The sequence below is a fragment of the Orcinus orca genome, chromosome 1, assembly GCF_937001465.1.
Source record: "Orcinus orca chromosome 1, mOrcOrc1.1, whole genome shotgun sequence".
Classification (NCBI taxonomy): domain Eukaryota; kingdom Metazoa; phylum Chordata; class Mammalia; order Artiodactyla; family Delphinidae; genus Orcinus; species Orcinus orca.
Window position 1 is genome coordinate 166,812,048 of NC_064559.1, and position 111,212 is coordinate 166,923,259.

The 111,212-nt window shown below is 49.1% G+C and overlaps 3 protein-coding genes, 2 long non-coding RNA genes, 1 other non-coding gene and 2 pseudogenes across 8 annotated transcripts in view; 4 read left to right on the top strand and 4 right to left on the bottom strand.

Moving 5' to 3' along the window:
- Nucleotides 1-1,559: 1,559 nt before the first annotated feature.
- LOC117202862 (uncharacterized) lies at nucleotides 1,560-3,258 on the bottom strand. Its single transcript, XR_004485362.2, has 2 exons — nucleotides 2,797-3,258; nucleotides 1,560-1,735 (listed from the first exon to the last, which is right to left on the bottom strand). It is a non-coding gene; the product is annotated as an uncharacterized LOC117202862 (long non-coding RNA).
- On the top strand, nucleotides 1,751-13,037 carry LOC125964738 (uncharacterized). Its single transcript, XR_007477988.1, has 2 exons — nucleotides 1,751-2,355; nucleotides 11,338-13,037. It is a non-coding gene; the product is annotated as an uncharacterized LOC125964738 (long non-coding RNA).
- Nucleotides 13,038-15,383: 2,346 nt separating this feature from the next.
- Nucleotides 15,384-50,569, top strand: DHCR24 (24-dehydrocholesterol reductase). 2 transcript variants are annotated; one of them, XM_004273804.4, is made up of 9 exons: nucleotides 15,394-15,865; nucleotides 20,405-20,560; nucleotides 29,538-29,643; nucleotides 30,341-30,459; nucleotides 32,358-32,621; nucleotides 37,339-37,482; nucleotides 46,076-46,273; nucleotides 46,404-46,582; nucleotides 47,647-50,569. In XM_004273804.4, the coding sequence occupies exons 1-9, from the start codon at nucleotides 15,635-15,637 to the stop codon at nucleotides 47,798-47,800; spliced, it is 1,551 nt and encodes a 516-aa protein (XP_004273852.1). In that variant the 5' UTR covers nucleotides 15,394-15,634; the 3' UTR covers nucleotides 47,801-50,569. The 2 variants fall into 2 exon arrangements, with proteins under 2 accessions (XP_033291317.1, XP_004273852.1); XM_033435426.2 differs by lacking the exon at nucleotides 37,339-37,482 and having other exon boundaries at nucleotides 15,384-15,865.
- On the bottom strand, nucleotides 17,847-18,381 carry LOC105748191 (60S ribosomal protein L17-like; annotated as a pseudogene).
- On the bottom strand, nucleotides 28,906-29,032 carry LOC117202884 (small nucleolar RNA SNORA8). Its single transcript, XR_004485395.1, has one exon. It is a non-coding gene; the product is annotated as a small nucleolar RNA SNORA8 (small nucleolar RNA).
- Nucleotides 50,570-58,244: 7,675 nt separating the features above from the next.
- On the bottom strand, nucleotides 58,245-86,307 carry LEXM (lymphocyte expansion molecule). Its single transcript, XM_033435575.2, is given in 12 exon segments — nucleotides 58,245-61,432; nucleotides 71,487-71,620; nucleotides 75,854-75,979; nucleotides 77,044-77,124; nucleotides 77,126-77,206; nucleotides 78,855-78,998; nucleotides 79,134-79,271; nucleotides 84,205-84,327; nucleotides 84,532-84,768; nucleotides 84,971-85,030; nucleotides 85,156-85,240; nucleotides 86,102-86,307. Coding segments are annotated over 12 exon segments (1,488 nt in total). The 3' UTR covers nucleotides 58,245-61,359.
- On the top strand, nucleotides 72,493-73,362 carry LOC105748187 (charged multivesicular body protein 4b-like; annotated as a pseudogene).
- Nucleotides 86,308-90,964: 4,657 nt separating the features above from the next.
- The window catches only part of TTC22 (tetratricopeptide repeat domain 22), a 21,315-nt gene continuing 1,067 nt past the window's right edge, over nucleotides 90,965-111,212 (top strand). Inside the window, exons 1-7 of one of the 2 annotated variants that reach the window (XM_004273805.3) lie at nucleotides 90,965-91,682; nucleotides 105,061-105,116; nucleotides 105,320-105,435; nucleotides 106,063-106,181; nucleotides 107,422-107,583; nucleotides 110,442-110,594; nucleotides 111,138-111,212. The exon at nucleotides 111,138-111,212 is cut by the window's right edge and continues 1,067 nt beyond it. In XM_004273805.3, the coding sequence (XP_004273853.1) occupies nucleotides 91,116-91,682; nucleotides 105,061-105,116; nucleotides 105,320-105,435; nucleotides 106,063-106,181; nucleotides 107,422-107,583; nucleotides 110,442-110,594; nucleotides 111,138-111,212 (1,248 nt within the window). In that variant the 5' untranslated portion in view covers nucleotides 90,965-91,115. Of the gene's footprint in view, nucleotides 91,683-105,060; nucleotides 105,117-105,319; nucleotides 105,436-106,062; nucleotides 106,182-107,421; nucleotides 107,584-110,441; nucleotides 110,595-111,063 lie in introns of both variants that reach the window. The other variant, XM_033435427.2, reaches the window with a different exon arrangement.

A 111,212-nucleotide genomic window follows, 5' to 3' on the forward strand; every position in this document is an offset into this window, starting at 1 on the left:
CCAGTTATTTTAACAGACAGAGTTTAGTATAAAGAAATATAAGGTCAGTTAATGTTGTTGACTCGGTAGCTGAAGAGTCAAGAAGGAAACACTTAGGAGGGAGGAAGTGCGAGAAGTGCGAGAAGCTGCTGACTCCGAGGGCTGCGGGACAAAGGGAAGAGGTCAGAATTATTCAAAGTAAACACTTGGAGGAGGGCCCTGTGGGCCTGGGACCCAACCCCTGGGGAAGGGGGGCTGGTTGCTGCTGCTGGTGCCTGTGAGGATGTTCTGCAAGGACTGGGCAAACTGCAGATTGGATCCAGCTGCTGCTACAGGGAGGCACTGCTACTGCAATGGAAGCACTGCCGGGTTATGCTCACAGGGAGAGGATGGCAGACACCTCTGGAAGCAAGTAGGAGGGAGCAAGTCCCTTCTTCGCCCTTCCCCTCCCCCACTCCAACTGATGGCTGAGCAGCCTTTCTCCCTCTCTCCTGCCTCTGTCTCTCTCTTTCTCTCTCTGTCTCTCATGTCTTGAGCACATGCACAGATCCTAATGTAGGGCCAGTGGGCAAAGCAGAACAGTGTAGTTTGCAGAATCCCATCTCCAGTATCCAAAGCCAAGCGTAGAAAGACAGGGTTGGAGCTGAGAGGCGATAACTTAATAACTGACACACAGGATAGGAAAGGGTCTGGACTGGAAATCAACGTTCCTGAACCTTCTCCTGTCCCCTTCCACTAACTTGCCATGTGGCTTGAAGTATGTTGCTTTACTCCAAGCTTTGGTTTCTTCTGCTGCAGAATGAGAGGGGTGCTCTGAACTCCTGCTTCTCAAACTGTGGTCCTCAGACTAGAAGCTTTGGAATCCCTTGGGAGCTTGTTAGACATGCAGACGTTCTGATCCCACCCCGACCTCCTGAATCAGAATCTGCATCTTGGCAAGATTCCCAGTGCACAGTCAAGTTTGAGAAGCAGTACTCAGAGTGCCCCTCCTAGCCAGGCCCAAGGCTGACAAGCATAGCAAGGCCAGGGACAAGACCCAGGCTCGCGGTCAGACAGGTCTGACTCGAATTCTGCCGTGGGAGCTGGCAAGTTGCTTAGCTTCTCTCAACTTCAATTTCCTCATCTTGAAAAAAAAGAGAGGGATTTCATGAAACTCATGGGATCACAGTAAGGATGAGACAAGGTGAAATATGCAAAGTCTCCAGACACCAGCAGGAGGGCCTCAAGAAGACTTTTATAGACTCTGTTACAGAATCGGTGTACCAGTGTGGGTCAGGACATCAGGACAGTCAGTCTTCCTGGGAGCAACACTGAAACCGGACCTCAATGACTTCACAGGACATGAACAGATTAACCACACTCCAAGGAGACTGGCATCTGAAGAGACTCCTTAAAAAGCCAGAAATGTCAAACATTTGTTCTCGTCTCTAGAATAAACAGTGTGCACCTAGGAATGCCTCGTATTGGTTGTGTGCTCTTGAAGTCATGATGACTCTTCTCCTGGCCTCAGTTCCCACATCTGTAAAATGGGATCATTTTGTAATTTTCCCATGGTGGACATTACTTATATAATGAAAAGACATTTGCATAGTCGTTTATCTTTTAAAGAGTGACTCCAATGCTTCCAGCTTGGGGACTGTATTGGTTGTGCCACATTCCGGGATAGGGCCTTTGGGAGGTTAAACAGCAAGAACTTCAGGCATGCTGAGGTTGGCGTTCCCGCAGGACTCCAAGAGGAGATGTCCAGTAGCATTGCCTATACAGGATGAGAATGGGGTATGTTTGTATATGTGTGCCCGATATGTCTCACTCACTTCCTCACTGTACAAATGTGGTCACATCTTTGTTTTTCACATTAACTGCTCAAGCCCCCACCTGCCCTTCTTAACAGAAAGTCCAAAATCTCTCTGTTAAGAGACCTGTTTCCTTCCCAACTACCCAAAGACTCGGAGGATTGAAGTCCTTACGTCATTGTTGTAATGACTCACCACTGCCAGATGGTGTCACTGTTCAACACCACTCCAGCTGCAGCCCATAGAGGCCAACAACCCTCTCCTTCATTTCCCCAAACAGAAGAGCAGAGCTAAGCACTGCCCCGAACCAGCCCTCCCTGTCCCTCGGTGGATGCTCATCCACCGGATCCCTGTGGCAAGCTGTCCGTTGAGGCTTTTGCCCTTTCCACCAGCTCCAGGATCGGGGACAACCTCGTGCGGTCCACCTGCTGGGTGTCTCTACCTTCAGATCTCAAGGAGAAGGGGCTGAGGAGGGGGCCCTCTTCTCCCCAGCAGGGCTGGATTCTTATGTAAATTGGCCCACGTTCCCCTCCGATCCTCTGCTTATCCGAGCCTGAGTCCAGAGACCCTGCACAGAGCCAAGGTCAGTGCCAAGGCGTCTTGCTTGGGAACGGCATTTCTGTCTTCCCGGACACCTGGTGCCCAGAAAGGTTTGGGAGCCTCTGCGTATGGGTGAAGAGTGAGGTCACAGCAGGTCTGGGGTGTTGAGCACCAGGACAGCCATGGGCCAAGGAGGGGTCCCTGAGCCCCACCAAGGCTGGGAAGAGGGAGGGAGGGGGCAGTGCCAGGTGGGAGGCTGAGCAGACTGGTGGAAAGAGGGCATGGGTCACAGGCCCGGGGGGACAGGGTTTCAAGGAGAGAGGACCAAGAGGGCAGGGAGGAGGCCCGAAGGGACCCTCTGGGTCAGGCAATTCTAAAGTCATGGGTGGTCTCGATGCAAGCGTTAGGAGCGGGTCACAGGAGCCTAAGTGAGGTTGCAGTGGGATTAGGAATGAGGAAATGGGCAGAAGTATGTGTAACTTACCCAAGGAACATGTCTGTAAAGAGAAGCCAGAGTTGGGGTAGGGAGGGGGGCAGGTCCGGAGAAGGCTTTGCTATTACAGGGAGGTGCCTGTGAAGACAGCACACAGAAGGGGTAATTGACTTGACTGAGGGAGGAGAGAGAGGGATTAAGGGCAAATGTTGGGAGGAGACGGAGAGGAACAGGAAGGGTAGGTTGGCCCCATCTTGGGTCATCATGTGATACCAGCTTAAGGAACCTGCTTGTAGCCAGCAGGGAGCCATGGAGCTGGTAGAGCAGGGGCTGTGCTTGGAGAAGATCATGTGTCTGGATGTTTACTTCGCATTTAACCAAGCTGGAGATCTCTGGGGTTGACGTTACGTTTTAAACCAGCTTATCAAAGGAATACCAGTGATCTAATTAAGATATATATATTTCTACACTCTGACTTCTCAACCCTATCATCTCCACAACAATCTGAGCCACATTTCTGTGCTGGTGAAGAAAGGCAGGACTTGACTTGGGCTAAGGTACTCATTCACTTGACCTTTATTACAAAGATAAAGTTGTCAGTTTCTTCTGGGGAATCAAAATGTTCTAATTAGATTAGATATGATGATGGTTGCACAACTCTGTAAATATACTAAAAAAACATTGAACTGTACACTTTAAACAGGCAAATTTTATCATATGTAAATTCTATCTCAGTAAAACCGTTAAAATTTTTTTCATACCCAACTAATGGGCAGCCGCCTATGAAGCACCATGCCAAGGGGAACGATAGGTTTTCCAACCTACGATGAAAGAGTACTGTCTTCCTGGAGGCTCCAGCTCTCCCAAGCTGCCTACACACGTTGCTCTCTCCTACTGACATCTGCAGCCCAGCACTGCTAGGCTGGTGGAGCCCACGCTCCACCAGTCCACAGCCAGTGCTGGACTGAGTTTTCATTGCTGTGGACCAGAGTTCTAATTCTAGAACATCTGACCTTCCCCATGGCATCCCCACAGCCTAGCAGATTGTCTAACACATTGTTAAGTGCTCAGTAGATATTTATTGAATGAATGAAAGAATGGCATAGCTGGAAGGAGCATAAAGATTTCTTTTTAATATCACTAACTTTAGGGACAAGAGTACTGATGCTCAGAGAGGTTAAGTGAACGGACCCCTTAGCGAATAAGAGGCAGTGGGTTCAGTTCAACATGTCCTTAGTGAGTATCTGTCTATAAAGATTTATTCTGAGGACTGTGAGTGATACCAACACAATGAAGGTGAAGTCCTCGCTCTCCACAAATAGGGGATTTAAACTGCGTCATGCCCGTACAGGAGAAGGGAAGAGACGCTGAAAAAGTCCTTGAATCAGGCTTGAGCCGGAGCCGTATATTCGCCCGTCTCCTTCAGTCTCCGTAATTTTGTTTTCCCCAATTTACAGATGAGGACATTTAATCTCAGGGACATGAGACACTAGAGGAAGATTCAAAATTTGAACACGGGTCTATCTGGTGGCAAAATCTAAGCTCCTTTCCTAACACTATTTTAATTCAAGAAATAAAGACCAAATGAGTTCAAACGAAGAAGTTGCCTGTATCTCTTGGAGATGAGAGAGTGCTTGATTGAAAACTTTGACAGAAAGCCATGAGGTAGAGGGAGGGTAAGGAGATGGGTGGTCGTTTTGGATGGAGAAGATGCAGAAGGAACTTCGTGTATGAAGAAAGGCCCATAAATCAGTTTAGCTGGAACTAGAGTCCATGTCAGGCAATAGTGGGGACAAGGGGGGAGTGGGAACTTAGGGCCATATCGTATGCAGACCCTTGAAAGCCAGGAAGAGAAACTTGGACTTACTTTGAAGGTAGTGTTTCAACAGGGAGATGGCACACATAATCAGAGCTGGGCCTTGGGAAGAGTAACCTATCAGTGTATGCAGGTCAGCTTACGAAAGTGAGAAACTGGAGGGAGGGAATCAGGAAGTTGCTGAAATCATGCAGGGCCAGAAATAAATGGGTGTTCGGTGGAGTTGGAAAGGAGACAATGGTTTATATTGCTATAATGTACACGTGTGTATCCATCTGTGGATGGATGTGGATGTGATCCATCTGTGCTATAATTATGTAATTGCTGAGTACATCTACTCAGTAATAATAAGAGATATTTACTGAGTACTGGGCACTTTGCTAAGTGCTTTATAAGCACAAATTCATTTACTACTCATAGCAGACTTAAATGGATGCTGTTATTATCCCCATTGTACAGATGAAGAAATTGAGGCTTAGAGAGACTAGGAAACACAGGCCAGCTCATACAATTAGCAACTGCAGAAAATGGAACTCAACCCAGGTTTGTCTGACTCCAGAGTCCATACTGTTACCCACCTGTTACATACTCTGTCCTCATGGCTACCTCTTCCTGGTTCCGCCTCCCCTTAAATAAGAAGATTTTGATGGAAATTTAAGGGCAACCTCATACAGTGGAAAGAACATGAGACCGGGAGTGCCACAGGCCTGAGTGTGGTGGAAGCCTGGCTCAGCCACTCACCAGCTGAGGGATATTGGGCAGTTACTTGACCTCTCTGAACTTACTCTTTCTGTAAAATGGAGATAAGAGACCAACTTCCCAGGGTTGTTGAGAACATTAACAATGAGGAGATATGGAATATCCCTAGGCAGTGTGTGGCACATAGTATCAAGTGTTCAATAAATGGTGGTTGTTAATAATGAGAATAAAGAGGCCTTCACATGAGTGCAACCAGGCTGATGAGAGGACTAGAGATCGAGCCATGTGAAGACCACTGATGAGCAGTGGCTGTGCTCACCTTGAGAAGGGAGCTATAATCGTCACCTTCAAATGTAGACAGTGTGTTCTCAAGTGCCAGGAGACAGGGAAGAATCATTCTGGGTGGCTCAAGAGGGTAGAACTGGGACCATCGAGACCCATCCAGGAGTTTCTAACCACCTGAGCTGACTCACATTGAAACAGGCTTCTTTGCGAGGTGGTTGGGATCCTGTCATTGGAGGGTTTCCAGAGAGCATATGTGCCATCCATCTAGAAGGGATGCTTTGGGGGACATCCCTAGCTGTCCGGTGGTTAAGACTCCATGCTCCCAATGCAGGGGGTACAGGTTCAATCCCTGGTCTGGGAACTAAGATCCTGCATGCCACAAGGCACAGCCAAAGGAAAAAAAAAATAGAAGGGATGCTTTGCAACCGTGGTTCTTCTCAAACTTGGGTGTGTCAGCATCACATGGAGGGCTTGTGAAAGTACAGGTTGCTGGGCCTGCTTCCACAATTTTTGCTTCACTAGGCCTGGGGTGGGACCTGAGAATGTGCATCTGTAACCAGTTCCCAGGGGGGCTACTGCTGGTCTGGGCCCACGCTTGGAGAACCTCCACTCGAGAAAGCAGTAGTTTCTAAATCCCAGGCCCATTTGTTCAGTACATAGCAACACTTCCAGAAGGTGCAGCAAAGTCAGAAAAGTCATGAAATGCGGCAAGTGTTTTGCAATGCCAAATGTGTTCAATTTGAAGGACTGCCCTTTATTCTGAGCATGTGACTTTCCTACTTTCTCCGACGTTAAAATTTCCTTCCTTTCGTGGAAAGATGATAACAGATGGTGGTTCTCTCGTTAGTTTCTTGGTTTCTTTACATGGCAAAATAACAAGCTGGCAGCCCTGACATGGTCTTCAATTTTTTAAAACATCTTTTTGGTCCATGTACTTCTAAAATTGAGGACATGCTGCTCCTGGGCATGTAAGAGTTTAGACTGAGTTTCTCTAAGAGATGCCATCCAAAGTTAAGCTCAGGGGTCTTTTAAAAAGGCATTACACACCTCTTTGCCTGGCTGAACTGCTTACTTGGAATATATGTGATCTTTTATTGATGATTCAAGGTATTATTATGCACATCTATTACTGTAAAGAGCTGTCAAACCCACAAACATGCCCTCAGGGAGGCTACTTAGAAAAGGACAGTTTGTCTCTCATTAAACCACCCAGACTCCTTTCCAGTTGTGAGTAGCAATCCTTCTGCCTCTGCAATTCACTCTCACCCCATCCACTGTTGTCTATTCTTCCACCCATCGCCCATAGCATGTCAGGCCGCCGAGCTTATTAAATCAGTGGTTTCATTTTACACATTTTTAAGTCAGTAGTCTGTGACTTTGGGACTGTTTATCTCTGCCAAGAAATGAGGCCATAGGCCCAGTACATGATCAAAGAGATTTGCCCCTTTCTTCTGGGAAACAATGACAGATAATATTCACTGGAATTTGCCAGCTGCCAGGACTTCTCTAGAGTGGATAAGTAACTTGCCCAAGGTTAATATATGGAGGAGTCAGGATTCAAATCAGAACTACGGGAATGAAATTGGTACAGCTAACCTCTTCTCCACCTGCCTGCAGGGGTGTTTGCAATGCTGAGCAGCTGGAGGTCTGAACACTGAATAAATGAAGGTTCATAGATGTTATTGTTTGTATGTGATGCTTAGTCATTGATCATTTTTTAAGGGATGTACTGATTTTGTTGGGAGAAATTGAAATTATTCTGATTTCAAGAATCAAGATGGAGAACAGGTAACTTCAGGACACTGGCCCTGTGCGGGCACTGGGCACTGGGCAACTAGGAGACAGCTCTTTTGTCCCCAGGAGCTCACAGCGCGGCTGCAAGAGAGGAAAGCAGGACTGGGTACGGGAAGGGAGGAGCAGGAGACTGCCATTTTTGTGAAAAAACCTCTTACTGTGCTTTGGCCTGTTGAACTATATGCTTGTGGCCCTTGCTGAAGTCGAACAAAGCCCGGACCCATACCACTTGTGTGTGCCTGGTTCATAATAGCTTTCTTAGGAGGTCAATGCCCAGCATCTTATTCTCTTTGTCCAGCTCCCTAACCTCTCCAAACACTGACATATCAAGGACACATCAATGTCTACATTACAGTGTTGTTTTGAAGGTTATATTAAGATGATAGATGAGTCATGCCTGGTACAACAGGTGCTCAATTCTTCTTATGATGATGATGCCAGAAAAATTTCCCTTCCTTTTAAGTATTCTGCATAATTGGACCGCTCATGAGGTATTTAGCATATTCTACTTTGTACTGTTACACTGTATTTAATTGTATTATGATAGTGTATTTAAATGTAGAGCATTGAGAATTGTGCCTGACAAAGAATCATGTTCCATAAATATTAGCTGCTGTGATTATTATGATTGGCATTGCTTTTTCTGCATATATATCTTACCTACCACACTATGACCCATGGGACAGAGGTCCTGTTGGATGTATCCATCTTTGCCCTCCCAACCTGTTCCCGGCAGCGATAGGCACATAGTAGGCATTTGACCAATATTTTTGGAAGGGACTATGGCCTATCTTATATAGTGATGAATATGTATATGACATTCTCAGAATTTCACTAACAGTTGTGTTTGTCTCTCAGTTGTATAGTACTCACATTCTGCCTTACTTTATAGTTAGCTTTTGTCATGTCTCCCCATTAATCCATGATCTCAAGGACCGTGTCTCTATAACCTAAGACCCAGTTCAGTTTGCTGTATGGAGTTAAAGGTGGATACACAGAAAAGTGTCTATATGAAATAAATGAAACTTAAGCTTCAGGGACCCTCACTTACCGGAGCACCTCCTGAATCCCTGGTTAATGAGTGTCCTCAATTCAAAAAGTAGAGATTATTCACTGCATGAGAAAATTCGAAATGCTTTGAAGACTTACAGCTCATAATTGAAAGAAACTTAATAGAGATTTTTCCGAATTTGATAATGATCCGAAAAAATTTGCCATGACATTGACAATAGTTACTTATATACCAAAACGTTTCCAAACTATCAATAATAAAAAGCAAATGTTGATCAGCCATGTTGGAAGAAGGACTGAATTATCATTTTATTCTCTCTGCTTATAAAATGATATTATAAAATTGTTTTCACATGAAGAAATGATAAAAGAGAATTGAGGCCCAAAAATATAAGAAAAAAGTATTAGACAGGTGTATCCAGCAGTTTAATAAAAATTTTATTTTTCTAGATTTTGTGATATTTGTGGTACCTGTCATCTTAAAATGTGTAATTTGTGATTTTTTTCTCATTCTAAATAAGTAACCACAATGATGCTTCATAATTTTTTGGTCTTTTCCTTAAAAAGAGCATCCTGAATTGTATAAAACTTAGACTCTGGGAATTCCTTGGTGGTCCAGTGGTTAGGACTCCACGCATTCACTGCAGAGGGGGTGGGCTCGGCCCTGGTCGGGGAGTTAAGATCTTGAGAGCTCATGGCACAGCCAAAACAAACAAACAAGCTTAGACACCATAAAACCTGGAAATATCCCTGTTGATACAGGTTGCTTGTTAAAATAATAATCTGACTGTATTACTCTGAAATTTTTAATGTTTTTTCTGGCCCCCAAATGAAGTCCAGAATCATTACCGTGGCCTAGCTCCTGCCTGTCTCCTCCACTCTTCTCCTTGTTCCTTAAGCTCCAGCCACACAGGACTTCTTCCTGTGGGTCCTCCCAGGCCCAGAGTCTTCCTTCCAGGAGGCTATTTCCTCCATCTTGACCAAGTCTCACCCCCAGTCGTTGCCCGGATGATGCCTGTTCACTTTTCAGGTTTCCCAGGCAAACTGTCCCTTCTCCCCCAGATAAGATCTTGTTAAAATGAAGATTCTGATGCTGTAGGTAGGGGGTGGAGCTAAGATTCTGCATTTCTACCAAGTTCCCGGGTGAATCAGGCACTGCCAGTCCAAGGACCACATTTTGAGTAAGAGGCACTGGACCTCATGAAGTCCCTTGCTTTACTACCCTATGTTCCTCTACTGTGCAACTTGTGTACTGTGTTCAGAAACATGATAATGAAAATTCACTGGAACTTTGCCCATCATAACAAAACTTTGAAAATAAATGTCCTTCAATAGAGACTGATTGAATAAATTAAGCCACACACATATACCCCCGTACACACACATACAAACACACACTGGAATACAAGGAAACCATTAAAAATGCCTATAGCCGGGCTTCCCTGGTGGTGCAGTGGTTGAGAGTCTGCCTGCCGATGCAGGGGACACGGGTTCGTGCCCCGGTCCGGGAAGATCCCACATGCCGTGGAGCGGCTGGGCCCGTGAGCCATGGCCGCTGAGCCTGTGCGTCCGGAGCCTGTGCTCCGCAACGGGAGAGGCCACAACAGTGAGAGGCCCGCGTAATGCAAAAAAAAAAAAAAAAAAAAATGCCTATAGCCTATGGTTCAGTTTTTATAAAGCAAACTGTAAAGCTCATGTTGAGTTGATCTTGTTTGGGAAATTATGTACATATATGTACATGGGCCCAGAGGTATGTCTAGGAGGATGTTCACGAATATGGGAACTTTAGTTGTCTCTGGATGATGAACCATTTGACGTGATTTTTTACTTCCTTTTCTGGCTTTTTTTGTGTAGTTTGAATTGTTTAGAAGAATATACCCCACATTTCAAAAGGAATAAAGCTATTTTTACACAAAATATAATAAGTTATAGTATTATTAATCTGCTTTTTAAAAATATTGCTCCTTCTAAAACAGCCATGCCTTTAAAATAGCCACGACAGATTAGTAAGGGCTAATTTGCTAGACTGATTCATTAACGTCTTGGAAAGAAGACAACAGTGCCCTAAAGGCAAAGGATCAGAAAATGGACTCCGATGGCTTGTCCACTACTTACCCCAATGATGTCCAGTTATCATTTCTTTGCCCCAGACCCAACGACCATAGACTCACTCTCTCAGTCAGTATAACAGAATATTGTAGAGTGGGGAGCTTAAACAACAGACATTTATTTCTCACAGTTCTGGAGGCTGGAAGTCTGAGATCAGGGTGCCAACACGGTAGGGTGCTTGGTGAGGGCCTTCCTCTTGGTCCACAGGTGGCTGTCTTCTCACTGCACCCTCACATGGCAGAGAGAAAGAGCTCTGGTCCTATCACCTCCTTATAGGGGCACTAATTGCACCATGATTAGCTCTTCCCTCATGACCTCATCTAACCCCAATTACCTCCCAAAGCCCTCATCTCCTAATACCATCACATTGGGGACTAGGGTTTCAACTTATGAATCCGAGGGGACACAAACATGCAGTCCACAGCACTCATCTTTTCTCCTACTCTGCCCCCAACCTATCACTTTACAGTTGGCCCTCCATGTGTGCAGTTCTGCATCCACAGATTCAACCCCCTGGGAATCAGGTGATACTGTAGTATGTATCTAGTGAAAGAAATCCACACATAAGTGGACTCGTGCAGTTCAAACCCATGTTGTTCAAGGGTCAACTGTACAGACATATATATATATATAAAATGTATACAACTCTTCATGTGCTTCCATAGTACCCTATAATTCCTTATCATAGTACTTAACACATTGATTCATAATTGCCTATTCATTTGTCCAGATCCCCCACAATGATCTGTCAGGACAATGATTGTGTCTAGCTCACTACTGTATCCCCAGTACCTTGCACGATTCCTGCACATCAATAATCACTGAAGAATGCAGACATGGTTAATTTCCATCTAAAATTGATTCCCCTTCTCCTTCAGGATGTTGCTGTATCTGATGGAGCCCCTGGAACCGTGGCCACTCTGGCCATTATCAGGGAAGCTGACCCGGGAAAGACAGAATAAGCAGAAGACAGGAAGAACCGGGTCTTTCAAGAAGTCATTGAGGGGCTTCCCTGGTGGCGCAGTGGTCAAGATCTACCTGCCAGTGCAGGGGACACGGGTTCGAGCCCTGGTCCAGGAAGATCCCACATGCCGTGGAGCAACTAAGCCCGTGCGCCACAACTACTGAGCCCGTGAGCCACAACTACTGAAGCCCACATGCCTAGAGCCTGTGCTCTGCAACAAGAGAAGCCACCACAATGAGAAGCCTACACACTGCAACAAAGAGTAGCCCCCGCTGGCCGCAACTAGAGAAAAGCCCTCGTGCAGCAATGAAGACCCAACGCAGCCAAAAAAAAATTAAAAAAAAAAAAGTCATTGAGCTAATGACTTAACCAACTCTGGGTCAAACTACACTCAGACTTCTGGCTATATGAGAGAATAAACACCCTTACTGTTGCTGCTGTTTGAGTTATAAAGCATCACCAGTGAGAGGTTGAGGGAACAAATGAATGAATGACTCTGACCACGAGCATAAGAAAGCCAGCTCCCCTAGAATGGAGTTAAAGTCTTGTCCTGGAGACTTCAAAAACTGATTACTGTTTTTAAGATACACAAGGTGATAAGACAACAAAGTCTTGATTATCTGGAAGTCAGCTTATTATGGTTTTCCAGATAAACTGGGCTTTTAGGCAAAAGCTGCACTTTGCAAGGGAAAAGAATCTCTTATTAGGGCTTCATTTAAAAACAAAGAATATTCTTAGAGATGTTTCAGAGTCAATACACATTCAGTCCAATCTCCTAAATGTTAGCAAGTGTAGTCATAACTTGGAGACCTGTTGAAAAGCTGACTCCTGGGCCTCACCTGGGGAGATTCTGATTCAGTGGGATGTGGTGGGGTCCTGGAATCTGCATTTTAGCCAGCAATAGGATGTGGATGGTCTCAGACCACACTTCAAGAAACCCTATTCTTTTTTTTTAAAATAAATTTATTTATTTTATTTATTTTTTTGGCTGAGCTGGGTCTCTGTTGCTGCACGCGGGCTTTCTCTAGTTGTGGCGAGTGGGGGCTACTCTTCATCGCCGCGCGTGGGCTTCTCATTGCGGCGGCTTCTCTTGTTGTGGAGCACGGGCTCTGGGCACGCGGGCTTGAGTAGCTGTGGCACACGGGCTCAGTAGTTGTGGCACGTGGGCTCAGTAGTTGTGGCTCACGGGCCTAGGTGCTCCGCGGCATGTGGGATCTTCCCAGACCAGGGCTCGAACCCGTATCCCCTGCATTGGCAGGTGGATTCTAAACCACTGCACCACCAGGGAAGCCCAAGAAACCCTATTCTAAAGCTTGCACTCCGTATCTCTAGAACCTAACCACAAGATAATGGTGTTTCACACAATAATCAAGGGAGCAGATTCAAGTGATGGAAAGATCCAGAAAATGGGAGCCATATCTGGGCTTCTCTATTCACCAGAATAAGACGCTGATCAGGCAAGTCTCTCAAGCTCTCTCTGTCTGAATGACCCCATTTATTAAAAACAACGCAGATTAATAGTTCTCTGTATTGCCACCCCTCAGACTGGTTGTGAAGACCAGATGATCTCAGTAGCTGTACTGTACAAATATAATAAAATGCTCTTTGTTAGGACTCTGGTGTTTACTGAGCTCCTTAATAAGTAAAATTATTTGTGTTCCTCAGGCTCTACTCATTAAGCAAGAAATGGGGACTCACATTTTAGAAAGATTGTTTCATGGTCAAACTGTAAAAGGGATTTTGCTTAATTTCCAGTTAACCTGAGTACTTGTTAACCAGAACATCCTATTCCTAAGCACTCTAACTAGGTTTTTATGTAAATAAAATACATTTATTAACAGTAATTCATGAGTAGACTCCCTATCAAAGGGAGCTTCCTTGACTTGTGCAAAAATTAATGGGCCCAACAACCCACAGAATTGGAGAAAATATTTGCAAATCATGTATCTGATAAGGGATAACATCCAGAGTACACAGAGAACACCTAAAACTCAACAACAACAACAAAAAGCCCCAATTCAAAAATAGGCAAAGGATTTCAACAGACATTTCTCCAAAGAAGATAGAGCTATGGCCAAAAAGCACATGAAAGGACGTTCAACATCATTAATCAACAGGTAAATGCAAATCAAAACTACAGTGAGATACCACCTTACAACCATTAGGACGACTACTGTCAAAAAGTCAAAATAGAAAGCAACAAGTACTGGTGCAGCCACTGTGGATCAATATGGCAACTCAAAAATTAAACACAGAATTACCATACAATCCAGCAATTCCACTTCTGGATATATGCCAAAAGAATTAAAAGGGTCTCCGAAAGATATTGGTACACCCATGTTTATAGCAGAATTATTCACGATAGCTAAAACATAGAAGCCACTCAAGGGTCCATGGATGGATAAGCAAAATGTGGTACATAAAATGGAATATTATTCAGACTTAAAAAGGAAAAGTAATCAATATCAAAATTATTAATGAGGCATTCTCTTTTTTGCACTGTCTTTGAAATCCAGTGTGTGTTTTACACCTAAAGTATGTCTCAGTTTGGACTAGCCACATACCAGTAGCTAGAAGCTATTGTGTAAGAGAGTACAAGTCTAGACAATTCATTTTTGAAGCCTAATGCAAACAGCCTCTATTTTGACTTTTACGTTTACTTGAATATTTGAGCCTCTGTCTACATTCTTCCTTCATTCACTGGTCAGCAAACACTGGCGTGCCCACTATGCACCAAGCATTATGCTAGAAACTAGAAATACAAAAGTGGACATTTTATCCTACAGCTCAGTCTGTGAGGGTGAGAGACACCCAGAGATGGTTATGAAATAATGTAAAAGAATCATGACATAGACACCCTCTATTTTATGAGCACTTGAAAGGAGAAGGAAGTACCATCAATGTAGTTTTAGAGGTGTCCCTGAGTTGACTTCAAGGACCTGTAATGTTAGCTCTATGAAGAGGATGGGAAAGGGCATTCCAGGGGTGTCAGCTTGAGCAAAGGCCTGAAATGAGAGATAGTGGGGCCCCGGGAACGTCCAAAGAGTGCCTGTTAGGGCAGAGACAAAAGAGAGGAAAGTGTGGAGGCAAGCAAGGCCACTGAAGGGCCTGGTAAGTCATGTTTGGCTTCTAAAATAAAAAAATCTACACTTCCTAAAATTTCGTAAGAAGTAACTGTCTCTCTACAGGATTGCGGTGGAATGCAAATGACACTGGATTTAAGCTTTTGCTGCTAACAGTCACGCTCCTCTGGACTGGCTGCTCCTTGTGGGCTGGGCCGTCTGCTTTGCTCACCACCCTGTCCCAGGGCCTGCAACGCTGCCTGGCAGAGCGGGAACTATAAGTTTACAGAGCCGGTACCTTCCTTCAGTCCTTTCCCCCAGTCCTCCCCTCCCCCTCAGTATAGCGGGAGAGGGGGAAGAGTGCCAATCCTAGCCTACGCTTCTTAAGTCCTCGGGAGTTCAGAGGCAGGCCTTCAGCCTTCTAGGATGTTTCCTCATCTATAAAACGGGCTCACAACTACCCGCCGCTGGACTGTTGCGTAACTCAAATGAATTTACAGAAAGCGCCTCGAAAAATGAAAAGGTGCATCTCGTGGCCATGAGGGCATAGAGTGACACGACCTGTGGAGGTCGAGGCCAGGTTTCCACCCTCCCTGGCCGGTACGGACATCCTCGGCCAAGCTGCAGGGTGACGGACCCAAGGCGTGGGGCGCCCCGACCCGACCCCCCGGGAGGTAACCGAACGCATGACCGCTTAACGCGCCTCACGAGAAGGCGCCACCTAAGGAGAAGGGGAGGAGGTTGCAGCCGCGCCCCTCAGCGGCGGGGCGACTCGTCAGTCCCCAGGGCCGGGAAACCTGAATCCCGGAGCCGCAGAGCGCCGTAGACCCCACCAGCGCCAGGGTCCCCGGCCACCCCCTCCCAGCGTGTCTGAGAGGAGAAGAGGGTGGAGCGGCCTGACTCCCGCAGCCAATAAAAGCAGCAGGTTCCTGGTCCGATCCCCGGCGCGGCTCGCCATTGGTCACCACCCGGGTCTCGGCCCACCGAACCTTTGCGACCCGAGCCAATCGCGAGGCGGCGAGGTGTCCTCGGGCTCGCGGGGAGCGGGCCGCGGGCAGCAGCGAGCGCAGGCCGGCGAAGAGCGGGTGGCGGTGACCAGCGGCGCAAGCCGGCATCCCCTCCCCCGCGCGGTGAGCCGCCGGCTCCACCATGGAGCCCGCCGTGTCGCTGGCAGTGTGCGCTCTGCTCTTCCTGCTCTGGGTCCGCGTGAAGGGGCTGGAGTTCGTGCTCATCCACCAGCGCTGGGTGTTCGTGTGCCTCTTCCTCCTGCCGCTCTCGCTCATCTTCGACATCTACTACTATGTGCGCGCCTGGGTGGTGTTCAAGCTCAGCAGCGCGCCGCGGCTGCACGAGCAGCGCGTGCGGGACATCCAGAAGCAGGTGAGCGGAGCCGGGTGGGGCGGGAGCCAGGCGCGAAGTGGTGCGCGGCGCAGGGGAGCCAGGGCTTCACGGAGGAGGTGGCGTCTGAGCGGGATTTGAACTAAACAAAAATGTAACTGGGGGGAGGGGTGCTTCCGGAGAGGGAACGGAGTAAGCAAAAGAGTAGAACAGAGCATGGCTCCGACATTTATGGAGTGCCTACTATGTACGGGGATCTGCAGGGATGTAAAGAATCATAAGAGAGGGTAGGTGAGCCATGCTCAAGTAGCTCTCACCCGGCCCAATCGATTTCAGAGGAGAAGGGGGTCTTCAGGAAGGTTCACCTGGCGCTGGAGACTGGGAAGCAGGGGGAGTGATTGGGGGAAAGTGTGAGCATAGGAGAAGAGAGGCAGAAGGTTGGAAAGTCAGTTTGGAACTAGGTTGGGGAGAGCCCTTCAGTTTGGAGTTTACTCCTTAGCAAGAAGGAGCTTTCCGCCTTCTTATAATAGAGGACTAAAGTGAGAAGGTAGCCCCACACCAGGGTGGGGAGCCTCACAGACCCTGCGCCAGGCGCTCACTCTTGACAAGGCAGTGCCCACCTCCCAGTAACTCTATACGTCCTCCCCTGTGTCAGCACCCACAGAACCCCTGCCCCTGCTGCCGCTCACAGCCGCGCCTCCTCCCTCATGGCCACAGCTGGCATGGGCATCAGGCCTGGGCATCAGGCCTGGGCAGTTTCTTGGCTCCCTCTGCCCCTCCTTATGTTCCTCTCTTACTGGCGTCAGGTTGCAAAGAGCTTCTGTTTCCTGCTGCCACCCTCGCCACAGGTGTAGCAGCCTCCATGTTCTGTTTGCTGCTGGCTGGGTTCTGCCTCCAACAGCATGAAGATGGATGCGGAGAGCCATCCCTGTGACGGATAGACCTTGGGCCAGGTGGGAGCAGGCAACATCTGGAAGCGCTTTACTCAGGCTGCCATGGGTTGCGCTGGTCACAGTCACAGCTCCAGAGCCCAGCCTACCCTCTGTCCCAAATGCACCCTGTTGCCTAGTTCTTTCTATGTGTTCAGATTTTTGATTTACCTGCTTGTCTGCCCCATCAGAGTGTGAGCTCCTTGAAGGCAGAGACTGCTATCTGACTCCCCTCTATCCCATGGGCCCTGGCCCAAAGCAGCACAGTGAGTGCTTAGGAACCTAAGCTAAACCAAAGGGCTCACTAGGGACAGGAAGATGAGGGTCCTTGCCAGACTGGCCCGCTGCTGAGGACCTGCCCTGTGCCACACCCCATGCCATTGATGACCATTATTTCTCATCCTCACAGCAACAATTTTTTTTTTTTTTTAAACTTAGGTCTTTTCTTTTTTTAACTTCTATTTGCTTTTTTTTTTTTTTTTTTTGCGGTACGCGGGCCTCTCACTGTTGTGGCCTCTCCTGTTGCGGAGCACAGGCTCCGGACGCACAGGCTCAGCGGCCATGGCTCACGGGCCCAGCCGCTCCACGGCATGTGGGATCTTCCCGAACCGGGGCACGAACCCGCGTCCCCTGCATTGGCAGGCGGACTCTCAACCACTGCGCCACCAGGGAAGCCCTGCATTTTTTTGTGTGTGGCATTTATTCCCAAGCCATAAGTTTTTTTGTTGTTGTTTTGTTTTGTTTAATTAATTAATTCTTGGCTGCATTGGGTCTCCGTTGCTGCACGCAGGCTTTTCTCTAGTTGCGGCGTGCGGGGGCTCTCATTGTGGTGGCTTCTCTTGTTGTGGAGCACGGGCTCTAGGTGCGTGGGCTTCAGTTGTTGTGGCACATGGGCTCAGTAGTTGTGGTATGTGGGCTCAGTAGTTGTGGCTCATGGGCTCTAAAGCGCAGGCTCAGTAGTTGTGGTGCATGGGCTTAGTTGCTCCATAGCATGTGGGATCTTCCCAGACCAGGGCTCGAACCCATGTATCCTGCATTGGCAGGTGGATTCTTAACCACTGTGCCACCAGGGAAGTTCCGTAGGCCGTAAGTTTTTATTTCTTCAGTTTCTTCTGGAATATATTTTTCTTCCGTGCAACCTCCTCTTCTGGTTTAGTAACAATCTGCTCTTTTTCAGTAAAGATCATCTCAGTGTGGCAGGGAGAGCTCATGTATGGGTTGATCTGACCATGAGCTCTGTTAAGTCCTGTGCCGCATCTTGGGGGCTTTATTCACTTGGATGTGCTCAATGACCAGAGAATCTGCGTTTAAGCCCTTAAGTTCAGCATGACTCTCTGCATTTTTGAGCATATGCTGTCAAAATTCAGCACTCCTTTTGGGCCACTGACCCCGCGTCCAGCCCCACTGTTCAGCCTGGGCACACCTACTAACTCCACCATTGTAACAACGGAATGGCACACATTGCTTCTGTAAAGTGATATCCGTCAGATACTTGGTGGCTTTTCGGTTATGCATACCCTTAACGGCCTGGACAGTTTCACCAGTGTTCTTAAAGTGAACACGAAGATTCGAACCTCTTGATTTGCATGATTCTGTGGGGTTTTCTGGGTCAAGTGAATACCAAATCATTCTTAGAGGTCACCTCAGGCAGCTTACCGGAAAAGGACCACCCTGGTAGGTCTTGTACCTGTTCTACAGGTGGGAGATATTGAGGTTCAAACTGTAAGTCATGTTCCCAAGATGATATAGCTAGTAAATGGGTCTGGAACTCAGGTCAGCTTGATTTCAGAGCCTGAACTGTGACATTTCTTCTCTCCCAGCCCATTTCATTCCACCCTGGAGGTCTGGTTCCGTTGCCTCACACCTGGAATGTGATAATAGCTACCTGACCAGTTGCCTGTTCCCTGGGCCCTCCCCACCTCTCCTTGGCCTGCCCTTAGTCATAAGGGCAACACTCCACAGGATTGCCTCCCTGCCCGAAATCTTGGTTGGCTCGGGTCAGGATCCAACCCAACCAATGTTTCAGGCTTGATGGTCTCCACATTCACTTCATGCCCCACTGCCCCCCTTCCCATTCCAGGCTGCATGCAGCTCTCCCAATCCATCCTCCACACCTCTGATCTTGTATTAAGTGCTGGGACTGCAGAGTCAGGCAGGGGCAAGGTCTGCCTGGTCATCCCTTTACCCCCTACTCACAGGAATCCCTTCCTCAGTAACACCCCTCTGCGCGAACACCTCTGCTTCACGTGGCACCCTGGCCTCTCCAGTCACAGAACAGTTCTTCCCCACGTTGAACTGTTTGCCTGACCAGCTTCAATCCAGCTTCTTCCAAGGACTCTTGGTTGCAAGTGGTAGAAAACCAACTCCAACTGCCTTGAGCAAAAAGGGACTTCGTTGACCCAGGTCTTGAAAAGTCCAGGAGTAAAAGTGGCTCAGACATCACCGGATCCAGGATTCGTCTCCAGCTGCCATCCCTTGTCTCCGCTTTCCTCTGAGTTGACTTTGCTCTCAGGGAGGCCGTCTCCCTGCGGAGGCCCCCTCCCTGCGGAGGCCCCAGCAGTTTCTGGCTTACATCCAACTAGCCTAGCAAACCCAAGTGAAGTGAGAGGGCCTCTCCCAGGATCGGTCTTAACTGGCTTCACTTGGATCACAGACCCATCCCTGAAACAGCCACTGTGGCCAGGGGGATAGAATCAGACCTCAGTCATGTGCCCACCTCCTGGGGCAGGAGGGGAATCAGCTTCACCTGGACCAAAGGAAGATGGGAGTGTTACAAGCAGATGAAGAGGACATGGGTGGTCGCAGTTCACAGCAACAGATATCCACCTCCCTGCCCTTGTCCATCAGCAGGAAGGGCATGCTTCCTCCCATGTTCCTGATGGGCTTGTCATTTCCTGGGCCATTTCTTCTCTGTACTTTGTGCTCTGGTCACTTACAGAAGGGTTTTGCAAAAGTTCTTCCTTCCATTGGCTTGGTGGGCCTCCCCTGCCTGTTCTCTCCCCCTGCTAGTGATGCATGAGTTAACACGCGCAAATGCTTGGAACAGGGCTTGGCACCTAATAAGCCTCAGTAAATGTTAGCTGTTACTCTGTTGACTATTAATTTAAGCCCATTTATCCTTCCAGGCCTAAAGTTAGTTCTGATGGTGAATCTGGGCTCTGCCCTTCAGTGGTTGTGTGACCTTGGACAAGTTATTTTGCCTCTCATTTTCTTCGTCTGCAAAAGGAGGCAGGTCATCCCAACCACCTGGGGTTGTTGTGAGAATTAAGTAAGACAAGATACAGCAGTGCTTGGTACAATGATGGCAGCTAGTAAATAGTTATCATTTGTGCGGTTGTTATTACTACCATTACGAAACCTGTCCTGAACTTTGCAGTGAGAATAAATGTTTTCAAAGTGCTTTGATCCTGTTCTCTTGCTCTTTTTTCATTCTGCTTTGTGATGTGGCAGCACTTTGGCTTTTCTGTCGGCCTCACTAGCCGGGGAGAGTCCAGAGGATAGGGCCAGTGGGTGTTTCATCATTCCGCTCCTCCTGGTACCTGGAAGGATTCAGGGCCTCGGTAAATTCCCAGCTCCCTCTCCTGAAAGCAAGGCTGTGAGCTGCCCAGGGGATCTCTGGCAGGCCCAGCTCAGCCTCTTCTCATGTCTGCAGGTGCGGGAATGGAAGGAGCAGGGCAGCAAGACCTTCATGTGTACAGGGCGCCCTGGCTGGCTCACCGTCTCACTGCGGGTCGGGAAGTACAAGAAGACACACAAAAACATCATGATCAACCTGATGGACATTCTGGAGGTGGACACCAAGAAACAGGTGAGGGTGGCATGGTTCCCTGGCTCTGGGAGTGGGTGGGGCACTGCCCCTGGTGCAGATGACTCACGGGGAGATGATTTTAGCCAAAGGCGTCTCAGAGTGGACGGGACCAAGGCCCTTGGTCATCACAGAAGGCTCTGGCCACCATTGCCATCCTCTAGAGCCTCACAGCTTTGGAAGAGAATGGTCATAGCCCCATCTCACAGGTGGGCAAAGTGAGAGCTCAGGGGGATTCTTTGATTATCTGCAGTTCTACAGGAAGACAGGGATGGGGAAATCATGGGCAAAAATGAGAGACAAAAATGAACCTATTTACCTCTTCCCAGTAAGGAAGCATGCTGGTAAAAATTGGGCTGTGGAGGTGGCTCAGAGGGTGGGCCTCATTCCAAGCTTTCTGGGGACCCACTTGTTAATAGCCTTAGATGTGTGCATACTCTTTGGCCTATCTCGTATTTCTACTTCTTGAAACCGGGCTCAAGGAAAAGGGAAATAAACTTAAATCAAAAACAACTCAGAGAGAGAGATCGTATCACGGCTTTGTTTTTAATCAAAGACAACACAATATCGAATAGTAGTGCGTTGTTAAATATGGTATATCCACGTCATGGCATTTTGTTGTGACACCTTGGCCAAGTTGCTTAATTTCCCTGTGCCTTTTTTCCCTTAACAGCTTTCTTGACATATACGTGACGTACAATAAACTGCACGTAAAATGTACAATTGGTAATAAATTTTGACATGTGTATGCACCTGTGAAACCATTACCACCATCAAGACAATGAACCGTCACCCCAAAAGTTTCTTCGTGCCACTTTGTAATCCCTCCCTCAGGTTCCTCCCTGCCTCTTTTCCCCACATCCCTAAGCAGATAATGACCTGCTTTTCATCACTGTAGATGGGTTTGTATTTAGAGTTTTATATAAATAGAATCATGCATTATGTACTCTCTTTCATCTTGTCTGGCTTCTATCACTCAGCGTAATTATTCTGAGATCCATCCATGTTGAAGCATGTATCAGAAGTACATTCTGTTTTTATATATATTATGTATATATATTATATATATCAATCACAGTTTGTTTATTCTTTCACTTATTGATGGATGTTTGGGTTGTTTCCAGTTTGGGGCTGTTACAAGTAAAGTGGCAAGGAGCATTTGTATATAGTCATTGGGTGGACATATGCTCTTGTTTCTTTTGGGTAAATACTCGGCGGTGGAATAGCTGGGTCATATGGTAGGTGTATGGTTAACTTTTTAAAAACTGCCAAAGTATTTTCCGAGTAGCATTTACATTCCTGCAGGTATTCCAGTTGTTCCACGTCATCGTAAACTTGGTATGGTTAATTTTAGCCATTCAGTTGGTGTATAGTAGGTATCTCAGTGTGGTTTTAACTTGCATTTTCCTAATGACTAATGAATGATATTGGGTATCTTTTCATGTGCGTATTTGCCCTTTGTATATCTTTGGTGAAGTGCTTGTTCCAGTCTTTTGCTAAAAGTTTTTAATTGGGTTGTTTGTTTTCTTACTAGAAACAAGACCTTCATCATATATACAATTTGTAAATATTTTCTCCCAGGCTTTGGCTTGTCTTTTGAAAACCAGAAAATTTTAATTTTGATGAAGTCGGATTTAATAATTTCTTTTATAGCTTGTGCTTTTTACATTTTATTTAAGAAATCTTGCCCTACTCCATGTCACAAAGGTTTTCTCTTCTGTTTTCTTCCAGCAGTATTATATTTTTCAGGGTTTACATTTAGAACTATGATCCATTTTGAGTTAATTTTTGCATATGATGTGAGATATGGGTCCCCCCCAATTTTTTTTCCACGTGGATTTCCAATTGTCCCAGCCTGTTTTGTTGAAAACACAATCCTTTCTCGACTGAATTACCTTTGCACCTTTGTTGAAATCAGTTGTCCGTAAACACAGGTCTGTTTCTGGACTCTGCTGTTCTATTGATCTGTTCGCCCATCTGTATGCCAAGAACACACTGTCTTGATTACTGCAGCTTTATAATAATAAGTCCAAAAGAATGAGTTGGGAAGTATTCCTTCCTTTTCACTTTTCTGAAGGAGTTTGTATAGAATTTGTATTATTTCTGTAATAATTAGTGGAATTAACCAGTGAAGCCATCTGGGCCTGGAGTTCTGTTTGTGAGCAAGTTTTTAACTGCAAGTTAATTTTTTTTAATAGATACAGGGCTCCTCAATTTGTTTGTTTCTCCTCAGTGAACTTTGGCAGTTTGTGTTTCTAAAGGTATTTGTCCATTTCACTAAGTTGTATAATTGATTGACATAAAGTTATTCATAATATTCCCTTACTGTCCTGTGAACATCTGTAGAATCTGTAGTGATGTCATATCTTTCATTCCTGATTCTGGTCATTTTGTGTCTGCTTTCTTTTCTTCCTGAGCAGTCTGGCTAGAGGTTAATCAGTTTTACTGATCTCAGAGAACTAGCTTTTGGTTTCATTGATTGTTCTCTCTTTCTGTTTGTTTGTTTTCTGTTTCATTGACTTCTGTTTGATTTTTGTTAATTTCTTTCTTTTGCTGACTTTGGGTTTAATTTTACTCTTCTTTGTTTAGTTTTTTAAGGTGACAGCAGAGGCCATTGACTTAGACCTTTCTTTTTTTTTTTTTAATATAGATGTTTAGTGCTATAAATTTCCACCTAAGCACGGTTTTAGAGCCATCTGCAAATCTGATATCTTACCTTTTCATTTTCATTCAGTTCAGACTACTTTCTGGTTTCCTTTTTGATACCTGCTTTGACCCAGAGGTCTTTTAGAAGTATGTTATTTAGTTTCCAAATATTTGGGATTTTCCAGAGATCTTTCTGTTACTGATTTCTAATTTAATTTAGTTGTTGTCAGAAAACATACTTTATATGATTAGAATGCTTTTCAACTTATTGAGACATACCTTATGGCCCAGAATATGGTCTACTTCGTAAGTGTTCCTTGTGCCTTTTTAAAAAAAAATGTGTATTCTGCTGTTTTGGGGTGATGTGTACTGTAAGTGTCAGTTAGGTCAAATTGGTTGATAGTGTTGTTCAAGTCTTCTATATTCTTATGAATTTTCTCTTTACTTATTCCATCAATTCTTGAAAGGGGGATATTGAAATCTGCCTGTGATTGTAGATTTGTTTATATCTCTTGCACTTCTTTCAGTTTTTGCTTCATGTAATTTGAAGCTCTGTTATTAGGTATATAAATGTTTGGGATTTTTATGTCCTGTTGATTAGTTGATCTCTTTTTTTTTAAATAAATTTATTTATTTTTGGCTGCATTGGGTCTTCATTGCTGCGCGTGGGTTTTCTCTAGTTGCGGTGAGCAGGGGCTACTCTGTTGCGGTGCGTGGGCTTTTCATTGTGGTGGCTTCTCTTGTTGCGGAGCACAGGCTCTAGGCTTGCGGGCTTCAGTAGTTGCGGCGTGCAAGCTCTAGAGCGCATGCTCAGTAGCTGTGGCGCACAGGCTTAGTTGCTCCGCAGCATGTGGGATCTTCCTGGACCAGGGCTCGAACCCATGTCCCCTGCATTGGCAGGCGGATTCTTAACCACTGTGCCACCAGGGAAGCCCAATTGATCTCTTTATCATTGTGAAATGACCTTTTTTAAAAATTTATTTTATTGAAGTATAGTTGATTTACAATGTTGTGTTAATTTCTGCTATACAGCAAAGTGATTCAGTTATACATATATATATTCTTTTTCATATTCTTTTCCATTATGGTTTATCACAGGATATTGACTATAGTTCCCTGTGCTATACAGTAGGACTTGTTGTTTATCCATCCTATGTATAATAGTTTGCATCTGCTAATCCCAAACTCCCAATCTTTCCCTCCCCCACCCCACCTCCCCCTTGGCAACCACAAGTCTGTTCTTTATGTTTGTGAATCTGTTTGTTTCGTAGACATGTTCATTTGTGTCGTAGTTTAGATTCCACATATAAGTGATATCATATGGTATTTGTGTTTCTCTCTCTGACTTACTTCACTTAGTATGATAATCTCTAGGTCCATCCATGTTGCTGCAAATGGCATTATTTCATTCTTTTTTATGGCTGAGTAATATTCCAATGTATATATATACCACATCTTCTTTATCCATTCATCGTCAGTGGACATTTAGGTTGTTTCTATGTCTTGACTATTGTAAATAGTGCTGCTATGAACATAGGGGTGCATGTATCTGTGAAATGACCTTTTCTATTACTAGTTATATTCTTTGCCCAGAAATCTACTTTGTCTGATATTAATGAAGCCACTCCAGCATTTTTTGACTAAGTGGTGACATGGTGTATCTTTTTCCATCATTTTCCTTTTTTTTTGCGGTACGCGGGCCTCTCACTGTTGTGGCCTCTCCCGTTGCGGAGCACAGGCTCCGGATGCGCAGGCTCAGAGGCCATGGCTCACAGGCCCAGCTGCTCCACGGCATGTGGGATCTTCCCGGACCGGGGCACAAACCCGTATCCCCTGCATCGGCAGGCAGACTCTCAACCACTGTGCCACCAGGGAAGCCCCATCATTTTCCTTTTAATCTATTTGTATCTTTATAGTTAAAGTGTTTCTTGTAGGCAGCATATAATTAGGTCTTGCTTTTTTATCCAATCTGACAATTTCTGCCTTTTAATTCAGATTTAAGACCATTTACATTTAATGTTATTATTGACACGGTTTGGTTTAAATTTGTTGCCTTGCTCTTTGTTTTCTATTTGTCTCGTTTGTTCTTTGTTCCTTTTTTCTTTTTTTCTGTCTGCTTTTGGATTACTGAATAATTTTTATGATTCTGTCTTAGCTCTTTTGTTGACTTACTAGCTATAAGCCTTTGTTTTGTTATTTTAGCAGTTGTTTTAGGATTTATGGTATACACTTTCCTTGTCACACTCTACCTTCAAGTGATGGTATCCCATTTCATGTACAGTATAAGAATCTTAGAATAATACGCTTCCATTTCTCTTCTTTCCACCTTTGTGCTGTTGCTATCCTCCTTTTACTTTTATATATGTTATAAACCCCACACTGCTAGTTATCTTTTAAAGAAATTTAAATAATAAGAAAAATCTTATATACTTACCCATATAGTTACCATTTCTTCATTCCATTTTGTAAATTTGTATTTCCATCTGTTTCATTTTCCTTCTGCCTGAAGAACCTCCTTTGACATTTCTTATATGGTGATTTTGCTGGTGATGAATCTTTCAGCTGTTGTATGTCTGAAATAATTTATTTGTCTTCATTTCTTTTCCAACTTGTGTTGTGGTAAGATACACATAACAATTACCATCTTAACCACTTTTAAGTGTGCAGTTCAGTGGTATTAAATATATTCACCTTGTCATTCAGCCATCACCACCACCCATCCCCATGACTCTTTTCTTCTTGTAAAACTGAAACTCTATATCCATTAAACAATAACTCCCCATTCTCCCCTCCCCCCAGACCCTGGCAACCATATTCTACTATCTGTTTCTATGATTTTAACCACTCTAAGTAACTCATGTAAATGGAATCATACAGTATTTGTCCTTTTAAATGGAATCATACAGTATTTGTCCTTTTGTGACTGGCTTATTTGACTTAGCATAATGTCTTCAAGGTTCATCCATGTTGTAGCATATTGCAGAATTTTCTTCCTTTTTAAGGCTGAATAAGATTCCATTGTATGTACATACCACATTTTGCTTATCCACTCATTCATCCATGGACACTTGGGCTGCTTCTGTGTTTTAGCCATTGTGAATAATGCTGCTATGAACATGGGTGTACACATAGCATTTCAAGACGCTGCTTTCAATTATTTTGGGTATATACCCAGAAGTGGAATTGCTGGATCACATGGTAGTTTTAATTTTTTGAGGAACAGCCATACTGTTTTGCATAGTGGCTGCACCATTTTAACATCCCCACCAACAGTGCTCAAGGGTTTTAATTTTTCCAAATCCTCACCAACACTTGTTATTTTCTGGTTTTGTTTTGTTTTTAATAATAGCCATCCTAATGGGTATGAGGTTGCCTTCATTTTTGAAAGATATTTTCAGTGGGCATGGAACTCCAGGTTGACAGTTTTTTTCCTTCAGTACTTTAAAGATGCTCCAGTGTCTTTTTTTTTTTTTAAATAAATTTATTTATTTATTTTATTTTTGGCTGCGTTGAGTCTTTGTTGCTGCGTGCGGGCTTTCTCTAGTAGCGAGCAGGGGCTACTCTTCGTTGCAGTACGAGGGCTTCTCATTGTGGTGGCTTCTCTTGTTGCGGAGCACGGGCTCTAGGTGCGTGGGCTTCAGTAATTGTGGTACACAGGCTCAGTAGTTGTGGCTCCTGGGCTCTAGAGCGCAGGCTCAGTAGTTGTGGTGCACGGGCTTAGTTGCTCTGTGGCATGTGGGATCTTCCCGGACCAGGGCGTGAACCTGTGTCCCCTGTGTTGCCAGGCAGATTCTCAACCACTGCGCCACCAGGGAAGCCCTCCAGTGTCTTCTTGCTTGCGTTATTTCTAACAAGAAATTTCTCGTGCTTATCTTTGTTCCTCTGTATGTAACTTATCTTTTTCCTCTGGCTGCTTTTAAGATTTTATCTTTATAACTAGTTTTGAGCAATTATTACAATGTGCTGTGGTATAGTTTTCTTCATAATTCTTGTGCTCGGAGTCATATAATTTTTCATCAAATTTGAAATTTTGGGGGTCATTATTTCTTCAAATATTTTTCTTTCCCTTCCTCTCTCTCCTTTGAGGACTGCTGTTACACATATGTTGGGCCACTTGAAGTAGTTCCGCAGCTCAGCTCACTGATACGCTGTTCATTAAAGGTTTTTTTCCTCTGTGTGTTTCGTCTTGGATAGTTTCTATTGCTGTGTATTTAAATTCATCACTCTTCTTCTGCAGTGTCTAATTTGCTGTCAGTTCCAACCAGTGTATTTTTCATCTCTAACATTGTGGTTTTCATTTCTAGAAGTTTGCTTTGGATCCTTTTACTGCCTTTTAAATGTCTGTACTTAACGTTCTGAACATAGGGAATACAGTATCAATAATTATGTTAATGTCCTTGTTTGCTGATTTTAATATCTATGTCAATTCTGGGTCTGTTTGATCAAAACACATTGATTGGTTATCCTCCTCATTATGGGTTGACTCTTCCCGCCTCTTTGCATGCCTGGTGAACTTTGATTGCATCCTAGGCATCATGAAGTTTACCTTGTGTGGGGTGCTGGATATTTTTGTACCCCTGTAGACCTTCGTGAGCTTCCTTCTAAGATAGAGCCGAGTTAGTGAGAAACAGTTTGATCCTGTTTGGTGTTGATTTTTCAGGTGGGGCTGGAGCAGCATGTAATCTAGGGGCAGTTATTCCCCGCTGCTCAGGCAAGAATATTCTGAGTACTCTACCCAGTGCCCTGGGAGTCATGAAGTTTTCCAGTCTGGCTTGTGGGAACAGATACTATTTCCTGCCCTGTGTGAGCCCCTGGCACTGTTACCTGCCAGGCTCTTCCCCTGGCGTCAGCCTCTGGTAATTTCGTCCTGTGTACGCACCAATCAGTCCTCAGTTGAATACTCAACGGGCACTCTTCGCAGTACTTCAGAGTTTTCTCTCTGCAGTTCTCTCCTCTCCAGTACTCTGTCCTGCAGACTCTATTCACCTTGGTCTTCTAGGGCTCTCGACTCAGAGTGCACTGGGCTCTCCCTTCCTGTACCGCCTAACTCCAGGCATTTAGCTGGGGCATTCATAGAGCTCACCCTGTTTGTTTCCTGTCAGCAATCATTAACTTCCCTGCCTGATGTTTACTGTGTTGAAAACTCCTGTTTCGTATATTTTGTCCTTTTTTTCTCCAGGCAGCAGGTTAAACTGGTTCTTTTCGCTCCATCTTGACTGAAAGCAGAAGTCCTCCTGATGGCGTATTCGTGTGTCCATTAAAAATCATGGTTTTTTTTAAGCGCAAACGTTTTTTGTTTATTTTTTTATTATGTGTAACATAGGCAAAATTATTTAAGTCAATAAATTTTTAAGGATTTCCTTCTACTGCCAGTCACCTCAGTTCCTCCAATATTTGGGTCATAATCTTCAAGATAGCCCTTTCAAAAAGAATTTTTGCTCAATACACAGTTGTCTTGTCAGTCAGTCCGCAATTCTTTTAGTTGGGCTTCTTTGATCTACAGTGGAATATGGACACACTACAAAATTCCCCACCTGTAATCTTTGGGATCCAATTTCCCCAAGCAGTTTACTTTAGGACCGTGTTTAGGGTCAGAGGGGATGAACCTTCCTGGTTCTGAATTTTACACACCCTAGAAAAAGAGAAGCATTAGTTCCTGTTGAAGATTATGTCAAATTGAACAGTTTGAGAAACTATAGGAATACTGTATCGGTAGAAATACCAGGTCTAACATGCACAAAGCCAAGAAAACCAATGATGCCAGATACTGAATTAATATTGCCCTGTCCTTTGAACAAAAATCATGTTTTCCAGGAGCATTTAATGACGAGGGATCACGTCACAGTATAGCATTAAATTTTTTTTAAAAAGTCTGTGTTATGTGTGTTTGCATTGGGTGTGTGTGTGTGTGTGTGTGTTGTATTAAAACATAAAAGTAGTAATATAGATATGCATGGGAAAAGACTAAAAGGAGATATACTCCAGTATTAACATTGATAACTTCGAAGAACTAGGATTAATGATTTTTGTCTTCTTCGTATATGCTGTTTCTTCCAAATAAATGAGTATTTCTTCTTCTAGAAGAAAAATAAACTAAGTATTAAATCTAAGGTGTTTGAAAGAACAAGATTAAACACTATCTAACCCAGCACCAGAAACCCCATTCACTGTAACTAAAGGTGGTGGAATGCTCTGGAAAGAGGCTCTAAAGCCCATATAGGAATCCCCATGTTGATTGTTTGGGAAGGTCTGGGATAACACCTTCTGCAGACAGAAGCCCCCGTTAGGCCTGGCAGCCTCCTTGTGACCCAGGGTCTCTCTTCTGTGTCAGCAGATTGTCCGCGTGGAGCCCTTGGTGACCATGGGTCAGGTGACTGCCCTGCTGACCTCCATTGGCTGGACTCTGCCTGTGCTGCCCGAGTTGGATGACCTCACAGTGGGTGAGAACTCAGACAGTCCTAGCGTCAGAGCTGAGGAACCTCGGCCCACCTTCCATCAGGTCCAGGAGTCACCACTGTCCCATCTGTGACGGATGTCACCCTGTCTGCTCGTCCAGCACCAAAGACAGGGCACTCACTGCCTGTCAGTCCATGTCTGAACAGCTTACGTTATCAGAATGCACTTTTCAATCGCTGTTTGGAACCTGCTTCCCTGTGACTTGCATCCATTGCTCCATTTCTGCCCCGTGGAACACACAGAATAAGTCTAGTCTCTCCTTCTATAGGATTCAAGGTCCCAGAGCCTTTCTTCTCCAGGGGAAACACCTTCAGGTCCTTTAACTGTTCCCAAGGGACACGGCTTCCCCCACCCAAGCAACCCTCCTTTCATCAATGTCCCTGTTGAAATGAATGCACAGGTTTCTAGGTTGTGTCTGGCCAGAGGTGATGGCGTGAGTGCCCTTGACGGGGTCTCCCACCCATCTTCCACCTCTAAGCAAGCCCTCATGCCCACATCTTAGGCCCTCCTTCTCTCTCCTGCTCTCTACATCCATAGAGATGGGAAATCTCCCCTAAGATCTGCCAGCCCTGTCATGCCTCCTTCATGCTCTGAGTTTCCCCAGCTCCAGCAAGGTGTCCTTTTCCCAGCTCTCCCCGACCCCCTTCCAGCTCTGCCTGGCTAATGCACATGTCTCTGCAGGGGGATTGATCATGGGCACAGGCATCGAGTCTTCATCCCACAAGTATGGCCTGTTCCAGCACATCTGCACTGCCTACGAGCTGGTCCTGGCCGATGGCAGCTTTGTGCGATGCACACCGGTGAGTTCAGAGATGGGGGATGCCCCCACCAGCCTGCTCTGGGCATTAAGGACCCCTGGGAGGTGGCTCCCCTGGGGGTGCTTCGTTTCAAATACACCTGTCCAGTCTGGGTCTGTATCCATAATAATAACAGAGATTTATGTAGCCCCTGATATGTGTTCAGATACTGTTGTAAATGCCTCATGTATATTAAGGCATTTAATTGTTAAACAGCTTTATGAGGTGGGTACTATTATTAGACACATTTTACAGATAGTAAACTAAAGCACAGAGAGGTTAATAAACTTGCCCAAGATCACACAGCTAGTAAATCCCACACGGCTGGGATTCAAACCCAGCTTATCAGGCTCCCAAGTCAATGCCCTTAGCAATTCATGTCACCATACTGTCTTGAAGTCAGGCCCAAGCATCAACATTCTATGCCAGTGGTGAGGTGTAACCAACAGTAATAAGAGGGGCTGTTTGGGAGAAATAAAAGGCAATTCCACGGCCCAAAGTAGGATGCAAACAGTTACGGAGCAGGACAGATTGAAACTTTAAATAAACTCAGATCTCACTGAGCATATCTAAGGAGCCCCTGGGATGGGAGGAACAGAGTGATCCTTTAGAAGTGAATGTTTCTGAGAGCCACCAGAGTTGTTGGCCTCACAGAGTCCAGGGCAGGACTCCAGGCTTGAGAGCTCTGGTCTGGACGAGATAGACCTCTTTCAGGATTCACACCAGTTCAGCACGTTTCCCGAAACACTCGCTGGGCCCTGCCTTCTAACCTGTTTATTATGAGCAGAGAAAGGAGACAGGCATTCATGAATTACTTCCCTTCTCTGAGGTCCAGTTTCCTAATCTGGCAAATGCGTTGTCAGGAGGAGAACGTAGATGCCGTATGTTAAGCTCCTAGCACAGAGCCGGGTGTGCGGCAGACACCTGCTTATTACTGCTATGAGCTGACAGTGTGATCAGGCGGTGGCCCAGATGGGCATCGGGTGGCCCATGTCTGCTGTTGCAGAGACTTCTGCCAGCCTGCTGCAGAGCTCCCCTGCTCCAGCATGGCCCTCACCCCACCACCTCGCTGCACCCACCACACCAGCACCAAGGGCGTTCAGCGTGAGCAGAGACCACACAGGACTGTCCTCTCCATAAAGCCTGGACAAGGCTAGACTTCTTCACAAGGAGCTTTATTAGAATCAAAGAACCAACCTTAGAACAGCCAGGTGAAAAGTTGTTTGTCTCCAAGACAAATACCAAAACAAGAAAAGCATGAGGTTAGAAGGAGGATCGCTGGATCAGGTGTCAGGCGGCCTTGCCTGAGCCCGACATTGCTGCACTGAATTGGGGGGAAGCCTTGGGTGAGCCATTGTCACCTCTTGGAGCCTCCCTCTCCTTACCCATTCAAGCAGGAATGTTAATGCTCTCCCTGGACTGTGGTTGGGGAGGGGGGGATTCACAGCTAATGGAATGGAAAAGGCTTTGTAAGTTTCAGTAATGGCCCATTTTAATGTCCCCTGGCTACCTTGACCCTCGTTAAGGGTTCATCTCTCTCTAGCCTGACCTGGGACCCCTGGCCCTTGGTCCCTCATTTTAGGACTCTGGCCAGAGCTGGTCCTGGCCTCTTCCTGGGTAGCCTGTGGTCCAGGGGCTGTGCCCAGGTGGAGGAGAGAGGATGCACTTTCCCTGAGCATCCCTGATACAGAGGGCAGTGTAAGGTCAAATGTCATGCTGAAGCTGCAGGGGGAGGACTGAGGCCCAGAAAGTGCAGTTGCGAGGTCCTTGTTCAGGTTGACACAGATAGGCCAGGACAGGGATTTAGCCCAGGCCCCGGGTCCTCTGCGCCCCGCTGATGACTCGCTGCAGCGCGGGGTTTGGGGGTCAAACATTCAGCATGTGTCCACTCCGCCTCACAGTCGGAAAACTCGGACCTGTTCTACGCTGTGCCCTGGTCCTGCGGGACCCTGGGCTTCCTGGTGGCCGCCGAAATCCGCATCATCCCCGCCAAGAAGTACGTCAAGCTGCGGTTTGAGCCGGTGTGCGGCCTGGAGGCCATCTGTGACAGGTTCACCCGTGAGTCCCAGCGGCAGGAGAACCACTTCGTGGAAGGGCTGCTCTACTCCCTGGAGGAAGCTGTAATCATGACGGGTGTCATGACGGATGAGGCCGAGCCTGGCAAGGTAGGCCCGGAGGAGGAGGGCCTGGATGGGCTGGGATAGAGCCTGATTCCCCACCCTAACCCCGGCAGCCACGCTCTTTGAGGCAGCCCTGGGTCAGCCCACCTGGGCAGCAGGATCTGTAGTCCGCCGTCTTAGGCTGTGACCAAAGTATCCATTTACTCTGCCCCTACCATCTGCCAGGTAACGTGTGTGTCTCTTGATAGGCGTAATCTTTGATCCTCACAGTAACCCCATTTTATAGATGAAGAAACCGAGGCTCCAAGAGGCCATGTAAACTTCCACAAGATGACGAAGCCAAGATTTGAGTAATTGATTTGATGCCTCAGATTCACACCCCTTCAGCGTACGCTGTGTAATTTTTAATAGCCGTTCTTTCTCCATTGAGAAAGGATTTGTGCTTATTATGGGAGGCTTGGAAAGTGTACCGAAGTAAAAGGAAGGAAGAGGCTCCACCTATAAATATGACCCAATCTGGCTCTTGCTAACGTGTTTGATAGATTTATTTCCTCTCCTTTCGATGCACAGATGTTTTTAAAGCTTTTACAAAAGTAGTACAACAATGTTGAAATATATAAGGAAAAAGTTAAAGTGCATCTCTTCACCCAAGCATGCTCCCAGGGTAACCACTTGTAACACTGCACTCTTCAAGGCCTGTGTGTGTGCATGCACATGTAGGCGTGTGTACATGCCCGTGCCCTCGTTTTATCCCGTGCTTTCTGTTGTTGCCTGTAATTAGCCTAACTCATTGCTTCCCGATGAGCATTTATTTTGCTTAAAATGTTTTGCTCTTACAAATAATATTGCATTGAAGATTCTCTCGCATCTATCCTTGGCCTCTTGTACATGCATTTCTGTAGGATTGAGTCCAAAAAAAGGAATGCCTGACCCAGGGGTTTGAATATATTAAATATTGATAGACATGACCAGTGACCTGCCAGAAATGTGCGCTTCTGTCCACTTCCAGCGACACAGTGGTGTGTGAGAATACCTTTCCCCCATGTTCTTGCCAGTGCTGGATAGCATCACTCTTTCATTTTTGCCAATCTGATAGGGTTAAAAATAGTAGCTCGTCTTATTTTGCAGTTCTCAGGTACTTTCAAGGTTACCATCTCTTTGCACAGTGTTTCGGTTTGTTTGTCTTCAGCTGTGATCACCAGTTCAAATTTGTAGTTTCTGGTTTAGTGCGATAAGCATTTCTACATATCGTTACATTACCTTCATGTTTAATGACTACAGAAACATTGCAGTGAGCAAATGCCCTATCCTCTACTAAACCACTGCCCCATAGTTGGAAATTAAAGTGGCACCCTGGTTTTCATTATTTTAATTAATGTAGCAGTGGACATCTTTTGTCTATAATTTGAATAATACCTTCAAGTAGAATTAGTACAACAAAGGATAGGCACTTTTAAGGCTCTTGATCTATCCCTATATACTTAAAGCATTTTAAAATCCAAAAGGACTCAAAAATCATCTGATACAATTCCCTCTCCAAATAAGGAACGGAGGCCCAGAAGGGGAAAGAGGCTCCTCTGAAGACCCACGGCAAGCATGGGGCAGATTTAAGTTTGGGTCTCTGACTCCTGGTTGGGTGTTTGTTTCCCGCCATACCAGCTTCTAGAATTTGTCATCATCTGCAGACTTTGATCGAGCACCATTCTTTATGGGACACTAGTGAGCACTGGAGGATGGAGATCCTGGAGAAGGAGTGGGGCTTCAGACACTGAGCCCAAATGTTCTGGTGTCCCCGGGCCCTGGCTCTGCCTGAGCTCAGGTCGGGCCAAAGGCCAGGCAGTGTGTCACTCTGAACCTAGTCACCTGGCAAGGAGGCCTCGTCCAGAGGTTTTCCACCTCGTCTGAGATGTTCCTCTGGAGGCTGCCAGTGGTGATAAGTTAAGGGCTGGGACCAAGGGGTATCACCACCCCCTTTGTACTGAAAGTCATCTCTTTGATGTATTAGGTACCACCTAAGGTTGCAGTTGGGCAAAAGGGATTGTACAGCTTTTAAATCATTTGAACACTCTGACCAGTTCCCTTATTTCCCAGGAAGACCAAGGTTTTCCCCAGAGGCTTGCCTGGTATCGGTGGCAGAGGAGCCGGACCTCGGGCCATAGACTTTTGCAAAGTGTTCCCATGATGCCGGATGAGAATGGGGCCTGGGGCCGGGGGAGAGTGATGGGTGCCAGAGGCATGTGCGTGTTTCATCTGAAGAGCATTTCTCCCAAACATGCCTGTTCGGCAGGCTGCTCGGGCGTTTGTCCCTGCGTGCCCAGGCACTGTCCACCCTGGGGGAAGGCAGCCACCCCCGTTTTACAGGGGAGCCCAGAGATAGGAAGTGGCTTGTTATCTAAGTGCCTGGGCTGGAACTGGAACTCCTGCCGCCTCTTGGCTGCCACGGCCGCCGTGTGCCCCAGGAGAGACGTACCATCCAGGTTCTTTATCATGTCCCGGGCTTCTCTGGCACAAAGAGTTACCGATGAGTCCACGAACACCAGGAGTGCAGGTACCCCCGAGTCTCGGGTTCATCACGCAGCTGGTGCCTCTGCCGGTGTGTGACCAGGTCCACCTGGGGTTAGATCAAGCTGCTCTGTTCCTGTTGGATCTGACTCCCCTTTGCATTCGCAGGTGGAGGCCAGCCTATGGTGACTTCTGCCCTGCCCCGCACTTTCCACGCTCTAACTGACTTGGGCAGGCAGGCTCTTTAGCCCGGTTCCTGGTACTTTGTGGCCTGGCTTCCCCACTGCAGAGTGGCCTGCACACAGCGGTGACCCCCAGATGGGCTGCAAGTGTTGGCTGCCAGAGGTGGAGGGCAGAGGTTGCCTGGCTCCAGGGTGGAGGGAGCTGCCGAGGGGCTGGGTGCAGTGAGAGGGCCGGGAACTGAATACTGTGCCCCTGCTGTGGGCAGGCCCTGTGCTCGGCTCTTCCTGCCTTATCTCTTGTAGTCTCTCTAACCATTTTGCCTGTACTGAAAATGAGGCTCAGAGACGCTAAATAACCTGCCAGGATCAGCCTAGTGCATTATAATTGGAGACAGCAGATCAGTAAACAGTAGGCACACGGCAGTCCCATTTATATAAATCTGTGTGTGTGTGAAAATAAAACCTAATGAATACACATCGGTTTTTAGTAGTTCCCTCTGGAGGGTGAGGCTGCAGGGGCATCTCTCGGGTTACACATTACTGCAGTGTCTGAAGTTTTCACAAGGAGCGTACGTTGCTTTTAGAATCAGGAAAAAAATTAATAGTTTTTTTTTTTTTATATATAATGCCCACATTCCAGAACCCACCATTCAAGGTTCTCTGCCGTCCGCCTTGGCCTTCTTTTGCAACATGGAATGTGCTTGAGTCCTTGCCTCTTGCCAGCCTTGTGACCTCAGGTAGTCCCTTCAACCTTGATGATTCTTTCTCCTGGTTAGTGAAGCAGGGACAGCCCTGCTGTGCAAGGTCGTGGAGGAGATAAAGAAGGAATGTGTGCAAGGTCATGGAAGAGATAATGAATGTATGCAAAGTCATGGAGGGGACAAAGAGTGAATACTCGGGTGCTGGTCCTGCCTCCCTGGAGTGTGGGCGCTTAGCCCGTGCTGTGATTATCCTCCAGCCACCCTGGGCTTGCTTACTTCTTGCCTCTGCTCCTGTCTTTCCCTCCCTGATGGTCCCCTGGCAACATTCTACCTCTCCTACGCGGCCTCCACTCTCTGCTTCCTCCTGTCCCTTTGCTGGGTGTGATCTCACCTGCCCCATAAAACTCGGGTGCCTCTCCCACCCCAAGAGAAGCTGGTATGACATGGGCCCGAGCGTCTGCAGTGTGTGTGTATGTAATTTCTAATAGTCACAGAGATCTCCCACAAAGTATTTATTTTTATTGCCATTTTACACATGAAGAAACAAGCTCAGAGTGTCCTGCGCCAGGTCACACAGCTAGTGGGTGACAGCCAGGGTCTGGCCTCAGCCGCCCAACCTGAAGCCCATGACCCTTCCGGGTTGCTGCCCTGCCTGTCTCAAAAGCATCGGCCCACAGTTCCTTTCATGGGTGAGGAAGCTGAGGCTCAGAGAAGCTAAGTCATCCCAGGGCACACAGTAGATAGAGTCCTGAACCATTTAGGGCTGAAGAAAACACCAGCTAAATATATGATTTAGGCTTGGAGACCACGGGGCCCAGTGCCAGGGAAGACGGTAGCTTTACTGTGAGCTTCCTCCGTTGATGGTGGCTGCGTGGCGGGGAGCGCTGTGGCCAGAGGATGTGGAGCTTGGTCCAGGGCAGCAGGGAGAGCAACGTGGTCAGTTAGTGCTGTCGGCTGTGGGACCCAGTGGGGACGATGACCCACGCTCCGTGTTCGTGCCGACGCTGGCCTCGTGGGAGGGAGGTGGGGAGGAACACGCCTGTATGGAGCGCTGCACTGTGGCCGATGGCGACAGACATCGGCACTTCAGTTCTCTCACCGAGGAGGAGTAGCAGGCTGAGCTCTCGAGCCTGTCAGGAGTTCGCTGTTGGGCCCAGGGCTCACCACTTAACCTCTGTGAGCTTCTGCTCTCTCTGCTAGAGAATGCCGGCTCTGCTTAGTAACCTCGCCCGGCTTTCAAGAGCCTCCAAGGCAATACTAGACATGAAAGAGCTCTGGAGAGGCCAGGAGTGCTGAACAGAAGCCGGGTATCACTGTTACGCCCCGATGGCTTTGGGGCTTGCCTGTGGCCTGACACAGTGCCCTCTGTCATTGCAGCTGAATAGCATTGGCAACTACTACAAGCCCTGGTTCTTCAAGCACGTGGAGAACTACCTGAAGACAAAGCGCGAGGGCCTGGAGTACATCCCCTTGAGACACTACTACCACCGGCACACGCGCAGCATCTTCTGGGAGCTCCAGGTGAGGCTAGGATTTCCTGGTAGTCCTGGCTCCTGGCTAGGCTGGCAACCAGGATGGTTTCCCCTCCCTTGGGGGAAAAGAGTGGCTTTGTCCTAGGGACCAGAACAGCCTCTTACCCAGCAGCACAGTGCTTCCTTCTTCAGGAGCGGCCACTGCCTTAAAGCAGCGGGCTCTCCCCACACACCTGCCTGTGCCAGAAGGTGGGGCGCGGGGCCCCGTGCTTTGGGGAACACAGACCTGTTCTGTCCTTGAGGAGCTGTAGCCCAGCCGAGCAGACAGACTGTGGCCTGAGAAGAGGAAGTGGCTGGTCCTGCCCAGGGCTGGAGGTAGCTGTCAAGCGTGGCCTTGACGTGTGAGCAGGAATTTGCTGTTGTGTGATGAGCGACGGGGAACAGTGACATTTTAAATAAGTGGCCAGGGAAGGCCTCTCAGGAGACGCCTTGTGAGTGGGACCTGAACATAGGGAGGACACGCCAGGCAGAGGAGGAGCCAGAGCACAGGTCCTCAGATGGGCTGAGTGGGTAGCTTTTTATTTCTTTTTTTTAATTGAAGTGAAAACATAAAATCAAACATTTTAACGTGTACAGTTCAGTGGTATTTTGGTACATTCATGATGTGTGTGTCCACTATATCTAGTTTCAAAATATTTTCTTTGCCCTAAGAGGAAATCCTGCACCCGTTAAGCAGCTACTCCCCATTCCCTTTCCCCAGACTCTGGCAACCATCAGTCTTGCATTCTGTCTCTGTGGATTTACCTGTTCTAGACATTTTATTTAAATGGAATCATACACCATGTGGCCTTTTGTGCCCGGCTTCTTTCACTGAGCCTGTTTTCAAGGTTCATCCATGCTGGAGCATGTATCAGCACATCATTCCTTTTCGTGGCTGAATAATTCTCCATCGTGTGGCTGGACCACAGTTTGTTTTTCCACTCACCTGCTGGTGGACATTTGAGTTGTTTCCACCTGTCGGCATTGTGAACAGTGCTGCTGCAAACATTCATGTACAAGAATTTGTCTGGGTACTAGTTTTCAGTTTTGGAGGATACACGCCTAGGAGTGGAACTGCTGGGTCGTGTGATGATTCTGTGTGTAACCTGTTGAGGAACCGCCAGACGTTTTCCATGGTGGCTGAGCCATTTTACATTCTCAACAGCAGCATGTGTAGGTTCCAGTTTCTCTACATTCTCACCAGCACTTGTTGTTTTCTGGTTTTTTTGCGATAGCTATCCTAGTGGGTAAGAAGTGGAATCGCACTGTGATTTTGATTTGCATTTTCCTAATGACTAGCGATGTTCAGTATCCTTCCATGTGCCTGTTGGCCATTTGGATACTTCTTGGAGAAGTGTCTGTTCAGATCCTTTGCCCAATTTTAATTGAGTTATTGATCTTTGTTGTTGAGTTGTAAGAGTTCTATATATATTCTGGATATTAGACCCTTATCAAATACATGATTTGCAAATATTTCCTCTCAATCTGTAGGTTGTCTTTCACTTCCTTGATAATGTCTTTTTTTTTTTTTAGATTTTTTTTGATGTGGACCATTTTTAAAGTCTTTATTGAATTTGTTACAGTATTGCTTCTGTTTCGGTTGTTTGGCCGTGAGGCATGTGGGATCTTACTCCCCGACCAGGGATGGAACCCGCACCCCCTGTATTGGAAGGCGAAGTCTTAACCATTGGACCGCCAGGGAAGTCCCGATAATGTCTTTTGATTCACGAAAGTTTTTGGTTTTGATGAAGTCCAGCTGATCTATTTTTTCTTTAGTTACTCGTGCTTTTAGTGTCGTATCTAAGAATCCATTGCTAAATCCCAAAGTCACGAAGATTTCTTCCTGCCTTATCTTCTAAAAGCTTTATGGTTTTAGCTCTTATATGTAGGTTCTTGATCCATTTTAAGTTAAGTTTTGTATATGGTGTGAGGTGGGGGTCCAGCTCCATTCTTTTGCATCACAGCAAGGTGCAGGTGGTCACAGCAGGGCTGCGTGTTTCTGAAGACAGCAAGAAGGCCCTTGAGCTAGACCCATGGTGGAGAATGCTGTCAGACGGCAGCCATGGCCTAGATCATGTGGGTCCTTGTAGGTCGGGGAGGACTTTATGTTTTACCTTGTGTGGTAAGGAAGCCAGTGGAGGACTTGGTGCAGAAAAGTGACATGACCTGATGTTTGTTTTAAAAGGATAATTTTGACAGCTAGGTGGAGAGTGGATGGGGTGGAGGTGGCAAGAGTGGGAGAGCGGAAGAAAGAAGATTGTGTCGTCCGGGGTGGTAGCGGTGGAGGAGGAAAGGGGTCTCAGATCTGGGAGGTGCTGTGAAGGTTGAACCAACCAGCGGGGTTTCCCACAGATTGCCCTTGGGTGTGATTCCAAGGTTAGGGACCCAAGCAACTGGGTGACCCCAGGTGCCATTGACTGCTGTGGACAACATGGGGGAGGGGTCTGGGAAGGAAAATCAGAAGTTTGGCTTGGGACATGTCAGCGTGAGATGCTTTTCAGACATCCAGGTGGGACGTTGAGTGGGCAGCTGGCACATATGTCAGATCTTCAGGGCAGAGGTCGAAGAAATCCATATCACTGGGTATCATCAGCAGAGAAATGTTAATTAACACCGTGGGACTAGATGAGTGAGGGAGGTTAGAGAAGAGAAGTCCCAGAGCCAAGCCCTGCAAGTTGAGGGAGGAGGAAGCAGCCAGGAGAGGAGAAGACGTCGTCAGCCCGAGGGGAGGAGAAACCCAGGAGGACTGGCATCCCGGAAGCTACCTGAGGACAGCGTGTCAAGAAGGAAGATGAACAGCTGTGTCAAATGCCCCTGCGTGAGATGACGACAAAGCATCGACCCCTGGTCTTAGTCGTGAGAAGGTCACTCATGACCTTGAGCCATGGGGCTGAAAGCCTGACGTGGGTTCGAGAGAAAACAGAGACAGGGAAGTGGAGACAGTGAAAATGGAAATCTGAGAAGGCTCAGTATAAGGGAAAGCAGAAAAGTAGGGTGGGAGCCAGAGGGGGATGCAGGATCGAGAGGAAATATTTTGTGTGCCTGTTTTATTTTTTATTTTTATTTTTTTTTTGGCTGTGCCACACGGCACATGGGATCTTAGTTCCCCAACCAGGGATCAAACCCGTGCCCCCTGCAGTGGAAGTGCAGAGTGTTAACCACTGGACCGCCAGGGAAGTCCATGTGTGACTTTCAAGAAGGGAGAGGTTACTGCATGTTGACGTGCTGGCAGTGCAGGGGAGAGGGTGTGCTCACAGGGTGAACCTTGAGGATGGATGGATCCTGTGCTCAGGTGGAGAGGTTGCCTTTAGGTGAGAGCACGGAGATTCACCCACTGGACAGGAGGGAGGAAGTGTTAATGGAACAGTTGATACAAACAGGAGGACCATTTGGTGGTGGGAGGGTGTGGGAGTTCTTCTGTTTTCTCAGTGAGATAGGAAGCAAGGATTTTAGCTGAGATGAGGGGTGAGGGGTTGTTGAAGGACTGAGGAGAGAGGAGATGGGAAATTTGTCCCTTGGAGCGTGGGAATGAATTAACTGGGGAAATGTCATAGGATTGCTGGGCAGCACTGGGCCTGCCAAATATTCATGACGAGTTTACAGTGAGACCAGCCCTGGTGGTTGTGGATTTTCACACGTTCAGCTCTGTGGACGGGGTACAGCATAGGGAGAAAGTTAGATTTAACCACGGTTGAGGTTTTGCAAATGAGTATGACAAGTGGGGCAGGGTTGGAAAAGCCAGGACATGATCGGGATGAAATCCGAGCCAGCTGAGGCAGGGCAGTGAGGATGTGCGGGGCTGAAGGGACTCATATGGTGGCCTGGGTGCCCCTTGGGGTGAAGAATTGACGTCAGAGCACTGGAGGGCATGGGCAGCAGGAAGGAGAGTTAGTGATGGATGGCCAGAGGGCGAACGCTTGGAGTTGAAACTATGGAGATGCCAAATGAAGCATGTTGCCTACCATCCAGTTCTGCAGGAATGAAGTCATTAGGCCTTGCCGTCAACACCCCCTGAAAGGAATTCAGGGCAAAGGTCAGTAATGAGGCACTCTGTGCTATGGGAAAACCGGCAGATAAAGACAGCCTTCAGATAGGTAGATATTTTGAGGAGAAAATTTTATGAACCCAAATTCTTGGATCTTCCCATACTTAGAAAAGTACCAAAACCATTAAGAAGACGGCTGTGCCTCGTAACTAGCAACAACCTTCGACCGAGACCAGTGCCTGATTACATGTACGCTTCCCCAAAATCCCATACATACTGCTCTGGCCTTTACCTCTTCGGAACGGTTTCTCAGAGCTGTTTGAGAGCGGGTCTCCCAGGCTATAGTCAGTGAGACACTGAATAAACTCAGCTCACAGCTCTGACGTGCTTTTTCTTTTTCCAAGTCAGCAGAGGCAATGAATACAGACAATAGGACAACATCGAGAGGTCAGCAAACTTTCTTAAAGGGCCAAATAGCGAAAGCTTTAGGGGTCATACATATGACGTATGTGGGTCATACGTCCTGTCGCAGCTGCTCAGCGCTGCCCTTGTAGCGCAAAAGCAGCCACAGGCAGTGCACAAACAAACGTGCATGGCTGTGCTCCAGTGATACTATGTATAAACACAGGCAGGGCCCAGATTTGGCCAGCAGGCTGGATCCGCTTGCAGACCGACTCCCACCGGCTATAGTTCGTCATCCCCTGCTCTGGAGTGTGACATGAGAGTCAGGGCAGAGGCCAGGTGGAAGGTAAGATCGCTGGAGGACAGAGAGGAGGCTGGGGCGTGGGAAAGATCATAGAGGTGGATATTAAATCACATCAGTGATAAGATGAGTGTTGAAGAAGGTGGTAGTGATCTGGGAAAGAGGGAGATGATGGGGGTGGAGATGAAGGGCAGGTGGCTGCAAAGCTGCTGAGGGTTTTCAGAGAATGGGAGGGGCAGAGACCTAGAAGCAGTAATGAGGAGCCCACCTCACCTCCGTCTACCCCAGAGGGTCATGGAGAGAAAATGATACCACCTCGGAGGGCTGCAGGGGCCAGCCGGGTACGAGCTAAGAGCAAGGAAAGGACACGATGGTCGAGAGAAGAGCTTGAGGATGGAGGGGGGTTGCTGTTTAGACCATGAGAGAGCACAGGGGAGGGGTTTGGAAGATGGGGGAACAGCGGCCAGTGGGGTCAGGTTAAAAGACATTGCATCGCTGTAGCACATCAAGGGTGCTAGTGGGAGGCACCCAAAAGTCCACCGTGACTGAGATAAATAGGGATGTCAGGCATGAAGGAATTACACCTGGTGGTCTCCTAGGAGGAGGTGTCGGGTCACTTCTAATCGTGGGCTAGGTCTCTCAGGCAGGATGTGACAGGGCAGTGGTAAGGGATGGAGGAGTGGGCAGCAGAGGCTTCATCAAGGCCTGGGGAGCTCTGGGCTTCCCCCATCCCTGTTAGTCCTCCTTTGAGCAGTGTCCAGGCCCAGAACGTTTGGTGGAAAGTTTTGCCAAAGGCAGAAGACCCCCGAGTCCCTCTTTATCCCTGCCAGGAGCAGTGTTAAGGATGTGGGAGGTGTGGTTTTGTCAAGAGCAGGGATATTTAAGAGACAGGAAAGGAAAGAGGGGCCAGCAAAGTACGTGAGCACATCAGCATGGTAACAGCAGCAATTAACATGAATCACTCCTTACATGTTAGTTCTTAGGCCAGACACTTTACATGCATTCTCTCCGTCTTCCTAACAGCCCTGTGAGGGTAGGTCCTAGTGCTGTTTCCACTTAACAGATGAAGAAACTGGTTTAGGTTATCCAGAGTAACACAACTCAGTAAGAGATAAGAGTGTATTGGTTATCTATTGCTGCATAATGAATTAACCCCAAATTGTGAGGATTAAAACAACTGCCCAGTTTCGAGGCTCAGGGATTGGAGAGCGACGATGTGGGTGTTTATGGCTCAGGGCTGCAGTCAAGGTGTCGGCAGGGCTGGTGTGCTGGAGGCCCTAGTAGGGCTGGAGAATCTGCTTCCTGGAAGGGTCCCTCACGTGGCTGTTGACAAGAGGCCTCCGTTCCTTGCCACCTGGGCTGCTCAAGTGTCCTCACAGCAGGGCAGCTGGCTTCCCCCAGAGCAGGTGATCCAAGAGAGAGACCAAGGAGGGGTCCTCAGTGCTTTCCATGATGCAGTCTTGTCACCTCACCACTCCCACCATACTCTCTTATTAGAGCGAGTCACCAAGTCTGGCCCACACCCAAGGAGGGGGGAATTAAGCTCCACCTCTTGAAGAAAGGAGTAGCAGAGAACTCCTGGATGGGTTTTAAAACCACAGAGCTAGGTTTCAAAATGAGGTCTGTCTTCTATTTTTGTGCTGTTAAACTCTAGCCTGTACTGCCTGAAGTTAAAGGAAGAATCTGGAAGGATGGGTGTTTTACTACCAAGATGTGCACACAGGAAGCTTGTTCAGGAGAACTCTGGCGATCCTCAACTGCGAGAGGAAAGGGAAGCAGGGCCGGGCAGAGGGAAAAGCGGAGGTGTCAGGCAGCCACAACAAAGACCTCAGCCAACCCACAGGGAGCTCTGGGGCTGGATGGCCCTCCAGGGCTGTCCCACCTTGAGGCCAGGGGGCTAGGACTTTGCAGCCCCACCCCGTGAAGGGTGACCTTGGAGATATTGCATGTTGGGTTCCAGACCACTGCAGTAAAGCAAATATCACAATAAAGTGAGTTACACGAATTTTTTGGTTTCCCAGTGCATATATATATATATATATTTTTTTTAATTTAATATCTTTATTAGACTATAATTGCTTTACAGTGTTGTCCCACCGCATATAAATGTTATGTTTACACTATAGTGTGGTCTATTAAGTGGGTACTAGCATTATGTCTAAAAAAAAAGGGCATACCTTAATTTAAAAATACTTTATTGCTAAAAAATGCTAACCATTATCTGAGCCGTCAGCAAGTCAGAGTAGTGACATCAAAGATCACTGATCACAGATCAGAAGTGCAATAAAACGAGGTCTGTCTGTACAGTGTCAGGCATCCAGGACAAAGAATGCAGTAGCGCTCTGTGTGCTGACACCCAGGATACAGTGATACGCAGGAGGCTAGTAGACGCTGCCATTTGCGACTTGTGTTTTTCTTAAGCCCACGGACTTGTCTGTGCATCGAATGTCTCTAGAAGGGTACACAAATAATTCCTAAGAATGGTTGCCTTTGTGGAGGGGAAAGAGATTGGGATGGAGGAGGAATGATGAGTGGTCAGGGCTGTGAGGGAAATGGGATCAGGGCTTAGCCTTCGAGGGGGGATTTCTGCTATGGGCCTGTGTGGCTTTTCCAAGGACAACCAAGGGAACAATAAAAGCCACGCTATTTCCTGAGCTCCTGTTGTGAGCCAGGAACTGGTGTAGGAGCCGGAATCTAACAGAGAAGAGAGCAGACGGGCCCCGCCCTCCCTCATGGGAGTGGGCTGGTGATCAGAGGAGATGATTCCAGGGGAGGGGAGGGGAGAGGAAGAGTCATGCAGCCTCTGAAGCTTAGCATGGGGGCTTCTTTGGGCAGCCCCCACTGACCCTAGTCTGACGTGGACCCTTTTATGAGCTGCCTCTGCATCTCTCTGTTGCAGCTCTTCACACCTGAGGTCAGGGACCACGTCTCAATGATCTGGGTATCCCCAGCACCCAGCACAGAACCTGGCACCTGAGCACACAGGCACCTCGTCATTGTCTAACGAATGAAGGAATGTCCTTGGCTTCGAGGGCCCAGGAGCTATGAGGATGGGGTGTCAGGTGCACGCTGGCAGCCCTCGGGAAGACGGCAGACTGGGGGCAGGGAGGACGATCGTGAATGGGGGGCTCCTCCCTTGTGGAGGTTTGAGGAGTGGAAGAGTAAGGACAGCCCTGCTCAGGGGGGTTTCCCAAGAGGCCAGCTTGGGGGAGGCAGGCGGGGTCGCACTGTGCAGGGCCACAGGAACAAGAGAAAGTGGCTAGCTCTGCCTAGGATTGAAGGTAGCTTGGCCTTGACAGGTGAGCAAGAATTTGCTGTTTGTGTGTGTGGAGGGGTGAGAAGCAGTGACATTTTAATAGGGGCGTCAGAGAAGGCCTCTCAGGATATGCTGTAAAGCGAAGGGCTCATCGTTGAACCTGAGCGAGACCTTCCCCACCTCGGTGGGAGCCGTCTCTGGCGGTGTGACCTTAGGGAAACTGCTTAAGCTCTCTGAGTATCCATCCCTCTTGCCATTCAACGGCATTCTCAAACATTTATGGAGTGCCTGCTCTGTGCCGGCCACACTGACCTCAACAACTAGAACAGCAACGATAGCTTCGTTGTCATTTTGCTTCAGGCAATGGGCTGAGTGCCTTCCATTTGGTATCTTACCATTCATTCTCACAAGCCCCATTTTGCAGATCAGGAAACTGAGCTCAGGGAGGTTAAGTCCCCAGCCCAAGATCAACATCATAGCTGATAAATGCCGGAGCTGGGAATCAAACCCAGATCCGGCTGGGTACCACCACGCCCCCCCAGATAGGAGTGGACCCGTCACATTTCTGTCCAGTACCAGAGGAGGACCCAGTCCCTGGCACGTGGGGACACTGGGCCCTGCTGAGTTCCTTCTCTCCATCCCCAACCCTTGTCTTTTAGGACATCATCCCCTTTGGCAACAACCCCGTCTTCCGCTACCTCTTTGGTTGGATGGTGCCTCCCAAGATCTCCCTCCTGAAGCTGACCCAGGGCGAGACGCTGCGCAAGCTGTACGAGCAGCACCACGTGGTGCAGGACATGCTGGTGCCCATGAAATGCCTGCCGCAGGCCCTGCACACCTTCCACAGCGACATCCACGTGAGCCGGGCCGGGAGCTCAGCGGGGACGCGGGGTGAGGGTGGCGTGTGAGCAGCAGAGAGAGGGGAGTGCTGCAGAGCCTGCCTCCTGGGGGAGGAAAAGCACCAACACGCCCTCCCTGGCCCCCCAGGTCTACCCCATCTGGCTGTGCCCATTCATCCTGCCCAGCCAGCCGGGCCTGGTGCACCCCAAGGGAAACGAGGCCGAGCTCTACGTCGACATTGGTGCCTACGGGGAGCCGCGCGTGAAGCACTTTGAAGCCCGGTCCTGCATGAGGCAGTTGGAGAAGTTCGTCCGAAGTGTGCACGGGTGAGTGAGTGCCCAGAGTGTGGCCGTCAGCCACAGAGCACTGATGGGGGTGCTTTAGACGTGTCCAGGGGCTCCCACTCCAGGTTGGAGGCCAAAGCTGAGGAGCGGGGGGGACTCAGGACCACGAAAGCCACACAGAGGCCTGGACAGAGCATTGCTCAGAAACGTCCTGGAACAAACCGTGGACGTGCAAAATCCATGTGGACGAATCTCAAAATAATTATGCTGACGGAAAGAAGCCAGGAAAAAAGAGTCCTGTATGATTCTATTTAGATATATATTTTTTATTTATATAAAATTCTGGGAAATGCAGATGAACCCATGGTGACAGAAGGCAGTTCTGCCTGGGATTGTGGAGGGTGACGGACAGACAACACAGGGGAATTCGGGGCATGAAGAAAGTTTGGGGGTGATGGATATGGCCGTTACCTGGACTGAGGTGACAGTTTCAAGGTTACAGACATACATCAAACTTATCAAGCAGTACGTTTCTTGTTTTTCAATTTATTAAAAAAAATTTTTTTTGCTTATTTTATTTATTTATGTTATTGAAGTATAGTTGCTGTACAATATTATATGTTACAGGTGTACAATTTAGTGATTCACAATTTTTGAAGGTCATACTCTATTTATAGTTACGATAAAATATTGGCTGTATTCCCTGTGTTGTGCCATATATCCTTGTAGCTTCAAGTTGTACACTTTCCTTATGTGCAGTTTACTGACCGTCAAAAAAGAGAGAGAAAGCAGCCTGGTGAGCATATCAGGGAGACGGGCATGCAGTGCCCTGCATTCTTCTCCTGACTCTGCCTCCACTGCCACTTAAAGCCCTGAGCCCAGACTCCCCGTCTGTAAAATGGGGATAAGAATTCCTGCACCAGCCCCAACCACTAGCTCATTAGGGGGATTAAACAAGAGAAATCCTCCAAAAGCGCGTCCTGCCCTGCAGAGCAGGCGGTGCGTGAGGGGCGCATTAGGGATGGCTGGGGTTCTTTGCTCCCCTTTCCCCTCCCCACCCCTCTGACCCCCGTCCCCGAGTCCTCACCCTTGTGTCTGCGCTGCAGGTTCCAGATGCTGTATGCCGACTGCTACATGGACCGGGAGGAGTTCTGGGAGATGTTTGACGGCTCCCTGTACCATAGGCTGCGGAAACAGCTCGGCTGCCAGGACGCCTTCCCGGAGGTCTATGACAAGATCTGCAAGGCTGCCAGGCACTGAGCCGGAGCCCACCCGGAAGGAGGCGGACGCGAGGGCGGACCCTGTCCCCAGGGCCAGAAGGCATCTATCTTCCCTCCACTCAAGCTTGGCTGCTCTGCCAGATCCACACTTTCAGAAAGAAACCCCCCCAGAACCCCCACCCAGGCGGCCCCGACACTTGCTCCCAGCCTCCAGGGGCAGCCAAGCAGAGTGGCCAGGACGTGAGATTTGGAGTCAGACAGACCCGAGTCTAGTTCCCAGTTCTGCCACTCATGAGCTGTGTGACTCTGAGTGAGTCACTCAGCCACTCTGAGCCCTGTTCCTCACCTGTTGAAAGGGGGTAATGCCGTCTTCCTGCTACTGTCATCTAAGTCAAGCGCCTGTCGCAGCAGAGGTGCCGGAGAAGCGGCAGCTGCTGTTAGCACGGCTTCCCACTCAGCGTCACGTCGGACTAAGTGCTTTGGATTCAGTGGTTGAGTCCGGGAAGGCTCCATGTTAGGTCACCTGGGCTCGGGTTTGGCTGAAGGGGGTGCCCTCGAGTTGCGCTGCCATCACTTGTCAGCTGCAAGACCTCCTCGCGGAGGGAAGGAAGGAAGGTTCCTCTCCATCCCTGGGGTCTTGGGAGGGCAACAGATGGGGCGGGCGGGCGGGCGGGCCTAAGATGTGCTGTGCCAAAGCCAGGTCTGATTCCAAAGTTCTCCCTGCCGTGCTCGGTGGCGCCTTGCCCCTTCCTCCTTCACGCTCAGGCTTGCAGGCCCACTGCAGCCGTTGCCCAGGTCCACTCAGAGGGGACCGTGTCCTTGGAGAAGACACTTCAGGGTTGAATCCTGGCCAGGCCCAGGCCTGGGACACCTGCCCAGGCTGGGTGAGCGGTCTCTGCTCTGAATTGAATCCAGAGGACCTGGGCTCATTCTTGCCTCTCCACCCTCCATGGCTCTTGTTCCCAGAACCCGCTTTGCCATGGTGGGGCTGTGTCCTCTGCTCTGCAGTAGGGGTGGGAGTTGGGGGGGGTGGGACCGCGCCAAGCAGGAAAATGGAGCCCGCCGTCACTCGGCTTCGTGGGGTTCCTCACTGCGGGGCTGAAAGAAAACAGCATCAGCTTGATTTCTCCAACCACTCATCTCCCCCTTTTTTTCTTTCTCCCCCGGCCCCCAACTGTAGTTAATTTTAGTGCCTTACAAATCCTAAGCTCAGAGAAAAGTTAGCTCCATTTCCGTTCCAGAGGGAAGGAAACCTTCCCAGGTCCCTGCCTGCCTAGTAGAGCTTGGTTGGTTGTGCAGCTCTGTCTTAAGAACTGCCCAGCCTCAGCTGAAAACCCAGAATCTGAGAGGGAATTGTGTAAGGGAAGCTGGAATTCAGTGAACTGTGCCAGGCAGTGACATTTTGGGAGAGAGAGAGAGAGAGAGAGAGAGGGACCACTGCACCAGGAGCCAGGAGGCCTGGGTTTCAGTCCTTGCTGTGTTCCTCACGAGCTCTGCACCCGTGGGCAAGTCATTTGTCCCTCTGAGCTGTAGTTTCCTCATCTGTCACATCAGCGCACACAAGACCACCTGAGGCCCTTCTGCTGTAGGAGCGCAGAGCTGTCTTAAACACCACGACTGCAAACCCCATGAAAAGCCTCTTGTGTGGATAGTCAGAGGAAAAACAAATGATCCAAGTGGACGCTTGGGGGTTGTCTCCCATTTAAGGTCCTTCCTTCAGCCCAAGGCCAGCTCTCGTCTTTTCAGAAAGGCGCAGCCATGGCCTGCACGGAAGTGTCAGTCTTGTCACCACAGGTTGCCAGGATCCTCCCAGAGCTGTGCTCTGGCTGCCGAGGCTCGCTCATCCTGCCCTGGGCTTGGCACGCTGTAGTGTCTTGGCGCGTTCCTGGGAGTTCTGGGCGCATTCAGGACACTCAGATGGCAGAGGAACCACTCTTCCCCATTTGGCCTCTGGAGGGGGCGTAAGAAAAAAATAAGAAACCTCATTTTCTCGCTTGTATGCAAAGCACGTGAATACTGGCATTAGCTCTCCTAGTGGGCCCGTGGGCCTCCCGCTCGGCGCTAAACTGATGATCCTACTTACTGTAGAGGAATGGTGAGCCCGAACTAGGTTAGCCCCACAGATAAGGTCCCATCCTTTCACCAGTGGGGCCTCCGTCCCTGGGCCCCTGGGAGTGTGGCCAGAGATGCCAGCAGCTTCTGTTATCCTCAGTCCTACAAGGCAAAAATCCTGCCCTTCGCAGACCTCACTCGGAACCCGGGGCTCAGAAGGGAGGGAGGGTCTGGGGATCACACCAGCCTCAGGTTAGTGTTTCGCTTCAGTGATATCTTGCCTAGAAAGGGGCAGTCTTCCAAGCATGTTGAGCTGAGTGACCAGCTCTTTCTTGTAGCCAGTCTCGTCACTACCCATCCAGATGGTGGTTTCAGGTGGAATTAAACTTGGCACGTGGCGGGAGTGGGGCAGCGTGTGTGGAAAGTATAAGAAGAGGCCTCTCCCTTCCGGAACGCTGAGTTTCTCTGCATGAAGGTTTTCTGTAAAATCCGGATTCTAGCCAGTTTCTTTGGCTGGAAGGATGCATAATCTAATTAGCTGTTACTGAGAGGGAAGGGGTGGGGATGGGGGTGGCAGTGAATGCTGTGTGATTTTTAGTTTTTTCCTTAATCGTGGGGACCACGGAAAAAGGCCTGGGTCCCCCCCACCCCCCAGCAGGCTCTGCAGCTGCAGGCGCTGTGCCTACTGTCTGAACACTTCATGTCCCTATGGCTGTGTGGACCCCGCTTCTGTAAGAATAAAAGTGTGATCTGGAAAGTAGCCTTTGTCGTTTCTTGCTCTGGGGACCCCGACGTAGAGGCACTCCTGGCTCAAGTGCAGGCTCCAATTTCCCTCTGAACCCGCGAGGGCTAGAAGATGGCGTGGGGGAAGGGACAGGTGTGTTAGGGCAGAGGGACCAGGGTGATTTTCTTAACTGTTTTTGAATTTCCGTCACCGTCACAATGATCTGGCGTAGATGTTGATAATATTCCCCTATCTGCAGGGTGGAGAACAGAGTACAAGGAGAAACTTGGAAGCTAGGAGACCAGTGAGAAGAGTTCAGGTGAGGTGGGGCTCAGATCGAGGTGGGGCTGTGCTTTTTAAGGCAGCAGACATGACAGAAGCTCTGGGCCGCAGTCCTGGCTTTGTCACTTGGATGACCTAACTAATTTTGGCAAATCAGTTAATCCTATTGAGACTCTTTCCTCATTTACACACTGGTAGAGACCACCAACTGTCCACTAAAACCCCTTCCTCCCTTTGAGCACACCACTGGACTACATTTCCCAGCCTCCCTCACCCTCAGATGGGCCCTTGGGTTAGAGTCGCTCTAGGAGACTGTGAGCAGAAGTGGTAAAGCCCTGTGTGAGGTTCTCCTGGCTCTTCTGTTATTTGGACGCAGATGACAACCAGGCCATAGGTGGTAGCAGAGTCACAAGGGGAAGGAGCTAGGTGCCTGAATCACTGTATGGAGAACTGCCCCCCAACCTGAACTTAGGCCTGGTCTGGAAACAGGAAATAAACTTTCACTGTAGTTGAGTCACTGCGTGTTCAGGACTAATTGTTAGAGCAATTTAGCTCACCCTAATTGTTAGAGGTCGTCAGGCTTAAATGAACAGAGACACACGGGTTGAGTTTAGTGCCATAAAATTTTATGCAAATGCATAGATATTCATGATGGATATTTTCCTAAAATATATGTGATGTCAGGGTCCCATCCTAAAGTTGTTTGAGAGGAACCCCTTAGGAAATTCTTTTTCCAATTGTTCAGTTTCACAAATCAGGATTTGTAAATTCTCCTTAAAGGAGGAGAAATCTTTAATGTCCTCAAAACAGATTTTGTAGTTGAAACCTGAAATATCACCTTACATTTGAATAGCATGCAACATACAATATCTTCTTTAATCCTCACAGTCCTGTAACAAAAGCAGGTCAGTTTTTATCCCCATTTTACAGATGAGGAAAGTGAAGCTCAGGAAAGGTCAAGTGATTTGCTTGGAGGCCACATTGAGGCCATTAACGAGTTAAACAAGGATGCAGACTCATTAGCCTTAAAACATCAAAATGCTTCAAGAGCCTCACCCCGAGCTAGTTAAGACCGTAGTTCCAGGTCTAGAAACAGTGAAATGAGACCCTTCGCTGAGCCCCACACATAGTGGGGAGTCGGGAATCTCTTCGTGAACTCAGCTCAGAAAGGAAGCCACTAGGGATCAGCAGAGGGTTCTGCTTTGACCCAAAGCAGTTCCTTCTGCAAGGGAACCGTCTTGCCCCACCAGACCCTGTGGGCACTGTGGGCAGTGTCCAGACACCAACATTCATGCCAGAGTTGCAACAGCTGGTTCTCCAAACTTGGCTTATATAAGAAAAATCACGCACGCATGCACACACACACACACGTACACACACTACACACGTTAAATGTAGATGTGTTTCAAAAACGTTTTCTAGCTATGTCCTGGTGTTAAGATGGCCTACAGGTTTCATCCTGTGGGACCGCTGTAGTCATTGCAGGTTGTGAAAGATGGGGAGGCTTTGTTGATTTCTAGGAGGTGGTATTTTGATGCTATGGACTGTTTGTGACCTGAAATTCATATGTTGACAGTGTTATGGAATTGGGAGGTGGGGCTTTTGGGAGGTAATTAGGCCATGAGGGTAATTACCCTCATGATAGGAGTGGTGTCCTAAGAAGAGAAATGAAACAGCTAGCCCTCTTTGTGAGGATACAAGATGCCCATCTGCAGACCAGGAAGAGGGCTTTCATCAGATCTTCCAGCACCTTGATCTTGGACTTCCCAGCCTCCAGAACCATGCAAAATAAATTGTTGTACAAGCCATGCAATCTGTGGTAATTTATTATAGCAGCCTGAACTGCTGATGACAGATGGTTTGAAGATAGTTGAGCCAAGGAACCCAGAAATAGCTGAATACTGCTCTGCCCATCATACTCCTCCCTGTGGGTTTCCCTAGGGGGCAGATCCAAGGGAATGATAAAGAAAAAAAAAAAAATGGGGCACTGTAAGATAATATAAATAAATATAGATATAAATGTATATCTATCTATAGATAGAGATATAGATAGATGATAGATGATAGATAGATAGATAGCTGATAGATAGATACTCCTGGTTCCTGACACTGAACTCCTAAATCTCTTGGAATTTCCTGGGTAATGGGGTGTCTTTTGTTCTAATGAGGTGACTCTGGGTGAGCACCTGGATTGCTCTTGGATGGGGGCTGGTCACCAGAAAGGCCAAGCCATGATTTCAGCCCCTGCCACCACCACCCACATCCTCAAGGGTGGGGAGAGGGGCTGGAAATGGAGTTAATAATTGATCATGCCTGATTAAGCATGTTCCTGATTTTGTAAGACCATTCGTTCTTCTATAGATGAAGGAACCATGAACAGAGCTCACAACCATCTCCTGCATATAATCTATAACAGAATTGCAGGGATTGGCAGTAAAAGCAAATAAAGTCAGCAATCTAGGGATCAATGACCACAGCCTGAATCAATCTTGGTTGACCAGTTAAACAACAGATAGCTGTGCATTCGTTGTAGGCTTGGCACTGTGCTAGGCGTCCCAGCATTACAACAGGTAATCTCTGCCTGAAATTGCGAACTCTCTGTTTTGCCACCTTGACTCATATGAAGGACTTGAGGTATATCAAGCATATTTGCAGCTTAACTGATGAGTAAACAGAGCGGGTAATACCCCCAAATCCTTAAAATAAGAAGAATAAACACCACTTTATAGGATTTGCTTATAGGGGTCTGCTCCAACCTTCTGATGGATGCCTACAACTCCTCCATTAGAGTCCCATCTTGTTAATATAAGGGTTAAAATGCAAATAATTTCAGAAAGGAAAACATTAAGTTGTTTTTCATCAATTATGCCTCCTTGTTAATAAAATACTTAGGAGTAAGTTTTTAGGAAGACAGGATGAGAGCAAGAAGGAGTGTAGGAAAGAGGCATTGGCAAGTGGGTAAAAGGTTGAACTGAATGTTGAGAAAATGAGTGATTCCACAGGACTGAGTCAAATAAGATGAATTATTGTTTTGGATGAGCAAAATCAAGGTAGATTGTTACATAAAAATAGAAAAATACTAAAATTTGGCTATTTCTAATAATTTTCAGAAATTTCTCTACTAAGATAAAAAGGAAATGTGTACGACAGTGAACAAATCAAAAGGTTATTGATAATAAAGCCACAATGTCAAGGGCCTGAACCAAGATGGTGGAGTAGCAGGACGAGCTCTCACTCCCTCTTGTGAAAACACCAGAATCATAACTAGCTGCTGGACAATCATCGACAGGAAGACACTGGAACTCACCAAAAAAGATACCCCACTTCCAAAGACAAACGAGAAGTCACAATGAGACGGTAGGAGGGGCACAATCACAGTAAAATCAAATCCCATAACTGCTGGGTGGGTGACTCATGGACTGGAAAACACTTATACCACAGAAGTCCACCCACTGGAGTGAAGGTTTTGAGCCCCACGTAAGGCCTCCGAATCTGGGGGTCCGGCAACGGTAAGAGGAATTCCTAGAGAATCAGACTTTGAAGGCTAGTGGGATTTGATTGCAGGACTTCGACAGGACTGGGGGAAACAGAGACTCCACTCTTGGAGGGCACACACAAAGTAGTGTGCGCATCAGGACCCAGGGGAAGGAGCAGTGACCCCAGGGGAGACTGAACCAGACCTACCTGCTAGTGTTGGAGGGTCTCCTGCAGAGGCAGGGGGTGGCTGTTTCTCACCGTGGGGACAAGGACACTGGCAGCAGAAGTTCTGGGAAGTACTCCTTGGTGTGAGCCCTCCCAGAGTCTGCCATTAGCCCCACCAAAGAGCCCAGGTAGGCTCCAGTGTTGGGTTGCCTCAGGCCAAACAACCAACAGGGAGGGAACCCAGCCCCACCCATCAACAGTCAAGAGGATTAAAGTTTTACTGAGCTCTGCCCACCAGAGCAACAGTCAGCTCTACCCACCACCAGTCCCTCCCATCAGGAAACTTGCACAAGCCTCTTAGATAGCCTCATCCACCAGAGGGCAGACAGCAGAAGCAAGAACTACAATCCTGAAGCCTGTGGAACAGAAACCACATTCACAGAAAGATAGACAAGATGAAAAGGCAGAGGGCTATGTACCAGATGAAGGAACAAGATAAAACCCCAGAAAAACAACTAAATGAAGTGGAGATAGGCAACCTTCCAGAAAAAGAATTCAGAATAATGATAGTGAAGCTGATCCAGGTCCTTGGAAAAAGAATGGAGGTAAAGATCGAGAAGATGCAAGAAATGTTTAACAAAGACCTAGAAGAATTAAAGAACAACCAAACAGAGATGAGCAATACAATAACTGAAATGAAAACTACACTAGAAGAAATCAATAGCAGAATAACTAAGGCAGAAGAACGGATAAGTGACCTGGAAGACAGGATGGTGGAATTCACTACTGTGGAACAGAATAAAGAAAAAAGAATGAAAAGAAATGAAGACAGCCTAAGAGACCTCTGGGACAACATTAAACGCAACAACAGTCGCAATATAGGGGTCCCAGAAGAAGAAGAGAGAAAGAAAGGACCCGAGAAAATATTTGAAGAGATTATAGTTGAAAACTTCCCTAACATGGGAAAGGATATAGCCACCCAAGTCCAGGAAGCGCAGCGAGTCCCATACAGGATAAACCCAAGGAGAACACACTGAGACACATAGTAATCAAATTGGCAAAAAATTAAAGACAAAGAAAAATTATTGAAAGCAGCAAGGGAAAAACAACAAATAATATACAAGGGAACTCCCATAAGGTTAACAGCTGATTTCTCAGCAGAAACTCTACAAGACAGAAGGGAGTGGCATGATATACTTAAAGTGATGAAAGGGAAGAAGCTACAACCAAGATTACTCTACCCAACAAGGATTTCATTCAGATTCGATGGAGAAATCAAAAGCTTTACAGACAAGCAAAAGTTAAGAGAATTCAGCACCACAAAACCAGCTGTACAACAAATGCTAAAGGAACTTCTATAAGTGGGAAACACAAGAGAAGAAAAGAACCTACAAAAACAAACCCAAGAAAATTAAGAAAATGGTCATAGGAACATACATATCGATAATTACCTTAAACGTGAATGGATGAAATGTTCCAACCAAAAGAGACAGGCTTGCTGAATGGATACAGAAACAAGACCCATATATATGCTGTCCACAAGAGACCCACTTCAGACCTAGGGACACATACAGACTGAAAGTGAGGGGATGGAAAAAGATATTCCATGCAAATGGAAATCAAAAGAAAGCTGGAGTAGCTATACTCATATCAGATAAAATAGACTTTAAAATAAAGAATGCTACAAGAGACAAGGAAGGACACTACATAATGATCAAGGGATCAATCCAAGAAGAAGATATAACAATTGTAAATATATATGCACCCAACATAGGATCACCTCAATACATAAGGCAACTGCTAACAGCTATAAAAGAGGAAATTGACAGTAACACAAAAATAGTGGGGGACTTTAACACCTCACTTACACCAAAGGACATATCATCCAAAATGAAAATAAATAAGGAAACAGAAGCTTTAAATGACACAATAGACCAGATAGATTTAATTGATATTTATTGGGCATGCCATCCAAAAACAGCAGATTACACTTTCTTCTCAAGTGCGCACGGAACATTCTCCAGGATAGATCACATCTTGGGTCACAAAATCAAGCTTCAGTAAATTTAAGAAAATTGAAATCATATCAAGCATCTTTTCTGACCACAATGCTATGACATTAGAAATGAATTACAGGGGGGAAAAATGTAAAAAACACAAACACATGGAGGTTAAACAATATGTTACTAAATAACCAAGAGATCACTGAAGAAAACAAAGAGGAAATCAAAAAATACCTAGAGATAAATGACAATGAAAACACGACGATCCAAAACCTATGGGATGCAGCAAAAGCAGTTCTAAGAGGGAAGTTTATAGCTATACAAGCCTACCTCAAGAAACAAGAAATATCTCAAATAAACAATCTAACCTTACACCTAAAGGAACTAGAGAAAGAAGAACAAAGAAAACCCAAAGTTAGCAGAAGGAAAGAAATCATAAAGATCAGAGCAGAAATAAATGAAATAGAAACAAAGGAAACAATAGCAAAGATAAATAAAACTAAAAGCTGGTTCTTTGAAAAGATAAACGAAATTGATAAACCATTAGCCAGACTCATCAAGAAAAAGAGGGAGAGGACTCAAATCAATAAAATTAGAAATGAAAAAGGAGAAGTTACAACAGACAGTGCAGAAATACAAAGCATCCTAAGAGACTACTACAAGTGACTCTATGCCAATAAAATGGACAACCTGGAAGAAATGGACAAATTCTCAGAAAGGTATAACCTTCCAAGACTGAACCAGGAAGAAATAGAAAATATGAACAGACCAATCAAAGTAATGAAATTGAACCTGTGATTAAAAATCTTCCAACAGGGGCTTCCCTGATGGTGCAGTGGTTGAGAGTCCGCCTGCCGATACAGGGGACACGGGTTCATGCCCCGGTCCGGGAAGATCCCACATGCCGTGGAGTGGCTGGGCCCGTGAGCCATGGCTGCTAAGCCTGCGTGTCCGGAGCCTGTGCTCCACAATGGGAGAGGCCACAACAGTGAGAGCCCTACATACCGCAAAATAAATAAATAAATAAATAAATCTTCCAACAAACAAAAGTCCAGGACCAGATGGCTTCACAGGTGAATTCTATCAAACATTTAGAGAAGAGCTAACACCCATCCTTCTCAAACTCTTCCCAAAAATTGCAGAGGAAGGAACACTCCCAAACTCATTCTATGAGGCCACCATCACCCTGATACCAAAACCAGACAAAGATACTACAAAAAAAGAAAATTACAGACCAATATCACTGATGAACATAGATGCAAAAATCCTAAACAAAATACTAGCAAACAGAATCCAACAACACATTAAATGGATCATACACCATGATCAAGGTGGATTTATCCCAGGGATGCAAGGATTCTTCAATATACACAAATCAATCAATGTGATACACCATATTAACAACTTGAAGAATAAAAACCATATGATCATCTCAATAAATGCAGAAAAAGCTTTTGACAAAATTCAACATACATTTATGATAAAAACTCTCCAGAAATTGGGCATAGAGGGAGCCTACCTCAACATGATAAAGGCCATATACGACAAACCAACAGCAAACATCGTTCTCAATGGTGAAAAACTGAAAGCATTTCCTCTAAGATCAGGAACAATACAAGGATGTCCACTCTCACGACTATTATTCAACATAGTCTTGGAAGTCCTAGCCACGAAAATCAGAGAAGAAAAAGAAATAAAAGGAATACAAATTGGAAAAGAAGAAGTAAAACTGTCACTGTTTGCAGATGACATGATGCTATACATAGAGAATCCTAAAAATGCCACCAGAAAACTACTAGAGCTAATCAATGAATTTGGTAAAGTTGCAGGATACAAAATTAATGCACAGAGATCTCTTGCATTCCTATACACTAATGATGAAAAATCTGAAAGAGAAATTAAGGAAACACTTCTATTTACCATTGCAAGGAAAAGAATAAAATACCTAGGAATAAACCTACCTAGGGAGACAAAGACCTGTATGCAGAAAACTATAAGACACTGATGAAAGAAATTAAAGATGATACCAACAGATGGAGAGATAAACCATGTTCTTGGATTGGATGAATCAATATTGTGGAAATGACTCTACTACCCAAAGCAATCTACAGATTCAATGCAATTCCTATTAAATTACCAATGTCATTTTTTATGGAACTAGAACCAAAAACCTTAAAATTTGTATGGAGACACAAAAGACCCCGAATAGCCAAAACAGTCTTGAGGGAAAAAAAACGGAGCTGGAGGAATCAAACTCCCTGACTTCAGACTATACTACAAAGCTATAGTAATCAAGACAATATGGTACTGGCACAAAAGCAGAAACATAGATCAATGGAACAAGATAGAAAGCCCAGAGATAAACCCATGCACTTATGGTCAACTAATCTATGACAAAGGAGGCAAAGATATACAGTGGAGAAGAGACAGTCTCTTAAATAAGTGGTGCTGGAAAAACTGGACAGCTACATGTAAAAGAATGAAATTAGAACACTCCCTAACACCATACACAAAAATAAACTCAAAATGGATTCAAGACCTAAATGTAAGACTGGACACTATAAAACTCTTAGAGGAAAACATAGCAAAAACACTCTTTGACATAAATCACAGCAAGATCTTTTTTGATCCACCTCCTAGAGTAATGGAAATAAAAACAAAAATAAACAAATGGGACCTAATGAAACTTAAACGCTTTTGCACAGCAAAGGAAACCATAAACAAGACAAAAAGACAACCTTCAGAATGGGAGAAAGTATCGGCAAACGAGTCAACGGACAAAGGATTTATCTCCAAAATATATAAACAGCTCATGCAGTTCAATATTAAAGAAACAAACAACCCAATCCAAAAATGGGCAGAAGACCTAAATAGACATTTCTCCAAAGGAGACATACAGATGGCCAAGAAGAACATGAAAAGCTGCTCAACATCACTATTTATTAGAGAAATGCAAATCAAAACTACAATGAGGTATCACCTCACATCAGTTAGAATGGGCATCATCAGAAAATCTACAAACAACAAATGCTGGAGAGGGTGTGGAGAAAAGGGAACCCTCTTGCACTGTTGGTGGGAATGTGAATTGATACAGCCACTATGGAGAACAGTATGGAGCTTCTTTAAAAAACTAAAAATAGAACTACCATATGACCCAGCAATCCCACTACTGGGCATATACCCAGAGAAAACCATAATTCAAAGAGACACATGCACCCCAATGTTCGTTGCAGCACTATTTACAATAACCAGGTCATGGAAGCAACCTAAATGCCCATCGACAGACAAATGGATAAGGAAGATGTGGTACATATATACAATGGAATATTACTCAGCCATAAAAAGGAACGAAATTGAGTCATTTGTTGAGACGTGGATGGATCTAGAGACTGTCATACAGAGTGAAGTAAGTCAGAAAGAGAAAAACAAATATCGTATATTAACGCATATATGTGGAACCTAGAAAAATGGTACAGATGAACCAGTTTGCAGGGCAGAAGTTGAGACACAGATGTAGAGAACAAACATATGGACACCAAAGGGGGATAACGCCAGGAGGGTGGGGATGGTGGTGTGCTGAATTGGGTGATTGGGATTGACATGTATACACTGATGGGTATAAAATTGATGACTAATAAGAACTTGCTGTATAAAAAAAGTAATAATAAAAAAAATTACTAGGATTTTGATTGGTATTGAATCTATAATTGAATTTGAGGGAATTGGCATCTTAACAACATTGAGTCTTTTGATCCATGATTATGGTATATCTCTCCCTTTATTTAGGTCTTCTTTAATTTCTCTCAGCAGAGAGAAATTTTATAGTTTTCACTGTACAAGTCTTATACCTCTTTTGTCAAATTTATACCTAAGTATTTGATAGTTTTGATGCTATTATATATGGCATTTTCAGTTTTTGGTTGTTTATTGCTAGTGTATAGCAATATTTGATTTGGGTATTTGATCTTATTTCCTGAAACGTTGCAGACTTATTAGACCTACTTGCACCTAGTTTGGCTTATCAACCTTTTTGAGGATTCAGTAGTATCTTTTTTTCGATAGACAACATGCCTGTGAATAAATTCAGTTTTACTTCTCCCAAAACAGTCATTTTGACATGAGTGACGAAGTAACTTCTGTAAGGCACTCATGCTCTTAAGATTGTTTGAAGTATTTTTTATCATTATGTGAGTTTTGTGGCTGAGGTTGTGAGTCTGTCTCCTCTTTTCTAAAGACAACACACTCCTGCCATCCCACCCAATCTCTCACTGTCCAAAAACAGTGAGGGCAGAAGCTCAGGACATTGTGACCAACCCGCACAGACCCACCTCTGGGCTAGACTGGTGTGCCCACGAGTTCTGACTTTGGGAGTGGAACTGTTTGTTCCCAATGGCTGCATGATTCCTGGAGGTCAGCAGCCTCCTCATGGCATTTGGCCCTGCTGAGCTTCCAGGAGCATCCTGGGATGGAGATGGAGTATTCCCAGAGAGGGCCTACAGCCACCTTAGGACATATGCTCCACTCTCCCAACTCTCTTCGGGTTTTACTGATCAGGGATCCAAGGACTTTGGCTTTAGAATAAAAGGGGTTCCAAGAGTGTCAACCACATTCTACCCCTTTAGTCCATCTGCTGTCTGGCTCCCATGTTCATGTCAGTAGCCAAATCTCAGGATAATTGATCTCTCGTATCAAAAGATATCTGGCCCAGCAGACATCATGACCTCCCGGTAGACATCTCCAGCAAAAGTGATCCCACCACACCTCTCCCCTCTTCCAGGCATTCCCATGTGTCCTTTCTCCAAGACCCCCCATTCCCACTCCTACCCTCCCATCCCCAGATCTGTCTTCAGGCCTTTGGGTCCTCCGGTCACTGCAGGCTGTCCTTCATGTGCGACTTTAAGGAATAGGATCTGAATTGTAATCCACAGTTGGAGAGCACTTCCCCCTAGGAAAAGGTGTGATTCTTTCCCTTTAAAAGACAGAGAAAGAGAAAATGGAACTGGTCCCTTGGAAGAGATTGAGCCCCCCATCCCTGGAGGGGCACCCACAGGGGATGAACAGGGTGCTTCCTAGGGGATCCTATGTTAGTTGAGAGGCCAAAATTGATAACCTCTAGAGCTTTTCCAACAAAACAGCCTGGTTCTAAGGAGGAAATTCCTCTGCTATGCACCTACTTTGGCTCATCAGAGCCCCCAAACCGGTTTGTAAGAACTTCAAATACAAAATCCTAGCACCTAAAAGACCATCCCAATAGGGAGACTGAGGGTCACAAAAAGGAGGGAACTTGTCTGAGGTCACCCTGATGACCAGAATTCCAGCCCAGAGCCCCTGACCACAGTCTAACATCCCTCCCATTGCTCAGATTCTTTCCTAAGGGTGGAACCCATGAGGACTCTCTCTGGTTTCATCTCAGAAGCCATTTGGAAGGTGGCATTTTATAAGAACCCCTTGCTTTGTGTGTCCAACAGCATATACAAGCCATTATGGTGCACACATGTATGTGTTTGTTCATTGTCTGTCTTTCCCACCAAGACGTAAACTTGATGAAGACAGGACTTTGATGTCTTTATTGATATTTCCCCTATGCCTAGACTGTTTCAGGTGCTTGAAAGGTGGTGTCCACAAATATCTGTCAAAGGAAGGCAGGCAGGAGGGCGGGCTTACAGGGCCAAAGAGGCCTTTATGATCATCCGGTGGGTCTCCGTGCCTTCTGCTCTTCAGTCCTCCCCAGCCCACTGCCCCTGGCCTGGCTCAGAGCCTCAGCTCTCACCTGACACTAAGTCGGCCTCCTTGTCTCCATCCGGCCCCATCCCACTCCCCTACCCAACAATGCCACAGAGTACGGCTTTAAAACACAAGAGTTACTTCCCATTTAAACCCTTTTGAGGGTCCGGAAGAAAATATTTGCACAATACATGTCTGATAAAGGATGTATGCCTGGAATATATAAAGGACTCTCAACACTTAATAGAAGAAAACAAGTAACCGTTTTTTAAAATGTGCAAAAGAAGAGATATGGAGGAGGTACATGAAAAAATGCCCAACATCTTGTTGTTAGAGAAATGCAAATTCAAACCACAAGGAAATACCCCTATTAGGATGGTTAAATTTGGAAGGAAAAAAAGCCTTATAATACCAAATGTTGACAAGGATGTAAAGCAATTAGACCCACATACATTGTTAGTGGGAATACAACCTTTTCAGAAAATAGTTGGGCAGTTTCTTATAAAGTTACACATACATTTATCAAGTGACCTAGAAATCCTACTCTAGATATTTCCCAAAGAAGAACAAAAGCATATGTCTACATGAAGACCTATATGGGACTGCTTATAGCAGCTTTATTCAAAATTGCCCAGACTGGAAACAACCCAAATGGCCCTCTCCTTGAAAGTGGACAAACTGTGGTATATCCATTCAAGAGAACACAAGTCAGCATTAAAAAGGAACAAACTGCTAATATAAGCAACAGTATGGATGAATCTCAAGAACACCATGCAAAATGAAAGAAACAAGATTCTACATATGGCATGATTCCATTTATATGACATTCTGGAAAAGGCAAAACTATAGGGCTGGTAATCACATCAGTGGTTGCCAGGGGCTGGGGCCTACAAATGGCACGAGGAAACTTTTAGGGGTGATGGTAATATCCTTTATCCTGCTTGTTTGGGTGCTTAATTACATGACTATATACATTTGTCAAAACTCACAGAACAGGAAAAAAAATCTCATAGAGCTATATACCTAAAAAGGGTGAATTTTACTGGCTGTAATTTTTACTATTATAAATCTAACTTTTACAAAAATCCTTCTGTGGCTTCTCACAGGTCAGATAAAGTCTGAGCAGCTTAGCTTCACAATCAAGCCCTCTAAGGACTGACCTAACCAATCTCACCTGCCTTATTCTCTGCGATTCCCCTTTACACACTCCATACATCATCCGAATCGAACCATCTAGGGTTTTCCGGACAGGTCCTGAGCTTTTTGGCTTCCTTTCCTTTGTTCATGCTCTTTCCTTTGTCCTAATTTTTCTCCTCCCTGAAAGAAGTGAACACTTGTGGAAAGAACACAGCTTGGAACCCTGGGGAAGGGGGACTCTGTGCTGAATTTCCTAAGAGTCCCCCTTTCCTGTTCAAACTTCCAAATCTCCCACCAAAGCAGCATGCACAGAGGCCCAGGAGGTACAAGGGGAGTGACCGGGTGTGAGCAGGTGGGGCGAGGACAGGAAGACTGGCCATGGTGAAGGCTATCTGTGCCTTAGCCTTCCTGGGTTCAAAGGGCCTTCTCTCCTGGTCTCACCCTCCAGAACGCTGTGGGTAAAAGAGTGGGGAGAGCATTCTGGACATAGAAAAGTCCCAGGCCCCTCCTGCCCTCATCCTTCTCACACTACCCTGTAACTGTAGAACAGGGGTTGAGTGCCTTCCCCAGAAATGTGGGAGCCACTCTGGGACAGAACTGCTGTCTGTCTGGTTCTCTTCTGCCATGTCCCAAGATGTGCCTGCCACATAGCAAGTTCTCAATTCATTTTTGAAGATTACATGCATGAATGCTGTTGCCTAGCAGCAGCTTTAGGAAATCCCTTTCTCTCCCCAAATTTCAGTTGTCTCAACTGAAAAACATTGAGAGTAATTCCTACCTTTTAACGTTATCGTATACAGTAAATACATATAAAATCACTTTGAATATTATAAATATACTCTAGTGATATAAGAATTTATTATTGTTGTTATAAAAATGGATACTTATGATTTCAATGTCAGATTTCTGGACAAGGAATGTGACTTTAGTTAAAAATCCTAAAAAGTTAGTATGCCTACTGAAGTATTTAGGAGGAAGTATTGATGTCTGCCATTTACTTTGAAATTTATCAGATTGTAAGGTAATTAATAGATGGGTAGAAGGATGATCATAGATAGGTGATTCATAGATTAACAGACAGGAAGCTATGTCATAAAACAAGAAGAATAAAACATTAATGATAGAATCTAAGTGATGCATATACAAGGGTACACTGTAAAATCCTTTCTATTTTGGTGTACGTTTAAATTTTTCGTAAAAAAAAGTCAAGTGAAAACACAGGAGAAATAAGCTTCTGCCCGATCGAACTGGAAGTTTCCTTTGCGTGGAGCACTGACTCATCCTTTAACAAATCTGCATTGAGCTCCTTCTACATGTGCCAGCCAGACACTGGAGTTTGAGAATAGAGAAGTTCTGTTTAGTAGGGACCACAGGCATGTGAATAAATAATTACAATATAAAGGGAAAGTGCTCCAAACTGGGAATGCACAAGAGGCTGAGAATACAGAGGCATCGTCTGGAAAAATCAGGGAAGCCTTCATATTTAAGCAGAGTTGTGGAGGATAAATAGGAATTTTCCAGACAGAAACTAGGAGAAGAGTGTTTCAAGAACAGATCACAGTGTGGCCAAAGCGTGGCCTGGCTGGAGTGCAAAGCGAGCATGTCCACACGGCCAGAGGGTGGCCAGATGGAGTAAAGAGACCAGGCTGTAAGAGCCAGAAAGGTGACCAGGTGGAAAGCTTGCTCCATTGGTCCATCAGCCACATTTATGAAGCACCTCCTATGTGTATAGCTCTAAATAATGGAAAGCAAAAGGCTGCCTTTCCACACGGGAGTCAAATCCTAGGCTGCCTCGCTGGAAGCCCAGAACCAGCGGTTTGGCAGGAAGAAGCAGGTGAGGCTTGGCAGTGACAGGTGAGAAAGATTAGCTGCCACTACACATTCCAGAAGGAGACTTTACAACTCTCCCACACACGCCCTCCCTCGCCTGGACTGAAGACAGCAAATTGTTCAAGGCCAAGTTGTGTTCCACACCCATGGCCTCTGCAAACCTGGCCAAGGAGGAGAGGCTGAAGTACAGGACCTGAGTCAGAGCCCTGGTCCCCGCCCTGCCTGTTTGGCTGCGGGCCTCTGAGCCATTTCCCCCACCTCTGCAGGCACTCACGTATAAGATGGGAAGACAGCCCTGACCATCGCTCTTTGCCTTTCTACAGCAGCCTCGCAGTCTGTGGACCCTACACTTTTCCATCCACACCCACACTGAGTCGTGGCCCGCATCCTATAGCCGAAGCAGGGATTGACAATAGCACATCAACATGGAGGAGTTGTGAGGCCCCAGTGAGAGCACCTCCATCCTTCCAGACTCGACTTGTTCTCATTAATTCTTTACTCCTGCCTTAGTTTTAAATTTATTTTGACTTTTTTAAACTTCTAGAGTAGAATGATTGCTTCTGTTGGTTTCAATCTTCATATTTAATATTAAAAGCTATTAAAGCTATGAATTTTCCTCTAATGGGTGCTTTGACAATATTACATAGGTTTTGATATAGAGTTTTTATTGTAATTAATTTCTAAATGGACTGTAATTTCAAACTAGATTTTCTCTTAGACCCAAGAGCTTTTAAGAAGACTACTTACTAGTTTCCAAGTACTTGGTTTTGAGGGTTATCCTTTTATTGTTAATGTCTTGTTTTATTGTACTCTGTTTAGAAAAAGTAACCTAAAATTTTCTATGTAGGGTGTTTTTAATTTAGATATTTTAAATGAAATTTTCTTAGAAGATTAACTTTTATAAGTGTTCCATGAATATCTGAAAATGATGTGGAGTAAAACACACCTATTCAAATCCTCTAAATAATTATTTACATGTCCTTATCTGTCAAATTCTCAGGTCTATTAAGAATTCCCGGGCTTCCCTGGTGGCGCAGTGGTTGAGAGTCTGCCTGCCGATGCAGTGGACGCGGATTCGTGCCCCAGTCCGGGAGGATCCCACATGCCGCGGAGCGGCTGGGCCCGTGAGCCATGGCCGCTGAGCCTGCGCGTCCGGAGCCTGTGTTCCGCAAGGGGAGAGGTCACAACAGTGAGAGGCCCGTGTACCGCAAAAAAAAAAGGAATTCCCATTATGATTGTGCGAGTTTGTTGCTGTTATTTTGAGTGTGTGAAGGTTCACGGTTTTTATAACTTCTTCACGGATTTCATTGTTCACCATGATTAAATACTCATCTTTGTCCCATTTAATATTTTTGCCTTGAATTCTATTTTGCTTGGTATTTGTATTACCACTTTTTGCTGTTGTTCACATTTATCTGGTAAATCATAGCTAGATATATTCTTACATTTTATGTCTTCCCCTTTGTTGAGCTCCTATGCTAATTCATTTTTCACTTGCAGTATATCCCCCAGTAATATTTTCAGAAAAGATACATTTGGTATACATCCCCAATTCTTGTGCATCTCTATTCGCCCATGAATGATAGTTTGGCTACATAGAGAATTCTAGTCTCAAGTCTTTTTCTTGTTGTATAAACAGTGTTTTCTATCATTCATGTTTCAGAAGAGAGGCCCAAAACATGTCTGATTGGCTTTTATCTAGATCGTAGGTTATTTGTCTTCTTAGATCTGACATCTCCAAGATTTTTATTTTACTTTTGAAACTCAGAAATTTCACCACACTTTTAGTGGATTGAATGCATATATTAACCTCCATCCCTCCTGAAATCTCACTAAAACAGGAGTAAAGGAATACAAATTTAAAATCATATACCCACAAGGACAAAAAGCATAGAGGCAGCAGCAGTAAGAGAGAATATTTAGGAAGTTGAAAAGCAGATGGAAGAATGGTAACTATGTTAGCATACCCAAGAAAGCTAAATCCTAAAATAGAAGAAGTTAAAGCTAAGAATTCCCTCACTCCAAAAGACCGAGGAATTGGCAGCACTAGGTACCTCTGGAATTGGGAGTGCACCAACACAAGGATATGGATTGAATGTCTGTGTAATATCAACTTCCCTCTCCACTCTCTGCAGCCAGATGAATACCCTTCATGAATGAAGATTGCAGAATTTATTCTCTGGAGACAGAGAGGTTCTCTGTACAGGATGATACCGGGAAGAGTTGATGTCACGAGTATCCTATTTAAAACAGGGAATCAAATGGGAGTTTGATCACTAAATATTGAGATCTCTAAGTTCTTCTCCCCCACGTAACGTTCTGGCAGCCAGGTTTACATCTCTCAGAAGAGCTTTCTCCAGCCAAGGCCAAGAGAAAAAGATCTAGCAACACTGACACTGAAATTCCCCCAGTGAAAACACTCAGCTTGGTCATGCTATGGTGAACCAATGGTCAACAAGTGCCCCAGAGTCTCTAGTAGGATTTTCAATTAGACATGAGTGCACTGTCAAGGATCACCAGATATTTGAGAAAAATCTCTGATATGGAAGATTGAGGCCAAAACAAACACGTGAAAAAAAAAATTGAAACAGAAGGAGACTATGTCAGGCAAATTTGTCTTAATAATATCTTCAAAGGATAAGAAAGCATTGTATCCATGAAATATGAGCATGTTGTTACTAAAAGGAACATTCAGAAAACAAAAATAACTCTTAGAAATTAAAATATGAACTCAGAAATTAAAAACTCAGTGAATGAATGAGAGAACATTTCTCATCACCTGAAAACAGTCAGCAGCACAGCAATACTCAGGGCAGAACCAAGCACAGAACAGGTCTTTCAAATGAATCAATCCATGAAAGAGCATATAAGGAAATCCTTCTTCCCAACTTATGACTTACCTTCTGTGCCTCATGGCAAAGTCCTCCTGACCCAAGAGTCCAATTGAGTTGGGGTTTCATGAACAATGAACCTGAGTCCCAGTGAGAATCAGGCACCGGCCTGACCATCAGACACCCACAGGCACCTGATGGTTGGCTTCCATTCAGTAGCATTCATAAGCCTTCATTATGCCCAGCCATGTCCTGTAGGGTATAAAGTATTTCCCTTTTACAGATGGGAAAACTGAGGTCTGGAAGACAAAGGGTGACTCTTGGCTAGAGATGGGTCCACAAGAACCCATAATTGGTGTAGTCTGCCTCAAGAGTTCTTGTCCTTTTTTTATTTGTTTTTTTCTAATTATAAAAATAATATATGTTTACTTTGAAAAATTCAAACGTTTCAGAAATAAAACAAGGTAGAATGCAAAAGACCCCCCAGGTGTCACCAAGGTCAACAGTCTGGGGCCTAGTCCTCCATGGTGTGTTGTCAAATGCATGTGGCAACGCATTTGTTAATGGTATTGTTAGTCTCCTATTTTTTAATATTCATATGTATTTACTCTTTCAGACAAAGCTTATAATAAATGTATTCAATTCCCCCTACCAACCCCCTTACAATTTGATTAAAAATGGCACTAAATGTGTACATCAATGGGGAGAATTACTATTTTTTCAATATTGAGCCCTTCCATCCATGAACCTGGTATTCGCTCCAGTTATTCAGGCCTTCTTTAACATCTTTTAGTAAAGGTTTATATTTTTCTCCATTTATGCCTTGAATATACTTGATTAACTTTATCCCAATGCATTGTATTGTGTAGCTCATAAGAATAGAATCTTTTTCTTTTTCTCAATTAAGTTTTCTATTTGTTGTGGCTGCAGTATCAAAGGAAACTATTTACACACTTTATTGCACTTGCTTCCTTACTTTGCAGTTTTAAAATGAACTCTCGGGACTTCCCTGGTGGCGCAGTGGTAAAGAATCCGCCTGCCAATGGAGGGGACGTGGGTTTGATCCCTGGTCTGGGAAGATCCCACATGCCGTGGAGCAACTAAGCCTGCGTGCCACAACTACTGAGCCCGTGTGCTACAACTACTGAAGCCTGCACGCCTAGAGCCTGTACTCCTCAGCAAGAGAAGCCACCGCAATGAGAAGCTCATGCACAGCAATGAAGAGTAGCCCCTGCTCGCCACAACTAGAGAAAGCCCGCATGCAGCAATGAAGACCACACGCAGCCAAAAATAAATTATTTTTTTTAAAAAAAGAGTGAATTTAAATAAATAAATAAAATGAACTCTCTTGGATTTCTTTAGGTAAACACACATACCATCATAAATTGTGATGATTTTGCTCTTCTTTACCAATATTTTTATTTCTTGTCTTACTACATTTGCTAGAACCTCCAGAACAATGTTGAATAATGCCACTGATATAGGCATCCCTGTTTTGTTCTTGACTTCATGAGAAACCTTTGGTATTTCACTGTCACATTTAATGTTTTTGGCCTCTACTTTCAAAGCTCCCACCCTCCCTCAGGGTGAAATGCCCTCCTGTTTCTCCCTGTCTCTATCAAATCTCCATCTTAGTAGTCTTTTCCTTGGGTCTTTGACAACAAAGGGTGATTTAAGCCATTGTAGTTTCTTTTCCTGGGTGATGTGCATTTTCAGCCTCTGTAAAGAACTCACCCCTTGTCCCCAATGTTCATTGCAGCACTATTTACAATAGCCAGGTCATGGAAGCAACCTAAATGTCCATCGACAGATGAATGGATAAAGAAGATGTGGCACATATATACAATGGAATATTACTCAGCCATAAAAAGGAACGAAATTGGGTCATTTGTGGAGACGTGGATGGATCTAGAGACTGTCATACAGAGTGAAGTAAGTCAGAAAGCAAAAAAAAAATATCATATATTAACGCATATATGTGGAACCTAGAAAAATGGTACAGATGAACCGGTTTGCAGGGCAGAAATTGAGACACAGATGTAGAGAATAAACGCATGGACACTAAGGGGGGAAAGCGGCGGGTGTGTGTGTGTGTATGTGTGATGAATTGGGAGATTGGGATTGACATGTATACACTGATGTGTATAAAATGGATGACTAATAAAAACTGCTCTATAAAACAATTAATTAAATAAAATTCAAAAATTAAAAAAAAAAAAAAGAACTTACCCTTGTATTAACAAGACGGAATTCGGCCAAGGTCTAGCAGCAGCTAAGGGCCCGGGAAGCCAGCACTTACAGCATACCTACAAAACATCATCCACAGGGCAGGGCACATTTACATGCATTATGGCCTTCAGTCCTTAAAGCAGACTCTACAAGGTGGTTATTTTGTTTACTCTCACTTTTCAGATGAAAGTCTGTCTCCAAGTAACATGTCCTAGGTCGCACAGCTGAGTAGTAGACACAGAATTCTAAGCCAGTTTACAAGGGAAATCCTGTAGCACTCACGCAACGGGAGAGGCCGCGGCAGTGAGAGGCCCACATACCGCAAACAGAAAAAAAAAAAAAAAAGAAGACACAGGTCTACTTTGATAAAAATATTTAAAAGCTGGGGGGGTTTTTTTGTTGTTTTTTTTTAACCTCTCACTGTTGTGGCCTCTCCCGTTGCAGAGCACAGGCTCCGGACGCGCAGGCTCAGCGGCCATGGCTCACGGGCCCAGCCGCTCCGCGGCACGTGGGATCTTCCCGGACCGGGGCACGAACCCGTGTCGCCTGCATCGGCAGCGGACTCTCAACCACTGCGCCACCAGGGAAGCCCTAAAAGCTGTTTTTAAATATTTAGATCTGGTCCCCCAGAATCTGGTCCTCATGCTCTCACCAGAATTTCCGATGACAGAATTTCCAATTCTAAAGTGCATGTTTATTCATATTTTAACATTTCTGAAGTTGAGATTATACGGCAATTGATGGTATCTTAGGTCAATAAGACACGGCGGCAGCTAACATTTGCAAGCTGTTTTACAGTTAGCCACAGTATTCCATGCACTTTTTTCTTTAGGTTTCACAACAACTTCCTGAGGTGAGTTTTACCAGCCCCGTTTTCAACACCAAGAAGCAGATTCCATGTGGTGATGCCATGCAAGGTAATCCTAGGCTGTGTGGGTTGTGGGTGGAGGAGTTAGCCTCGATGGAGTTCCTTTTCTCCTTACCACCAACTTTAGACAGAATATTCCATTTGGGTCTCCACCGTCCCCTGCTCATTGACAGCTGAGGGAAGTGAGGCGCAGAGAGGTTATGCGATGTGCCCCACCTCACATAGCCAGTAAGCATCAGAGCCAGGATCTGAACCCTTTCCACTGCCACAGCTGTTTGCCTGGCACTAGGGGCGGCAGCTGTGCTCCCATGGGAACCAAGCACAAGATGCTGGAGCCCCCAGCCCAGCCCAGAGTAAGCCCCTCTGTGCCCTTGCCCCTCTGCTGGAGCTCCAGTGGCACTCACTGCATGAGCCTGTCCCGGGCTGGGTCTGAGAGGTAGCGCTTGGATCCACCCAGGAACAGGGACCGGTATCGCTGCCGATGGTCCTTTGTCTCCATCAGCTGGGTGTTGAGGTAGCGACCCACACCCACGGGGTTCTGCACCAGGGAGAAGAGGCAGGACATTAGCAAGCTGGATGCCTGGCTTGGAAACTTGATCTCAGGCCTCCTCCCCTCCCTTTGGGCTCCTCCTTACTCCATCTGTTACACAATGAATCGTGTTCCCCAAAGAGATGTGGAAGTCCTAAGCCCCAGGACCTCAGAGTGTGAGCTTATTTGGAAATAGCTGCAGCATACCGGAGTAGGGTGGGTCCTTAATCCAATGTGACTAGTGTCCTCATAAGCAGAGACATACAGGGGGAAGATGGCCATACAACACGGAGGCAGAGGCTGGAGTGATGTATTTACAAGCCAAGGAGTTCCAAGGATCGCCAGCCACCACCAGCGGCTACAAAGAGGCCAGGAAGGATTCTCCCCTACAGGTTTCAGAGGAAATGCGGTTTTGTCGATACCTGGATTTCAGACTTCTGGCTCCCAGAACTGAGAGAGGATAAATTTTTGTTGTTTTAAGCCATCTAGTCTGTGATACTTTGTTAGGGCAGCTTTAGGAAATGAATACACCATCCCACCCAGAAACCCGGGTTGTAGTACAAGAAGCGCCAGTGGAGAGGTTCAGAGAGGAGATGTAGCCTGTCCAGAGTGACGAGTGAGGGCAGGAGAATGGCAGGACAGGAAGCTGCCACTTGTAGAGAATCTGTCCCAAGGTCAGACTGGGTCCCCAAGCGAAGACTCTCTCCCCTTGGAGGAGGTGCAGGCTGGAGGTGAGAAAAGGAAGAATGTAGGGACCTGACCGTCTGGACCTCACAAGAACCGAGCAGGGCAGGGGGTGTGGGCACACTGGGGGCCAAGGCATCACTCGGGAGACAAGGAGGTGGAATGGAAGAGGGAGAGCTGGGGTGTGGGCCTGCGGGATGGGGCAGGGGGAGCTTAGTAGGAAGGCAGGTTCCAAGCAAGATGTTCCCAGGGAAACCAGGAGAAAGCCACAGCTTAAAAATACACAGCTGTTCAAGAGGGCTGCGGCGGCAGGGGGTGGCAGGGCGGGGAGCGGGCAGTGCAGTCTGGCACGTCCAGCAGCAGCAGTGTCAGTGTTTGGGCAGCTGGAGGGGCTGGATGGGGTAAAGCCGGCAAGGGCAGCCCAACCCCCCCACCCCCACCCCGGGAGGCCATCCAGAGGCTTTGGAACACAGAGGAGATGCTAAGTAAGAAGTAAGAATTCCTGGAGAAGAAGACAGAGCAGGAGCTGATGGCCGCCAAGAAGCACGACACCAAAATCAAGCGTGCTGCCCTCTAGGCACTGAAGCGCAAAAAGAGGTATGGAAAGCAGTCAGTACAGATCAACAGCACGCTGTCAACCATCGAGTTCCAGCGAGAGGCCCTGGAGAATGCCAACACCAACACCGAGGTGCTCAAGAACGTGGGCTATGCCACCAAAGCCATGAAGGCTGCCCACGACAACATGGACGTCAATAAAGCTGACTTAACGCAGGACATTGCTGACCAGCAGGAACGTGCAGAAGAAACTTCAACAGCTATTTCAAAATCTGTAGGGTTTGGAGAAGAGTTTGACGAGGAGGAGCTCGTGACAGAATTAGAAGAACTAGAACAGGAGGAACTAGACAAGAATATGCTGGAAATCAGTGGACCGGAAACAGTCCCTCTACCAAATGTTCCCTCTATATCCCTACCAACAAAACCCACCAAGAAGAAGGAAGAGGAAGACGACGACGTGAAGGAATTGGAGACCTGGGCTGGATCCACTTAACCGGTCCAGTGTGGGCTGGGCCCAGTCTGATGGCCTGCGCGGCGGGCAGGCACGTGCGTGTGCAGGGCAGGCAGGTTCCATCACTCTCGAATCTTCCTCCAAAGCAGTAGGGCAGCATCACTGCTCACTCTGCATAGCATGGTCTGCACCCAGTGGGACAGGCAAGGGGCGGGGGAGGTGCCTGCTGTTTATAATGTTGACTTTCTGTAAAATAAACTGTATTTGCAAATCCAACATTGAGCTTCTGGACTACACTGACTCCACTGCTGAACCTCAATGGATAGGGTCGACCGTTTGCAGTTGAAATGACCTGAAAATGTAGCCTCTGTCCTTTTAAGTCAGCTGACTTGTCACACATCTCTTTGTAAGACTTGTATGGTACTGGCAGGAGTTGTTTTGTATTTTTTTAATAAATTTATTTATTTTGTTTAATTATTTTTGGCTGTGTTGGGTCTTCGTTGCTGCGCCCAGGCTTTCTCTAGTTGCGGCGAGCGGGGGCTACTCTTCGTTGCAGTGTGCGGGCTTCTCATTGCGGTGGTTTCTCTCGTTGTGGAGCATGGGCTCTAGGCACGCGGGCTTCAGTAGTTGTGGCACGCGGGCTCAGTAGTTGTGACACACGGGCTTAGTTGCTCCGCGGCATGTGGGATCTTCCCGGACCAGGAATCGAACCCGTGTCCCCTGCCTTGGCAGGCGGATTCTCAACCACTGCGCCACCAGGGAAGCCCAGGAGTTGTTTTTTAAAAGCCATAAGCTTTTCCTTGTCCTTAGCTGTAATAATGCATCTGATTTTGGTTTCCTTGAGAGCTGTATTTCTGTCCATCGCCTGTGTACTGGCCCCTGTGTTTCCCACTCTGGCCCACTCCTCACTCCCACTCCCCTGGTCTTTTTGGAGTTTGTGACACTGATTTGAAACGGATGGTGTTCTCTTGAGAGTGCGTGAGATTGTTAGAGTTAAGTCCCAGCTATACATTTTTCTAACATAGCTCTAAGGTCCTTGTTGCTGTTTGTGATAACTGATAGATAACTCACACATTTATAATCAGATGAAACTATGGTTTGCACTGTCTATTAAATATCTCAATTAATTAAAAAAAAAAACAGCTGTTCAAAACCAGGCAAAACTAACCTGCACTACTGGAAGCCAGGAGAGGAACCACCTGACGGGGAGGGAGGTTGGGGGGTGGCCCTGGGGTGCTGGAAACGTGCCCTTCAACCCTCTGGGGGGTGGTTACATGGTGACTCCATTTTGTGACAATTCATGGAACTCTTCACTTAGGACTCATGCTCCCTTCTCTATGGTTATTAGACCCCAGTAAAAGGTGGGCTTAAAAAATGAAGGACAGGAATGAGAAACGGAATAAGGCTGATGCCCAATGCCATCTGGTGCATGAAGAAGGCAGGCACATGAAGGCAAGAGCTTAGCTGTCTTACACGAACACCAACAAACCGAAGATTACATCATATATGGGGGATGGCTGCCTCTGGGGAGGGGGAGGAGAGGGGAGGGGAAGGAGAGGGGAGGGGGGAGGAGAGGGGAGGGGAGGGGGAGGAGAGGGGAGGGGAGGGGGAGGAGAGGGGAGGGGGAGGAGAGGGGAGGGGAAGGAGAGGGGAGGGGAAGGAGAGGGGAGGGGAGGAGAGGAGAGGGGAGGGGAGGAGAGGGGAGGGGGAGGAGAGGGGAGGGGGAGGAGAGGGGAGGGAAGAGAGGGGAGGGAAGAGAGGGGAGGGGGAGGAGAGGGGAGGGAAGAGAGGGGAGGGGGAGGAGAGGGGAGGGGAAGAGAGGGGAGGGGGAGGAGAGGGGAGGGGGAGGAGAGGGGAGGGGGAGGAGAGGGGAGGGGGAGGAGAGGGGAGGGGAAGAGAGGGGAGGGGGAGGAGAGGGGAGGGGGAGGAGAGGGGAGGGGAGGAGAGGGGAGGGGAGGAGAGGGGAGGGGAAGAGAGGGGAGGGGGAGGAGAGGGGAGGGGGAGGAGAGGGGAGGGGAGGAGAGGGGAGGGGAGGAGAGGGGAGGGGAGGAGAGGGGAGGGGGAGGAGAGGGTCCTTGCTCAACCAGAGATGAGAAATGGGCCAACTCCCTGAGCTGCCCCTGAGGCCTCAAGACAAATATGAAGAGAATGGAGGGAGCATTTCCCTAGAAAATAAGAGAGTGGGATGGCTCTGGGTGATGTCCATTAGCACAGTGGTTCTCAAACTTGTCCCTGGAACACAGGATCAGCATCACCTGAGAACTCATTAGAAATGCAAGTTCCCAGGCCCCACCCCAGGCTTACTGAATCAGAAGGTCTGGCGTGGGGCAAGCCCTCCAGGTGAGGCTGATACCCGCTCAAGTTTGAAAAACCACTGCCTGAGAGAAATGAGACAGTGGGAGTGGGTGTTAGTCCCTGGTAGAAAAAAAAGAGGTAGGATGGGCTCCCTCAGAGCATCAGTTCCCAGGGGGGAGGAGAACTTGGGGCTGCCTGTAGAATTAGGAGAGTGTTCCCTGCTTCTCACTGTGTATCCCCTACCCAGACGCACTCACCCAGGTTCCCAGAATCATCGGGGAGGCCTTTATGCCTATCCGCTTGGGAGACAGCAGGAACGGTGGTTGGTTGATGTGTTTGCATTCCTTCTCTGGAGGAAGCCACATACCGGGACCAGACATGGCCTAGAGGTGAGGAACAAAGGCTGAAAGCTTGGCGAGGTCTGGTGGTGGTCAGCCTGGGGCCAGGCCTGATGAGGGCTCTGGGCAGCTGACCTCACACCCCTGGCAGCCCTGAGACTTGAGCCAAGGATGGTAGGAGGTACCTGGCCACCTCCCAACTTACCAGGAGCCCATCCTCTGGGGGTGAAGGGGCCCTGCGGTACTCTCATGACCCCTGCCACCCACTCTATGCCCACCCATCAGCCTGAAACCTCTTTCCAGGTTCCCAAGGGCTCTCCCGGTCTGGCAGGGTCCAGAGAGGTGCTCCAGACCCCAGTCTGGGGCGCAGAAGCCACACGGACTTTGCAGCTCAATGAGCTGGGCTCCAATCTTGGCTCCTCCCCCTTGCTGGGAGCCTGGGCAAATCCCTTCCTATCTCTGGGCCTCAGTTTCCTTTCATGAAATGCAAAAGACAATCCCTCCCTCCAGGGGCTGAAATGTGCCCTCCCCAGAGCAGGTGTTCAGGAAATGTTGGTACCCTTTTTCATTCCTCTGGACATGCCCACCTTCCCAAGCCCTTAGCAGTTCCATCCCTGGGAACTGCTTGGGGGTCAACTGATGTCCAGAGCCTACTCAGATGACTGGCTGCCGGAACCCCAGAAAGGAGCCCACCGCTCCCCTAAACAGAACCGGTGTGCGGCCTTCTGTCGGGCAGACCCCTTATTCACACTTGGTCCCACTCCAGTTTTCCCCTCATCCTCTCTGCAGGGGAGGGAGGGGCAGAGATCAATGCCCACTGGGCACTTCCCGGGTGCCAGGCTCCATGCTATAGGCTCTAGTACTAACCTCAATGAATTCTCACAGCCACCTGGTCATGCTCACGGGACAAGCATGTAAACCAAGGCTCAGAGAGTGACAGACACTGATCCAATGTGACTAGTAAGTACAATACCAGGATTGGGAACCAGGTAAGTCTGGTACCCAAGGGTGAGCTTTCGGCTGAAATAGCCACTTCCACCCCACCCTGCCCCCGCAGGAAAGGCCCCTTCCAAGAGAAGAAGGAAGGAAGGCCATAGGGGCACAGTGACTAGTTTTGGGGGACACTGGCTAAGTGTGGCCCAATAAATTCTTTCTGGAGGGGCTTCCGGGTTGCGGGGAACTTTTGAAAAAAACTCCACGCTTCTTATTGTGATATGAGTTAAGTTCTTTCACGAAGCTCTTGAAATTCATCAGTTCCCTGGGCCATTTTTTCTGAGAAACAGAGGAGGAAAAAGAATATGTTATGTCAGGAAAAGCAAGAGCTGCGATGCTGGACCCTTACCACAATCAGAGACAAGCAGTGGTCCAATGAGGCATCACTCTCCCCCATGCCTGCCACTGTCCCATGGCCAGGCCAGTCCACCCTGACCTGGGCGACAGAGACGAAGCCCCCCAGCCAGGGGTGGGGTCAGTCTGATGGGGTCTCTAACAGCCCCTCCTCTGTGCGGTGCCCTGCAGCCCAGCTTGCCTTCATCCATTTCTTCTTTCTTTCACTTGTTTCGTGGACATTTACTGAGTCAGGCACTGTTCTAAGCAGGAGCGATAGTCCAAATATTTAAAAACCAGTGTGACGGGGGAACACTCAGGATTCTTAGGGCAGCAAAACTACCCTGTATGATACTATAATGGTGGATACATGTTATTATATATTTGTCCAAACCCATTGAATGTACAACACCAAGAGTGAGCCCTAATGTAAACCGTGGGCTTTCGGCGATAATAATGTGTCAGTGCAGATTCACTGATTGTAAGAAATGTTCCCCTCTGGTGCTGATTACTGATAGCGGGGGCCTGGGCATGTAGCGGGGACAGAGGGAGCATGAGAACCCTGTACTTTCTGCTCAATTTTGCTGTGAACCTAAAACTGCTCTTTAAAATGTCTATTTTTTAGATAACACAAAATAATATCCTGTGGCCTGGGCATTGGCTCTAGGGCCTACGGAGCGTCTGAGGCCCCTGCTCTGCTGACAGGACACCTTCGTAGCTGGTCATGGGGAGGCCTGGGAAGCCCCAGGGAGGAGCCAGGTTGCAGGGCTCATTCAGTGGCTATTTACCAGCTGGTCCCAAAGAATTTCAACATTTCACCACCGCCACTTCCTAGCGCTCCTGATGCCTTTACCACAGCACCCACTCCCTGCTAACATTCTATATTGTTTTCACTTGCGATTGTGTTTGTTTTTGCACTAGAAAGTAAGCACTTACTAGAAAGTAAGCGCCACTGGGGCAGGTTCCCCTGCACTTAGACGATTACCTGGCCCAAGGCACACATGAGTGAAGGCACAGTAGAGACAAAATAAACAGTTAGACAAATACTTAAGTCCAATTACTATGAAAGCAAAGCCCACGGTGCTCGGGATCACACAACAGGAATTTGACTGGTGCAGGAAACGGGGGCATCAAGCTAAAATTCGACCTCAGCTTCCCCCCCAGCCCTCCAGTTCTCTGCCACTAACCCAGTCAGCTTAGCTGGGTCTGAGATGGCTGGGAAGTGTCTCCCAAACAGCAGGACACCCAGGCCTGCACCATCTAGGTCCCTGCAGGCCTGGCAGCCTATCTCCCATCCAGGCCTGGTACTGGGGCCCCCTGCACCTCCCCTGCAATTCGTGCTGGTACAGAGGAGAGGAGACTGGAGGTGAAGCCAGACAGATGCCGTGGGGTTCAATCCCGGCTCTGCCCCTACCAGCTGCGTGGCTAGCCTCAGTCTCCTCCTCTAACACAGGGCCCTTACCCTGCCCTAGCTGGGAGGGGGGAGTGAGCAGGCTACGGGAAGAGTCCTGCGCAGAGCCTGGCACAAAGGGTGCCGTGGATAGGTGAGGCCTGTTTTCCTGCCAGGGGAGGCGTAGCCCGCCTGGGTACACACCTGCACAGAGTAATGTCCATAGGGCTGAAGCTTGCTTTGGTCATCCGAGAAAGTGTCATAGAGGCCGCGGGTGCCCAAGGATCGTGCCAGGTACGCCTCGATGCCACTTTTGAAGGTGTAGGTGCCCAGTGCCAGACTGCTCCCCTGGAACAGAGCACAGAGGACAATCCCTGCAGGTCCATCACCCCTTGGGGCCTCAGTTTCCCCATCTGCCCTGGATTCCCCCACCCCAGGTCTGCGCAGCAAGGTGGGTGAGGCCTGGCCAGGGTAGGGGGATACCTGATGAGCCAAGGGGGGCGGTTTGTTGGTCATCCTGCACATGAGGCCCTTGGAATGAGACCGGTTCCAGGCACTCTCCTCCAGCTTCGTGCACGGGTTGCCCTTCTCCCCATAATTTCCAGGGCCTGGATAGTAGTTCTGGGGGCGAGAGGGAGGGACATAAAGGCTGTTAGTCCCACGTCTTGTGCTGCTGACTGCACCTGAGGAAGAGATGCCCTCCAGAGGGGAACGGGATTTTCAGAGTCCCTGTGTGTTAACTGCCCCCCAAAACACACAGCACTGTGGGCCTGTGAGCCTCTGTCACTGCTCAGACCTTCAGTTCCAAGTTCAGACTTCACTGGGGCCCCACTGGTCTGTCCAGCTTATCCCTCACCGTTCCCTTCCTACATCTGACGCTTCAGCCAAAGTGAGGTCCTTGCTGGTCCCCAAACCTATGCCATTCTGGCAACCTCCTCGCCTTTGCTTGCTTGTGCCATTACTGCCACCCAAAATGCCCTTCCCGCCTTCTCGGCCTTGGAAAGTTCTTCTAATCCTGCAAAGCCAGCTCGAATGCCATCTCTCCTGGGAACGAAGGCTTCCTTCCCTGATCACCCCAGACAGCTGCTTGCTTTGGTGGTCTCGGAAATCCCAACCACTACACCCCTGTGTTATAGCCCTACGTTTACATGAATGGGTTTCCCACTGTGCTGTGAACAGCGCTGCGACCTGGAGGGATCTGGAGTCCTGGGTTCGAATCCTGACTCCACTGCTTCCTAGCTGAGTGACCTCGGGCATATGCCACTTACTCCTTCTTAGCCCCATGGCCCAGATTTCAAGCACAGGGATAGTAGAACTTTCTTCCAAGGTAATGAGGATGATATGAAATAACGTCTATAAAGCCTCTTGCACATGCCCAGTCCATAGTGGGTGCCAACACCTAATAAGTCAGGGTGGGGTGGCTGTCTTGGTGGGGCGGGGTAGGAGAGAAAGAGGTAGGAGAGGTTGAGAACTGTGGCTGGAATGAGGATCTGAAGCCTCGACTGCCAGGGTCGGAAATATGGCCTTTGTATGTGGAATGAGAAGGGCCACCCTGCAGTACAGGTGGGTGAGTGGGTAGCCATCGTTGGGTCAAGACCCGGCAGGATGTTTTCTGCTGCTTTGCACCTTTTAGCCACACGGGATCGCTGCCACTCCACATATGGCTCAGCCCTGACTACCTCCAGTCCCTGGAACCTCCCAGGAAGCAGCCCAGAACCAGGCCTGGCAGAGAGGGTGGGTAGTCAGGCCGTGGCAGGCATCAGGTTCATTCACCCTCAGAGGAACCAGAATGCACATTGCCTCCTTCCAGGGCCCAGGGTTTCCAGGTATATTCAGGAGAAAAGCCCCAAAGTAGGAAGGTGGGTCTCAACATCATGTGCCGGCTGCTTTACTAGGCTTAATATCTTGGTCCTGGAGACATCCTGATGAGATCAGATCAGTGCCACTTGCAATCAATAGATGGGGAAACTGAGTCTCAGAGAGGCAAACCTTGTGTCCAAGGTCCCACCTCCAGAAAGGGGCAGCACAAGGGTTCTAACTTCAAAATCCATGCATGATCCTCTGAGCTTCTACTGTTTCCCAGGCACTGTGCAGGCACCAGAGGTGGGAGAGAAATAAGCACCACGGTGTCTAGGGAGACCTCAGAAGCGAGGGTTATAACAAAGGGGTGGAGCTGCTGATCCCGGAGCTCACAGACCAGGAGGAGCCCAGTGCCGGCACTCTGTCGGCAAAGCCTCATCTCTCCCTTCAAACCTTCAGGTTCAGAGGTGCAGCAACACACCTGGGCTGATGTGAATACCCCTGACTTTAACTAGAATGTTATGTTTCAGGGCTTCTGGGACCCAGGCAGGAGTGCTTAATTCTGGGGGAAGTGGGAATTGTCATTTACAAGATTTCCTTTTAGGTGGACCTTGAAGAAAGAGTCATCTTCCCAGAAGATGAAGGGGTGGGACAGGTGTCCCAGGTGGAGGGGGCCATAAGAGCGCCTTTGAGGCAGTTGGGAAAGGTATACTGGGAAGAGAATGGGAAGGACTTGAAGGCCAAGCGGGGCATCCAGACTTGATTCTGGGGCATGAGGACACTTAGGAAGGCGACTGGGGCAATAGTAGGTGACCAGGACATCAGTCCTGGGGGCGCCCCTGGGCAGGGGGAGCGTGGCTTGGGCTTGGGCAGAGGTCAAGGGGATGGAAGGAGGAGGATGGGAGACAGAAGCACAGACCCCCGTGACTACAGGGGAACAAGGTGCCCGTGGGCCTCTGGCTCTGGCCGCTGGGCGGTGCCATTGCCCAGGAAGAGCAGGCCTGTGGGAGATGCTGACATGGCAGGAGCAGGGCATGCAGAGTTTGAGGAGCCTGGAGGACCCCGGGGTGGGGATCTGAAGCCATGTGCATGGAGCCTGGCTGCGCAAGAGAGAACACCCCACAGAGGGTGGTGGGGAGGGCAGGGCCTGGGAGAGAGAAGCCATGGAGGGAGGCTGGCGGAGGAGCTCCAAGGACACAGAGCCCAGTGTCCCTACAGCCAAGGGAGGGCAGAGCGTACTAGGAGGAGGATGGAGGCAGAGCCCAGTGCCAGCACAGGAGGCGCTGGCTTTGCAGGGGTGTGCTTCCACCGCCCATCCGCTCCGGGGAAGGACTCACAGGACCCAAAGCAGGCACCACAGCTTTGCACTGGCGCTGCGGAGGCCCCCATGGAGAAGTCAGCACCCTGCACAGGTGGCATTTGTAGGCCTGTCCCACCCACACTGGGGGGACAACTGGAGGGACCAGAGGCCAGAGGAGGCCATCAGGTTCCCAGCCCAGAGCAAGATGGTAGCTGAGAAAGTCAGGCCTTGGATGTGAGCTCTTCCCGGGGCTGCCTTCTGCCCACTGGGGCAGTGCCACCTCCTTGAACTTTCTGTCCAGCCCTGAGCCCAGGAGAGTGGCTCGGGGAAATCCCGCAGGGCCCAGTGAGGTTACTGCAGGAGCAGATGTGGGGACCAGAGAGGAGAAGAGACAGCTGGAACGGAGGGACAGCCCGTGGGACCTTCACCCTGCTCAGCCAACCCTCGCAGATGCTCCAGCGCTGGGGACCGGGCGCAGGAGGAAACAGACAGCGTCTGATTTGTTCCCCCAACTCCTCTGCCTTCAGTGGGGCTGGGCTCTGCCATTAGATCCTGTCCTCCACGGATGGTCAAGGAACAAACCAAGTGAGCCCAGCCTACGGGTCAAGTGCAGTTGTTACGTGTGGACACCTTGGACTCAATCCTGCCTCTGCCGCTTAGTAGCTCTGTGACCTTGGGCAGTCACTTAACCTCTCTGTGCTCGTTTTCTGTCTGTAAGTGGCGATGACAGTGCCTGCTTCACAGGGTTGTGGTGAGGATTACATTCATTAGTACCCTCACATGCTTAGAACAGTGCCTGGCACATGGCAAGTGCTGCATTAAGTGTCGGCTATTATTACTTTAGACTTGAAGGAAATCACTCATTTTTCAGTGCCTCCAGGCAGCCCCTCTCCCCACAGTGCAGTTACAGCTTCTGCACCTGAGGATGCATGTGCACGTCCCCTGAACGTGGCAAGGAGTAATTCCCAGGCTCCACAGAAGGCTTCACAGTGGTGAGGTGTGGAGGAAAGGCCCTGGCTTGGGGTTTGCCCATTTGGCCCACTGGGGCAAGATGTTTATCCTCTCTGAGCCTCCAGGGCCTCGTCTGGAGTGGTTATAAAAAATTAGAGTGTTTTGGAGAACCAGTACTTAGTAGGCAGGCATGGGCTTAGTCCACAAAGGTTTATCATGTGTCAGGCGCTGCTAGGACCTGGGGATTCTGCAGCGAACCAACCGGGCAGATGTGGTCCACCCTCGGGGGCTGCTGTGCGCTGGGGGAGAGACACTGAACCCACAGCCACAATCGGGGCTCCTGGGAAAGGGAGATGGCCCCTCATGGGGTCAGGTCAGACCTCGGAGCTGAGAGCTGAGGGATGAGCAGGGGGTCCTTAGGTGAAGGGGCCGCTGGGGGCGGAATAGCACTTCTGGTAGAGGAGAGAGCAGGGGCAAAGCACAGGGCGAGTGCTTTGCCTCACTTTGAGGAGTGAGGAGGGCAAGGGTGTCCAGCCCAGGGAGCGTGAGGGGCAGGGGAGGAGGGGTGGCACTGGCAGCGTGGGTGTGACTCCCGCCTTTGCCCGCACGATCCTATGGAGCCTGAACCCCACTCATCCCGACCCACACTGATGCCACGGCAGCCCTCCCGCCACCCCCACCTCTCACCACAGTCACCTCCCCTCTGGATGCCTCCAATCCCCTCCCCCACAAGCATGTCACTCAGTACCCCCCCCACACACACACACAGCAAAACCCTCCTCCGCTGTCCTCCCACAGCACCTGGAATCAAACCCGAGGCCCTCACCTTGCCAGAAGGGCCTCATGACCTGGTCCTCACCCCTCTGCTCTTGCCTCCTCCCCCCTCACTCACAGATTCCGTGAGTCTCCATTGCTCACCTACCACAGGTTTTGCTCGAACACCACCTCCTCCCAGAAGTCTTCCCTGACTACCCTATAAATGGCACCTCATCGTTCGCCATCTCTCCCTGTCTCATTTTTCCCCATAGCCCTCATTATATGTGATTTGCTTCTCTGTACCGTTGTTTCTACCACTAGGACCACAGCTCCATGAGGGCAGGGACCTTGTCTTCATCACTGCTGGATCCCCAGGTCCTGGAACAGTATGTGGCACTAGAGGGCGCTCAACCATTATTTACTGGATGGCTATAGATACGGAGGAGTTTGTTGAGCACCTAATGTATGCCTGGCTCTGTGCCAGGGACTCAAAGATGAACCAGACCCATCCCTGCCGGCAGGGAGCTCCTGATCTGGTCGGGGAGATGCAGAAACCTACGACAGCCAGTGGGCTGAAAGCTGTGGAACTGGAAAGCAGAGGGGCTGTGTGGTCCCAGAGGGGAGCCTGGCCAAGCCTGGGAAGAAGAACGGTAGGAGAAAGGGCGCTTCCAGCCCCACCCAGGCTGCATGCTCTTCAGACAGAGCAGAGGGTAGGAGGGATCCCACTCCGTGTATGAGAACACCTACCCCAATGAGTCCTCGGAAGCGAATCTCCCCGGAGCTGAGCAGAACCCGGGTGCTGCCCGGTTTCTCCTGCAACTCTTCTAAGAAGTCTTTGGAGTTGTAGGAGCCAGGCCCCAGCTCTTCCTTCTGCCCCAAGAGAAGAGAGCAGAGTTGAAAACTTTACACTTGGGAGTGTCCATGCGGGCAGGATCCCAGGCGAGGATATGTTCCTTAAAGGATGAGGTCTACCTGGGCCTGGGAGGATACTGCAGGCCACCCTGGGGGCAGGCAGGACCGGGCAGGAGGACCTGGCACCAGCAGTAGGGCAGGGTGGGGCCCCAGGGGCCTCACCTGCTGCCGCTTCTCTTTCAGGATGGCCCGGTACTGGAAGTGGGGCAGCTGCGTCAGCCAGGTGGCTTCCTGGGCCTTGGTGCAGCCTGTGCCCACCTCCTTCTTCAACTTCTTGATGCTGAAGCAGGTCTCCTTGCAACCATAGGTCCCAGGTCCTATGTGGGACTGAGTCAGAGCACAGTCAGAGCGAGGCCAGCCACACCCACGAGTCCACCCACAGAGCAAGTCCTCTCCAAGCTGTCACCCTGACCTGGGAGTGGACAGGCAATACCCCTCTGGGGGCCCCTCCCCCAGCCCCAAGCCTGGCCCTCAAGGTGCAACCATGACATCCTCTGTCACTGGCCCCCTTACACTTCAGAGAGAGCCCGCAGCCAGTCTGTGCAAGAGCTGCCAGTGGAACCCAGGTCTCTGTGGATCCGACCCATGCTGTTTTCATTACAGTCCTGCGTTTATCAAACACATTGAGGCCCCAGCTCTGATTCAAGCTCTGAGCTGTGGGCTGAGGGCACGGAGGGGTGTGAGGCATGCCCCTTACACAGATCAGCTCATCTGTCACGGGGAGGGACTCGGAGGGGCAGTGGCCAGACCATGTGGGAGACTCGGGAAGCTATGCAAACTCATCACATCCACAGAGTAAACCCTGGAGTACGGGGCCTCCCTGAAGGCGCTGAACTTCTTCTGGTTGGGATAGACAGCGGAGACGTCAAACCTGGGAGGGACAGATGCCCAGTGAGAGGCACCCAGCCCTGATGAGGGCAGTTCTGGGTGGTGGGGGAGTTGGCATCCCACGGGAGGTGACTTTGGAGCTGGCCCATGAAGGATGAGCAGGGCTGCTGCCTCCTCAGGGTCTTCGTCCTTCCAGGTTCCCTCTCCCTAGATTCCACCCTTGTCTGGTCCCCTAACCCCCTGCTGGGAACCTTTACTCAAAATCACCTTCTCAATGCAACCACCAGCCGCACCACCCCCTGCACTCGCAGGCTCCCTCTCCCCACTTCCTTTTTCTCCATAGCCCTTATCACTAGCCAACATTTTATATCATTTTCTTTTTTTGTTTATTATCCACTCCCACCACCCCTCCCATATGAAGGCAAGCTCATGAGCAAGGGCTTTGCTGTTTTGTTCACTATTTTATCCCCAGATGCTAGAACTGTGCCTGGAACATAGTAGGTGATATATATATATATCACCTATCACATATATATATATATATATATATATATATATATACCACCTATGATATGATACATATATCATAGGTGGTATATATATATGATATACACACGATATATGTCATACGTATGAATGAAGAAAGACACCTGGGTTGAAATCCTACCCATGACTTTTGGGCTGAGTGACCTACTATGGGCCAGGCCACTTGGCCTCTCTGAGCAGCACATAGTAGGTGCTTCTGAAATGATTTTAAATAACTTAATAACGGTGGTAAAAGACTCTGGGCCGGGAAGTGCGGCAGGCAGGAGAGGTATAGAAAGTCCCGCCCCCACCCCTCACTGCCAGCCCCCCGCCCCCCGCCAAGGGAGCCCGTGAACCAGTTGGTGGCCATGGCGCTGGCCCGCCCGCCGCGGCGAGGTTCTCGCGGAACTCGACTGTGGGAGTTTTCCGCGCCCGCCGGCAGGCCAGACCGGCTTCTGCCACCGCCGCCACCGCTGCCACGGCAACCCAGGCCTTGCGATTTGTGATCGCCACAGACCTGTGCGCTGCGTGTTTGCCCGCGCTGCGCCCCTGCAGGCGCGCCCGCAGGGTCCCCGACTTTTCCATTCGGCTATGCACATTTTCACTGCTGCCTTGCCAGACATCCTTCCCCGAGCCCGGCAGATTTAATGGCCCCTCGCGGTGGTTACTATGGATGCCATTTGGTCGGGTTTTAGAGTCATTTGTTGAGGAACCGTTTCCGATTTCTTGCTTTATGGCAGAGCCCCGCGCAGGGCCTGGTGGAGCGCAAAGGCCTCTTGATGTTCCCCTTATGCTGGTGGGACCAGTGAGACACACAGAAACGGCTCGCTTAGGCAAAGGGCATTCCATTCCTTCTCCACTCTGGGGAGGGGAGGAGGAGAAAGAGGGAACGGGCAAGGGGGGCCAGAGCGTGGAGGGCAGGAATAAGGTGGTCAGGAGAGAGGTAGGGTTGCAGGGATGGTGTCAGGACTCATTCCTCCCCCAGTTACCTGGACACCCACCCTGGGCAGACATTGTGCAGGGTGCCTGGGACCCAGATATAGTCCCTTCCCGGAGAGTCTAGTGGGGGAAACAATGACTACACAGTGTGACCAGGTCAGTGTGATAGGGAGGCCTCTGACCCAGACTGTGGGTGTGTAAGTCAGGGAAGGCTTCCTGGAGGAGGAGAATTCCAAACTCAACATTGAAGCGTGTGTGTGGCTTGCTAGGTAAAGAAAGGGGTTGAGGGTATGTGCCCCCAACAGGGCATGGTCAGCTCTCTCCTCTCATCCTCCCTTATCTCCCACCAGTGCCCCACAGTCATGCTACAGACTGTCTAATATCATCTCCCACGATTGTCTTTGATCCCTCCAAGGGTTTTAGGCTAAGGTAGGGCAAAGGGCCATACGCCATTTGACGATGACAAGACTGAAACCAGAGAGAAACAGGACCTTCCCGGGGGGTCCTGCCTCCAGCCTGTGGTGGAAATGGATTACCAGGACAGTGGGTCTTCTTCCAGGCCCCACCCAATATCCTTTTGACATCCCAATATAGCACTTAAGCCATGAGCTGGACTCACGGGCCCCAGGCTGGCAGGCACATGGTCGCGGTTGACAGAGCCTCCACCCTGCACTGCTGAGCTGAAGGTGAGAGGCATCAGGCCTCGGGAACACACACAGAACAGTCACCCCAGGTCATCCAAGCACGGACTTTGCCCCTTCCCAACCACGTGACCTTGGGCAAGTCACTTCCTTCTCCGATTCTCAACTTTCTTACCCATAAAATAAATCCCGTAATCTCTTTATCTCCAGACTGCTGTGGAGATTAAATGAGCTCATTTAGGTATGCTCCTGGAACATAGCAGAAGCACAACAAGAGGTCATTCCTAGCCCTTGGAAAGGGACCTTACAGAAGGTCCAGGGGCAGAGATTGTGTGTCATTCACTCCTGGTGCAGTACGTGGCACATAGTATATGCTCAGCAAATATTTGTTGAATGACAAGTGAATGAATAAATGAATCTAACCCAACTTCCCAGTAATGCATAAATCTTCAAAGAGAATCATGTTCGAATCCTAGCCCTGCTGCTTCCTAGCTGGTGGCCTTGGGCAAGTTACCCTCGCTAAGCTTCAATTTCCTTGTCTGTGACACGTGACTGCAGTCTCCTGGTGGAGCTGTTTTGAGGAGTGAGTGACATGTGACTGTGTCCACTACCACATCCTATGTGCTGGGGAGGCCCTGCAACCAGCCCCAGGGCTGCTCAGGTGTTCTCAGGTTCTCGCAGCATGAGAGCCTTGGCTCTGGGACTTATGGAGGAATAACCACAGGATATAGGCCAGGGTTCACTGGGCTGGGAGTTCCGGCTGCCAGGCAGCTCAGAACAGGCCAGAGTGAGTCAGCTCTGCAGCAAGGCAGCCTGCTCTAATCAGCCCAAAGCCTTCCCATCACAGCAACTTACTGATCACAGCAATTAACTCTCTCTTGTAGGTATGATTGCAATCCTCTCCAACCCCTATTATACAGAAGAGGAAACTAAGGATCAGACAGGGAGAGCAACTTGCCCTGGTCACATCTAGTGAGCATCACACAGCAGATACAAAGCTCATAACTAAGTTTGCAAGAGTTTCTAACCCATCCTCTAGAGCCATCTATTATGTCAATAAAGTCAAATCAAGTTTCGTAGCCAGGATTCAGGCCTCTGTGATGGGGCTATGGCTGCTGCCTTATGTCCTCATCTGCGGTCATCTCTTCCCCATGCTCCGTAAGCTGCAGCCATATGGGGCTACTCTGTCCCTAGGCATACCCTGCCCTGGCAAAGATCTAGCCTTTTCATGTGCCTTTCCTGCTGCTGAAATGCACCAGCAACCTAACCTCCCCATCCAACTCCTACTAATCTTTTCAGAGTCAGATCAAAAGCCAAAGCCACCCATTAGGATGGCCATTATAAAAACAAACAAACAAACAAAAACAGAAACAAATTACAAGTGTTGGTAAGGATATAGAAAAATTGGAACACTTGTGTATTGTTGGTGGGAATATAAAATGGTGCAGCTCCTGTGGAAAAAAAAGTATAGCAGTTTTTCAAAAAAATAAACATAGAATTACCATATGACCCAGCAATTCCACTTCTGGGCATACAGCTAAAAGAAGTGAAAGCAGGGACTCAAACAGATATTTGTACACCCATGTTCATAGCAGCATTGTTCCCAACAGCTAAAATGTGGAAACAACCCAAATGTCCACTGATGAATGAATGGATAAACAAAATGTGGTATATACATACAATGGAGTATTACTTAACCTTAAAAAGGAAGGAAATTTTGACACAAGTTACTACATGGATGAACCTTGACATTCTGCTAAGTGAAATAAGCCAGACACAAAAGAATAAGTATTGTATTATTATTCCACTCATATGAGATACATAAAGTAGCCAAATTCACAGAGATGGTTGCCAGGGCTAGGGGAAGGAGGGCATGGAGAGTTGTTCAATGGGTACAAAGTTTCAGTTTGGGAAGATGAAAAAGTTCTGCTGATGGATGGTAGTGATGGCTGCACGACGTGAATATACTTAATGCTACTGAACTGTACAGTTAAAATGGTAAATTTTATGTAAAGTATATGTTATGACAATAAAAAGGGGGGGGGGAAGCCGAACTCCCTGGAAATCTGTCTCTGATCCTCCCAAGCAGGTCAAGAGCCCAAGTTTCATCTCATGATCACCAGCAATTTATAGTAACAATTTTTAATTAAAAGTTATTAAATTTTACATTTAAAATTACAGGTGAGGGATTTCCCTGGTGGTGCAGTGGTTAAGAATCCGCCTGCTGATGCAGGGGACACGGGTTCGATCCCTGGTCCGGGAAGATCCCGCATGCCATGGAGCAACTAAGCCCGTGCGCCACAACTACTGAGCCCACAAGCCACAACTACTGAAGCCCACGCACCTAGAGCCCGTGCTCCGCAACAAGAGAAGCCACTGCAATGAGCAGCCCGTGCACCGCAACGAAGAGTAGCCCCCGCTCCCCGCAACTAGAGAAAGCCCGCGCACAGCAAGGAAGACCCAATGCAGCCAAAAATTAATAAATAAATAGATAAATAAAATAAAATTACAAGTGAAAAATATCTCCAGAATGTTGTTTTAATTTACCTTTTTATTGCTCAAGTCAAATATTTTTTCCAAGTTTACAAATTGGCTCTATTTCCTCTTCTGAAAATGCTGGTGTGTTTTTCAAGAAGATAAAGCAACAGGGTCTCAGGAGCCCAGCCCCAGATGGAATGAGGGGTGGGAAGGACTCAGAAGTTCAGACCTGGGACTTCCTTGGTGGTCCAATGGGTAAGACTCTGTGCTCCCAATGCAGGGGGCCAAGGGTTCCATCCCTGGTGGGGGAACTAGATCCTGCATGCATGCTGCAACTAAGAAGTCCACATGCCGCAACTAAAAAAAAAAAAAAAAATCCCACATACTGCAACTAACACCGGCGCAGCCTAAATAAATAAATAAATATTTTAAAAAAGAAGAAGTTCAGACCTGCTACAAAATCCAAGTCCTGGAGGACTAGCAGCTTTGCGTCAGGGAGCACAGCCCAATCTTCTGGAGGATAGGGGACTGATGCCAGGCCTGGGGGAAGGCTGGCAAGAGCAAGACAATTGGGCCACAGGTGGAACGCAGACTGAGTGGGAGCTGCTAGTTATCCAGAGTGATTAGAACCAGCACCTGGAGCCCCGTCTTTCCACTGGGGCCGACTGCAGGGCAGAGAGGAGGCAGAGAAATCCCAAGTGGGGAAGCCTGCTAAATAATGACCAAAGGAAGAGCTGCAGGAGGGGGCAGGCTCCATTCAGAGGAAGCAGAACACTGAGGGACTGTGGCGGGGATGGGAGAGCAGCAGGACTGAGGTGGCTTGGGTGCTGCGTTGGAAGGGCCAGGCCTGACTCTCCTGTTCAGTGAGCTCGCACAGGGTGGAGCAGTGCTCAAGGAGGAAGGGCCTGGCTTTTTGGGGTTCAGCAAACTGGGTTCCCAGGCCTGCTTGGGCACACCCAGTTCTGTGACCTGGGCAAGTCCTTTTCCTCGTCTGAGCTTCAGTTTCCTCATCTCCTGAGCAGAGAGAGTAAAAGCACGCCTTTTGCCATGCACCGGGGGTTACACGCCCCGCGTTTGGCACTGCACCTAACAGGCACACCTGGCTGTGCAATGCGGGCGTCTAAAAGCCGTTGAGCTGCGAAAGCGTAAACACCCACAGGGCGCTCCCGAGCCGACGCTCTGACCCACCCACCGGCGGGCGCCGCCCCGGGATGGGAGGTGGCTGCGCCCCGGGCCTCTGCGCGCTGACCCTTGCCTCCCGCGCCGGGCTCGCTTGAGGGGCGCCCCCATCCACGGCGGCCTCCGGAGCAAGGCTCGGGGAGCCGCGGGGCAGCCATGGCGGAGCCCGAGGCCGCGCCCGAGGAGGTGGACGCCCTCATCGACGACCTGGACTACCTCCCCGGCCACTTCCACCTGGAGATGCAGCTGAACTTCGAGCCGCGCTCGCCGGCCTCGCTCCACGCCCGGGACCTGAAGCTGCAGCGGGACGGCCTGCGGCAGGAGCTGGCGCTGACGGCTGCCACGCAGCGCCCCGCCGTGCGCCACCTCCTGGGCGCCTTCGCCTTCTACCTGGAGGAGCTGGATGAGGCCCGCGAGAGCTTCCTCGAGGTGGCCCGCGAGGACCCGGGCAACCTCAACGCCTGGGCCAATCTGGTGCACGTGTACGGGCGGCTGGGGCAGAAGGAAGAGGAGGAGGCGTGCGCCGAGCGGCTGGCCGGCCTCATGGGCCTGGCGGGGGACCGCGGGGCCGCCGGGGACCCCCCGCTCCGCGCCGCGCGCTGCCTGGCCGAGCAGGGCTACGCGCACGGCTTCGACGTGGGCTGCGCCAGCCCAGAGGAGCGGGCGCGGGTGCTGGAGGCCGGCATCGAGCTCTATGACAAGGCGCTGGGCCACGCGCAGCAGGTGGGTGACCCCTCCCCAGGCTGGGAGGGCTGGGGTCGCGGCCCCTAAAGTCTGCAGGGATGCCCCCGGCCTCCAAATTCTCACCGAACCCTGGCCCTTTGGCTTCCGGAATACGGTTCCAGCGTGCCCCTCCCACCTTGGGTCCTAGACCAGGCTTGTAGCTTTTCTCTGTCGGACTAGGGCGTGGACCCACTTCCCAGCGGGTTAGCTTGCGTAAGTTGCTTTGCTGGCAGCACTGCAAACTCCACACACCAACTCATCCCTCTCACCTTGCTCTTCCCAGCAAGTACCTGTCCCTGCACCTGTCCACACCCACCTAAGTATAAGGCACAGCTCCACATCCCGCCAGAAACAGGCAGCATTCTTGCCTCCTCTCTCCCGCTCACGCACCGTAGCCATCCACTCAGACCCCAGATCCTGTCCGCTCCGCCTCCTCATATCTCCAGGGTCTATCCGCTCCTCTCCTGCCTCCCCTCGCCAGCCCAGCCTCCATCATTCCCTGCCTGGGTTCCTGCTCTCTGGCCTGACCCTTCGGCCTCCTCCTCCAGCCTTGCTGCCAGTGTCATGTTGCTCAATCCTGCTGGCCATATCCGTCAGCTGCTTACAACCCCCAGTGACTCCCCACTGCCTGGCACGGAAGTCCCAGGCTCTCCGGTGGGCACCAGAGACCCTCCGTGGCCTTGCTCTCTGCCTTCCCTCTGCCGTGTTCCCCCTTCCAACCAGGCTTTTGCCACCGTCTACTTCCCCTTGTTCCCCGTGGGCCAGGTCTCCTTACAGCCCACCTTGCCACTCTTTCGGCCTCTTTCAGAGGTGCCCTTTGCTCTACCCTTGCCTGGAAGGTTGTCCTCTCTCTCAGGCATCCACTCCGCTGACTTTTCCAGGCTGGGTCAGGCATCTCCCCTGGGCTCCCACAGCACTGCTCACACTGTCCATTTACAAGTCTGTCTCCCCACCTCAATCTTGAGATCTTCAAGAGTGGGGACAACATCTGTCTGGTTTACCACTGTAAAGCCGACACCTGGCCAGTGCCTGGACACAGTGGCGCTTGGTAAATGCATCTTGAGTGAATGCATGTGTAGCACAGGGCCCGGAGCTAAATAGACAAACGCTAGGCATATTCGTTACCCATTGTTGTATGACAAATAGCTTCTGAGACTTAGCAGCTTGAAACAATAAGCACCGATTGTCTCAGAGTTTGCGTGCTGAAGAACCCGGGCATGGTTTAGCTGGCTGCCTCTAGGCTGTGGTCTCATCTGAAGGCTTGCTCAGCTGGGGGCAGTGGGGTGGGGGTCTGCTTCCAAGCTCACACTCGAGGCTATTGGGAGAATCAGTTCCTCACTTGCTGTTGGCCAGAGGCCTCCCTCAGGTCCTTGCCACGAGGACATCCCATCACTTTTGCTCTATTCTCTTCATTAGAAGCAAGTCACTAGGTCTAGCCTCCAGGCAGAGAGCGGGGGTTACACAAGAGCACAAATACCAGGCAGTGGGGATCACTGGGGGCCATCCCAAAGGCTGCCTGCATTGGATGACAGACAAATGACTAGAGGCATTGTCCTCTTGTTACAGAAGAGGAGATCACAGAGAGGTACCATGGCTCTTCCTTGAAGGCACTGCATAGGCAGGGTTGAGCTGATAATGACTGTTTGTGATAGTTAAACGACAACAAGCCTTCACACGTGCAAGCCTTCACACGTGGGTAGGATCGCTCCATTCACAAAGGCTCTGCACACCCCCTTGGAGCCTTTTCCACCAAAGTTTATGGCTCCCGCATAAGAGGAAACGTGGAGTCAAGACCTCAGGGAGTGCTGGGTGGGAGGCACGGACTTGACTTAAGGGGAGCAGGGCAGGTGGAGGTTAAGACGGTAGACTCTGGGTCAGACAGTCCAGGTCCGAATCCCAATTCCCCATGCTCTCACCTCCAACCGGTCCGTAGCATGACTGAGCTTCCCTTTCTATGAAATGGGGATAATAATAGTGCTTGTATCCTAGGATTCCTCATCCGTAAAATGAGGAACAGAGCCTGCACAGAAACAGCAGGATCACAGACGACCTCTGCCTCTCCTGACCTGGGAGAGCCTCCTCCCCCCTAAACTGTGTGCAGCTGTGGCTGTCCCCTGGGGCCAAAAGGAACCCAGGTCTCCTGTTTTAGAGCCTGAGCACAAGGCCCTGAATGCCAGCCGCCCTCAGTGGAAGGCGTGGCCAGCTTGGTGTATGTTGAGTATGGTCACAGTCTCAGAGCAGGGCCTGAAAAGCCCTGGACTGGGAGCCAGGAGTCCTGGGTTCTCATCTCAGCTGCAACCACCCACGGTGGGGCCTTCTCCTGTCTGGGTGGTGGTTTCCCCATCTGTGAAAGTGAGGGAGGGGGGACTGGATGGTTTCTGAGGTCCCTTCCTGCTCTCAGGAGAAGGCTTCCTGGAGGAGGTGAGCAGGGAGGCAAAGTTTTGGGCATAGGGAAGGAATGGGGGCCGACTCCTCCCTCCCTGCTGCTGGTCTGCCCAGCCACAGTGGGGGCCGCACCGTCCCCTTCAGTGACCGCTCAGAGGAGAGAGTGTCAAGCAGGGCACTGCCCTGTGCTCCAGGGAGGGAGCTGACCGTCTCAGGTGGGAGGTGGCCTGTGCTGTGTCCTTGGGCCTGGCCCAGCGGCTGCTCCCCAGGTCTGCACAGAGTATCTGTGGTCAAAACCTCCCCCCAATCCCAGGAGAAAGTGGGTATTTGAAGCTCCCCTGTTTCATCATCTGAAGATTAGGAGAGATCATGCTTGTAAAGTACCTGGCACAGGGTAGATGCTCAAGAAATAGTCGCAATCAGGATGACAGTGATGATTTTGTATAGTAAGAGCAGGAGGCTGGGTTCAAGCACCCAGGTCGCTTATTATTTTGCTGTGTGACTTTGTACAAGTCACTTGTCATCTCTGGCCTCAGTGTCTGCTTTATAAACATTAAACAATAGTGATTTCTGCCTCAGTTTACTATGATTATCCAATCAAATCATGGGGTAAAAGTGCCCATAAACTGGTAAATTCTGGGCATGGCTGAGACACACATGCTCAGCATCTTAATGTTTATTGAGCACCTACTGTGTGCCAGGCCCTATCATTAAGAACTCCTGCCTTTTAGAAGCTCATGGACAAAGGGAAGAGCAAACATTAGTTCCTTCAGTAACCAGCCTTCCCTGAGCCCCATCTCTGGTAGTGGGGGCCAAAGGGGCGTGTCAGAGGTGTGCCTATGACTGGCTGAGGTCACAGGCGTTCATTACATGGCCTGTGCCAGGTGACAATCATCTCTGAGTGCTGTACACCACAGACCATAGTTTCTAAACCAAAAACAGGACCCCCCCAGAGGCTGACAAGGGAAGTGCACTTCGAGGACATCAGGACCCGTGTTGGAGTCAGCAGGGACCTGGCAAGTCCAGGTCCTGGGGATAGAGTGACAGTAACTGAACTTCAGAGAGGACATACTTCCTTTCAGCACAAGTGACTGAGGGAGGCTTCTGGAAGAGGCAGTAGTGTACTGGCAGGAATGAGAGGAGGGCAATCCTGGCAGGGGCGTGGTGTGTGCAAAGGTCCTGCGGTGGGGGCTTTAGTGACAACTGAACTGGATGAGACCTGGAAAGAGGGCAGCCAGAAGCTTCATGGGGAAGAAGAGCACGTGGTGGCCCTGAGGAACTGCTGATGTGGTCTCTGAGGTCTGGTTCCTGCCCTCCTCTGAGCCGCATTTCCTCTTACTTCCCTTGAACCTTACTTCCCAGGGACTCTAAACTTCTCCTACTTCTCCAGACATGCTGTGCTGTTTCACAGCTGCCTGTGCAGGAACTTTTCCCTCTGCCTAGAAAGCAAACTCCATCCATCAAAACCCAGCTCAAATGTCACCTCCCCCTTGAAAACCTTCCTTCACACAATGCCCACCTTCACACAGTAATATTCATGAATGCTCTTCTCCAGGTGCCTTGCGGACTTCATCTTAGTCCTCACAAGAACCCCCTGATCCCATTTTACAGATGTGGGAACTGAGGCAGAGCGAGGCTAAGTAACCTGCCCAAGACCACAGAGCTAGTAAGTGGCAGTTGAGTTTACGCCACTCTGACTCCAAAGCCTTTGCTCTTTCTGGAGAGGTGGGAGAATTGGGGTGCAATAAGTGTGAAGCAGATGGCCGGCAGGATGGGGAGGGGAGCCCCCCACACCAGCCACCTCCTGGAAATCTAGGGTGGAAGTGTGGAGAAGTAGAGAGAGGGTTGCCGTGGGGGGATAGGAAGGACGAGGGCAGAGGTGAAGTCAACATGGGGTCAGGGAAGGAGGAGTGGGGAGAGTGGAGCAGCTGCTGAGGGACCTCCAGTTGAGAGGGTCGCCACCCACAGGAGCGCAGCTGGGGGTGGGCGGCCAGGAGTCCGACCCAGCCGGTGCTGCAGCTCCAGGAGATTTTCCATCCTGAGGGGGCTGGGACTGTCCCAGGCAAGGAGGAGCCCCCGGAGCTCAAAGAATAAAGAGCAACCAAAGAACCAATGACGGCTGCTCATCTGCTAACTAAAATTACAAGAGAAAACATTACAAAAGTTAGTAATTCAGCCCATAATCCAAAAATAAGCCACATGTCTGTGTACGAGTGGACGAGTGTCTGTGCCTTCCCTCTCAGCCCTTAGTTCCCTCCCTTTCCTCGTCCTCAAGTTACAAAAATATGATGAGGCAGATTGCTTTATCCGTCATTCCTCCGCACCCCCGTCACCTCTCCACACACACTCACAGACGGATTCTTGTTGGAGTCTCCAGGCTGAGTGGGTATTAGGAGCAAACACTTTGCAGTTAGACACACTCGGTTAAAATTCTGCCTCCATCACCAGGTGGCTACGGACAAGTCACTTCACATCTCTGAGCCTCAGTTTCCTCATCTGCAAGGTGGGATTCTAACATCACCTCACAGGGTTGCTGTGAGGATTAAGTGAGAGACCGTGAAGGGCTCCAGGCAGAGTGTAGATCATGTTGGCGCCCAGCCCCTCACCTTGCCCACCCTCTGGCCGCCACAGCCCTCAGCTTTGCTCTATAACAGTGGTTTCTGTCTTGCCCCCTAGAGGGTGAGCCCTCTGTCTTGGGCGACCCTCTATCTCTACCTACCACCCTGTGTCTGGAACGGGGTTGGACACCCAACAGGGGTTTGTGACTGTTGCTAAATTTAATTTGTTTTTTTAGTCTTAAAATCCCCATTATTTTTCTAAAATAAAGTAACTCGAACTTATATTTCTCTAAAAAAGTAATATCTCTGTCCCAAGCTAACTCAATCATTTGAGTTTCTTCCCCTTTTCCTGGAATATTGTGTGGCTTCACACACACACACACATGTACCTGCACACACACGCACAGGTGCACACACATGCAGATCCTTCACCCCTGCTGCTGGCCCAGAGCAGGCTCAGGGTGGTAACAGGAAACACCACCACAGTGGGCGCCATTGATCCAGCCTGTACACCAGGCACAGAGCTCAGAATGTTACGTTCATTAGCATATCCGATTTTTATTCAAACCTCACAGACACACTGCCACTGGTATTGTGATTCCCTGTTGCACAGAGGACAGAACAGGCTCCGGGAGGGGACTCATCCCAGGTGACCGGGTGCACACAGGCCATCCAGGTTTCACCGGGCCTGCTGGGGCGGGCGGGGATGGACCCAGTACTGGTAGGCCCAGCAGCCGGCCTCACAAACAAACAAAGGTGCAGGCATCCACACAGTCGCCTGGCAGGAAGGACACACAGACACACACAGCTGTGCCACCAGCGGGGAGGCCAGCCCCAGGACCTGGGAATTCCTCAAGGAGCTGCCCTCCCAACAGCTCTCCGCCTCCCACATGCCCCCCTCTCTCCCCCAGCCTCCCTTTCTCCCTCACCTCTTCGTCCCACAGCTGCAAACCCTGACAACTCGGGCGCACGGTGCAGGCAGATGCGCTGCTGGGACTGAGGTCAGAGTGTTGGTGTGGGAATCTGCAGGCTGCAGGGACGCCCTGGGTGACCTGGGCTGGCTGTGTAACCTCTCTGAGGGTCCATGTCTCCCTCTGTGAAATGCGGACAGTGGTACCAGCCTGGCAGGGGTGTGGGAGGAGGAACTGGGGTCACGGAGGGAAGGCCCAGCCCCAGCGAGCTTTGATGGACGCGTCCTTCTCATCCTCATCCCCTGATGGGGCTGCCAGGACTCCTTCTAAGTGAGCCCCCGCCCTCTTTCTGCTTCCTCCCACTTCCTCCTGCCCCTTCCTGAGCTCGCCCTCAGCCCAGCCCAGCCCAGAGCCAACTTTAGGAAAAGAACAATGACATCGGGGAAGACCCCACTCGGAGCCAGGGGTCAGGATTTGGGTTCCTGCCTCAGCCCTGCCCCGACTGGCTGTGGGACAGTGGGCAAGTCCTCTGTGGACGGTGGACATTTCCTCCTCTGTCACTGGACTAAGGTGGTGGCCAGGGTGATTTCAGGGACAGGAAGGACTTTGATAATAGAGAAGTGGGGGAAGGAATGAACCTCCTGGCAGAAGAAAACACAAACACACAGAGGGAGGTAGGAAACCACAGCTTGGGGAATGTCAGGCACGGCGTTTTGAGGACTTTAGAGTTGATCTCCAACTTTTGAGATCATGGGCAGGGTGGTGCTTGCAAACACACACACACAGCTCCACGAATCTGAGTGGTTTGGTTTGGATGACGCTGGACGATGAGCTAGGGACTGTGCACTTGTGTTTTTTTTCACAGATTATCTCACTTGCTCCTAGAAATGCTGGGGAATCAGAATTGTTATTAACCCCATTCTACAGATGAGCAAACTGAGGCTCAGAGAGCCGTAACAACTTGCTCAAGGGCACACAGCCATGAGTGGCTGGCTGGAACTGAACTCAGTTCTCTCCGACATAAAGCCCAGGCTGAGGGACAGCTTTCCTGACACTCTAGCCCCAGCCTTCTGATGGCCTCGGTGCTGCTCACATTTGCATAACAGCACCTTCTGAATTTGCTGCTGGCTTCTTTCCCTCCACACCTGGCAATTTGGGGAACTGGGTCTCCCCTCCTTATTGATACAGGACCCCAGAGCCAAAGTTGCCTGTAGCATCATCTGACCCAACTGCCTTCTTCACAGGAGGAAAGATAGAGTGTGTTAAGGGTGCACACAGCCCGGACCCATGGGAGGGGCTGAGAAAATGCAGGACTTCTGCAGACCTACCCGGTGCCAGAGCTGGATTTGTACCCAGGACTGGACAGGGTCCCTTTTCTCTAGGGACCATGGAATGGAGAAGTGGCTCTACTCAGTCCTGCGAGTCTGTGGAACCAGTGCAAAGCAAAGCTGGCTCACAGAGTCTGCGTCTGCGTGACAGATCTAGGACCAGAAAGGGGGTGACAATGAGGAGCTGCAGTCGATCTGCTCCACTCTTAAAATCCACAAAGACCATGCGGGGAACCCAGCGAGGGCTGAATAGGTGACTCACCTCCATGGCACAGCGCCCAGTCACACTGATCACTCCCACCCATGTGCCTGTGACACAGGCAAACCCAGTCGATCATCCCTGCTTATAGATGCAGAAACTGAGGCCCAGGTTGGGCCAGCGGACTTTCAAGGAACCCTGGGGGAGGTAGAGGCAGGGGTGGGACTCCAATCTCAACCCTCTGTTTACTCCCCGCCCCCACCGAGGCAGGAGTTGCATGAGGAGAAACCCCTGCCCAGCCTTTCTGGGAAAGACCCCCAGGGGTGCCAGGCCAGCCAGGTGGGCTGGGGCCGGAGCTCCGCGTGCAGAGCCCGAGGCCGCTCTGTCATCACAGAGGACATTCCAGTTGAGCAGGAAGAGCATGGTCCCGAGACCTGCCACCTGGTGACTTTTATTTCTGCAGCGTCAGCCTTCACAGACAGGGTCAGCCTGATGAGGTGGAAAGAACAGGGGCACTGGAGGGAGGCAGATCTGAACTTGAATCCTGGCACCTCCCCCTGGGCTGTGGGGCTGGCCGGGCGGCTTTTCTCTTAGCCTCTGTTTCCTCACCTGTAAAAGGAGGAGGCTGCATGACACCTTCTCGGGCTGCTGTGTGGGTGGATTCAGTGCCACGATGCACGAAAGTGCCCAGTGGACAGTTGATGGTTGAGAAACGTTCATTCTCTTTCCTCCTTCTCATCCCCCCTCCCCTGAAAGAGAATCAGTCAGCTCTCAGGAACTGACTCTGAAACACAGAATACAACATCCACAGGGGCAGAGTTCAAACTGCAAGGCAAACATTTTCCTTAAGAACCAATAAGGTCTCTGTATAGCCTATGCAGACACATATAGATTCATAAACCATTAGCACATTGAGATCTTCTATTGAAATCCTCTAAAATAGCTAAGCCCTGCAACATTTCCTTCTGTGGGGACCACCTTTTGAAGTAAATGGAGTAGCCAGCTGAGACCCATCCTTCTATCTGCCAAGTTAACACAAACCTGCTCTGTAACGTCTAATCCGCATCCTGATATTCTCTGCAGGTACTGCCAGGTCACCCACCTTTGCCAGTTACCCACCCAGCTGTAGCAGCTTGGATCGTCAGGCTTCCAGAGGGTCACAACTGCTGATCCTTTTGTTCATTTAAAAAGAGATGCACTGGTGCACTGGCCTGCCATTTTCACCTGGCTCTCTGCAGTGCTAGACTCTAGTGCAGTGGTTCTATCAGATTCCCAGGTGCTGCTGATGCTGCTGGTCGGGGGACCCCACTTCGAGGACCACTCGTCTGCTGCTGGGTTCCCAGCTCTGCTACCTTCTAGCTATGCCACTCTGGGCCACAGGTGCCTCTTCTGTAAAACTGGGATAATCATAGTCCCTACCTCCTAGGTAACCCCGGAGTTAACACATGTAAATTATGTGCCTGGTGCATAGTAAGTGCTCAATAAAAGGCACTATTATTAGTATAGCTAAAAAAGCAGCATTTCCAGGTTTCAGTCCAGGATTTCACACAGCTTTGTGTCTGTGAGGATGTCTTCTCACCTCAGTGTTCCCATCTGTACTAGGGGGGTGATGATAACCCACTCTACATTCCACAAAGGGCTTTCTGAGGGTCATGTGGCATCTGTGTGAGTGCACTTTGTAAATGGTAAGCACTGTACAAACACTTGCAGCGAGGTGTTGTGGGAGTAAGGTGCACTTGAAGTCAGAGACCTGGCCTGAAATAGGTGAAGTAGGCACGTCTCTGCCTCTTTGAGCCTCGGTTTCCCCATCTCTATAATGAGGGAAATACCGGTGAGGGCCTCGGAGGAGCTGGGAGATGTCCTGAGAACCCCTTGCCTGAAGTCAGTGCCTCACTCTCACCCTCACCTAGTACCAGAATCTAACCAGCTACTTAAGGGCAGTGCTGGTGCCTGGGCCTTGCCAGCTTGAAGCCTCGGCGGGCTCACGCTCTGGCCAGTGCCCCCTCACAGATCCCAGAAGCCCCGGCTCACGGGGTCCTGATGAGGATGAACAAGAGAAAAGGTGGGGTGTCCTGCCAAAGCCCACACGGGGAGGCCCTCAGTCAATATTCCTCTCCTGGCAGAGGTGCTGTCAGCCCCTCCCAGGCTGCCTCCAAATATATTGCCTCTGGGAGCCATTAACTCTGGAAGTGAATTCCTTGCAGCCATAAGAGGTTTCACAGCAACTTCATTCTCCAGGAGAGAGGAGGGGAGGGGGCAGTCAGAGGCCTGTTTAATTTAATTTAGCATAGGTGGCTTGCCAGGTTGCCCCTGGTAACAGCTTCAGCTGCTGCTTCAGTTACAACTAGAAGGATTTTTAAAGAGACAGCCCATTTTAAGACCAGAATTGCACAGCAAAATGAATGGACTCTCTCTACTAGCTCCATCACAGGGATGGAGGATTGGAACCCAAGCACAGTGAGGCTTCAAACGAGGTCTGTTTATACCGTTAACTCCATTCCTGATTCGCAACCCCATAAGCCCTCCTGCAAATGTTACTTTTTTTTTTTTTTTTTTTGCGGTATGTGGGCCTCTCACTGTCGTGGCCTCTCCCGCCACGGAGCACAGGCTCCGGACGCGCAGGCTCAGTGGCCATGACTTACGGGCCCAGCCGCTCCACGGCACGTGGGATCCTCCCAGACCGGGGCACGAACCCGTGTCCCCTGCATCGGCAGGCAGACTCTCAACCACTGTGCCACCAGGGAAGCCCTGCAAATGTTACTCTTAAGTGGGATCTGAGGAGGGGCTACATTTGGGATTTGTCATAGAGATGTCACTCAGCTAGCTACTTCTCTGAAAATCAGTTTTAGTCTTCAAGTAGAAGGGGAGTTAACCTTTAGGAGTTGCCCCTGCAATTCAGGCACTCTGCCACCAGGTGGTAGTATTGCTTACTTAGTGCAAACCATAACCAGGCTTGACTTACTCAAGACTATCACAATGGTGGTGAAACCACTGGGTTTTAAGTCCTGATACTAACCAGTGTGTGACCCTGAGCAAGCTGCTTCACCTCTGTGGTCTCACTGTTCTCAGAGACATAATAAGGGGATTGATTGGATCAAGATAACTGAGTGCTGTGGACAGGCTTCGGGCTAGGACTAGGAAGGCATGAGTTTATGTCCCAACTCTGTCATGTACTAACCGTGTGATGTGGACACATAACTTAATTTCTTGCATCTTGAGTATCAAACAAGAAAGTGGCTATGAACCAGGGAGAGCCCTGAGGACAACACACTGCTCTTCAACACTGGGGACCTGTGGACCCCACGGGGCATGTGAGGCCCTAGGAGCAGAGTGGTGGGGTAGAGAGGTGGAGAGTGGGGTGAGGCAGGATAGCCCCGGACTCCAGAGCCTGAGACTTCGATGCCCCACCTAGAACCGAAATAAGGCAAAGCAGCCTCCTAGACACGCCTAATTCTGCACATTTCTAACCCACACCAGGAGAAAGGGGGCGAACGTTTATGGGGATTTATGGGCACGGTCCCCAGGCTGGTCACTGCCTCACAATGCCCCTTTGCAGGTAAGGACACAGCCTCTGAGGGGTCACCCGCCCTCTTGTGGCCAGACCTGTTGGCCACCCGAGCCTCTGCTCTCTGCACTGTAGCCCTCCCTTAGTCTAGGATACCTGCTGTCACTTGTGGTCACATCTCCTTGTCAGGAGCCTGAAAGGGGGAGCAAGTTCTGTGTCTCCCCACCATGACTCAGTCTGGCCAACCTCAAAGCAGGCATGGGGCCAGAGGTCACGAGATCACAGCCACAGGCAACCAGGGAGACTGAGGCACACGTGCCTTTGGTCCTTCACACAGACAGGTGCTGACATTATATCAAGGTCCTTGGCCAGCTTGGCCCACAGTAGGTGCCCCATGAATCTGAGTCCCCTTCCCATGTCCCAGGTCCCGTGCAGGTGCAGCAGGTAAGGTCATCTGGCAGCCCATCCAGCTTTTTGCTTTGGCCAGTGTTCTCCATTGCGCTCTCAAGGATGCCCTTTAATCCTTGGGTCCCGCCCCTCTCCCCTCCAGACAGCCCTGTTCCCAGCCGAGCCCGCATACACGTATTCCAACCTAAGTAACAGGATAACTCCCCACCTCTAACCCCTTCTATGCCTCCCCACTGCCTTGCAGATGACTTCCAGGTCCTGAGCCTGACACTCAGGGGACCCTCCTGATGTTCCCCTGCTGGCTCATCCCCTTGCCCCTTACAACTGGGGTTCTAGCCGCTCTGGGCTGCATGCAGCCCCCGACACACCTGCTCGCTCATCTCTGAGGTTTTGCACATGACGTGCCCTCCATCTGATGCCCTCTCTCACTGTATCCACCTGGTTGGTTCCTACTTGTCCCTGAGAACCCTGCTCCAGCACGTCCTCCTCTAGAAGTCTTGGAGGTACCCCTGGATCATGTAGGAAACCTCCTCCCATAGCCCCTGGTGTTCCTTCTGCTCTAATTTTGTCTTTGGTCTGGCTTTCCTGCCAGACCTGGCTTGGGTCAGCGTTCAAGACACTCCCCTATGGGCAATCACACTGCTCACTGAGAGCTACTCACAGGTCCCCCTTCCTCTCTTCCTCCGAACCACCCAAGGCCACCTCAGAGCAGTCGCAGCCTAACTTGGCAACGTTAGCTCCCGCCACACCCCAGTCATACTCACCGTGCCCCATGCTCCCCAGCTGCCCACTCGTGTCCGTGCTGAACCCCCCGTCTGGAATGCCCTTGTCCCCCACCTCACCCTCTCAAATACCACTGCTATTCAAGGCCCACCTTACAGCCCATCCTCTATGAGACCTTCTGAGAGTCTTCTGGCTGGAAGTGGCCTCTTCATCCTGCTGCATTTTTCTGCATCCCCCTCTCAGCCTTGATCAAACCCTGCTTCATATTATAGCTATTGGTAAGCCAGTGTAATGAGGGGAGCAAGGGCTTTGGAGACTAACAAATGGGGTTCAAATCCCAGCTCTGACACTTGCATGCTGTGTGACCTTGGGCAAGTCATTTTGCCTCTCTGAACTTCAGTATGTGCCTCTGTAAAATGGGATGACACCTACCTCATAGGTTGTTGTGAGATTGAGATGATGAGTGTCAGGATCCTGGCATGTGGCAGGTGCTCCTTCAAACCCCATTATTTATGGTCTCCCCAACCGAGTTGTGAGCCCATGTGGGCCAGGGTGCAGGTCCCATTCAGTGCCACAGCTCCACAGCACCCAACACATCATAGTTGGGCCTCACACCACAGATGCCTCACACCATAGAAATGCTGGCTGGACTTAATGCTTCATCCTAGCTGCTGAGGGTGGGGTGGAGGGATAATAGGGGCCCTGAGCTGAGAAGGCCTCTGAGGATGGCGGGTGGTGAGTGCAGAATGGAGCCTGGAGATCAACCACAGGAGATGAATGTGGAGGGAGGGGCTGGAGCCTGAGGCAGAGCTGCTGATATGCACTGGGGGTTTCATTGATTTTCATTAAAATTCCTTCCCCAGGCAGGAGCAGCTACTCCCATAAATATTTTATCTGGTGCCCAAGTCAGTCTAAATGCACAGCAAAGTTGGCAAGAAAAACAATGGGAAAACAGTTCAGGGTGGGGTCCTGGGCTTCAGCTGAACTCACTCACATGCCCAAAGGGGCTTTCTCAGGAAGGTGGAAGCTGAGGGATGGCGCCAAAGGGGAGAAGCCGGGGGAGAGAGAAGGTGGTGGAGTGTGGGCCCTGCGGTAGTGCGGAGGGAAGGAAATGGACGCCACGCCCGCTCTGTGATGGACACCTTGCTCGGGGCATTCACACAGGTCATCTTGTCAAATCCTCTGTGGTCACAGAAGTGAAGTGACTCGCCCAAGGTCACCCAGCCAGCCAGTGGCAGAGCCAGCACTATGACCAAGAGTGTACTTGCTGCTTCTCAGGGTTCAGGGAAAGCATGGGAGTCTATGAACAATGTCCCAAATGCTTCAAGAGCAGCAGCACAAGCCATTCTCTGCTTCCCTAGATCCCGAACGAGGAAAAAAGGGGCTGGTACTTCACCATGGCAACGCTCTTCATCAGGTCAGGCTATGGGTTGAGGATGGGATGGTGGGGAGGGACGGGGAGAGGTGGGGCCTGGAAGCCAGGGGAGAAATGGCTGAGCCCATCTGCGTGGCAAGGGCTCCCCGAGTTCCTCTCCCTGCCCACTGGCCTGGGGAGGACTCGCGGCATCCTGGGGATGGCTGGAAGGGTGCTGACCAGCCGCGTCCCCTTCTCTGCCACAGGTTAGATGGCATCTTCCTGGAGCTGGGCAGCGAGGAGCAGAAGAGGTTGCCGGCCTTCAACCGCACGCTGGCCCTGCTCCGGCAAGTCCTCAAGTCGTTGGAACCCCACCACCAAGGCAGGACCCGTGGGGACGGGTGGGAGAGGAGCCTCTGCCCCGTCCTCCCTGCACCCGCCACCAGCCCTGCCAGTCTTGTCACTGTCCCCACCGCTAGCACTGTTTCGCTGTCCCTCACCCTCTATCTCATCCACTCCCTTGTTCACCTCAGGGAGCTCGCACACCTCGCACAGGTGAACGGGCACCTGCAGATCACTCCAGGTGCACGTGTCCAGGCCTGTCTGTGACCGAAAGTGTAAGAGACAGAGTTCTCGCCACTGCAGCCTCTTATCCCCATTTTGTGGTGGGAGGAGGGAAGGCTGTTCTGGACGGGAGTCGAGTCATTTTTCCACAGGGACCAGAGCTCCAGAGCTGGGGAGAGCTGGAGTCAGAGAGCAGGGTGTCCCGCGTGACACAGTAAACACAACAAGCACTGAAACTGTTCATCCCTCCACTCACACGTCCCTCTCCCCACCCTTGTTTCTCTCGGTCCCTGGCTGGCCCACAGTGATTTCATGCCACTTCCCCTCCCTTTGTCTTCCTTGGAGCTGACACCTGGGGTGGCACTGGCCCCCTGCCTCCTCGTGGCTCCCCTCCCTCTCTCCACCCCACTGTTGCCTGAGACCCCTCTCCCGGCCTCACCCCCAGCTCTGGCCTGGTGCTACCTCGGGATGCTGCTGGAGAGGAAGGACACCTTCTCCATCACCCCCATGGGCATCCATGACTGCGGGTTTTCAGGGACCGACCCCCTGGACTGCTTTGGCAAGGTATGTGCCCCCGGCCACAGAAGTTCTCCGAACCCGAATTGAGACTGACACCTCAGCCTCCTCTCCTGGAACCCGCTGCTTCTCTGGGTGTCATCCCCACCTCCCTGCCTTACTCAAGAAGTGCCCTTACTCCAGACCTTTCTCTCCATCCCAAACAAAGCCAGAGTGCTCCCTTGTCCTCTTGGCCTATGAGTCAGACCCTCTCCACTTCTCTAGGCCTGTCTTCTAAGCTAGTCACGATTTCCCAGATATACCCTCAGGCCTTTCCCCTTCACACCCCCGGGAGCAAAGTGGAAAGACAACGAGGTTAGCTGGGGTCTGGATGCCAGCTCTGCCCATAGGCCCTGTGACCCTAAAACAAGTCACTTCCATCTCTGAACCTCCTTATCTGTTAATTATGTGATCTGTCCACCATCTAGGATATTGAGAGACTGAAAGGAGGTAGTGGATGAAACGGTTCACTGTAAACCGTAAAGTGCTGTTCAAGCCTTATTCTTGGCACCTCGTTTCTGTGGCAGTTTCCACACTTAGCTCAGTTTTTGAAGACTTTCCTGGAGGCCAGGGACCCTGTGATTTTCGTTCCCCTTGCAGTCAGCACGACGCTCTGGCTGGGGCACGTTCCTAGCATTTGCTGGTCAGTAATGAGCAATTTCTTGGTGAGAGATCTTAGTGAGAGCAGAGCATAAACACTGGTTCACGTGTGTTCTGAGAGTTTTGTCCAATTTAACGCACTGCCTTTGCCCCTCCTTGGGAACCTACTCTGTGCGGGGCACAGAGGTGGACAGATGGGGCCCCTGCCCTGTAGTTCACCATCTCAGGGGCAGCAACAAACACAAGGCAGGCAGCTGTCAGTAACAATATTGGGGTGGTGGCGGGGGAAGTGCTGTGCCCAGCTAGAAACACTGTGTGAGTCTGGGGGGGTAAGGGTGATTCTGGCCCCTCCCCCTACCTGCCCCAGGAAAATGGGGGAGCACACAGCGACGTGTCTGAGGAAGAGGGGTTTGCCTGGGGTCTGGAGGGATTCACTGGACGTGTCCTGTGAACATGGCAGAGAGCATGTCAGCGAGTCGGGCTCTCAGGAGTTGAGTGCCAGTGAGCTGTGCCCAAAGTGTTGGGTCCCACGATGTGGTGGATATGAGGAATAAGATATTTGGGGTAATATGGCTCTACTGAGAGAAGGGGTTCCAGTTCTGGCAAAGAGCCAGACAAATGATTTGTTCTTACCTCCTCCCTTACCCAGGCCATTGAGATTGCCAAGGACCAACCCCCCATCCTGAATCACCTGGCCAAAATCTTCCACTTCCTCGGAAAGCAGGATATGGCCATGGGTACCTGCAACATGGCCCTGGACACCCTACGAGATCCGGAGCTCAACTGGCAGGCGTACTGCACAAGGGCCAAGGTGAGTCTACCCGCAGCTCCACCCCATCCTGCCATCCAGAATCAGAGAACAACGGCCAAGACCCTGTGGCCAGAGCCCGGAGGTCAGGGAGCCTTCACAGTGGAAGGGAGCTTAGGTGTCATCAAGGCTCACAGTTTGTGTTCTCTAAGATTGTTGAGTGAGAGAATGAAGGAGCTTCCCACCCACTGCTCATCCCTTCTGTAATGACCTGGCCAACAACCTGCCAGCCTCCTCTTTGATTAGAACCTTCGGCAGTCATACTGACCTGGGTGGAATTCGGGCCTCCCCACTCATCACTGTGGGACTTGGGGCAAGCCACTTACCCCTCCAAACCTCCATTCCCCAATCTGGAAGATACGGACAATAACATCTATCTTAAAAGGTGGTCAGAAGACTAAGTGAAATAACATCTAAAGCAGGTGCCTGGAGCATGGGAGGTGCTTGGGAAAGGCAGAGGGTATATTGGAGGAGGTCTGATGTCGTAGATCAGAGCTCTGGCTCTCAACGCCGCTGGCCTCAGTTCAAATCCCACAGCCCCGCTTACACGCTACGGGACTGTAGACAGAATACTCTTGCCCAAAGTCTGAGCCCCAGTTTCTTCTTCTATAGACTGGAGGTGATTGTACCTGCCTCACAGAGTTGTTATGAGAATTAAATTAGACTCTTGTGTAAAACTCAGTACTGACCACATAGTAAGAGTTCATAAGTGGCTGAGCAGTATTATTAGGTATATTTTTAACTGGGTCACTGTCGCTTGGGGCAGTCCACTATGGTCACTGAGCTCAGCAGATTACTCATTTAACTGAGAGCTGCCTGCCTCTGGCTTCCCCCTACTGGTCCCAGATCTGCCCTCTGGAGCCCCTACAGAACCCATCTGCTTGTGGGCAAAGAGCTGGAGCTCTGAGTTCGCTTTGCTCCAGGCTGGACAGCCTCCTCCACTACCTTTCATGGGACATGATGGCGAATCTGCTCCCTTGGTCTTGGTCTGCATGACATAATCATTTTACCAGCAGGTACTAGACAGTCAGTTCCTTCATGGCAGTTGATGTGGTCATTATCAATAGTAGTGATATTACTCATGATTGATAGTAAATAATAACACCTTTCTATAACACTCTGCATTTCACCCAGCACTTTCATATTCATGGCCTGATTGAATTCTCGCAAGATCCTGTGAGAGGCCAAACGTGTGTCATTTTACTAATGAGGCAACAGAGAGGCAGTGACCTTCAAGGGGTCCTGCGTTCCGTTAGGGGGAATCCAAACCTCACTCTCCTCACACCATCACAGGTTGGCCTGTAGCATATGCTCGCTGTCTCCCTGTAGCTCCAAAGATCACACTTACTACTCAGATGACCAGACTGGCACCAGGATGGAGGCAGGGCATAGTGAGGAGGAAGGAACAGAAGGGAAGGGAACTCATCTGTGTAAAAGCCTCAGTCCCTGCTGTGAGCCTAAGGCCCTACCTGGCCCATGACCTTGACCCACCCCGGCTCAGCTCCCTCCCTCCCAGCCACACTGGGGTCCTTGCAGCTCCTGAGGCATGATCTTGCCTCAGGGCCTCTGCCTAGAATGCTCTTCTCCCAAATATCCAGTTGGCTTCCTCCCTCACTTCCCGGAGGGCTTGAAGAAAAGGCAGAGCTGCTAGCAGCCTTCTTCTTGAAAATGTCAGCTTCTCACCAACACTTTGTGTCCTCCTGTCTTTGTTTGTTTTTCCTTTTTAGCACTTATCACTCCCTAACACACTATTTGCTGATTTATCATGTTTACTGTCTCTCCCCCCAGCTGTAATACACGCTCCAGGAGGGCAGGGAATTTTGTCATTTTGCTCTCTACTATATATCCTCAGCTCCTGGAACGTAGCAGGCTCTTGATGAATATTTGTTGAAAGAATGAATGAATGAACTGAGCACCTACCATGTGCTAGGTCCTGGCTAGAACATATTCTCTCCATTGTCATGGTAACTCTCCAAGGAAGATCTTAGGGTACTGATTTTTCAGATGTGGAAAATGAGCCTCACAGAGGTCATGCTAATAAAGAGGGGGAGGGGCTGGAATTCAGCCAAGTTCAATTGGCTCCAAAGGCAGAGCTTCCCACCCCCACCCCACCCCCACCTCATGAAGCTGTCTTAGAACCAGAGCCCACCAATGGCTATAAAGCATTAATACCTTCAAGGACAATGACCTCCTTCTCCACCCCTTCCCTACCCTTCCTGAGCCTCTAGATTTTCTAAATGCTCCAAATAGATGTGGGGAAAAAGGGAGGAAGTGGTGATGAAAGCAAGGGTCTGGAATCATTTGTAATTTGATGCTTGTAAGCTGGGCCACCTGCCATTCTTCCCACACTACTTGCTTACACAGACTCTCACATCCCATCTCAAACAACCCCCTCCCCTAGTCACCTCTATCCCATCACCCTGTTTATTTTTCATACCACTTGTCACCACTTGAAGTGGTACCATGTACTTTTTTACGATCATCTCCCCTACTAGAATGTTCTGCCAGGGCAGGGACCTCCTCTCTTATCAGCACTGTACCCCAGTACCTAGCACAGGGCCTGGCATATGGTGGCCACTCGATACATATTTGTTGAATGAATGAGTGAATGAATGAATGGCTCTTACTTCATCCAACACCCTTCATTGTACAGAGAGGGGTCAGAGGCCCAGAAAGTGGAGTGGCTAGCCCAAGCTGGCCCAGGAGTAGGACCTCGGACTCCCGAGTCCAGTCACAGGGGCTTTCCACGGCACCACAGAACCTCCCTGAGTTGCTGTTAAGAAAAAACACTTATTTAGGATAGAAAAGAGGGCAAGGGTCCTTGCTTGAGCATCTTCCCTGAGCTGACTCTCTGTGGGCAGATCCACGTCAGAGCCTACCTGCATGACCTGGAGCGAAGCAAGATGGGGCTCGGGGGCATGCCTGACAGGAACCACCTGGCCTGCGCCAAGGCCGACCTCGAGGAGGTGGTCAAGGTGTGCCCAGGCCTCAAGATCTACCTGAACATCGGCCAGGTAAGGTAGCCTCTTGGCTAGGGTAGCCAATAGCTGACTAAAAACCTCTTAACTCTCTGCCAGGCCAGGCCTGGGCACTGAGGACACAGGGAGGAACGCGGGGCATCCCCAGGCCTGATAACAGTACCTGCCTCCTACTGCATTGGTGAGGATGATAGGAGATGATGCACCTACAGCGTTCAGAACAGGGCCCAGTGCTTTCTAAGCACTCAGAAAGTGTGGGCCATTATTCTGTATCCCTCTGTGCCTTCCGCGAGCACGGAATGACTACCAGAGGTTACAATATCTTATATATGAGAACACTGAGGCCCAGAGATTGCCCCGCTCACGGTTATATGGCCGAGAGCGCTGGGGCTGGAACTGGAATCAGAGTACTGTCTCCTTTGCCAGGAGAGGGGCACCAAAATTTGCGATGAATAATTGTCGAGGGAGGGAGGGTGGCAATGAATGCGTGGAATTTTTAAAACAGCAAGTGTGGGAATGGAATGAACGGGCAGCGGCGACGGCAGGGGAGAAAGGCTCACCCAGAAGCCCCCACCCCAGGTCTACTACTACATGGGCGTGGACGCTGTGCAGGAGCAGCTGGCGGTGGACGAGGCGGCGCTGAACCAGGCGCTG

Bases quoted from the DNA above. Each gene is read 5' to 3' on its own strand.
- DHCR24 (XM_004273804.4), top strand. From the start codon at position 15,635: ATGGAGCCCGCCGTGTCGCTGGCAGTGTGCGCTCTGCTCTTCCTGCTC. The intron at 15,866-20,404 runs GTGAGCGGAGCC...TCATGTCTGCAG, and splicing joins TGCGGGACATCCAGAAGCAG to GTGCGGGAATGGAAGGAGCA. The intron at 46,274-46,403 runs GTGAGCCGGGCC...CTGGCCCCCCAG, and splicing joins CCTTCCACAGCGACATCCAC to GTCTACCCCATCTGGCTGTG.